This window comes from Synchiropus splendidus, chromosome 19 (assembly GCF_027744825.2).
Source record: "Synchiropus splendidus isolate RoL2022-P1 chromosome 19, RoL_Sspl_1.0, whole genome shotgun sequence".
NCBI lineage: Eukaryota > Metazoa > Chordata > Actinopteri > Syngnathiformes > Callionymidae > Synchiropus > Synchiropus splendidus.
In genome coordinates this window covers 9,075,865-9,197,760 of record NC_071352.1, presented here as the reverse complement: position 1 = coordinate 9,197,760, position 121,896 = coordinate 9,075,865, and the positions used below count along the sequence as shown (strand labels likewise).

The 121,896-nt window shown below is 43.7% G+C and overlaps 3 protein-coding genes across 5 annotated transcripts in view; 2 read left to right on the top strand and 1 right to left on the bottom strand.

Moving 5' to 3' along the window:
- Positions 1 to 1,293: 1,293 nt before the first annotated feature.
- col5a3a (collagen, type V, alpha 3a) lies at positions 1,294 to 47,681 on the bottom strand. Of its 2 annotated transcripts, none has more exons than XM_053851297.1 (67): positions 47,447 to 47,681; positions 38,845 to 39,012; positions 38,390 to 38,603; positions 38,121 to 38,283; positions 33,805 to 33,921; positions 32,358 to 32,744; positions 31,386 to 31,505; positions 31,212 to 31,325; positions 31,063 to 31,116; positions 30,946 to 30,987; positions 30,750 to 30,812; positions 29,934 to 30,008; positions 29,736 to 29,819; positions 29,606 to 29,662; positions 29,452 to 29,505; positions 29,324 to 29,377; positions 29,176 to 29,229; positions 28,077 to 28,130; positions 27,879 to 27,932; positions 27,379 to 27,423; positions 25,634 to 25,687; positions 25,437 to 25,481; positions 25,229 to 25,282; positions 24,540 to 24,584; positions 24,119 to 24,172; positions 23,349 to 23,393; positions 23,043 to 23,096; positions 21,623 to 21,667; positions 21,493 to 21,546; positions 21,310 to 21,417; positions 21,073 to 21,126; positions 20,747 to 20,800; positions 20,629 to 20,673; positions 20,504 to 20,557; positions 20,166 to 20,210; positions 18,874 to 18,927; positions 18,744 to 18,797; positions 18,414 to 18,467; positions 18,231 to 18,338; positions 17,843 to 17,932; positions 16,020 to 16,073; positions 15,730 to 15,837; positions 15,543 to 15,650; positions 15,421 to 15,474; positions 15,140 to 15,193; positions 14,258 to 14,365; positions 14,103 to 14,156; positions 11,248 to 11,301; positions 9,735 to 9,788; positions 9,586 to 9,639; positions 9,195 to 9,302; positions 9,072 to 9,125; positions 8,940 to 8,993; positions 8,723 to 8,776; positions 8,597 to 8,650; positions 8,408 to 8,515; positions 8,294 to 8,347; positions 8,160 to 8,213; positions 7,986 to 8,093; positions 7,867 to 7,920; positions 7,707 to 7,742; positions 7,262 to 7,315; positions 6,885 to 7,185; positions 5,669 to 5,781; positions 5,527 to 5,595; positions 3,833 to 4,066; positions 1,294 to 3,708 (listed from the first exon to the last, which is right to left on the bottom strand). In XM_053851297.1, the coding sequence occupies exons 1-67, from the start codon at positions 47,529 to 47,531 to the stop codon at positions 3,562 to 3,564; spliced, it is 5,586 nt and encodes a 1,861-aa protein (XP_053707272.1). In that variant the 5' UTR covers positions 47,532 to 47,681; the 3' UTR covers positions 1,294 to 3,561. The 2 variants fall into 2 exon arrangements, with proteins under 2 accessions (XP_053707272.1, XP_053707273.1); XM_053851298.1 differs by having other exon boundaries at positions 38,845 to 39,009.
- On the top strand, positions 47,198 to 65,797 carry rdh8a (retinol dehydrogenase 8a). 2 transcript variants are annotated; one of them, XM_053851300.1, is made up of 8 exons: positions 47,198 to 47,364; positions 49,862 to 49,960; positions 59,326 to 59,488; positions 62,910 to 63,071; positions 63,929 to 64,108; positions 64,480 to 64,573; positions 64,883 to 65,066; positions 65,128 to 65,797. In XM_053851300.1, exons 3-8 carry the CDS (start codon positions 59,383 to 59,385, stop codon positions 65,353 to 65,355), a joined length of 954 nt encoding a protein of 317 aa, XP_053707275.1. In that variant the 5' UTR covers positions 47,198 to 47,364; positions 49,862 to 49,960; positions 59,326 to 59,382; the 3' UTR covers positions 65,356 to 65,797. The 2 variants fall into 2 exon arrangements, with proteins under 2 accessions (XP_053707275.1, XP_053707274.1); XM_053851299.1 differs by lacking the exons at positions 47,198 to 47,364; positions 49,862 to 49,960 and having other exon boundaries at positions 59,123 to 59,488.
- A 38,032-nt stretch (positions 65,798 to 103,829) lies between these two features.
- The window catches only part of notch3 (notch receptor 3), a 21,085-nt gene continuing 3,018 nt past the window's right edge, over positions 103,830 to 121,896 (top strand). Inside the window, exons 1-31 of the mRNA XM_053851527.1 lie at positions 103,830 to 104,067; positions 104,634 to 104,706; positions 110,645 to 110,787; positions 110,865 to 111,200; positions 111,716 to 111,838; positions 111,909 to 112,142; positions 112,205 to 112,360; positions 112,429 to 112,614; positions 113,343 to 113,456; positions 114,247 to 114,360; positions 115,565 to 115,798; positions 115,895 to 116,005; positions 116,073 to 116,265; positions 116,341 to 116,486; positions 116,579 to 116,812; positions 116,888 to 117,040; positions 117,116 to 117,344; positions 117,409 to 117,610; positions 117,683 to 117,839; positions 117,901 to 118,085; positions 118,643 to 118,775; positions 118,847 to 119,104; positions 119,172 to 119,281; positions 119,361 to 119,887; positions 119,952 to 120,278; positions 120,352 to 120,491; positions 120,568 to 120,796; positions 120,872 to 121,131; positions 121,204 to 121,508; positions 121,568 to 121,715; positions 121,792 to 121,889. Coding sequence (XP_053707502.1) covers positions 104,007 to 104,067; positions 104,634 to 104,706; positions 110,645 to 110,787; positions 110,865 to 111,200; positions 111,716 to 111,838; positions 111,909 to 112,142; positions 112,205 to 112,360; positions 112,429 to 112,614; positions 113,343 to 113,456; positions 114,247 to 114,360; positions 115,565 to 115,798; positions 115,895 to 116,005; positions 116,073 to 116,265; positions 116,341 to 116,486; positions 116,579 to 116,812; positions 116,888 to 117,040; positions 117,116 to 117,344; positions 117,409 to 117,610; positions 117,683 to 117,839; positions 117,901 to 118,085; positions 118,643 to 118,775; positions 118,847 to 119,104; positions 119,172 to 119,281; positions 119,361 to 119,887; positions 119,952 to 120,278; positions 120,352 to 120,491; positions 120,568 to 120,796; positions 120,872 to 121,131; positions 121,204 to 121,508; positions 121,568 to 121,715; positions 121,792 to 121,889 — 5,919 coding nt within the window. The 5' untranslated portion in view covers positions 103,830 to 104,006. The remainder of the gene's footprint in view (positions 104,068 to 104,633; positions 104,707 to 110,644; positions 110,788 to 110,864; positions 111,201 to 111,715; positions 111,839 to 111,908; positions 112,143 to 112,204; positions 112,361 to 112,428; positions 112,615 to 113,342; positions 113,457 to 114,246; positions 114,361 to 115,564; positions 115,799 to 115,894; positions 116,006 to 116,072; positions 116,266 to 116,340; positions 116,487 to 116,578; positions 116,813 to 116,887; positions 117,041 to 117,115; positions 117,345 to 117,408; positions 117,611 to 117,682; positions 117,840 to 117,900; positions 118,086 to 118,642; positions 118,776 to 118,846; positions 119,105 to 119,171; positions 119,282 to 119,360; positions 119,888 to 119,951; positions 120,279 to 120,351; positions 120,492 to 120,567; positions 120,797 to 120,871; positions 121,132 to 121,203; positions 121,509 to 121,567; positions 121,716 to 121,791; positions 121,890 to 121,896) is intronic.

Genomic DNA, 121,896 nt, shown 5'->3' with positions numbered 1-121,896 from the left:
GGAACAAACAAATGAACTTCAGAGAACTAGCAAAGCATTCAACAGAATGCAGGTTGGAGTTGAGACCGAAGACTTTGAGGGTCCAAGACCAAGATGAATGATGAGGACAAGACCAAAACCTTGAGGGTCCGACACTAAGTTGAGAACAAGACCAATGATGGAGACGAGACCGAGACCAAAACCAACGAGGGGCCAGACTGAGGCTGTGTCCCATTCCTCACCCTCACTCTAGCACTTAACACTAGCACTTGGTTCTGAGTCACAAAGTGAAGTGACTGACGTCCCAAAGAATTGGGGCAACACTTTCATGACGTCACGTGAAAAGACAATATGTCATTGGTTGCCGTGCTGTGTTTTGTTTCCTGCATGTCGAGTGTTGGAGACGTTTTGGAAATGCCAGCGCCATTTTTGCAACCTCCTGCATCTCACTTGGTTTGGTGAACCACCAGAGAAGAAATGGGCGGAGACTTGGCAGAGATAAAAATACATTTGTCATCTTATGTAGCGATTAGTGATGGGCTGGTGAGGCTTCATGAAACAGTGTCCTCGTTGTCAGAGGCCAGGAGACGCTCTTGGTTTAAAAATGAAGCGAGGTTTCTCAGTAATGGTTGTCAGATCCAAAGAGTTCAGAGAAAAGAGCGCCATCTCCTGGTGTCTGAAAATGAGCACACTGTTTCATGAAGCCTCACCAGCCCATCACTAGTAGCAATGCAAATTTAACTGAAACCATTGCAGTACATAATGGATATTGGGGAATGATTCACATTTAAAGCGAGCAGAAAATGTTTTTTTCTGTTCGCGATACATTATGGAACTGAGGGTGTGAGTCGACTTTAAGTTGCCAAGCTCAGACCTTGTGAGTTTTCTGTTGCATTATGGTGTACATGAAGTTATTTTAAAAGTTTGTTGCCACCTCAGAAATAAAAACAACACGTGAGAAAGAGCAATAGGCATGTTGTGCTGCATAACAAGGAAAAGAAAGTAGCGCCACTGCTTGAGAGACTGTCTCCTTCCGGCTGGAATTCTAGAGATTTATTTGTTCTCTGTGAGCTAACAGACATAAATGAACTCCGGAATTTAAGGAGTGAAACTAGTTCGGCTTGCTCAGGTTGGAAAGACAGTGAAAGGCGCTACCTCTGCTCTTCCAATGTCACACCGCTAACCTCATTACGCCGCTCGCCGTTCGTCCTTCCTCGAAAGGAAGCAGGTCTAATTGAAATAAATGAACCAGCCAGTGAATCTGACTTGATTCCATCTGCTCTGACTCTTGATGGTGTCAGGACTCTGCCATCTTTTACTTTTTATTCACACACAAATTTGTCGTGGAAAGAATACCTGTACACAGACATCAAACAATGTACACAAGAGGGGCAGCGTGGGATGCGACAGGAAGTCCATTTCTGCCACGTTTTAAACGCTGGAAGACAAATGGAAGCAGCAGGAGGACAGAGTAAAAGCACACAGCCGTTCGGAGTGTTCACAGTTTCATCGCTGAAGGGAGCGTAAAATGGAATTTACATACACGGTTCTGTATTTCATGCTTTCTGTTTGCTAATTGGAAAAGAACAGCTCAATCCGACATGCAGGGACAGATTGTATTCCTGAAAATAATCCGAAAAACAATATTAGCATCGCGGGACGATGAAATAATTTGCCGGTTATTGAACATTTAGACGTGATGTGTGATGAATGGGGAAGCAGCAGCATGTAAATTCATTTTTAGTTTTCCCTTTTCAATGATTCAGACTGACCTGAGGAGCCCACACATCATGTGTTCCCCCTAAAAGTTGATGCAATGCAAGTCCGTATCCATGAGCGGTCTTGAGTGAAAGACGGCTCAGCTCAGAGTTCAGCGACAAAGCGTCTGGACCATCGTGGTGACAGTTAGTGTTTTTAGAATCAAGATGAGACATCATTTCTGATATAAAAAAACAACTTGTATGAGTCCCATGATGCCACACTCAAAGTAAACAGTCCAAATAAAAAAAATGTGCTTCTGTTTAAACACAACATTCAATGGTTCTCATGCACTCTTCTGCTCTACAATGAACCCACAACGCCAGCAACGCCTTTGTAAACAAGTCTGTAACTAGCGATGGGCAGATGAAGCTTCATGAAACAGTGTCCACATTTTCTGAGCCCAAGAGGTGGCGCTCTCGGTTTAAAAATAATATAAGGTTTCTATGAAATGGTGGTTCAAATCCAAATATTTTAGAGCAGAGAGTGCCATCTAGTGGGCTCTGAAAATGAGGACACTGCTTCAAGAAGCCTCACCAGCCCATCACTACCAGTAACAATGAGGAGTGTAATTACATTGTAGTGTCTGTATAATGTGCAGCAAAACACATTGGAAAGCACCATAAGACTGACCTTACAAATGCACCGTATTAGAGTGATTCCAAAAAAAAAAAAACTGCAGCACCAACCATTTTAAAATGTGTAAATACATTGTAATAATAATATAGTGTTAAATAATTTATTTCTGCATGAGCGTAAATGTATCTCTTCCATATTGCCACTGATATTATGAACTATGTTTAGTAAACTAGAAGTGGTGCCATAAATAAAAATAAAAACAGGCAAAGAGACTTTATGTGACAGGACCATCGCACCTGAGACCCAAAGACATGAAGAGTTGCTTGGTCAAACCCTTCCAGTTTCAGGACGGAATTCTAATTTTGCAGTTTTAGAGAGAAGGATTCCTCACATTTTATTCCCGCGTCAACACACTGGCGCCTCATTATTTGGCAGGCTGCATCCTCCAGAGCATGATGTCATATTTCAGCCGCCTAAATCCATTTGACACACTGCGCTGTTAATTATGAGCTTCCCACTCGGTCGCGGCCATTAAAGTCGACGCACACAAATCAAGCGCCTTCCCGTCGCGTCCCACAAAAATGAACGTCATCTGCAGCACCTTGGTCAGTGATATTCAGGTGGAGAGATGGTGGCAGGTGGTGAGAGCCGCTGCTGAAGGAAGCGTCCAGCAACACCCACAAGCGAGGTGTGTGAAGGAAGAAGTCCAATAACGGATACAACCTCATCCTTTCAAGTAGCCGCCCGGTTCAATAGCCAGATATGGCATGAATACTAATCGAGCTAAATCTCTGAACAAGCCGCGTTTGAAGGAGAAAAAGGACAATTTATCACATGAAATGAACGATGATGTTGGCAGTGGAATTAATATGCAGAGCCGGACGTCGATAGTAGAGTGAAATGGGAGCATGCAAATGAGCGGAGATGTCTGAGTTATTCAGTCCCATTCTTTTTTAGGTAGATAACTTGTTCCCCTGTGGTGTGAAAAGTCTCACTTGATAGACTTCCCTGTCCTCGATCCGTCTCACTTAGTCCTTGTGGGGGATCGATGACCGCAGGAGACGGAGGAAACAAAGAATTTAAATATATCTACTGGTGAAATTTCCCTTTGGCCCGTGTCGTCTCGTGGAAGTCGCCGCGCTGGCGAAAGTCCTCGATCGTTCGATTCCACCACAGAGAGACGCGCTGTTGCATAATAAATATCGCTGGTGGCAGTGCAGTCCAGTTGGGGCCGGTCTTTTGGCGCTAACCGCTGAAGCAAACGTGTCCCACTTCAAATCCAAACTTCTGGTTGCTGCTGCCGAAGTCCACTGGAGCGAAGTCAATGACGGGGAGAGGTTCAGCAGAAGGGGAGTCCATCAGCAGAACTGTCCTCTCCTGACCTTTGCGGTGCTGAGGACAGAGGAATGAAAGCGGTGATTAACAGGAAAGCGCCCGGCGTGGCTTCACCCGGGTCATTTGGCTCCCCTCCCGCACGAGTTGTCACGTCAGACTCATTGGCGAGGACGCCACTGACCTGGCAGCCGTCGTGCTCTGAGTGGATGAAGGGGCTTTTGGCTTGTGTCAGCTCCTCGTCGTTGCTGCCCCGGAAGCGGAGGGCGCGCTGGTAGGACTGGGTCGAGCTGTCGAACCAGCCCGCCGAGTTCTGGCAGGTGTAAGTGAAGCGCTGCTTGGCTGTGGCGCTCAGGAGTTTTAGGAAGGTCATCTGCACCACATGGACGGGGTTCCCTTCCCTGTCTATGTAGGAGAGCTGGCACGGACACACACAGCAGCGTCAGACCTTCCACACAAGATCCACGTATGAAAAACACTGACATTTTACAGTCGTCCCTCAACCAACGGTGGTGCATTTTTCAAGGACTCAGTACACGCATTTGTCTTCATCAGTACACAAGTTCATAAGTAGCGTAATTTCTGGACTATAATCCGCTACTTTTTTCTCGCCTGCATGTCCGCAGCTCCGCCCACAGAGCTGATCTCCCGGAGGACCGGAGTCGGGAAGCAGCAGCTGTGACCAGCTGTGGTGTCGGAATTTCAGACACGTGAGCGAAAACATAGCATTTTGAGCACATTAATGTAAATAAAACATGAGAGGAGGTACTGATTCAAGTTCAGAATATTGCCTAGTTTGTGTCATGAGTCAGTCTGGATGCTGCACGCGTTTTTCAAAACTAGATAAGAAGTGATCCTCATGCATTTTTTAGCACCACTCACCTTTCTACTATGGCTTATAGACAGGTGCGGCTTATGTATGAACAATGTATGAACAATCTACTTTCCTTCTTAAATTTAGTGGGTGTAGCTAATATTTTGGTGCGCTCTATAGTCTGGAATTTACGATATTTTTTTCCAGTACATCGTTCTTTTAGGTCACTATTGGATGAGACAAGATGAATAAAGACTGCCATCATCTTCACTTTTTTTTTCTTACAGTGTCTTCTAATAACCTAAAACTGTACAAGGAGAGAGTCCCCTGTGGGGCCACACCTTTGCTAAAAGTGGTGGGCCGCAGAAATGGATCTTGGGGGCCCTAAATGGCCCGCAGGTGACAATTGTCCACCCCTAAACCAATCATATGCTTCATTTTGTGTGGGCAGTGCAGTGGAAGATGTGGCTGTCTCCATGGAGGGAACAAGAAGCTACCAAACGCACAGACTGCAGACTTAAAAGAAACTCTGCACTTGTGTTAGTGTTCGTTTTGATGTCTGTTGTGTTTCTTCCAGTCAATACAGGAGCTGCCAGCTCAGTGCGCTTCATTGTCTCTCCAATATCAACAAAACTTTGCTTACGCCTCCATTACTGCCACTGTAACAAGTTGCACAGTAATAAACATCTATCGGGGAAGCAGACGCCTGAAGCCAAGCAATTAAGTGCAAAACCAACAGAAGAAGAGCGTGTTTCCGACGACAGCTCCATGAATATGTGGCAGTGTTGTAAGACCTGGGCTCAGGTACATGTGGTGGAGTGCCAGTCAACGACAAACAGAGCAGCCAGCGGCTCAGCGAGCGCCGGCCTGGCTGCCAAAATCCACCGCTGCCAAATGCTCCCTCTCACGGTCCACTAGGTCAATACCCAAATTATACACGGAGCAGATTGGGAAACAAGAACGCACATGAGCTGGAGCAGAAGAAGTGTCATGTTAATGCTCCTCATACATGACCACCGTCCACCTCATGAACAAGGGAGCCACTAAATGAGACCAGTCTCTACCTGCTTGCCTTTCTTGAACTGACTGAACCAGCTTCCTGGCTTCTCTTTGCTCCACGCTGCTAGTTTCATCTGGTCAAACAAGCAGAGGGAAAAATGAGTTGACTTTGTTTTTTAGCTTTGTGAAACCTCCAGCTTGACCTACCGCCTCAGTCCTCTTATCGGGGTACAGGCAGGTGTCCCCGCTGGCGGTGAAGTTACAGTAGACCTTCAGGGAGTCTTTGTTCGAGCCTTGGTTTGGATCGATCCAGTAGTCGCCTATAAAGTGCAGGAGATGTGATTCCGACACAGTTTTTACAAGCATGACATCTAAAATGTTCAGTTAACACAACATCAAAGGCAGCAGAAGGCTCATAACCTGACCAAACTGAGAGCTTTGGTTATGGTGAAGTTATGGTCTTCTAGTCTGGGGTGGATGATATGAATACTGCCTGCAGCACAACAACTCAAATTGGGATCCATGTATGGGGAAGCGTCGCGATATTGTCTTGTCCTTTCATCACGGCTTATGGCTGAAAGCCGCTCATAGTTTCCCTTATCAAGTGCGTGACTTGTTTTCAGATTAGATTATGCTACAATAACTTAGTAATGAATAGTCTTCTTAGCTCCCTGAAAGAACAACCAGGAAATAACTTTAAGATTCTGTCACTTGTTTTCCAGGAGCTTTAAACTGCTGATACAAGTGCAGTTAAAACTACAAGCAACGCATGCATTCTCTGATGCCAAAAAGCCATTTTAGCTTTAAGTTAGAGCCAATAAAAGCATTTAAAGAGGAAAGTGAAAAAGGTCCGCTGACAGGAGAAATAAAAATATAAGAAAATCAGTAAAAAGTATTCAAACACAGTATTCAAATAAGTAACAAGAATGTGGCTTAAACAGCTAAAATGATCTCATAAATCATTATATTCTTTTTTCAATCTTTGGAAATTTAATGACTTTATGCCTTGTTTCATTCTTATTTGCTCCATTTTTCACCATAAAATCGACTATTCCGTAAACATTTTGGTAACGATGACAAGTAGACAGTATTTATTCACCACTTGTTCCTCTTTTGAAGACACAAAAGTGTTTACTCAGCAACATCGGGAAGCACACTTTATTATCATTAAAAATTCATCACTTGATCATTTGCTGTTAATATCAGTATTTATGGTGTTGTGTCACGTGAACATGTGGTGACAATTCCAAGGCTTCACAAGACGCTGATAGGTACTTTGTAATGAATAATGGTAATACACTAAAAGTGTTGTTTCAGTACAACAGTACTGAGTTTTAGTTTAGTACTTTAAGTTTATTATGGTGTCGTGAAATGATCCCTTCAAAACATCATTTCTACGCTCGCTCTTTTTACCCCCACTCACCATCTTTGTAGTCGGGTTGGACCATCATGAGCTCCTTGCAGGTCCGGGCCGGGCTCTCGAAGGTCCCGAGGGGTCTCCTCATCCGTTCCACCTCATTTTTCATTGAAGACAGCGTAGCAAAAACCTCCTCCATTCCTTCAGCGTCTTCCAGCGGCTGATCTGCCTGAAGGAACTCATCCAAGTCGAGCTCCTCCTCGACTGATGGTGCGACTCCACCGGTCCGGTCTGAATTCCTTCTTTTCTTCCGCTTGCCCTCCCTCTCCCTGATGGGCAGTGGCTGGACCATTGCGGCCGGAGGTCCCTGAAGGCAGCACAGAGCACTGAGTGGTACATAAAAGGGTAAAAGAGAGGAAGACAGCTCTTTATTGTGCACTCACCGGTGGTCCTGGGGGGCCGGCCCGGCCCGTATCACCTCTTGGACCAACAACTCCCTGGACAACAGAGGAAGAGAAAAGCTCCTGTCAATCATCCTTCACCTGAAGCCACTTTTTTCCAGCCAAATCCGGGATTTTTTTTTTTTTTCGGCGCAGAACTGGCCACAGCTTTACAGGATTATCCAGCTGTGTGGATCAGAGCTCTGTGGTCAGAGCTTTGCCTCTCCGCACATGCTTCATAAAAACAATCAGCAGAAACAAATCCTGTTATAAAAGCCAGATGGATAAATACTACTAACATCCAGGAGCAGATTTTCGATGCAAAGACATATTACAGCAGTGAAACATGGGGCAGTAAACCAACACTACTTAGCGGCATATGTCCCGAACATCTGCCAGACAAGCGCCGCTCCGTGATTTAGACATACAGCTTTTCTGCAGGACTCACCATTTCTCCCTTTGATCCTTTCTCTCCCTGTGAACCCTGAAAAGGCAAGACAAAAAAAAAATCACATTACCTAACTTGATATCGCCCAGGAAGATGGAGTTCGACTTGAAGCTTCTCTGATGTGAGATCATTCCATTAACCATGAGACATTATCACTTACAGCCAGTCCAGGAGGTCCAGGGGGACCAGTGGGACCAGGTGGTCCAGACACTCCCTGAAATTTCATGAGAAACCTGTCAGTCAAATCTTCATCGGCACTTCAGTCCCAGGCAACTTCACCTCATCTCCTTTGGGTCCATGTGCACCATCATCACCAGGCAGCCCTCGATCACCCTTCTCTCCGGGTTCACCAGGAGGACCAACCAGACCAAGGATCCCACCGTGACCCTGCGGAGACGCCCCTTGTCAGTCATTTCTTTCACAACCAAGCGGACCTGTGTTCAGCGCACTCACCTTCTCCCCTGTGATCCCGGGGTCTCCTTTCAATCCTGGGAGTCCCGGTGGGCCCTGGTGGGGATAAACACAAAAATCGATCCACTCTCATTCATCAAATACCTTGCCGCGGCTCTTGTAAGACTAAATCTTACCAACGGTCCAGGGGGTCCGCTTTGTCCCGGTGGACCATTCAAACCGTGCTCTCCCTGCCAAAATAAAGTTGCATGAATCCACTGCTACACACGAAATAAAACCCTGGTACTTACCGAAGACCCTGGGATGCCTCGAAGTCCTTCCGGACCAGATCGTCCTGGCTGACCCTGGGGTCCCACCGGGCCAGTCTTTCCAACAGGACCTTGGGTTCCCATTGCACCCTATAAAGGAAAACTCCTCATTTAAAAACACACATTATTGGAAGCTCACATGTGCAGACTTCAGATCGGGTTAGTTCCCACCTTGCCTCCCTTCATCCCTTGCTTTCCTTCGTTGCCAGCAACTCCCACGTGACCCTGAGAATTTGAGGGAATGTTTCAGGCAAGGGGATTCATATCATAAACGTGATATTAATATGATAAACATACTCTCCGTCCCGGGGGTCCTGGAGGACCTGGCTCTCCTGAGGCTCCCGGGGGTCCCTGCCCATAAAAGATAGATGAAACATAAGAGCCTGTTGTCAGCTCCGCTCTATGTATGTAGCAACTACGCATGACACAAGCCATATCGTAGCCTTCAACATGACAAAATTAATCTAAACAATTTAGGATTTCTGATGAAAAGACTCCTGAAAACATTGCTTACAGCTTTGCCTGGCTCTCCAATATCCCCCTTAGGTCCAGGTCCACCATCCACTCCCTTGTTTTAAAGAGATGATATACATGGAGGTGAGTCAAAATCATGTAGCACATAGCAACTTAAATTCAGGACTCTTACATTTGGACCAGCTTCACCGGGAGATCCTGTTTCTCCTGGGAATCCAATCGGACCCTTAAAGACAGAAATATTGCATGAGAATTGCTGTAACTATAAGATTATCACCGATTGAAAATCACGCACCATGTTGCCTTTCGGTCCATCTTCTCCCGGCACTCCTCTGGGGCCTGGCGGTCCAGCAGCCCCGGGAGGACCAGAGTCACCTTTCTCCCCGATTTCACCTTTAATCCCCTGTTGAAGCCCACAAAGGTCATTTTAACTGGGAAAGTAGAGTGAGAGCACCTAGCTGTTTATTTTATTTTGACCTTTCTACCCAATATTATTGCCCAACATTCATTGATCGCAGGTGGCAGTAGTGTGCCGGAGTTCCCTTGCACAACCAACATACTCAACAAATAAGAAGTGGAGCTTATGCTGCTGCTACAGGGAGTGAAAGTCTCACAACCCACATTTCCTGAAAATGTCATGAAAATATTATTTAGTTATTTTGCTTGCTGGAATAATGAGTCCTTACGGGGCCGCCGGTCTCTCCAGGTGATCCCGGGTTTCCAGCTTCACCGTCTTCACCCTTAAAAGAAGAGAGGCGACATTCATCATCCGACACAAGGACGCACACCAAATGTCCGGCTGCTGACAGTGTGTCTGCTCACGGGTCACACTGACCTTCTCTCCGACAACACCAGGCTGACCGACTCCACCCGCCATTCCGGGTGGACCCTGCGGCAGGACAGAGGACAGGTTGATCCGAAACGAAGGCAGGTACACTCATTCACTTGAAATATTTATTTCCTGCTGCAGTATTTGTTCTATTTTGGGGGGTGTCAGCAGTTCTGATCACAGAGCGCTGCAGTCAGAAATATCGAAAGTGGGATTTTCTGGATAGAAGACGACAGGATGAATTGCATTTCCCATCTATCAGGGGTTGTTTTTTTTTTTTAATATGCGTGCTTGTAGATCAGTGTGTGTCAGCACTTGGGAGGAAACCCAGTGTATTTCTGGTCGACTGCACACGCGCACAGCCGAGCGCCGCTAATGAACTCCCGCTGTGTGATGTTCAACTCACATGGCATCCCATCCCATTTTCCTCTTTTCCACCATTCCTGAATCTGTTCATTTATGGAGAACACCATCTCCGCACCACTGTATTTCCCAGCTTTCCGCGACGGAGCACTAGCGCGGATCACAAAGCTCTCTGCTGCTGAATAATTGACCCGTGCGAGGGGCTGCAGAGAAGCGGCCACAACTCGAGGTAAATATAACCGGCTCTCAGGGATGATCGTCTAATACCTCTTAATGATTCATAGAGCTGTAAATATAACTCTCACCGAGGGATGTATCTTAATACGCTTTAATAATTCACGCTTTTAAAGCAGCTGAGGGTCTTTGACTGAACGTGTTCAAAGGGTGTTGGCTAGGAGGGAGGGTCCTGCTTGTTGCTTGGTTTGAACTTTGCGGTGTCATAAAGACATCCATGCAAAACACAAGTGCAGCTTTGTGCTGTTTAGAAGAACGAATGTGCCTGCCAAGAATAAGGGCTCTCTCAGACCTAGGAGAAGCTTGGTCATCTGTGAGAGACCTGGAACTCCAAAGAGAACATACCGCAACCAAACTAGTCATTTCTACCCACAATGTGATGTTTTTTTTTTTTACTCGGAAATATTCCATACATTTAATGTATCCACATAAATTGAAGCTTAATGTAGCATATGAGCTCAAACGGACACTAGGTGGCAGTAGAGTCGCAAACCTCCTCTGAGACACTCAGTGGACACACGAAGAAGTCCCTCAAACAACCTATGAACGAATCACGAAACCTTCAAAATGAACACAAAAGAACACAACCATAGTTGTGTTGGCCATTTTCCGAACATTCCTGAAACGGAATTATAAACAAACCAACATGACCGATGACCAAACATTGCTTACAGGACTGGCACCGGTACAACAGTAGTTGTGTTTCCTTGAGTCATCACCATGACAAGCTGATTTTCTGTGAGAAAGTCAGCTCAGCATCAAAATATAGAATGTAATCGGTCCAAAAACAGAATCTTGTGAGACACCACTGGGAACGTTTGCGATGGAGGAACTAAGGTAAGTGAGAAGGATGTTTAACAATCTTCAAAGAGACAGCGGTTTGATGCTGAAAGCAAAGTGTGTGAGGTTAATGTGGACGTACCTCTGCTCCGGCGGGCCCCTGAGGTCCTCGTGGTCCGTGTTGCCCTGGAGGCCCCTGCAGAAAGTTTCAGATATGAGCAGAATCTCAGTTAAGATTACGAAGTTTCCTCACGGTGCATTACTGAAGCAACAGCCTCTCTGATCATTATGGTCTGGACATGATAAAGATGTCCACACAGACCATTATCTTCAGTGTGACACTCCCCCCATCCCATCTCCTTCCTATCCTCTTAATAAGAAAGCTGCAGTCGCCCGTGACACACGACTGTGTTCGCACAGGCAGCAAGAGAGTACCGTGCAATTAATCTGAGCTGTGCTTCAGCAGAGTAGATGTTGAGCTCTGAAGTTGTGCAAAGAGTCGGTGCTATGAGGCACTCAGACATAAAGTCAGTCCACAGACGGCGGGACGGGAGGAGACGCGCATCGTTTCAGTGGAGAGACACTTGAAAGCTGAGGGAGCCAACAGTGTGTTGCTCATCCCTCAGTCACAAGTCAAGTTGTGCATCTTTTATTTTGGTTCCGTTTTAATGCATTCCTTCACTAATCTGCCAGTGGAGACGGCGGCTGTACGGAATCTTGTTGAGAGCGTATTCATGGTTGATGGCGCTGTGAGATGACTGTCACAATAGAGGATGCTCATTAGACAGCCAAGGCGGAGGCTAATCTGATTAGCAGCTGTCACAGCGTCTTCCTGCACACAATCCGAGTCCCGCCTCCTCCTTCCACTCCATCGCTCCACTGCCTTCTCCTCGCCACTCTCTCTTCGCCTTCACATACATTTCTCACTTTCAAATAAAGCCTTGTCTGGGAATTATGAGCGCTGAGGAAACTGTTGGCTTCTAGGATGGAACTGATTCCTCCACTGTAATTACACATACCGGGCACACTGTGACCTTTTCTTTTTTAACAAGAAAAAAAGAAAGTAGAATTGTTATACTTGTGAAAAAAAAAGTACAATTAATGTAATCTAAAAATAATTAAATAAAAAGACAGATAAAAGTCTAAAAGCAGCATGAGAATACGTGCATAAACATTTTGAAAGCATTTTCAGTTTGAATTCAGGAATACACTTAAAAACAAATTTGAGTTAAGCAAACAAATTATTGAAATAATATAATTATTAATAATGTAATAAAAATAAAAAAGAATATAATAAAATATCATTATTAAATCATGTAATTCATAAATGTGATATAAATCACAACACTTATTCAAACATATAGTATATAATCATTTTTAATATATATATATATTATTTTATTATTTATATTTTATTTTTTATGATTGTTGTTGCTGTTATTACTATTATTATTATTATTATTATTATTATTGCCAAAAGTAGTAATATTACATAGATACTATATGAATATCTATATATTTTTTTATCACCAAACCTTTTTTTGTATTTGAGAGCTTTAAAACAGTACTGTCTGTGACTTGGGATTAATGAACAAAATAAATATAAATAATGTGATGTAGTGTAAATAACACACTCAATATTCGAAATACGTCCTGGATATTAAATGCATTTAAAGAACAATTGCTCACATTTAAATAAACGTAGAGTATATAAAATTAATTAAAAGTAGAGTGGCCATTGTTGTTCGTGGAGAGCAGTGAAAATGAATGTTGAACAGTCGGAGCACAAAGAACCGCGCTCAACAGGTAATTCAAGTTCAATGGCCTGTGGTGGTTTTCTGTTCAACATCTACAGTTACATCCCTCAAAAACAAATCTGCCGTACTTTGAGAGAAATAATCTTCCAGCTAAACCTCACATCCTCGCCATGTTCATTGAAGTATGGGCTGATATTTGTTTGCCAGCAGTTGTTCACAGGACAGAAGGATCAACTGTTGATCAAGTGGAAAAAGCTGCTTCATGTACTGATGCATTCACCAAACAGGCTTGAGTCACCGCGGGCCAACATGTCACGAGCAGCCAATAGCATGTGTGTTTGAACGCACCACAGATTAAGACTGACGCAACTAATAAAGAATACAGTGTAAATGAAACCAATTGAACCACAAGGTCATTTTACATATCAGTAGTCGGTAGTTATACTTATCTCAGCAACTACAGGCAGATTTGCTGAAAACAAAATGAAGCCACAGCTCAAATAAATGTCTTGGCAGCAGTGTCTGGTATTTGCTTTTGTTTGAGAGGATTTTTTTCTCACCTTTGTGCTTCAATATCTCCTCCTGAATGGGTTTCTCTGGTCAAGTAAAAATGCAATGTGATGCCAAAATAGAAAACACTGACCTTTCAACTTTGTCTGAGGTTTCAGTGAGAGCACTGAAATGCATTTTCGTCTGTATACATCCCATCTATCATCTTTTTTAGGATCCACTTGTCTCAGCCAATGGCGAACTCTCCGCGCACACATTTTCACTACACAACTATATACTACTTCCATCATTGAACCTCATTATATAATCAAAATTTTAAAACTTTTTTAAAAATTACAATTAGTTAAAAGTTACAATTAATTCACTTCAAGCAACATTCACTTCTTTCTCCACCCACCACACGGAAATAATGGCTGTATCTTCAACGTCTGACAAATGTATCTTCCTCTTGGTGGCATCGCCAAATTCTATATTAAATTGCAAATCTCTCTGATGAAATATTCATTGTCTTCCACTTGTGTTTGAGTCTCTCCAAAAGATCAATTACGACTCTTTTCAAACTTGAATATTGCATGTCCGGAAAAGTGCTGGCCAGAATTCCGATATCTGTCAGTCAATATCTGGCAAGGCCAAGCAAAGTCAAAGTCACGGCTGTCAGAGAGGAGTCTTGATGGCAACAGTGGGCTGGAGATGAGTTTTCTATGTGCCGGGATTACTGAGCAGGACTCACCGACGAGCCCACATGACCGCTGTCTCCCTTCTCACCCGGTGGTCCAGGCATACCCTGTGAAGGCAGACATGCTCAGCTTGGGGCTTCGGCGCTAATTGGAGTCGACTGTACACTCTAAGGACTAAAGCAAGAGGATAGTTTAACTTGTCCATTACCTGCAGACCTGATGGGCCGGCCGCTCCCTTGAAGCCTCTTTGTCCTTCATCTCCTTTTGCCCCGTTCATGCCCTGCTGCCCACGTGGACCTGGTTCACCATCTGCACCCTGAAACGGACAACGGTGGATCAGTACTGTTGAGACACTGATGAAAAAATATGAATTTGTTTTGAACAATGTCATTGATTTTGATCAAAAGCTTACCATTTCTTACAGTGAAAATGCAGCGTAAAACAAAAAACGCATTTTAAAAGATCCAAAATATTCACTGAAGTGTTGTGCATGACTTTGAATGCCATTGTGAATATTGATTAAACACATTTTAGTCTTGTTTTAGCAAGAACATAGCGAAGACAAACAATACATTTACTTGATTTTATTAACCAAATTTTCATTAAATTAATTTGAAATTCACCAGCCTGCATGTATCCTTAAAAAGTTGGAACAGAAAACAAAAAAATTTAAATTCCTCCCCACCTTGTAGTTTTACATAACTCTTTCATGTTTGGGCTATAATAAAGATATTTTTTAGTAACCTTTGGAGGCCCTCATTTATTTGTCCTTTTAAGTCGGCAGATAGGGACATTAAAGCTTCAACTTTCGTCCCTGTAATGTGAAATCTGAAGGGGGAATGGGAGGTTAAAAAACAACTCCTGAGTTATGATAAAAAACAAAATCAATGAGGACCGAGGAGGTAAAATAATGATATGAATGTCTGCAGTTAAAAGTAATATTTCTGAACTGCGCCTTGCTAATACATATCCATAAAGACAAGCAGTTGATGATGGAGAACATGCGTGACAGGCTTTATATAATGGTGTTCGTGGTGTCCTGTACCGGCCAGTCATGATAAGAAAAACAATGATTGTGATGACAACGTACATGTGGTCCGGGTTGGCCTACAGGTCCTTGAACTCCAACGAGACCTGGAGGGCCCTACAAACACAGGAGTGACAGTTCAATACATCAGCACCACAGGGAAGGCATGATTAAAACCATCTGCTCATTAAAGCAGAGGCTGGATCATGAACACACACACAGTTATTATTCCCCCAAACCAATTACACTTTACTGTTATAAGTCAAACCAATTACAAGTCAGGTTGAGTTGGACCTCCTGGAGATAGAAAGCAATCATGGGATGTGTGCTCTGTTGAAACCTACTGCTTCTCCTTTGTCTCCTTTGCTGCCTTTTTGACCCGGACCGCCTATTTCGCCCTGGGGAAAAATCAAGTTTAGGAATTCACATGTAAATAATGGAGACAGATTTTGCTTTCATGTGCAACCTTGTCTCCATCCTCTCCAGGAGGGCCCGGAGGTCCTGCAGGTCCAGGTAGACCAACAGGTCCTTGTTCTCCGTCTTGCCCAACAGACCCCACAGCACCTTTCTCTCCCTATGAAACCATGTAAAGTGGAAATGTATTAGTGTCAGCATGTGAAGAAAGACCCAAAACTAAAGGCATCAAATCTTACAGGCTCTCCTTTCTCGCCCATGGGTCCAGCAGAGCCGACACCGCCTGGCCGACCTGGCTGACCAATACCACCAGCTGGCCCAGCAGGTCCCCTCTCTCCAGTGGGGCCCTGGAAATCAGGGAAGATAGAGGAGCGTTGTGAGCCACTCGAATGATTCACTCTGTGGTTTAGCATTGTGGTCACGGCCACTGATCACCATGGAAACAGCCTCCTGCTTCACATGTCCAAGCAACCTATGCACAATGCTGAACAGAAACACAGGGATGTGAGGGGAAGGAAAGCAGACTCACCGAGATCCCTGCGAGTCCAGGAAGACCCTCTGCTCCTTTTAAGCCAGCAGGACCCTGGAAGGACATGATCATGAATGTTGAATCAAAAGATCCATTCATTTGGAATCAGTCTGTGAAGCAAGGGAACCCTGTCATCTAAACGCAAAAGGTTACCAGATTCATAACAGGGCACACGGATGATTCATATTTCACGAGTTGTAATAACGGCGACAGCGCTATATACCTGTCGATCATAGATCATACCGTGGAGTAATCATAATTTTCAAATGATGTCTTGAGCCTTGTTCAATAGACTATTTTAATTTTAAACCATTAATCTAATAAATTAATAATAGGTTTGATGATTAATGTTTGACAATAAGAGCATAATAGTCACATTTTAATATTTGATACCAGAATGATTCTATTGAAGTTGGATCAGTACACAGTATGTCAGCTTAAAATAAGGGTGGAAATGCTCTTCGCCGCATAAGAACATGTTCTGTCCTGAGTTCTATGAACCTTGTTTTCCATCCATTATCTCAGTCACACGATGACATCATGTTATATAATATGGTGCACCAGGAATTGATGCTCAGACAAACATAACTTGAGAGGGAAATTTATACGCAATTAATCTGTGTTACTTATATCTTATATTGTCTGTGATTAATTCATTGAATCATTTTATTACATTGCCATTTCAAAAATCAACAAAATCTGGGTAAAAAAAAAAAGATTAAAATAGCCACTTAAACAACCTTTGAAAAATATATCAAGATACATATATATGTCTGTGTAATTGCTTACTTGTCACTGAATTTTCCTTTTCAAAAACGGTCGACCCACTAAGTTATGTTTGCCTGCAATCCCAGTGACTATGGTTATATGACAGATCAGAAAACTGAATTATTAGTCCAGCTGAGATTGGATTTTTAATCCAACTATGGGGGAGAAATTTGAATTTCTCTCAGTCAAACTATATGACCTGGATAACGCGGCTAACAGCTAAGCCTGCATGGAGCTGTTTAGCTCCACTAAGATCGGACTGGGTGATGTGCAGTAGTGCGAGCTTCTGCTGTGCAACGGACGTAAACAAACGTATGTCTAATAATATAAGATACAGTTGGATGAGGAACTAGATGCAGCACTGTTCCTCTGTCTTTCTTCATGTCTGAAGGCCCATTGGATGAAGATTGTTTTTCAAGGCAGCATCAGCACCCAACTTCGACTGAACCCTCCCGACAGTATGCAGCAGATATCTCATACTGAAACCAGCGATTCACCCTGGATCTGAATGTTTGTATCGCAGTCAGAAAGCAGAGCAGAAATAAACATCTCCTGGAGAGCCATTACGGTCGTATAGCAGCATCTCAGTGAAGCTAGCACATGGCTAGTATAAAAACATCCTCCAGAGATAGCTTTAGTTCAGAGCTTGTCTTTATGCTTTGAGGATTCATAGTTTTGATTTGATGAAAAAGGACCAGTATTGGCGCCCCCTATGCTGGGATTTCACCCCATATGCCAGGATTTTCCCCAGTGTTTGTCAACATGAAGCGCCCCCACATCGTCTGTCCAGCAGGACTCCGCCTTTTAGGGCAGCTTGTGCAAATGCAAATACGTGGAGGCGCCCTTATGCAGGGAAAAAAATCCAGGTGGGTCGGTTTCTTGGCATCTTTCAACTTGGCAGCCATGTTTGTAAAAATGAGTCATCTAGAGAGTCGTTTTGATGCAAAGCTGCAGAACTTATATGTGAGATTTGAACCAAAAGAGAAATCCAAATATGCATCAACAAGACAAAACGAATGAAAAGAGGTTTATGCAAGTATCAAATAATAGGTTACCGTTGTACCAGGGTTGCCTCGGCTCCCTCTGAAGCCTTGGATACCGACAGGGCCGCTCTTTCCCGGTGCTCCTTGAGGTCCTGGATCTCCCTGGAAACCATACAAACATGTGACCAAACATAAAACATCCCGCAGACAGCAGCCTCTTAAGCCGACATAAATTATCCCAACCAGCAAGTCGCACCAAGACGGGACATTTATCTTTTATGAGCCATAATACACCCGACGCTGTGAGGCTTCCTCTGTTATTTATTAGCAAATCAGAGGATGGGGTGCGGCGTGGGTGATAAGATATTCAAGCGGCGCTAAGAGTCCTTGAGCTTTATCTAAGGAAACAGTAATAAGGCAAAGCTACGAAGCTACCATCGCTACGGCATAAACTTCTCACCTTGGAGCCCTCTTTTCCGGCGGGACCTGGTAAGCCGTTCTCTCCGGGTGGTCCCGGTGAACCCGGATGACCTCTATCTCCATTCGGGCCAGTCTCGCCTGTTTTACCCTGATGAGAAAACACCCTATTTTGTAAGCTTTCAGGAATACTCAGCGGGAGCCAGATTAGGAGCGCTGCCTTCACCTGCGGCCCGACAACTCCATGTGGGCCAGGGGATCCGTTCTTGCCTTGGAAGCCCTAGCAAAGAAGACAAATGAGGTGATGCAACCACATTAGGAGGCACAGATACAGAAATCTGCGGTGAGAAGACGGACATTTAACTAAATTAAGTGGACGCTCTTCGGCCCGCTCCGTGTCTGGAGCTCCACTAATTCAATGAAGTCATAAGTTCCGACTGGTTTGCCATGCTCACAGTCGATCATATCTACTCTATTATTGCCGGGCTCTGCGCACAGATAAACGGCTGCAAGGCAATTACAAAATGCAGTTTTATTGCAAATGAAGGTGACTCACTGGTTCACCTCTCTGGCCCGGATGGCCAGGTAATCCATCTTTTCCTGGCGGCCCCTGAAAAGGAAGTTTGGATTTACTGAGGAGAATAGGTAACAAAACAAGGCATAATGAATCACAGGCGTCAACTCACCGTCGGCCCTTTTGGTCCCGTTTCACCGAGTCTACCCTGTGGTCCTAGGGGTCCCTGGAAAACATTACGAGCATGTTAAATTACTCCGCTTATCTCGAGTGTTTAGTCGGTCAGTGGAGGCTGGCCTGGCCGTTTCCATGCTCATTTTACAAGTGCCATCAATTCTTGTTCATGAAACAGTACTGTTGGGTTAGTGGTTAGTTTGTCTCCAACTTGAGTATATTCCACTGTTGTCATTGTCTCTATCTTGAACAGGAATCTATAAACTTCAAAGATTCAAAATAAGACATCACACAAGGACAAAAAAATCCAAGTCATTGGCCAAACAACATGCTTATTTACCAAACTATATATAACTGGCTTTCATTTAACAGGAAATATAGTATAACAGCAATATTGTTTTGTAATTCTTGGGAGATAAATCTGGCGATATGATCTCTGTGTTTGTTCTAAAAACCCAGGACACTCTCCGTTCTGTCAAATTAACTTCCTTCTACATTAAATTCAGTGTTTTTTTTTAACATTCATTTTTATATCTGTCACAGATGCTGACTCATCTGACAGTTGTCTCAATACACATATTAAGATTCTTTCCCCCTGCCATTTTAGGAGCTCTTTCTCCAAGCAAGAAACACTGCAACAACTAGAAAGCACAACATGCAACATAAAAATGGACAGGATGACAGTGGGATGTTTTGTTTTAAAATAAAAATCACAAAAAATCCTACGTAATGAAAATGGCAGTGGCATCATGGGACTCAAATTTACTTCACATGTTTATAGATTTTAAAGGCTTATTAAATATCAAAACAACCTTCCTGACTGGCTACATCCACATCACAGTTCAAAACTGGGATGCAAACACACTCCAATGACACAGGACTATCTTATATGATCATCTCATAAGACACAAGGTGGTAGGGAGTTCACCATCCTTGTCCAGGAAGGGGCAACGTGGCAAAAATCACTTATTGACAGGCTACTACAACAACATGAGGACTGGCTTTAATTTTGAGTCACCCATGCTGCGGGACACATGAAAAGACTTGGTGGCCTGGATTTGTCCCCCAGGCCTTGAGTTTGACACATGGGGGCTTAATATATCCCATAACTTTTGGGTTAGAGACACTGATTTCACAGGGAAATACAGTATCTCCAGGTAAAGGCTCAGTTGTTATTATGGCAGTCTGCAAACATCTGCCACAGAACTTCAATATGTCCATCCAAGTCATTTATGTTGGTGACAATAACGTTAAAGGAAAAGCAATTGTATGATAAATATTTTTTTTTACCAGTTCTCCAGTGGCTCCTGGGGGTCCTTCTTGTCCGGCAATACCCTGCGATAATGTAGAAGGCATGTTAAAGAAGAAAAAAAAAATCACTGTAGAGACATAAACATGAGCCACGTTGACATTTTCAGTTTTGTGCCTGCCAGCAGAATCTTTCCCAAGATGCTCTTTGAGAGTGAGACTGTAAACTGCAGCATCAGACAGACGCGCTTCACTGCAGCAGATGGCCTGTCGTCTTGAAGGGAACACTGAAAACAAGCTCTAACTTTGTTTACTGCTTACATCCCCACTTTGCGTGGTGTAACTGACTCAAGTTCTTATTGGTGCGATGACAAGCTCACCTTCTCACCGGGCTTCCCGGTCGGCCCCCTGGCTCCTCTTCCCCCTCGGACTCCCTGTGAGACATAACCGGCCTGTGAGTATTTAATAAGTATATTCAGTAACAATTAGTTTGACTTATACTGACGTTAGGACCTCGCTGGCCTCCAGGGCCGACCGGACCTGCTGGACCCTGCGTTGCAAAGGACCACGAGTTTTAGATTGTAAATTCACCAGATTATTTTTTTACGTCCTCCATATCTCACCCTCCGTCCTTTGTCTCCCGGTGCACCTGCCAGACCCACGAAGCCGAGCGATCCCTGGTCAGAGGCAGAGGCTCACCGTCATTCATCAAACATCAACCTCATTACCTTCTTTATCAAATGAACGCAAATCTAATCCAGGAACCCAACACAGGCTTAAACAGATCATTCATCAACACGTAATAAGTTAATGTCACTAATGAACGCTTAATAAAAAAGGGCCTATTTTTAATAAGCCATCGATCATCTTTTATTTTCAACCACGTCTTTGATAAGAGTAAACAAAGGGCAGATTAATGACTGGTTAGCTCCCATTGAGGGTAAAATACCTTAGAGCCTTGTCGTCCTGGGTAGCCCGGCAGCCCCGGCACGCCAAGCGCACCCTGCAGGGGGAGCAGCACAATCAGACGCAGGGCCGATGTAATGCGGAAAACGGCATGAAATTGAACATTTCTACACCAAAGCTTGGAGCCAGTACAGAGCAGCATCCCTAAATGGTTGTTCCGAGTCAGGGAAGATTCATACAGCAAGGACAGAATGAGTCGAAGGGATAATAATAAATGTACCTTTTCTCCAGCGATGCCTGGAGGTCCTCCTTCACCCATGTTTCCAGGTTGACCCTTCAGCCCCTCAGTCCCATCTTCACCACGAGGACCCGGGGCGCCATTATCCCCCTGAGATGCGTTGATTTTCCTCCATTAACGTCACGGAAACAACCACTTGTGAAGAAGAACAAGACTGAACCGCACCCTGTCTCCGTTGATCCCCATGTCACCCTTGAACCCTGGAAAACCGTCTTCTCCCTAGTGATTGAAGATGAAGAGCACTTCAAAGTCTGATGAGCAATTGTACAACTTAAATGGTTATCACGTTACTCACCTTTTCTCCTTTGCTGCCCTTCAGTCCCCTCAATCCATCTGCTCCCTTTGGAGAGACAGATAATTTCTTATGGTCTGGTTACCGGAATAAAATCTAATAAAACTGCCAGGGGTAAAGCCAAAACAGAACAGAATGTCGTGCATGAGGGTGTATGGATTTTCCCTTGACCTAACATTCCTTTTATTGAGTCGATATTGACCTAACATTCATTTCATGCGAACGATTGTCAGTGACAGCTGGTCTTCCCTCAAGGACGTCTGGACTGAACCACAGGGTTGTGTATCATACATGAGAGGGTGACATAGAAGCGGGAGATTGACTGCCCATCATCTGAGTGACGGTCTGCTGTCCATCAAACCCTCATCATGTTGATGTTAGAGGCATCACAATATAACCCCTCCACCTGTCGTTGGTCTGTCTCTCACGTCTGAGGCTTGTATTTTACCTGTGTTTATCACCTGGAGTCACCCGATCTAGACTGAACTACATGCTTGTTATTCTCTGAAACAGACCAGGGTAAAGTGCTGCCCAGGGGCCACATTATTTTATTTTATTTTATTTTATTTTATACTCGTGCTAAGCATTGAAAAACGCAACACAGTTTGCTAAAATTGTTTGTTTTTGGACCCATTTTAATAATTGTTAATAATATCTATCATTTCACTTTATTTTATTTTGTTCTATTATTAAAATAGAAAGATTTGTGGAGATAAAATATTAATAATACACTTATTATACTTATATATACATATAAAGTATATTATATAAGTATATTAAGTGTATTACTTATACTTTAATAATACTTATTTTATTTTACATAGCAGCCCAATCAAAGCAACTGTGTCCCATGCACTTTTCAAAATATGTTTTCCCCATTCCATCAAAGGTCTTTTTCAAATCCCTTCTTTCTATCGGCATGGCAGCCCCTCACAGTAGTCACAGCATAAACAATAACATGGCCGCAATGAATTTTATGTTCCACTCTTGCTCTGGAGTCTTAAAACGTACAACACTTGCTTGTCTGTGGCCTCATCCTTTCATCAATAGATTCATGTCATGTCAAAAACCCATCACTCATTCACAAGCTGCGACAAAGCCTGGCCATAATTGAAGATATAAACAGAATAGTGCTTAATACTAGTGAAATACTCCCTCGATGGGTTATGATAATGGAAGTATTCTAGATGTAAGTTTGCTCGATACCAGAAATGCTGGCTGTATAAGGCAGCATCAGTCAACATTTTCAATATTTTGTTTCAACTACAATGAAATGTAATCTCTTTGTTTTCCTTCAAAACAGCTTACCGTCTTAGAGGAAATCTTTTCTTCAAATAAAACATGTATAGTCTTGCTAAAAATGCATTCCCTCTTCTGCTGTAGTGTGTTTTGCTTCACACTGTAACGTGTTACAGTGGCTTACCTTAACTCCACGGGGGCCTGGATATCCAATTGGTCCCTGAGCACCAGGTAAGCCCTGCATGAAAACAACAAGATGTTTAAAAACCAAAAGCATGAACAGACTTGTTCGTTGTAATCAGCATGTGGTTTCTTTAGTTCCCAGCATTGAAGGAAGCAGCTGAAATCTAATGAGCAGAAGCTGCACAGATGATGACATCGCACGGACATAGCTTTGCCTTGTTGGGCACAGTTACGTGAGAAGAATAGAAGAGAAAGCAAGATCATTTGAATATGACGCCACTGGTTCACAAGATATGCAGTAACCTACTTGGATGCCTTTTTCTCCTGTCGGGCCTTCTCTTCCTGGGTGTCCCTGCAGCACAAAAACAAAGCATGAACTGCAGCAAAGGTCATTACATCACTCCTGGAAAAATAATCAGAGCAAAATGAACCGTCCAAATAGGAAATCTCAGCGGTATTGAAGGATCGTAAAAATAACATTGTGTCTCGTCGCCCCTGCAGACTCCTTAGTCAAACTCAATTTAACATGTCTGATTTCAATTTACAATTAATTCTAAAGGACTGGGGACGCTGTGCTGCAGAGCTGTCGGTCTGTCCTCCTGGGATTATGATCTTTTTTGACTGCCTCTCCGTTGCCATGGCCTGGGGATTCAGGGGTCCAATCTGGGATCATCAGACTTCAGCTGCAAAGGCTAAAAATGCCCTGACTTCTCTTGCTCTGGAAACTCCCTCCAGGTCAACTAGGGGAATACCAAGGTGAACCGGGACACACAACCTCTCCATGGCTTTGCCCTAGGGCCTCCTCCTAGTTAGCTCCTCTCACTGTGTTCTCCCAGATAGCCAGATGGCTTCTGGCTCAGCTCTTTCCTCATGTATTTCCCTTCAACCAAGAAACGAAATAAGTCAATATCTTTTTCAGACTGCATTAGTGTCGTCCACTTTGAATTGATTTGTAGTTGCGATTCGGCATGATCCTCGTATAATCCCCGCCCTCTATTTGACAGGGAAGTCAAAGGTAAAGCAGCTCAATAACGCCACTGCTGGGATGTAAGCATAAATACATGCATGCAGACTTACAGGAGGACCATCAATGCCGGGTAGTCCCTGCATACCCTGCTTCCCTTGGGGACCCTTAAAAGGAGAGATAGAAGCATGACAGATGGATGGTGAAGACAGTGAAGCTGGAAAACAAGAAAAATATTTTTCTACTTGACTGCCGCTCCATCAAACATTCAGTATTTATGACTAAATCCACATATTTGTTCTTTTATCGGGAAGGCTCTATGATGTTCACAGCCAAAGCTGCTCCCCCTGTGTGCTCTGTCTGTGTGTGTTTCTTTACTATTGATTTCCTGTCTAGATGTGTTGTGTCTGAATAGAAGCTTGAAGTGGCCGGTTAGTTCCGTCCTGCGTAGCCAGCTTCCCCTGGGCATGTGATGACAGGGGTCAAAAGATCACAGCTTTAATTCTGAAATGAAGGAGAAGACATTCTACTTACCTTCTCACCGGGCGGTCCAATAGGACCCTGAGGACCTGGCAAGCCCTGGACAGGAACAAAGTGTCGATCATAAGAAAAGGAGAAGGCTGGATTTACTGGGGTGAGCATGTGTAGTGGTCTTATGAGCAGTGAGTACCATGCAAGTTGGAGGTCGGCTTTGATCAACATGTTGCTCTGAAGTTCAATAGATTTTTTTTTCAGACCAAAATTTAAAATGGCATATACAAAATCTAAAAAGTATAGTACAGTATAGTTTTGCAGATTTAGTAGTAATAGTATAGTAGTTCAGTCTATTGAGTATACACATAGCGTAGTTTCGTATAGTATTGTATAGTAGAGTATAGTTATAGTCTATTGAGTATAGTCACAGTGTAGTAATATAGTATAATTACATATAGTATATTTGAAATAGTCATAGCAGAGCAGAGTAAAGCAGAACAGAGTATAGTATAGTGCAGTTTAGCATAATATAGTATATTTAGAATAGTCATAGTGGTAGTATAGAATAGTTTAGTATAGCATATCTTCATATAGTGCAGTATAGTAAAGGATAGTATAGTCCTAGTATAGTCATAGTGTGGTATAGTATTGCAGTCAGAGGAATACAGTAAACCGGACCTGCGCTATAAGTCAATATGTACATGTATGTATGTGTATGTGAGAGTCTGTGTGGGCTGTCGAACACCTACCTGTACGCCTGGATTTCCCTGCTGACCAGGAGGCCCAACTTCACCAGGTAGACCCTGAGAACAAACGGTAGTTTGACATGCAGCAACTCCTCAGACATAGAGAGCTGTTAGAACAAATGTGAGTATAACTCAATTTCCTAAATAAATCAATACAGCCATCAGTGTCCCTGTTGTGATGGATGGTGTTTATGAAACAAGCTGGACCCACCATATTGCCTTTTGACCCCTGCACTCCATCAGTTCCAGTGATGCCCTGACAGAAAATCAGAAATAAGAGGGAGTTATAACGTTGAATGGAAGGACACAGCTCAGTAGTTTTCCATTTGTCTTTGTTGACATATTGGAAATTTTATACACTGGAGGATTCAGAGCACTAAGTTTGTCATCAAGAATGTGTTGGCATACCTGTGGACCTGGCGGACCGGGCGGACCCCTCGGGCCAACAAGCCCTCTTGGACCCTATAGATGAAGCAGATAGTGTTATACACAGAGGAATAAGATGCAGATGAAGGCGGCGAGAGAAAAGTGAGATTTGTGAGCTTGTGTGTGTGTGTTAGCTAACCTGTTTGTGTACATGTGTGTTTGTGTGCTTATTTTGTCAGCCTCCCGCTTTGTAGGCTGGCCAAGCCACCTGTTCCAAAGCCACATCTGTGATCTCCTGGGAAGTGATTGATATGGAAATATAATCATTCAGGCCAGGATTTTATCTCTTTCCTCTCTCGAATCTTCCACTTCTCTGCAATGTTCCGCGCCAAGCGTGTTTCGGTCTCGCATTTGTCCCTGGCTGCCTCAATTTTCTCTTTGCTCTGTCTTTGTAGTTTAACACACCCCGCCTAACATGTCTTATGACACGCTATTTCGTCCTGCGATGGGTGATCCATTTGGAGGGACAGAACCATGCTGAGTCCAAACCTCACCCACTGGGAGAAAGATGGCGAGTGAGTCATAAGCAATCAACCAGTTTCCAGCACAGATAGACTAAAAAAAAACAAGTTGCTTTACTCCGGTTGGTAAAATCTTTGCTGCCGCGCAACTACGACATTGAGCTATTTTACAGCTAACATTTCATGTCTGTGACCTTTCCATTATAAATCCTGGCATGAGCTGTTGCTACTGTATTATATCACAATACATATAAATGAAGTCCCACACACTTGTACTGACTGGCCTTTTTGTGATAATGTCGACTCACTCAATCCGTTCAGGGGAATTTTATGATTATTTATATATTAGAAATGTTATAGCAATGAAGTACTTGATTGACCTCATAGCATGTATTCCGTTTTTATTTGTACCTTATCTGCACTGCTGTTTTCATACTTGTTGTAATGTTGTGCGTCATGTTTTACTCGTTTTCCATTTCATTTTTTTTTTTTCCAATTTCACAAATTTTCTTTAGAATATTATCAATAGTAGTAGAAGTAGTTTTGTTATTTAGAATAACCATAAGTGAACAAAAAATATTACATTACAATGTGACAGCCATCTTTTTTTTTTTTCGTTTACATAACATAACTGTCAAATATAGCTTCAATGTTGGATAATTTGGATATACTGGTTGTGTCGCAAGTTTATTTACTGTATTTTACTGGCCTGTAATATTCAATAAATATCCTATTATACAGGGTTAGGGTTGCTCAGATATAATACTTGCATCAACTATTTGAATTTAAAAAATCTCTTTATGCATTTCTTTTTATTTGATATGCGATATTGAATATACGTGTTGTCATTTTAATTTTAAAGACCTTAATTAGCATATACTTTTTAAAAAATTTTTTTGATATTTTTGAAAAACTATAAGGTTTTGTGAAACTACAATTTTGAACAACTGATTTGTGTCTTCCCCGACATGTGGAATGCAATGAAAAGTATGGAAGCAGGAAGTCTCGAGTCCTTCTTCCACAATGAATGTTCTTATTTTGTCGGCTTAATGGGATCACAGAGGGCTGGAGACAGGGGACACCCTGGACAGGATGGCAGCTCATCACAGGGCACATATAGACAGGCAAGCCCTCACACACATACAAGCCGCAGTACTAACCACTGCGTCACAGTGCTATCCACACCATGAACTATTATCTATTAGCGTATAATTAGCCTGTGCTGCAGGCAGTTTTTTTCAGGACATACTGGACAGAAATACTCACAGCTTCGCCAGGCTGCCCTCTTGGCCCAACAGGTCCATCAGAGCCCTGCAACACGGAGGAGAAAGCCATGTCAACCTCAGGTGTGGGAACATCAATATCGCCTCAGACATAATCTGTGAAAATAGCTCATTAAATAAATTCGCCGGCTGACAGATAAGACTCGACAATCTCCCGGAGAAGATGAACAGCGTGCTCAGTTCAACTTTCCCCTGCCACCTTCGTGAATCGAAAACATCCTGACTGAGTAATACTTTCATTTGTATGTCGGGGATAGATGGAATGGCTTTCATGTCCTTTGCAAAAGCTGGATGATCAAAGCGTTCAGTCCTGCAAAGTGGAGTGAGAAGTATGGGAATTTCAGCGCAGGATGGTTTGATCTCTGGTGTGTTTCCATCGAATCGGTTTGTAGAATTGAGTTCACTGATCTGGAAACGACTTTCCTTTTAACCTTGTGTGATGGAAAAACAAAGCGCCATTGTGGAGGGTGTTTTTGCACTCACCTTCTCTCCTGGATCTCCGACAGGACCTTGAGGACCAGGCTTCCCCCTGTCGCCCTACATGATAAAAGCATTAGAATACAGACTCCAGCAGTGACAAACTGTGATGGCAGAAATGGTGGCGATTAAATGCAAATAAACATCTGCTGCGCTGCTAATTATTCAGCGTATCATGATGTCAGGTTACCAAATCTTACTCACTTTGTGTCCCTTGTCTCCTTGGAGACCTGGCAGTCCGTCAAAGCCCCTGTCGCCCTGAGAATTAATGGAGAAACAAGACCATTAAGCGTGGAAACACAGACACATATGGTAATGTGTAAACATTAGCGGCATTGTTCCAGAGGTGTCCCAGCGCAGGGCCGTGCATCTGCTCTGATCTGGGAGCAGTAGCTGTGGGTCGACTAGAACGCTGCTTTGACTGATAAAGACCGGGCCGTTCTGTCAGCGTTGAAATCGCGGGAGCTTGATTTATTGGCTAAGCTGGTCCCACAGCTACCATGGACTTGCCGTCTTGTCAATAAATATAATAAGAGATTGGGTACCTGACGGCTTCCGCTTGATGTGGAGAGTTATCTTCCCTCTACTCTTTGTGTTTAGTGCAATATTGAATGAAAGAAAAGTGACGTTGACGTTGGCGTTGAAGTTCCATGACTCGCAAAGTAGTCTTGTGAAATGTGACACAAAAAGACCCCTGTATTGTTGACTAAGTTGGATTTAAACCCAGCCTTATTTCGGTTTCAGTCTGGCTGGGTAACAGATTTCTTCCTTTTTTTTTCTTGAGTTAAAATGCAACCAATTCATTGTCATAACTGACATCCCACTGCCCCCCAACACGGCGGAGATCCTTATTTAATGACTCTTGTTTACATAGTAGAGTAAGACCAGTAAGTAAGAGAAATTATTTTTCAAACATGTCTGTATTCAGTTGGGTCTCGGCCTTTGACCCCTCATGGTAATGTGGACTCAACTGTAACACAAATCGTTTATATACCATATAGTGATGCTAAAAGATGCTATTTATATTAAATAAAATTGTTTTGAAATCAAATAAAACATCAACGTCAATTTAAAGAGATTTACTATCGAGTATGATTTGACATATGACTTCAACGGCTTCATATTAATGACAATAAACAAATATCTCCTCATACACTGTTCATAAATACCATTGATTTCTGGCATTCATAATTCATATTTGGAGACAACAGATATAAAATTTTAAGAGCATAATTCATGTTGCGAAAATATTCATAAAGTTTGAGTGCATTTTCAGCGCTGCAGGTTCACACTGCTATCTCACCTTTGTGCCAGTGTCACCTGGAAGTCCACGACCCCCATCAGCTCCCGACCGACCCTACCACACAGAAAACTCAAGTTAACACCATCCACCTCAAAAAGTCTTTCACATCCAATATATATATTTTTGTCTTTCAAAAGAATTTTCTCACCCTCTTTCCCGGCTTCCCATTAGCGCCTGGTGGTCCCGGCAAGCCACGAGGTCCCTTCACAGGTGAGAAACAGGTGAAATCATTGCAGTCGTGTCCATTAAAAAAAGAGTATGACACATAGCTCTTACAGTCGGACCAGTGATTCCGATATCCCCCTTTAGCCCAGAGGAGCCAGGAATGCCCTGAAAAACCGAGACAGGGTTTGTTGTTTAAAAGTGGCGAAATAATACGGGCAAAACAGAGAGAATTTTCTTTTTTTATAGGATGCCTAATGGTGCATACCACTGGGCCGGGTCGTCCAGTCAGACCCGCTGGGCCAGGTGGTCCCTTCCTTGAGAGCTGGAGCAACGAACACAAAAGTTGTGTTAAGATTTCAGTTTGTGCATCAAAAAAAAAAAAATGCGGTCTTTACCTGAGCCTGCTGGATTATAGCCTGGGCCTGGGCCTCCTGTGGGGACACAACCGGTCCTTTCTGGGAATCACCTCCATACTGGAACTGGGAGCGAGATGAAAGAGTAAGATCAAGAGGGAAGCTCAAGCAAACAGCCCCCCCTTGTGGTCGTGACCCTCTACTGATACTATGGAAGGCTGCAGATGAGCCAAGTCTTACTGGGAGCATCAGCAAAGTTCCTGGAGGACCAGGGATCCCATCAGCACCCGGGAGACCAGGACGTCCTTGGGGACCCTGTTTGACGAAAGGAAGCGATGACTTAGTGAATTCCCGAGAGTGTCAGTCAAAGGACCTTTTCAGCGGACAAAGTCAAACATCCTCTCATTCCCAGGCTAAACACAAATCTTGTAAACAGCTCAAAGTACTGTAGAAAGCCATCTAAACAAACAAATTTGCTCTCCAAAATACACAGATACTACAAAAATCTGATGGTTCTGATCATTTTAAGTGGACAATCCTGACATAAATATTGAAAAGCCTTACATAAAATAAAATATATCTACCGTCATTTCAGGTATTTTGAAGTCTACTTCCGTTTTTGGTGTTAAAGAAAAAATATAATTATTGGATCGGATTCAGTGTGGACCTTTGTTCGGTTTAGCTGAGCTTAGCACAATATATGTGAGGACTGGTGAGGTAATTCTGTATCTTAATAACAACATAATAACAGCAACAAATACAGTTTAAAATAACTAATATTTTGCATTGTTTGACACAAAATATTTAGGAATGTGTTTTGTTGTGGAGATATTTGAGCATCACGAACAGACCAAAATTAGGTCAAACATGTGCGTCCGCAGGAATCTCTGTGGTCCTTTGGGCAAATCCCAGTGCGCCAGGTCATTGTGAGCTCTGTGACAAATTTTAAAGTGAGGTCATGGATACATTTACACCCACATCCTCGGAACGAAGAGGGTGAGACAGATGCACTAAGCAACCAGATCGTTTCTTGCCAAAAACAAATGCCTAACTCACCCGTTCCCCAGGATCTCCTCTTGGTCCTGGAGGTCCTATTGGTCCAGCTTGGCCGAGAAGTCCCTGAAATGAACACATGGATCACGTGTTTCAGAGTGTAACTTGACTTTGGATTAACTTTTAAGAAGATATGAAAGTTTTTTGTGATTCAGGATTAAAAGTCTCTATCATTTTATTACTTCCTTGCGGAGCTCACCTGTGGCCCAGAAGGCCCTGGAGGTCCTTCCACAACCGTTCCCTGGAAACAGAAGGAAAAAATAAGCACTAGATACAATCATGATAGTATCCACACGCCTCATTATATTCAGCTCACCGGTTCATAAATGCCCGGCTCTCCTTTCTGGCCTTTCTCTGCAGTGGCACCAGCCTGCGGAGAGATTATACATCCATACGGTGTTGAGAACCACTCAACAGAAGACATTGAGTTCACCCTGTCCACTTGACTGTTCGAGCACTCTTTACCTGTCCTTCCCACGTTTCTGCTCCCTCGCGCCTCGCAAAGTCAAAACTGTCCTCGTATGGTTCATACTCTTCATACGAGTCAGTGTCGTTCTTCAAATCCCCGTATTCAAGAATCTGTCACACATTTTTCAAATCAGCATCTGAGGTCACTTCTGGCATGTGTACTGATCTCACCTCATAATCGGTTACATTAGGCGCCACCGTCACCGTGGAGACAGCAAGTGCATCATCCAGCTCCATCTTAGGGTGGTCCTCATGCTCCTCCCCCACCGGCGTCTTCACCAATAATTCCTCCTGCAGGTCGACCAAGAGTGAATTAAAGTCACGTCCATTGAAGCTGTTTAGGTGGAGGTTTGAATTATGATAATCTGCAGAGGTTAGATTCAGCGTGACAAGCTATGTGATAGTTAAAGTCAGCAATTTCGCATGATTGTTTGTGAGTTTTTAAGTGTTAATACAGTACATCTCTGGTAATAAGATTCCATTTTCATTGAGCCACAAACTTCCTGCTTTATCTCCTGCCAAACACTTATTCAGTCTTCATGTTTTCAATAACATGCATTTGAATTTCCAACATATTAAATAGATCATAACATGAGACTTAATATTTTGTTAACCACATTATTTAATTCATTTTTAACTGCCATCTTTGTTCCATTGATATTTTGCGATGGCTTCATGAAATAGAATATTTTACGAACATTCCCTCCAATTTCCAAGGAACAAGGAACTAATAAAATGAGACCCCAAATCAGAGGAAAATTTAAAAAAAAACACAGATAAATGAGTAGCATTCTATCTTTTTAAAGTGATATGGGTTGATTTCTCTATATACACAAAATTAAATACACATCATCTAAATGGTGAATACTAAATATTCTATTTTTTCTTTTTTTTTTTACAATATTTTTATAATTAAATACATTTTTTGCGTTCTTGTGTTTACATTATTCTTTTAAAGATACTCAGAGAAACATTTGTGGTAGGAGAAGAACAATCTTCATGAGAATTTTTAGCACCATGGTGGACGGTATTATTATTGCAACCAGTTTCATAAAGCTTTGACCAAGGTGGATTAATGGTTTGGGGGAAGACAAGGATGTGGGTGCTACACAGCAGAGGTGTGGGGAGAAGGGAGTTGTCTACCTCCGGAGCATCCTCTGGTTCGGGGAATTCACTCGGCAGCACGGTGGACACTTCAGGCGTCTCTGGCTCGAGAGTGAGCATCTCAATGAAAGTCTTTGCCTCAGTGGGAGAGACAGTCACCGCCTCGTTGACATCTGTAGCCGGGCTTGCTTGAAACGGTTCTTGAGAAAGATACTCGGGGAGTTTGGTCGAAACTTGAAGGAAGCCTTCCTCTAAACTCTCATCGTGCTTCTTCTTCCGGGAGCCCTTCCTGCCTTTGCCCTTGCCCTTGCCTTTGCCCTTCGAGCCTTTGTCCCGCTTCTTTTTGTTCTTTCGTCCCTTCTTTTTGTTCTTTCGTCCCTTCTTTTGTCCTTTGGGCTTCTCTGGTGCCTTGGCAGGCTGGCCACCCTACATCAAGGCATCAAACCCAAACTTGGCAAAGTTTCACAACACATTTAGCTTCAAGCAAAACAGATTTGTGGTCAGTCAAACTACCTTAACAGCCTTAGTGACATGCAAATTTACTATAGAGTTCCGGAAGTGAAAAATATGTCTAGTATCACTCTCCTATGGGTCATGTCACAAAAATGAATGGCCCACTCTGTGAAAGCCATCGGTGATGTGAGTTAGCAGAACATGTAAACAAGGTCAGTGTGTAACGGAGAATGATGGGAAGTAGGTCAGTGGGGTGACAGATGTTGACATCAACTGGACTGCTCCTTTCTCAGCTGTGCTAGTCTCCACGCCAAAAACAGCTTTCCGTTGCTGCAGCTAGTTTCCTCATTACAACTCTGACCAAGCACAACAGCGACTGCACAGCTATAAATCAAGAGGATTTTCACTACTTCAATGGCAGATTGTAAAGTGTGTGGTACTGAGTTGTACAATTCTCCTATTGAACAGCTGATTATCAACAGGTCAGCAATATAATTGGTCTATTTGAGGTGAAACTGTGACCATATCACATACATTTGGGCTAAAAATACACACTTTCTTCAGCATATTTTAGCATCACATTTCTTCAAAAGCAGACACACACCTCAGGCTACTTCACAAAATTACCTCAGCCACACTACAAAAGGATTAATGCTGTAATTTATATTCATGATTGATTGTACGCCTTTATTCCACACGTTGTTGTGCTACAGACCTTTGGCACAGTGTTAGAGAGCGCCTTCTGCCAATGGTAACACCCAAACCCATTATAGCTGGCGAGATTAAAACGAAATCATGTCACGACTTATGTCACCCTCTCTAAAAACCGCCTCCTTTTGAAATAAAATTGGACTACAAAGAAAGAAAAGGGATGTTTCCTCGCTTTGGTTTGTGGTTTAAAAACAAGACGGCGCAGCCAGAAAGGTACGAAAATGGTTCCTCATTGCGCTCACTATCTTGCACTATTTCACCTGTCACAATAATTGACTGACTCTCCACAGTAAAGGAAGATTATTATGATGGTTTTGCTGACCTCCGGTACGTCCTGGATGCTGTAGGGCAGAGGCAGGTCACAGTCAGGGATGTAGTTTTCACAGTAACTGGCAGCAGCCTTCGGGTCCGCATCAATTAGTAATTGCTGGATATCACCCTGTTACAAAGAAGAAATCATGAAGTTAAATGGAAATAATAGGCATAAATGCTGACAGTTTCACACTGTTTAAAGTAGTGTAGTGTTTTAAGATTATGATGAGTGACAAATGAGAGTAAGAAAGAAGTCATCGATGATGACGACTATTATTATTGTTATTGTTGTTGTTGTTGGCAAGATGGAGTCATATCCCTCATAAAAAATATCACTCTCACTATGATCTTAAGAAGCAGTATAATGTGACACATTCCATCAGTAAGGGGCACACACCAAAGTCACAAAGGGAAATTGTCGGGTTCAATCACGCCAGAAGTGTGACAGAGGTAACAAAGAGCTAATCCAATCTCAATTCAAGATCAAAGGCAATATGCATGAGTGAGGAGTTTTCCTGTTTTTCTAACCAAGTGCAACCTCTTTCCTGTTGAAACACAGCTTTTTTTGTTTTGTTTTGTTTTGTTTTAGCTTCCTCCACCACTCCAAACCTCATCTACAGCAGGAGCGCCTAAGGACAAGTGAAGACACAGGCAAAGGAATACATCTCAACACTTCAAGGACACTTCACTCAAATAAGATGTACAGTATAGCATCCGTCTCCCTTTCATCAAAGGCAGACTTCATTAAAGAGCATGAAGTAATTCACACTTGCTGCAAAAGGTATCATTAATACAGCCATTTGACAGTTTGATGCTTCTTAATCACTCCACCTTTTCAATCACTTAGAAAAGTGTGAGCACACACCAACGTGTCATGAATTATGAACACAGGGGGCGCCCAAGAGTCAGAAACGTATTTAAACGTCAGCAATGGATATGGATATATTTCTATAGTACTTAAGTTAAGTTTGTATTTGGTTTTTAAATTAATTCTTGAATTATTTAAAAACACCATTCCTCATTTTTCATCATATCTTTTAACCTTTTTTCTCATGTATTCCTGCATTTAATAAATTTAAAAGTTAATTTTTATAATGACATTCACATCTGTTTTTATTTTTTTGAAATTTTTTTTTGGTTCATTTTTTCCATTATTTACAAACAAATTGCAAAACAGGGGAATTTTACTGAAACGAAATGAGAATTCACACACCTAATATAACTTACATTATTATATATTTTATCAAAACATGTATTGCTCATATTTTTCTTTTTCTTTTGATTTCTAAGGCTGCCGACACAAATGCTGATGTATCAACGATAAATCATTTATCTATACATAAACTGGGTAGATGAATAACACTTTGTTAGTATATTAATTTCAAACAATGTCAAATTAATATTCCTGCCACTGAGACTTAAGTCGCGCCTAAACACGGTGAACACAGCTGTGAAATTAACAGCATATTCATTCCCGTTTTTCCATCTCTTCAATTGTTTAGAAAAAATTGGATCAAGACTCATGACCAGTTTAGTTAGTCACAGCATGTGGTTCTACTTCTATCCGAGACAGAAGCCACGTTTTGACCGAGTCATGCTAACTTAGTCAGTCGAAAAAGTGGGAGCACCCGGGGTGACACAACCACTTGAGCTCAATGTTTACTTTACAAAAGTAAAGCAAACCAACTTGTTCGACTGCGTCTGGAAACAATACAGACATTAGTGGCTGACCACAACCTCAATGCTCCCACGCTGGGGGAACTGGGCCGGAACACTGGCCTCCTCCCACAGAACCAGGGCCTGGGAACAGCAGACCTGGAGGTCATCCTTCTTAATCTGCCTTCCCCTGGTACCAGCCACAGTGATACAAACACCGACGCATATCTTTGGTGTAAGTGTGAGGTGAAATGATCCGGACCAGATGTGATCAGCAGACTTCTGATTCAATCACAACCCTTCTCAGCATAAATGTGGCATCCAATTCCAAATAAATTACAGGAATGTTTTTTGGAGTTTTGCCACCTGATAATGAATGTTTTTTATTGCCTCTGAACGGGTAATATAATGTGCCCACAAGGAGACACACTCGTCTTCTTAAGTGGGATATAAAGCAATTTAAAAGCTGAAATGACTGTCAGTCTCGGAGGAGAGGCCACTCACGAGTTACTTATAGCGTAGGAGGAGCAGATGAAGTTACGGCACGGGGACACTGGAGTTACTGTGTGGCATTTTAGGAGAGGGAGTTCCTGACAGTGTTTGTAAAGCCCATAGGCAAGAAGAGGATGTGGACTGGCTTGGCCTTGCACATCTGGTTTCTGGTCCTGACAGTGAAGAGGCTGCAGTTTCTGTCTATTAGGTAGGGAGTCAAAAACTCCTCTTGTACTTTCTGCAGAGTTTAACTACGCAACAATGTTCTGATCCTGACTGAACCTTTCAACTCTCTACATCAAGCAGGTCAAATTCGATGGATATATATTAAGATTATAAAAACGTTTTCAACTCACAGGTCCCATAATGCACTGCAACAGTTATGATTTTTAGAGCCAATGAAAGTGCAGCACTTCATTCAAGTTGATACACTGACTTTATATATCCTTAAATCAATCTGCATAAACACTCGTGAGAACAAGCAAGGATAGTTTTTGGTCAAGAAGAGAAGACCTTTTCCTGCTGCGTGACTTATTTCAAACCAAAAAATGAATTTAGATTTCACATGGGACTTCAGTAAGTTCAGAGGAATCCAATGGTGTTCCCTCGCCAGCTGTGGTGATCCAATCTCTCCAGCTGGTCTGTAGTTCACTCCCACAAGAGAAACCTGCGTGGCTGTTGCTCAAGACCTCACCTCAACCCCTTGTACATAGGATAGCTTCACGCTGAGTGTCTGATAGATGACATACCTTCACTATCTTTTAGATAATGTGTGTGAAAACTTTTTTTTTCACTTACTAAGCACTTGAATCACACTGTTATTGTTGATTGCACAATATCAAAATCTACTTGGTAACTTTTATTCCTTGTCAAAACAGCCTGTTGTCCCCCCTGAAGCATATGGCTACTACATTTTTCACTGATGATCACTTAACTACTACACTTCCCCACTGAACAGAATTATAGAATATAATGATCTCTTGTCTTCACTGCGCTACATCTGAAGCTCAGAATAAAGGAGGTAAAATACACCATCCAAAGGTGATGATGCCGGGCAAGTCCAAACGACTCTTCTTCACACACCTCTTTCCTTGTTTGTTGTAGCAGCACTGGGTGGACTGAACTGAAAATTGTTGCTTTACATGGTGATATTGGTGCAATATTAACTCATGTAGGATATGTTTCATATCATTCATTCAGATAAGAAAGACATGCTGGCTGTATTGCACAACATTTTGTGTAATTATGAAACACATTAAAAGGGAATTTGTAATATCTAGCTGTAATATAACTACAGTAGGAAATGTATATACTTAACATAAACAAAATGAGAAAAAAGTTGTACGCGCACAAAAAATAACCTCAATTGTTATTGGCTTTTATGGCATTTCTATATACCTTATTTTTTACCAATCAGTCATATAGCATTAAGACATCAGAGTACCTTGTTTCAACTTTAAATTTTGAATTCAATTTATTCTTACCTCTTGTCTCAGAGGCTGCACAGGTTATGTGTAAGGGGTCTCTGTTCAAAAACTTTAAGGATTGATGATGAATTAATTCAACTTAATTGTTTACTGTACGTTGAATTGGTTCCCATTGGGAAACTGCTCTGTCGGTCAAGTGACCGGCTCCAACAAAAATAGGAATAATCCGTGAAACTTGATTTGAGAAAACAGCATGCAGTCGAAACTGTGAGGCGCTGGTGTTGTTTATTTTGCCAGGGGCCACCACAATCTCTAGTCATGAAAGCTGTTTGCTCTGTTTTTATAAAGGCAAATAATGTGGCAGATGCATCTTTCAAGTGGAACTGGTAACGCATAATAACATGTGGACAAAACAAAATTGCAAGAAAGTGTAAAAAAAATTCACTTATTGCTTCACTTGATATAAAGAGGGGCACGAAACATACAAGCAAATGCGGCCCCAAAGCCGCACGTTGCCCAGGTCTCTTCCCCTTGGTCAAAAGGGTCATTTTATTTGCTATCTGTATCCACTCCAATGTTACTTTAAGTGTGGCAAACTGCAACATCGTGGAAGCCGCATGTCAGCAACTTGTAGTTACACAATAAATTTCAAAAGTAATGATAAACATCCATGACAGAGGCAACCAGAGATGGAGATGTGGGAATGAAATGTTGAAATTAAAAGCACATTGACTGTTTTAGAAAGCCTTACCTCAAAAACAGATTCATCCAGAAGACGAGCACCAAACATTGTCACACCATCTGTGCTGACTACAGCATCACCCCCTCGCAGCAGATCAAGGGTCTCAACCTTCCGACAGTCCAGGTAGAGAGTCACACTTCTGCCCTGAACACTGTACGCCACCCTATGCCACCTGTATTGGGGGAAGGACACTTGGTTAAGGACAGTCTAAGGCACACTTTGTCTGTGCCGTATTGAAGTTTCAGAAGCGATCTGGATAAAGCCTATGATATACTCACTTTCCATCCGCCAGGTTGATGTTCTTGAAGACTGGATACATGTCCGGTTTGGGCATTCCATTCTGGTCCCGATAGAGGAAGACTGGTGATTGGCCCACTTCAAGCCCCAGCTGCTGCACCCCTTGGGTGTCATACATTGACAGCAGGAAAAACCTGGAGCCAGTTTTGGCACGAAAGGTTGTCATCATGGAGAAATTCTGTGGAAACGTTGAATCTGTTCCGCCGAGGGAGAAGAAAGCAACCGCCAGTCAGAAAGATCCCACCAAGAAGCAGACATTTAAGATGCAGCTATCACCCCCTGCCAGACCTGGGTAGAGGTAATTTAAACAGTAAGCACCCAGAGTAGAGTAAATGGACTTTGAAGTCAAATCGTTCAAATACATGCTGCAAAAACGATCAGAATTTCTTTTGAAAACTTCAGGTATTTCCCAGCTGGATATGAAAGCGGAAAATACCGGGGAAAAGCTGTTTGGTGGGAGCGCTGAGCTGGATCCTTTTGTCTATTTTGAAGGCTAGGTCGGCGTCCTCCATCCCTCTCCTGCTGTGGCAGAGACCGGCCTGCAGGGAAACCCCCTCCCTGTCGCCTGACAGCTCCAACACTCGGAGAACATCGATAGGGTCTGCTGTGGAGGACAAAAAAAAGGAATTACAGAAACCTCGCCAGGTTAGTATCTGAGCCTTTCAGATTGAGCTATACATTTTCAGGATATGCTTTAGAGTCCCCGCTTTTAATCATATGGCCCCCTGTAGATGCTGCTGCACTTTGTTGTCTGGTTGCTTAAGTGCCGGTTGTTAGCAGGCCGAAGATTGGGGTTTAGTGCAGCTCTTAAAAGTGTGGAGGCTTCCTGCTTCCTAGGAGACGGAAGAGCCTGGCTCCTATGAGATGTGGTGGCAGGTGGCTTCTGTGGCTGTTATTATGGGATAGGGGTGGTACAGTGTCTCAGGCGTAATCCCACTGAAGCACACCTGACAGCTGCAGAAAGCTCCCTTCGCATCAGCAACTGGATGTGCCCCACACATCCATCGAAGTCACTTAGCTGGCCAAAAAGACCTTCATCTACTCTCATCATGAGGATGGTTTTCAAGCACATCCTCATTGAAACATTTGAGACCAGCCAGTGAAAACAGACTCAGTTGGATAGCGTGAGGCTTTAAAGGATTTAAATCAGATCGCAATGAGCTTATTGATGCCACTATTTATTTACCCCAAATTGAGAGCGCGTGTTTCTTCCCTAAAAAAATGTAGTCAGAAATCAAATATCTCAAAGACTAATTAAGTTGAGGATCAGTCTGGAGAATTGAACATTTAGCTCAGCAGTGTGTGTTTAGAACGGTGCAGGTGGTAGCACACACACACACACACACACACGGTTATCATTTTACTGGCAGCAAGAAGTGATTCCCACTCAAAGGAACACAAAGTACTTCACTCTCTTGCCCTAATTTCCACATGTTGAAGCTCTATTCGTCAATGATAGGAGTCATGGCACCTCACCACTCATGAATCATTTTGGGAAAAAAATGGCAAAAGATTCTCAGGCTGATGCTGAATATATTAGACAAACAGACTAATGTGTCAGTGTTCAGCACTTTGGTCTTGTCTTTTTCTTAGGTTGTCTCGACTACACTCATGGCTGTTTCAGGTATCCAGACAAACCACTTCAAAGGACTGGTGTAGCACACATGCCAGGCCTGCAGGTGGCATTGTAATGCTCTAACAACCAGTGAAGAAAAAAAGCAAGGCATGTAAGGAAGTTTGAGCACTTTAAACAGAACAACACAGCATAAAATCCGGACTCATTTAAATTCGATTTAAGCGTCTCTGTTGAGATTGTACTTCACCATGGCTGTTCAAACTCAAAATACCACCTGTTGCTGCAATCGATCGGTGGAGGGTCAATATGATGAACGATTCATCAAAAATATTGTGTTAATAATTCCAATAAGATCATCAGCATAACAACTCTGTTGCCCACCATTGTTGTAGTTAGGAAGTGCCAACTTTCAGAGAGGGAAAGACGAGATAGACGGGGCTCTGATGTCATTGTTTACAAACAGTAGTTTGCGTCTTCAAGCCTATCCACTCAAGAACCCGGTTTTAAATAAGTGGCAGTGACAGCGGGCATGAAAGGCCTATCCAACATGTGGAGATACCGCGTCTCCATCTCAGAGGACAAGAGGGCATTTATCAGCAAAACCAGCAAAATACCAGATGGAGCCAATTTGTCAAACTACAGGCTCTTAAGCTTGTGTATAGATGGACAGCTTTATGGATGCGTTGCCTTCATGACCACATCATAAGCTATCTATGTCAGCAGCCCCAGAATTTTCTTTGATTCCCTTCGTAATTTGCGAGATCCTAAAGCTGTTTCAAGGTACATTACATTTGATGAACTGCCCATTTATAATAGGTTCTGAAATAACATTTCCGAGCTTATGAATGCTGAACTCCCAAGAAACTCTGCCTCTCCTTGTTAATGACTCTTGTGAACACACAGCAACACTATGCAATTTATAGCGTGACTTATTTATTAGTATAAGAGGCAGGTTTTCAAGCAGTCCGTCTCAGTCCCACATCGCATTGCAGCGCCGCTCTAAGTAGGTTAAGCTGTAAATTACAGTTCAGCTCCAACAATGGACAACGTTAAGAGCAAATGTAAAAGTTCCTTATATAATAATCCCTAATATTACAAGGTATTTTGTACTCCAGACCCCACGCTGGGATATTTCAGAAACGGTCAGGGGACACCGGTTCGTAGCACCAAGAGTGCTTCATCAAAGGGGGCCCTCAGGGCTCGGTGTGGAGTTCCCTCTCTCTTCGCATTACAAAACACATAGCTACGCCTCATCATGTGCTCACATGACTTCTGATCTCACTATAAGATACCCATCTGAACCTGTCAGTCACACCAGATAACCTCACAGTGCTTACACAATTGTCCTGTCTCCACAGGCTTGATGGAACACTTTCAATTAAACCACTTAGACAGAACTCCTGGTCAAATATGTAGACTTCCTGAAAGACTTCCTAAACCCCGGTTTTCAAGATCTAAACCTATATCCTGTATCCTACTTAAATCCTGTAAGTCAATGGTTCTCAACTGGTCTGGCTTTGGAGCCACCATCCTTAAATCCTTAAAATACATCTGAAAAGTTTTGTTTTTTTTCACACAAATACTCACATATACACACAAAAACACTTGACGGTACTAAGAATTTGATTTATTTTTAAGCTCTTACTATCGGTAGATTGTATGATAATGGTTCACAAATAAATTTGTACTCTATAATAACACACAAAAACAAAAGCCACCATTTAAAAGAAGAAAGCCACACACCAATGTTCAGGTTGGATTGCAGAACATGTTGACTGGCTTTGATGAGCCACTGCAAAGCTAATGTCCCTCCAGCATTTGAATCTCTCCATGATGTACAGCATGAATGATCATAGAAATGATGGCACTGCCCAACTACTGGGTCTTCTCCAAAGATTTTCACTGGAGTCTGAACACACTGGTGGCTATCCTTGTTTGAAAATGATGTCTGATGCTTCTGCTTTCTCACATTTTGTGCCCAAATAATCCTGGCAGTGTTGTCGGGGAATATCCATTGGTGGATTCTAATCCTAGCTTGACCTCATGCATGTGTACATGCATGCTAGTATTGATTTGAGGGGTCAAAAAATCGATCTTTAACCCAAAAAATGGGAAAAAAACTCAGGAAAAAAATGTTAATTTTGTGATTCCCTAAACAGGGTCTGGAGCCGATCCCTGCTTCTTAGGATGAGATGCCTGGACCAGGTTTGCTATTCATCAAGTCTCAAGATAATAGTCCAGCATATGCTTTGACAACAGTGAAACACACAGGAAATAATGGGCATTCCACACCCAACTGTTAAAATAAACTCATGACAAGCTGGAAATGGACATGAGTAAAGGCAGTATTGGACTCAGCTGTGTGCTCCCTGAAGCACTGTTGGAGCGATACCAGGAGAATGTTGGATCACAACTTGACCCATATTAAATACAAATGTTTTCTTGTGAAATATCCCCAATTTTACCATATAAATAACACTCAGCGTGACTCAGGACCAAATCCTCTGGCTAGAAAGAGCTGCCAGATCAATTTAAAAAGTAATCTCCATGATTCTTAGGAAAAAGCTTGTGTGCACACCCGCCGTTTGTGTTACTCATTTCTATTGCTGAACTGTTACCAGGTTTATAGAACCCACTTTAATCTCTGAAGATTGACGATAATCCAATTACTGGGACTGTGACTGACCTCCAAACTTTGAGGGTGATTTTGTCCCAATGACAGAAATGGTTTTTGGCTTCTTGGAAAGTAGATCTTTTTTTGGGGGGGAATCACAGTCAGAAGTGATTCTTCGATTACCCGCAGATTTTTTTTTTTTTTAGGATAAAAGATACATATAAATGTGCCTGGAAACAGATGAGCGATGACTCACTGTTGTTGATTGTTTTAGTAATCTCATGAAAAAGTCAGGGATCGTGGGAAGAATCAGACAATTCCAGCAATTTCACAGCCACCCAGTTTGCAGAATCCTTGAAACAGAGGGTGCTTTCATCGATGGGGAACTGCTTTTTCTTGTTCTAGTGATTGTTTTATGGGGTGATCATTTTTTGCCCCACAGCAATATGGAGTCATCCACACTCCACAAATGTCCCTCTATAAAGGCACCAAAGTGCCGGCATGATGTCGTCACTCTCTGTGTGGCACTGATTTTCCAAATAGATCTTAGCAATGCTTCAAACATGCATGCTAATAATATGTTCACTGTCTCTAGAGAAAATGATGACTCACACCACCTACACTCTCTGTTCAAACTCAAAATAAGACCTACTTTGTCAAGAATCATTGTATCAGGGGATTTTTTTTATGTGAAACTGAGCCAAAACAAGAGCGTATTGGGCCACACCCTGGGACAAAAACCGGCATCCATGTACGATAAAACGGTCGACAGATCCATGTTTCACATCTGTTTGTAATCGCAGATAAGGTATTGAAGAAAAGGAGGCCAATTTTAAACGTGAAGTAGTTACGGATGAGAGGATACACATGCAACAATGTTCAGTGCAGCACAAAGCAGTAGAGCTTTAATAGAATTAGGAGATGTGTGACTCTGGTGTTGACATCAGCATGTAAGTCGAACCAGGTCACAATCTTTAATATATACAATCTGAAGTCTGAAATGACTGTATGTATGGATCTTTTATCTCCTGCTGCTGCCCTCTTTTCTCAAGCAGCAGCTTATCAGTGATATCTATGTACTAATTTTAACATTGAGATAATTGATGCCTTGAAGAATGCTAACTGAGAGGCAGCGATAATTATCAGACTGAATGAGCTTTGTGTCTGTGTCTGCTTTCAGATATCACTTAGCAGTTCAGGAACATGTCTAGTCGGTGCTCGTGCAACTGCTGGAAATTACCGTTAATATATTCTGAACACGGTTCGACAGCGTGAATATCATTAGGACGCCATGAAAGCAAAGATGAAAGCATCTCAAAGTGCCCAACATTCAGCCTTTGATCAGCATTAATAAATAATTTATTCAATGTAGAGGACTTGGAAAAGACTATGTTTAAATAGCTAAATAAATAAATAAATATAATTGCATTCGTAAACGTGCATTCACTTCGATTCCGTTGCCTAAATATTCAAGAGCACCTGTGTCAAACTTAAGGTCCAGGGGCTAAACGTGGCCGGAAAATTTATTTTATGCGGCCTGCAAGAGCCTGTTCGGAGCTTGTAATGACGACAAATTGATGGGTGGCCATGAAATTCAGCAATGGCAAAAGGCAGTTGTTTGTCAAGCTACGTGAGACGGAAACCTACAAAAGACCACGCATTTCTTCAGCAAAAACAAAACAAGCGTACTTTTTGACGACGTCTACAGTAAATTGATATACGTATATGTACATACAATTTTAATCAAAATCAAATAAGATTTATTGTGCAGACAAATCATTTTTACCTAAGATAGGCACCAAACGTTTTGCTTAATTGAAGGTAACAAGCACAAAAAAATCGGTTCCACTCCATTGTAACCCACATCTTGTCTTTATCGTAAAATTCAATAAATAATAGTTCCAGTGAAAAATAGTTGAGACACAGTGCGGTCATTTCCAACTGACCACAAAGCCAATAAAAAAAGTTCTCACTGTACACTGTTTCAATCCACATTGTCCATTGTCCTCTGTGGCTTGTACTGGTGATTTCAAATTCAACTCAGTGTCAAGTGTGGCACTGAACTTTTGTACAGATTCCTGGAAAACACAGACACAGTGGCACACTCCGAGGGAAGGGTTCCTCTCCATTGTTCCCATTGAAGAGGCTTGTAGTATTTATTTTGCAAGTAAGTGTCCAAGTCTAAGCTGAAATGAATGCAAACAGTCCCACAGTAGACTCCATTGACTGCCAACACATTGTTTTACTGAGTTATTTTTCTTTGTTTTTCCGCCCAGCTGTGGAAATACCACCATTTGAAAATGATAAAAATGAATCGCTTACTCCGACTGTTTGCATTTACAAAGATTGCACAACATTAGATGAAGCGCTTAAAGTGACACTGCTATTTGTCAAAATGCACTTGATTATTAATAGCACAACACAATTCATGTTGTGTCAATGAAAATCCCATGAGGATGCCATATTACTTTTATTGAGAGTTTTATTGAGAATGCAGGAAACATGCAGTGGATTTTGTTAAATTCAAACAAGGTTTTGTTGAGCAGAGTAAAGATTGTATGGCGGATTATAAAAAAAAAAAACACACTTTTTTTCCCAAAGGCAGAAAATAAAAGCCATAAGTATACGGTAATTACACTATTTACATGAATTTCAAAAACACCAGTGACTCTGATGGAATTTAGGGAAGCATTTCAGCAACTCATTTATCATTCACACTGTTTGTCACAGTATGAAGGTCCAGCCAAAAGCAAGAGCCTCAAGAGGAAACACCTGACTCAAAAGTTATGAGTACAACGCATAGAAATCATATGTGTGCTACTTGACTTATGAAAGATTTAATTTATGTTGACACTATTTATCGCATCAAGCTTCTTTGTTGCCCAGTGGTTTCTTTCAGGGAAATCTGATCTGTTTACCATACTTTTCATCTTTATCTTTTGTGTAAAATATCTGAGCTACATTAGTTATGTAGTTTGCTTCCACGTGTTGATGCAGGGGTGAGGTAAATTACTATCTTATATAAATGAACGTGCAACTTTGTTGAAACTTTTCAGAGTGTGATTCAGAGGCAGTTGACACTCTCCTCTCTGATGTTTGCTCATTGCAATTCCACTGCAAGCGTTTCCAACTGGTCCCCAGGAAGACTGCTTGAAGCTTCCAGTGATCACACACACTGAAGCCAGAGGGGATGGAGACTGCAAAATCTCTGCGAGCCAGATGTGCGGTGAATAATATAGATTGCAACCGAATGCTATGCCAAGTGTTAAAGGATAATTTGGATGTAAGGGGAGTCCCCAGATGTCTGCCTGATCCAGACTGAGAGCTAAACAAGACAAACATTGAAGGTGTCTATGGAGGGAATGGAGGTCTATTTGGGTAAATAAAGTTAACTACACAACATTTTCTCCTCCATCTTACCAGTCACATGTATCAGCCTTTTGCATTAGTCTTCATTTGCCACTAATTTTCTTGTGGATCAAAGAGGAAACCCTGTCGTCCTTTGGGGATCTGTAACCAGTGAGTAGCCTGGATCAAACGAGCATAGTTAGGGGGCTCTACGCACAATTTCCATTGAGTCACACAGCCAGACAAGTTTGAAGTAAATACTGTGATAAGTCATTTAAAACTCAAAACAAACACAGCAACTGCTGTGTGACACAAGAACAGAGGGGCTTGAAATAAACCTCCACTTCCTGTGTGCAAATATAAAGTCTTTGTTGTTTCCTCTAAAAAAAAAAAAAAACATTCCTGCACTCTAACACACATGAACACATTTAACAGAAAAATATTATGCACATATCAAAGCCTGTGATGTCAGCACCAGCACATGTCCATGCAGGCTGAATTCACCTCAGCCTTCGCAGCAGCAGACACCACACAGCTCAGTTTGATTATATCGACTGGCTTTCAGTTTGTTTGTTGCAGCCAATCGATTCCCTCCATCCAGTCATGACCAAAAAAACTTCACCACAATGTTTAAACTTCCAAGTACAGCCTTGCTTCTTCTTTTTTCCTTGCAAATTGTAATGAGGAAGACAGTCAGTCTCCCAGTTCATGTTTTAGGTACCCACTTGCAAGGGCAAGATAACCCTAACCTTAAGTAAAATATATTCAAAAACATATTAAGAATTGTACAAAGCAGTTTCTCTTGAGTCCAAGACTAGTGGCAAAACCGACAGCACCTCTACACAGAAATATGAGGCTGTGACCCCAAAAGGCCACAGGGCAGACTCACAGTGACCAAGCATGGATGAGCTGCAATGAAATTGGACTTCAAAAATTGAAGTTATTCAATGTCATTCGGAAGTATGACAGGGCATGAGCCTTGGGAAAAATGCAGGTGTGCCCATATATTCACAATTAAAAACGCAGGAAATGTTTCAGGCTAAGCTCGTCCGCTGAAAACCTATGTGCGGAGAAGGTGCATTAAACAGATCCATGACAGGAATGTTAATCTACTCGGTTAAGTCAGTGTTCAGCCATTCACCTCCTTCTCAAGCTAACGTTAAACCCTTTCACAGTAAACCGACGCTGGTCACAAGCAAACATGACATCACTCCTCACCTGACGCTCGGAGGACGCGTTCAAACTCAACCTGCAACCATTAAACTCTCAGTTGAAGCGTGCCGAGTTTAACGCGAATGCGACCGAAAAGCATCTGGCAAGTGTTTGTTTTAATTTCATATTGCTAACGTGACCGTAACAACACACGCCCAAGATGTGGTTTCTGATTTAATAAATGAGAGACATCACTTTTCTCAGGGGTAAGTGAATGCATCTTTAGCTTCGTGCTACTTACTAGCATTAATAGCTTTCGCTAAAGATAGTTACTTGACTATACTTTACCGGCTTTAGTTGTCGCTAAGTGGAGAAGGATGAGCGCTAATAGTGGTAGTCTCCTCCGTCCCCTGGTCCTTATTAAATGGTCCATGGTTTCTCAGCGGAGACCCCCTTCTGCCTCCGCCGACGATACTCTACTGAAGTTGCGGGAGTTACGCAGCCATGCGGGTGGAGAAGCAGCAAACTCACTTCCACTTGCTTTATAGTTGGAGAAGTTTTGCTTGTGGTGGCTCCTTTCAATTCCTCCTCTCATTCAATTCTCCCTCTCCCCATCACTCCCACCCTCTGCTCTCCTCCTCCGCCTCCGCCTCTCCCCTCCCACGGGACGGTGTGTTGGTGTCCGCGGCCATAAGGCTCCGTCCTAAATCACCTTTACAGCTACTGATAATTTGTTAGCTCTCACTTCTGAGCGATGCTCGTCACCCCGAGGAGCTTTGTGTGGTCACAAGATGAAACATTTACGGAGTGAAAACGCTGCAGGTTGATGTTCTTTCAGAAACTATTTAATACCAAGAGGTCAAAAGATGTAACCTTAAAAGGGGTGAAACAGTTTGATGCTGGAGGCTAAACACAAGGAGCTTTGAACTTATCACACAAACACATGTAGGAGGGTAAAGGTTGTCTACATAAATGTTGTGTTTTACAAGTCGATGCCAAGACGAGTAATAACTTACGGCTATGATCCCTCTGTAAAAACACATTACCTATTACCTAGAAAAAAGTTTTGTTTATTAACACTCCATCAGCAATTGCAATAATTCACTCTTGACATAATTTGTTGCGGCGTATAAAATATATTTGACCTCTTATATTAAATGATAGGGATAACAATGAAATAAACAGCTGGTCTTACTGATATTTTTCCTCAGATACACAAGGTTCATAATAAAGCAGATGATTATACCAAACAAAAATGGGAAGCATATGAATGTGTATGTTTTAAATCGGTGCAGCAGATAGCAGGGGCAGCATCCAGAACACAGTAATCCAGGCTTCTCTTTAATGCGCCCTGGGATGAACTGGCACGAGCACTTCCCTCTTGACTGATCTACACTATCTATAAGGGTGTTGTCTGCTTGGAAGGAAAACTGTGTTTGGCCTCTTATTATCAGTGACCTTTTGATGGTGAGAGTAGTTCCATCACTCGTGAACGAAGCCCCAATATAGGTGAACTCCTTCACCTGGGAAATGATCTCCTCTGCAACATTACCGTTTTTTCCACTGAGTACCGCAGTGTCAGATTTAGATCTGAATTTCATCCCTACCGCTTCACTTGAGGTGACAACTTTGGCCTCGGTCTGGGGCCACCAAACCCTCTCCACTGTGGCTGGGGTGAGATATTCTATTCAAAAGAATTGTCAACAGAACCAGTGACATTCAGCTCTGGCAGACTCCAACTCTCCCTGGAAGTGAATCATAATTATAACTGGCTAACTTTGCACCCAACTCAGACACTTGTCACACCAAGCCCAAGTTAACCTTTGCCTCAGTCTCCCGGAGCACCACCTACAGGACACCATAAAGAACACGCCCTATACATGCAGCTTGAAACCATTCATTTTAGATCCTCCCTGTGTTGTAAATTATTTTCCCTGCCCTGCAGAAGTGTCAACAAGAGATCCTGCTTTTAACTTTCTGAAATATTTGCTTGTGTTTCCAAATCAGCACTTACGCCTGAGGGTGCGAGAGGTGTGGCTGCATCGTGATCATTTATTAAAAAAGTGACACCAAATGACACAGTGATTTCTCATCGAGATGTGTGCAGTGATGGTGCAGAAACATAAATATTTAGGGTGAGAAATTTTGAGAAAGTGTTGCCACACAACAGTCCGTGAAATGTTTGTCCTTGTCAATCATAAGATTCCAAACAAAACCTGCCATCTTGTCCATGCTGGTTCCTGTCTTGTCTCTCTTTTCTTTCTGCTGTCGCTCATGTGCTGCTGTGCTACATATCTGCTGTAGATCTGACTAATAAGACATGCTGCTACTTTTATCTGCTTAAGGTCTGTTTAATCCTCCTGAAACCTCTTCCAAGTGAGTGCCTCTGACTGCACACTCAAACATGAGGTTATTAACATGGAGTTGAGACTGAAGATTTGTCCGGCGTCCTCTGTATATGTGTTACTTTAAGTGGCTCCAACTTACCACAGTTGCACCCAAGGAAAACCAAGGTATAGCCTGAGTTATGTTTAGTAATGTGAAATCCCGTTAAAAAAAAACAATGAATAAAATATAAGGCTTTGTCTGTTGCTTTAGGGATGTGGCTCTAAAAACCAACACTTTGTGACTGCTTCCCTGCAGGATTGAATAATGTCTCGAGATTACCATTTCAAGAGTCCTGGACAGTTCAGAGAGCTGAACTGTTCTTGACCAAATTACCTCCTCCATCTTTAAATTCTGACACCATCTTCTGTGCTGCAGGCTCAAACTGGACCATTCTGAGGTTGAAGGCAGATCCACCCACCAAAGAGCTGGAATCACCTGGGGTCAGAGGTCACAGACGCAAGCGGCCGGCTTCAAGTATGTCGTGGGCTGGAACACCTGGTTGGAAGCATTTAGCCAAAAGCCCACTCCATTATTGTTCCGCCTCTCGCTCGAGTTTAACGTTTGGGTCAACCCACCTTGTAAAACTTTCTAATGCAGGAAAAGGCAGTAGGAAATGCTTCATGATTTAAAACATGACGGCGATTGAAAAACTCGGTCACAAAGTTTTCTATGACACAAAAATGATTGAAACCCTTTGTCTAGTATAGCAGATATAAAAGCTTCCTTCAACTGTTGCTGTGCATTCAGGGACTGGAGAAATGAGGTGTGGTATGAACCATGCCAGACTATAAAGGATGTAGGAAATGGAAAACATTTTTATAAGCTACAAATTACTTTTTACTTAACAGGGAAAAGGGTGAAAATATAATTACATAGTAATTACCTCCACCAAGGAGGCCATGGGGTCATCTTCATTTATTTAGCTGTCTTTTAGTGTCTGCTGTTGAAAAAGGGATTAGAACAGATGCTTAAGATTTGGTTATGTTTTGGATCACTTGCGGTTTTCAAAGCACCTATCACCTGTTCGTATGGGCTAATAACCTTCGACAGTGCCTCCTTCCTGCACATTACAGTCAATGGTTGAAGGTGATGACTTTATTTAAGCATCACAAACATTTAGCAGCAGATTGCAACTAATATTCTACTTTGTTGAAGTAGCTTTAAATGAGTTCACTGAATTGCTTAAGTGAGTTCTGGAACACTACCGCCACCTGTTGTCTGAATCATTTTATTAGTCATAGATACATGTTTTAAAAGCTAAACTAGGTATTTAATTATTTTGATAAAATAAATGAAGGGCAATAATATTGGGTGAAATAATAATCATACGAGTGGATGAGAATGATGTGACGGAGGTCTGCGCTCTCTGAGTTTGCTTTTAGAAATACTGACACAATGTATGCCAAATAAGATGTGCTTTTTGTTATGCTTTTCTACAGTGTCAAACCTTTTATAGTCCTGCTGTCTTTCACAATGACTCAGACAGTTTTATCTAACTTTTCTTTTAGTAGTCCTAAGAGCAAACATGTCAGCATGAAGTAAAAGATTATTTTACTTTTATTCCAATGATATTCCTGTGACCTCAAATAGGAATTGATGGGCAGGTTTCTGGCTCTATTTTGGCCGACGTTTGCTGACATTGGCGAGCACAAATAATTGATGGTGACATTCACAGCATAGAAGTGTCCAAATTGTCCACTCTAAATCAAATGTTGTAGGTAACCCGAGGAGGTTGAATCCAATCCTGGCAAAAGTCTGACGAATTCCTCAGATCTGCTGCTAAGTCGAGACACGCTCAGTGATGAGATTTGTCAAATTGGAACATTATCATGCATACAATTTAGCCCCTTTAAAACTATAAGAAAGGACGACAAAGTCTGACTTAGAATGTTGGAAAAGATCCAGAAAGGTGAATTCAACTGTGGCGCGAATGCAAGGGTTTAAATGGAAAGTGCAGGATTTGGCTGGACACTGAAAATGTTTGACAGGAGCACACAGATAGATGGACAGATTTAGGCTGATCTAGTAAGTAAACAAAGGACCCCATGACCTCCCCTCACAGTGGCAGCTTAGCCAGTCAGTCCGAGTCAGGGCTGCATTCCAGGCAGCTTTTAGCAGATAGTTACCAAGAGGCCAGAGGATAGTCTGAGCTTGGGGTGAGAAATACTTCCAGACCATGTGTTGTGTACTTTTGTCCAACTACTAGACTGCTGGACAACTCATAGATAATTAATCTTCTCAGGCCAGCGAAAGGCTGTGAGACAGTTTGAAACTGACCGTGATGCCCAGGAGTGAAGCCCAGTCTGCTGGGAAAAAGCAAGTTGACTTTCATGACATACTGGAGTTGATATTAATTGAGAAATAGGAATGCACTGTACATACAGCAGTGTAGGAATGTGAAGAGTGTCATGACCTCTCACAAGCCTGCTGGCAGTTTCAGATGCAGTATTTAAAAATAGTCTTATTACAGTTCATTTTCCCACTCAAGATTCAAAGGTCTTTATTTATCACTTTATTCCCGCTGGCTTTGGCTAATGTATACAGCTTGCAGTAAATGTTTAGTAAGACAATTGAAGAATAAAAAGCTGTATTTTCATTCCCCAAAATCTTTTTTAAAATTATAAAAGCATTGGGTGAGATTAATTCAATTCAACCACTATAGAGCTGCCATTTGTGTTGGATTCCAACGGATCCATCGCCAAAACCCTTATTACTATTTTGTAGTAGTGGTAATTAACAGTAAGTACTTGGTTTATTGAAGGTTAATATGTTTTCTATTGTCTTAAGTGTTACACAGCTTTAATATTTTTCTGAAAACATTTCTTCTTTTCATATTTGCAGATGACGCCATGTTTCTTTTTGAGAAACAGATTGCGTTGATGCTCATACATGAGTATTGTTTTCAATGCAAAGACTCAAAAGCTGTTTTGTGAAAATTTAAAGTATACATTGCTACCAGAGAAGATTTACCACATCTCTTTGTTTTTATCGAGGCAAAACTCAAACCCAATTTTCAGCCCATAAAAGTGTGTCAAATTTTCATATAAGCAAACAAGAAAATGATTGCAGTGTCTTTAAATGCAGTCACGGGTTTTGCTTAGCGCTGTGTTGGGCACAAAATGTGTTTAAGTTTATTCTCAATGTGTAAAAATAGAGGTGGTCATTTGTGGGTCGCACAGCTATCTGTCTTCCCGATCATGTTTTTCTTTCACTTTCCTTCCTGGAGTGGAAAGCAGCAGTGCTGAGCTGCACTCTAAAAGCATCTCTCCCTCCCTCTACAGGTCATTCTGTGTCTCCTAAAACAATGATGAACTCGCTCTTTTTAATCACAGCTGGAGACAATGGTGATCTGTCACTGGCTTATTTTAGGGCCCCTCTGAAGTGTAGTGGAACCTTATTACTCCCGTGAGAGGAGTGCTCAGCATTAGAGAATCTGAAATGACCTGTCAAGGGAGTTCTCACTCTGTGATGAAGAACATGTCAGGACAGGACAACAAGCACTTGTCAGAGGAAGCATGCGGGCATGTTTTTTCTTTTCTTTTTTTCAGTCAGAAAGACTGCTGGAAATGATTTATGAAAGGCTAAGGGGTGAATTGTTTTCATTACATGGTTATAAAATATTATTATGTAAGTTATTCTGGATTCACAGATGAGTTGTTAAAGGGTATATGATCTGGTGATGCATCTTCAATCTACAAAGTTTAACTTACAGTTTAGTTACCCTTTTCACCCTCATTTATTGCCAATAGCACTTAGTAGTTTGTCTTCAAAATGTTGTTTTTATACAGATGATTTTGGTTTCACCGAGTCTCATAATGTAAAATATATATATATTTTTTTTTTTTAATTAATTTGAATCACAGTGACAACATTTTCACATTGCAGCAACACATTTGAGGCCAATACTGCAAGTCATTTTTCACTATGAGATCAGAAATCGTGTAATACCATGTTGCTCTGTGTTGTTGGAGATAAATTATGAAAACATCAGACGACAAATTCCAAAAATAAGTCTGCACTTACACAAATCAGTGTTACAGTTTAATCACTATGAGCATAGGTTATGCTTTGCCGAATCTAAAGTGTCTAAATATGTGTCCATATTTGCAGATGACAGGCACATTTTTGTTTTAGGGCAGGTTCTTAAGCATGTGAGGCCGCAGGTTTTTGGCCCACAAGTGCTTCAGTCAAGGACCACATTGACTGCTAACCAGTCTGTGTCGGTGGGAGAAAGATATTGTTAACAGAAAAATGGTTTACAATCTTCAATTGAGGATTTAAGAGAGATGGATTAGTCCACACGTGAGTTACTAAAGACTGTTGCCAAGCCAGCAGTGTGGAAATCTCACACTGGGTCAATAATGAGAAGTGGCACTATGGTGATAATTGTAATCATTAGAGATGAATGGCGACTCATCTGACTAGCATGCAAGAACCAAATTGAGCATCTCAAACAAGTAGTCCAAATAAACTGGATTGAACTCTCCTGTTTTATTGTTGATCTCAAATGCTGTTTAGCCGTCAGTATAGCTCAGTAAACAGCTTTTTTTTACTTGTTCCAATAATATATATGGCACTGACGCCATTTTCGTCAATATTTCAGCAGTCATAGAGCAATATGGAAAAGCATTTATTTGTATTTGTTTGCAACATCATTGCCCTGTGGCTTACCTTTATTATCTGAGGCTTTAATTTAAATACAGTCTATGACAATGAGCTCATTGAGACACTATGTGAACCCAATTGCAGTGCAAACACTGTAGCTCTTGAAAAGGAAACACTGCAGCTCAAGCCAAAGAGTGATTCAAAAGATTTGCTTGTTCAGATGGTAATACAGATCACCTGTGAAACTGGATATTCTCTTCCATTTCTCAAGATCATTTTTTGCTGAAAATTTGACAGAAACGGTTCTTTGTTTTTTGAGTTATTTTGCCACTGACTGCTATCACACAACTGCCTCGGTGGAGGTCATGATATCAGCTGTTCTTATGGGCTAGGTGGCACCTTACCTGGAGGCAGAGAGGGAGCCTCCTGGCCCATATGATTGGCTGGTATTTACCACTGAAATTGGACCAATAACATAATAATATAATAATGTATTTTTCTTTCAAGGTTTGTTTAGAGTGTATAATACAGAGCGTGACTGTGACATCCCCTTCCTTGAATTCTTCTTCTTCCATGCTTACATATTTTGTTCCACTACATTCCTATAGTTTCAATCAATAATACAGTATATAATGTATATTACAGTTGAATTTTACACTCCACAAAAAGGCTTGAATATGACTGATGGGTAGTGAGTTGCAGCCGAAGTGAACAAACAACTCACTTCTCTTTGCTTAGGAATACCTCCTCAGGATCTTCACCACTCACAAGAGTCCCACTGTGGGGTTTCTCTAAACGCAGCCTGCAGCTGGAACAACAGATAAAACTCTCTTCTTCTTTCATCACTTCCTTGCAATTAGCTGCTTCTGAATGTATCAACGCTTCCCCAGATTGGGTCCTTTTTTTTCCCTCCTGCTCTCTGAGTCACTTCTTCTTCTTGTATATCCCTCCCACCGACCCCCAGCTACTCTTTTCCTTCATTTGTTCTCTTCTCATGAAGTTTGCATTCCACACCTCCTCTGCTGTTTGCACACAAAAGGGCAGAAAGCGTCAATGATGACCTGCTGCAAACATTCCAGCCCTCCAAACTCTTTCTCAGCAATTTATCCCGCTAGTAGAAAATGTAGAATTGCCCTCACAGGAAAGAGACGCTCCTCAAACAAATATTGAAATGCGTTTAATGTCATGGAAAACTACACTTGGGCTCATTCTATAATGAGGCTTTGTAGTTCTAGATTTTTATAATTTATATCATTCATATATATATATATATATATATATATATATTATTCAATCAATAAATACCTTGAGCATACAAATGTCAATATATGGAAAAAGAAAATAATAAATAAATGATATAGTACAATAGTTTTGTATAATGGTGGGAAGAGGACCCTTCGTATTTAAAACGTATATTTTTACCTCAAGATATTATTAACAAAGTGGTGATATTGTAAAATAATGTATATTTAAATATACATAAAGTGATTATTACACTTTACACAACAACAGTAATAAAATACAAGTAAAATAACTACACAAATTTGGAGGGTAACTAAAAGGGAAAATGGGTGAAAAACGTTTAATATTTTATATTTATAATTTAATAAAGCTAAATATGGATTGTAATATCAACATTAACATTTTCTAAATGTGTTAAAATTTACTGTTTTTTATTATATGTTACTGTTACGGTTTATTATTGTTTATATTATATTTATAATATAAAAAAGTATAACAACAAAGGAAGGTCAGAAAAATATAATGTGAAGAACAAATCTCAATTTCTCAAAGGTTTGTTTCACTCAGAAGGTCTGACAAGAAAGTGCACTAATGTGATGAAGCGAGTGACTGTGAAGTCCCGAAAACACTGTCTTATATAACCTTAAAGCCAGAGCACAGGAAATTGACAATAAAGCCATAAAGAGAGAGGAAGGGGTGTGAATTTCTTCTCAGTGCACTGTCTTTGACCTAAACATTGCAGAAGGAATCCTCAAATTATTTGGGCTTCAGGCGCAGCTGTATTGTGAGCACTGCTGTCAGAAACTCTGGATGATATTCTGACCTGAACTGTTAAAAACAAAGTAGATTAAATGGGTGAGTGAAGACTTGCCAGAGAAACACTCCGCAGGGACAAAGGTCAGGGGGAAGACAGGGAGAAAGTCCACACAGACAAGCATGTACCGACTTGCTGCTCGACAGATCTTCTCGAACTCCTTTGGTCTCTTTCACGCTTAAATGTTTTGGAATTCTACAGAAACTGTTTCGACTGCCAGTCACCTTATCTCCATCAACACCTGCGCAGGATCAATTCAGAGGCAGAGTTTTGTCGCGCCACACATGCTAAAAGTCAAAGGTTTCATCTTTTATGTTCAGTTTTATGAAATTGTTTTTCTTTCAAATAGTCCCCTGTTATCTTGTTTAAATGTTAATATTTCACTTTCTGTCCAAATATATTTTAAACTTTGAAGAACATGACACCAGATTGCAGATTGCACTGCCCTCGGGGCTAATGCGGACCTTTGACAATTTGTATTAAGCCCCCATAAACATAAAAATAATGTGATTTTCACAGCAGTAGTTGGAGAGGAAGGACGTGTGGTAGCAGTGTGTATTGTGTGTGTTACCACTGAAAGGACTAGTGACTGAATTTGGTGCCGAAAGTGGCCGTAGAACATCGTATGAGTTGTTACTGCTACAATACAAAAGGATGTAGATTTTAAATCGTGTCCCACCACTTGTTTATATATCATCATGGCACAGACATTTAGTCTGTGACTGACTTTGTCGTTATTCAAGTACTTGGTTGTACTTTTTTACTGTCATCAGGATTGCCTTTAAGCACACTGTGGAGTTTTATTTCAACCTGTTTTGACAGTTTGTGCAGGTCTCCAATGCAGTGTATTAACTTCAGGTTGTTTGTTCCTCATGTTTAGCTGGATGTTTGGACAGAAAACGTTCCAGCAAATCTGCTGCGAGCTACTGACATCACGATCCCAACTAGTCCCTTCCAAAGTGCCTCTAAACTTTGGCTCGTGTCTCGGTTGAGGAATATTACAAATACAGCCATCAGCTTTGCGAGACAGCAAGAGGAAATGAGACTTGAACCCAATAAAAGCTGACTGTCTGCTCTCAGTCGACAGGTCGGAGGACAGTTAATCAAAAGTTGAGATGTGAAAGTTTGGATTTCACCATCTTTTCTTATAAAAAAGGAAAAAAAAAATTGAAATCAGCCTGGTGGTTTCCAGGCGCAGCGGGGCGGTTCAGTTCCCCTTCATTGATCAGGTCTCTTCGGAGTGCCTTGGTGATGATATCCAACAAATCAACCGGAGAGTGCAGACAGCCATTATGATCTGTGTGTGCCCTCTGCTTTCATCCATTAGTGACCATGGCGCTTCACACTGTGTTAACATGTTGAAATGCGCAGGGGTTAAAGGGGCAAGCCAGGGGTGGGGAATACAACAAGAGGCAGAGGATACATCATTATCTGATTCTCTGAGCAACCACCGAGGCAGAATGTGTCATTACAAATGTATTACCGCACTCTTCCAGTGGCGTGGGGGGTGAGGGGGGCATGAATAATACAGCACTGGGAACAAGCCGAGAGGCGTATTATTAACAATAAACCAATTTATGACAATTCAAACCGAAAAAATGACTGCATTTTGATACGATTTTGTTCACCTGTCAGTCCATTGTAGAGTTCAACAAATATTTCTTTGGCTCGGCCACTTTAATTGACGCCTCTGCAATGCATGGACAAGCTTGATTTCATGTATCTAATAATAGTTTTGTACATTCGCAGCTGTAAACTCAGCACATGCATTTCATTTGCTCTGTCAAAACCAGCAGCAGGAAAGGCAACTTTATAGTCAGAAACATCACATCAACATCATATAATATTTGACCCTTAATAAAATGTAGAATAAATAAATCTTAAGAAATCTGTTTTAAAAATGCTGAAGCCTAAAATAAACAATGCCAACATGTTGGGACCGGAACAACATATTTTAGAAAATGATAAAAGGAGTAGCATCTTTTATATTGTTACGGAAATAATAATAATATGGTGGCGGCCAGTTACTGTGCAGAGGGGCCGAAAGGGGACCTTATGTTAGAAGCCACTTTTGAATTGTTTTCCGTTTAGTTGAGTAATTACATGTATTCATTTTGAGTGCAAAAATGTATTATTGATGTAAAAATAACAATAAAATATGGGTAGATGATCAAAAAACTGCATAAATATAATGATATATAACACTACAAGCAGTGACCTCCTGTTACATATTCCACTCTGAAGCGTGTGACCTTTCACCTGAAAGATGAAGCAAGTCTGTTTTGAGATTTTATCAGACGCCCTTTGCTCCCGTTTTTTTTAGCTCTGAATCAGAGTCCACAGTTCAGCGGTGCATGGGGACTTCAAACCTGTTGTCATGAAGCGACATTTGTCTTTGTCTTGTTCTTCCGCTAACCCTGCTACATCAGCGTTCTGATCTCTGCTACTTTTCGTTACTATTATATATTACATTTGAATTATTACTATTTGTAGTATTTTTCATGCATCAGTTTTACACTTCTTTTTTATATGACTTTCAGTTAAGTAGCAGTAGCAGAGCAACTCGTACAACTTCAGCTTCTTACCGCCAGATGTCGGTAGACTACAGTTTATTTAGTTACACAAACCATGACCTTTAAAAAGAACTGGGGCAAACAGTTGACAAAATAAAACTCGGAACCAAAGGAGCTGGATTCGGAATCTAATTTGCATATACACATTTTTTTTATTTGTGAATGGCGTGACAAATATAAATGCACAACAAGATAGAAGGACGTGTTTTGATAGTGGCCGTAGTGGAGTATTTTGGGTCGATTGATCTGCGTTCGTCTTTAAATAGACCGGATACGGAGTGATGTTTACAATGTGTCGGTGCAGCGTGAGTATTGCGTCATGGTCATTTTGTCGTCAGGGTCACCAGCCAAGAAATCAAATAAGCTCTGCCCCCTCTCAATCGCGCACGATTGCGCATGCACGGCCGCACACATTTTTTAAAAGGAATTAAGTTTAAAGGCAGGCAGCACGGGGCAAGTTCAAAACCTCTACTGCGGGCTGTGCGGTCCGCTTTTTAAAAAGTACATTTCAGGAGCATGTGACTGAGTCAGAGGCTCACATGGCTGCAGTGGCTGTATGATCCGCTTTAGTTTTTTAAAGTCCTATAATCGTCTGCTCCCCTCAGCAGTGACCATCCGGAGCAGAGGACCGCTGACAAACACAGCGTCTACCCGGGCAGATCATGGCGAACAGCGGGCAGAAAGTTGTGCTGATCACCGGCTGCTCCTCCGGCATCGGGCTGCGAATCGCCGTCACACTGGCCAAAGATGAAAAGAAGCGTTACCATGGTAAATGCGCTTTCTTTCTGCATTGTTTCTTTGATCGGACCTGTTTGGAGTGAGCGTGATCGAGCCGTTCGCTGGAAAACCGTTCCGCGATTCCCATTTCCTGCACTCCTTTACGCACAAAGTTAGGTTGAGTTTCGTGCGTAACGGTTGGTTTTGCGACCAAGCTAAGCTCAGCGGTATGTTTCCATGTTTTTTTTTTTGGTCAGGACTGCGCTCCAGCCGATCCAAACGACCACAAGAAAGCGTACTTTTTCTGAAGCCAGGCTCTAGAAATATGCCTCTTACGGAGAGAATCATAAAAAAAGACTTGTCAATTCTCTTTCAAGTGACATCTCCGGCACAAAGCCTCTTTTATAGCTGTGAATTGTATGTAGACCGCCTGTCCCGGGTTAGTACCGTGTCTAATGTGCCTAAAGCTTCGTCTCAGGGACGAGAGAAGAAGGGGGGACAAAGTTTAAGACCCCTACAAGGAGAGTTCACTAGAAAGCAAGGAGCTTATTTGAAGTCTTCATTGATGCACACTTGTTCAGTGGGATCTCATCATTCGAAATAATAAATGTTCAAATCCAGTGGCAGGAAAGCGCCCAAATAATCTGATCCTAATAAGCCTATTTTTGGGGTCCAGTTACACTTGTTTTCCATTGTGTGACCCTCACACCTCTGAGCTTTGATGCTAATCTGTTTTGTTCCAAAAAAAAAAAAAATGCATTTCAGATTAAAGCTTGCACACTGCAAGACAAAATCAGATTAGCTGCAACCTAGAAAGACTCCAGTGTCTGGGAGGCTGTGAGGTTCATACCAGGATGTTTAAGCTGCCCAAGTGTAATTCCTGCAGGAGCCGGAGGAACAGTGGCTCTATTGTTCACTTTCTCCACCAATTTATAAATCTCTTTGTTGCGTCACTTGCTTGCTCCTCTCGAGTCCTACAATACGATTTAATTAGATTTCATTTAAAACCATTTGTGTGTTCTTCATGCCCTGCTAGGAAAACGAAGCAGAATACACTCCTTTATTCATCTTTACAAGAGCAAAGTGAATGCTATTGATTCTTGTTCATAAGGACCAGTGGGCCACGTGTCAAATGCGAGGCTAGTGGGCCTCAAATAGTCCATTTTTAGTGGGCCTAATATCAATTTAAATTTACAATACAGCATAAACTAGATCCAATCGCGTCAAAATAAAGATCGCAAATGTTGTTTTTCATCCACCCCACCCGACATTTTGTATTGAAGAAATAAGGATAGTTTTTGAGGGGAGAGCTGATGTTTATGGCTCAACCTGTTAAAGAATGGCAGTATTTTCAGGTCACAACTTGCATTGTATTTAAGATGGATGCACAAACCATCTCCACATCCTTTTCCAAACTTTGTTCCTAAGTATCCTCTATAACTCCAAAGACCAAGGGCTGATACTATCCGACCATATTGAAACATATTATTGAACAAAATCAATAGTGATAAGAGCCTCTCAGAGAGCATTAAAATCCCATCCTCATCGCCAGGATTAGATCAGCCACTGTTATAGCCACTGTCCATAAACAACACATAAAATGTATTTCTACTGAGACAATTTGGACTCAAAACACACACTATAATCAATTATGTTACAATATTGAACAAGTATTGCAGCAAAGTTTGATTAAATGACAGCAGTGTGGTAGCATGAGTGGTTGGTATAACTACCTCACAATATTGCACCACAGCTGACTATAATACAGTCAAATATGAGTATGACAGTGTAGGAACATGATAATTGCATGGTCATAAGATGTTCATAAGGTATATCTGAAGGTAATCCATCAAATGTGGGGTGACATGACTGACTTTAAGATGGTTCAGCATTATCAGCGGAGCAGAATAACAGGCAGCTCTGGAAGAATGTGAGTGCGAGGGCCGTTTTCCTGGGCTGACTGACGCACTCTCTTCTCTAAACTTGATAACGTCAGTCAGCCCTTCAGGCAGAACACACAGTGAGGATAACAGCCACGGCAGCCGACTGATAACTGCAGCCGGTGATGGATCTCTGGCCCGTATGTGGGTTAATGCGGCCCAGCGCGAGAGGTCAACTCATCAATTCAGTGCCGTCGAAGTGGCAGACAGGGCGCGTTTAAGAACTTTGATCAGCTGTGGCAAGCACAGCTACAGAACGACTTTCACAGCTGAACTCATTTCCCTCTGTTTGTCTTTGCATGAACTGGTTTTGAACTAATGCATGCTTTTTTTTTACATAAGTGCAGGAAGGTTTTTACTGCACCCGACTGAGTTTGACCCTCTTAATCCAGCAGCCACTGCAGCAAATCATTCTGACAATATTTAACTTCTGTCACACAAGAACTTGACCCAGAAAGGATGAGAGTCTAGAGTCAATAACTAATGGCGCATGCTTGCTGCACTTTTCTTGATGGTAGTATTTTATCAAATATTTTTCACAATGTGATGGGTCTCTGTGGTGTATCAGTGTTTTATTTTGGATTTTGTACGTCACCTAAATGGATGGGACACGAGGCACGATGGTGAAACTCATCAGAAAGTTAAAGGAGTATGGGGGTGGTTTTTATCTAAATATATTTTATTTACTTTTCAAAATGCCCCTTGACACATGTCAACTTGGGACAAAGGAACCAGGATAACCATAGGTCATAAGACTGTGTGATCTGGAAATAAAAACGTTGAACCTTAACAAATACAGTGGTACCTCGGTTCTCGACCACAGTCCGTTCCAGACGGCCGGCCGAGAAGCGAAGTGTTGGAAATCTGAATCGATTTTTCCCATTACAATGAATGGAAAAAGAAATAGTGTGTTCCAAGCCTTGAAATAGTCTTTTGTAGGAGTGAATGTAGAGTGTCTGCTGCAGGTGCGCTGTTCCTCTATGTGTGTAGCCGCTGCATGTGGGAGGGGTTGCCGAGTGAGTGACGTCTCTCCAGAAGTGAAGAGGTGCCCGGTGCGTGTCCAGCTCTGAATGTGCGCTTCTGTGCAGTTTGGCTGTGACAAAGTCATAAACCAAGTCACGCTCTGTCCCAGACTCGCCTCATCCCTGTCCCAGCTCCAGCCCACAACAGGACATCAAACCCTGGAGTGTCGAGAGCGAGCACCTCCCCTGTGACACTCTACCACGGTCCAGTGCGGAGACAGGAAAGGTTTTACACCTCAATATGAAGAAAAAACAGTCAGTAAATGTAGCTAACGGGACATGTCTGCATACAGAGGCTGCGTTATACACAATAACAAAGTGCGTCGTGTGTCAGCTGATCGGTCCGTGCACGTTATGGTTTTTCCGGCTTTTTTCAGGGGCGTTCGAATTTTTTGTTTGAACTCCGATTTGTTCGAAGTCCGGGACGTTCGAAAACCTTGGTACCACTGTAGAATTAGATGTTATGATATGATGTGGCTGAGGCCAACTCTAACACGTCTTTCCTGATAGTGATCGCGACGATGCGAGACCTGAAGAAGAAGGACAAGCTGGTGGAAGCTGCCGGAGACTCCTTCGGGAAGAACTTGACTTTGCTGCAGCTGGACGTGTGCAGCGATGAATCGGTCAAGCAGTGCATCAGTAACGTAAAGGATCGCCACATTGACATCCTGAGTGAGTGGCGTTTTGGATGTCAATCATCAGTGGCCAAAACAGCATCCGATCAGTTTCAGGAGGAGCGGAACAGATGGGGCTCAGTATCTCAGCACAGTGTTGTGACTGCAATCATAATGCAACATGATGAGTCAGTGTTGCGCAGAGGCTTTTCACAGCTCCAGCACACACAAAAAACACGTCTTGTTTTTCTGTGTATGTGTGAGGTGAGGGTTATGTAAACAACCCACAAGTGTTGGCTTGTATCATGGAGCTGTTTTCAGGAGTTAGCTGCTTGATAAAACAAAGAAAGGCAAATAAACGCCGGTCTGGTATCGCTGAAAAGAAGATCCGTCCTTTTACTTCAGGTTCAAATCCCCAGCAATTATCTAAAAGCCAGCGGTTGTTTGTCTGACTGGTTACGTCACACTGCGCTGGTGTGGTGCCACACTGACACCTTGTGGGAGGTTGAGGAACCTTTCAGTCAGTACGCGCCTCCTCTATAATGTAACAGATGATGATAATATCAAGCTTAGGTGCTTGTGAACAAAATGCGAGCTGCAACTTTTAAAATCTGAATTACTATTATTATATTATTTATCATACAACAGTCAATAACAATTCAGCAACCGGAAAAAAAAGACTTTCATGACTTATTTGTTACGTCATGGTGTAAAAATCTTAAACTTAAAAGTCAAACTTAAACTTGCTATGCAGAAGTATAGACTTCTCTTAAGCTAGACTTCAGTCAGTCAACTCAACTATGTACTTCACATATTTATATAGCAATAAATATGATCCATTGAAATATTGATATATTCATTCAGTGTCTGTTTTGTCATGATACAGTTCCATTTAGTTTGCATGTTGTGTGTCAGTCAACAACGCAGGTGTGGGTCTGCTGGGGCCGGTGGAGAGCATCAGCATCGAGGAGATGAAGCGGGTGTTTGAGACCAACTTTTTCGGGGTGGTGCGCATGATCAAGGAAGTGATGCCCGACATGAAGAAGAGGAGAGAGGGACACATCGTGGTCATGAGCAGCGTGATGGGACTTCAGGGTACCAGCTGATGATTTGTTAGCTTTGCTAGTCTTCAGAAGAAGAGGGTGCATGAACTTTTGTTTTTGCAGAATGACATTAAATGTATATCTGAATCAAATTTAAGGAGGGGGACAGTATTTGGGGGTTCAGATATGGCTCAGGGGGGAGTAAAATAGTCTGGATTAAGATTATTCTAATCTATTATAATGTCTATATATATATATATATATATATATATATATATATATATATATATATATATATATATGTAATTGTCGGTGACAAATAACCAGTTTTTAAAACATACTTCAGGGAATAATATGAAGTGGCATTTGAATTGTTTAGCTTTGGTGGAAAGTGTCTTTTAAATCTGTGCTGTTTGGTTGCAGGAGTTGTGTTCAATGACGTTTACACGGCATCAAAGTTCGCCATGGAAGGCTTCTGTGAGAGCATGGCTGTGCAGCTGTTGAAGTTCAACATCAGGTAGGTCCACTTTATTCATTTGAAAAATGATGACGGAAGAATTCAAGTCATTAGAAAGAAAATTTCAGATATTTCAAAAACATTTAAATGCTTAAAATTGTTGCTGTGAGCTTAAAATATGATTTCACATTTATATTTCCTTCAAATAATCTTTATTTATGAATGAAATATCACAGTTTAAAAATCACATTTTGAGCTAGAACAGAAAAACTATATTTGTAATATCATAAATACCCTGAAATAGTCATGAAAGACTGTAAAATGATCCATAAGAAATAAATAAACTGGACTGTATCGGACTCTCCTCAGGTTGTCCATGATCGAGCCAGGTCCGGTTCACACCGAGTTTGAGACGAAAATGATGGAGGATGTGGCCAAGATGGAGTATCCTGGTGTGGACGCAGACACGGTCCATTACTTTAAAGACGTCTACTTGCCGTCGTCTATAGACATCTTCGAGGCCATGGGGCAGACCCCGGACGACATAGCCAAAGTAAGACTGAAGGTTTTCTCAAGCGCAGTGAGCATCAAAATCACTGTTTTCTATCCTCCAGTGCACTAAGAAGGTGATCGAGTCGAGCAGCCCCCGCTTCAGGAACCTGACCAACAGCCTCTACACACCCATCGTGGCCTTGAAGTACGCGGATGAGACCGGCGGCCTGTCTGTCAACACCTTCTACAACCTGCTTTTTAATTTTGGCCCACTCATGCACATCACCATGAGCATTCTCAAGTGTCTGACTTGCAGCTGCCTGCGGAGACGAACCGTGTCCCCTAACTGAGGGAGATCCGGTTCCTCTCCTCGCGTCTAGATTAGAGCCAATAAGTCCAGGAGCGCTGATTCAGAGAAATGACAAAGGTACATCGCATGAGTATAAATCAACACACCAACTGGATCCGTGTACAGAGGTATGACTGAATGAGGGGATATCTTACTTGTGGCTGTTTTACAGTTTGAAAAGTGTTCTAAAAGGTTTTATAAGTCCCGTGGACAAGACTGCAAGGCACAAGCTCCGTTTCAGAGAAAGGTAACTAGATGGTATTAATTTGTGTCTTTAACAAAACTTCTATTGTGACCGTAATCTTATTTCACTGAGTGTTCTCAAGGTCAAAACTGCTGTTTAATTCTATTTGAAATCTTTTTTGTAAATGTTGTTTTGAAGGCTTTTATCGTGCATATTTAATCAGTCTATTTGATTTTGAAATAAAAAAAAAGGATCCTGATTGACCCTCGGCTTTGTGTTTCTTCAGTGTGACGTTTGGGAGCATGTTTCTGTAATACATGCTAGTCACCAAGAGGGGGTAGTATTTCACAGTTTTCGTTCATAATGGCTGGTCTGGACTGACCAAGATCGTTGGCAGGATTCCGTGTGTTAGGTCCAGATTTATCGACAGCTGCCGGATGAAAAAAGAGGCCTCTAAGATGAGGCTTTTGCACTTGTTATTACACTTGTAATAATCAGTAGTTTCATGATTCTCAGCTGTATTCTTGTTGTATAATGAGTCAGTCTCATATTTAAGTTTAATATACAATAGAGAATATGAAGCAACATAACATATGTGTAAGGTAATATAATTTCACGTGTCGCATCTTCATTTTTTAGAATGTTTTTAATGGAGACATAATCATGAATTCAAAAGATTAAAAAACATTAAAACCATTTAAAAAGTCATTAAATTCGAAATACTCACGAGTCATGTGAATTGAATGGCTTTATATGGGTGAGAATAACTGGCATGTTAAGGAAAAAGAAAGAGAAAAATAATAAAATATATTAATATGAATCGACAACATTTATAATTTAATGAAATACTGTCCTGTCTTATTTGTCAAAAACATTTTTAGTGGGAAACAGCTGAGAATGGATGGATGTATGAACAGACTGCTGAAATTTGTGAATATAAAAGTGAAAACAAATCGATGGCGGATTTCAATAGGTCACTGCATCATTTCTTTGAGATCTCACCAGTATCTTTACATTCCAAAAAGTATTTTCATTCCAAACAGAACCATCACCATAACAGCTCCCACAGACAAAGACTGGTTCGGTCGTCGTCATGGACTTGATGTCAGAGCTTGATGCTGCAGCTTCACCGGTCCCTTATGCTGAGCTTGCACTTGTTTGTGCAGCGGCATGTGCATCTGCACACACATTAGCATGCGTGTGTGTGTGTGTGAAAGCATTTTATGTGCATGTCTATGGGCCAAGTTAGTGATCTGTTGATGGATATAAAGAGGTCATGGCCTGCTCCCCATCAAAACCCCTCCCTTGAACCCCCACCTCTCACACACATACACCCCGCTTTGTGCCGTGTGAGAGAATGTGACCTGGTTCCCATCCCTGAGGAGGGGTGAACCCTAATGACGGCCTCCTCAGACGCATTGCCCAGCTCCTCTCCAGCTGGCCTCCTTAGCCCATCAAGGCCAAGACCTCCGAGTCTGGGATGGTGGTGACCACGCCGTCGCTGGAGCCAAGTCTGAGCCGCGCTGCTGCGTCCCGCTCGGGAGAGTGTCCAGACCGTGGGCATGGTCGAGCGGTTCACCATCGGGCGACAGCGCAACTGGTTGCGGACCTGTTGTTTCTGTGGCGTGTACAATGAGCGCTGCTGCCCAGCTCCGTGTGTATGTATCTTCATCAGAGGCGACAGCTCCACACAATGGAACAAAGATGCTGTCAATCACAATCAAATGGGTGTGTGTGCGGAGTGGGGCGGGGGGGGACGGGGGGCGCAGAATCTGAGTAGGTTGGGGGAGGAGTCTGTATGTTTTGAATGTTCGGGAGGATGCCAAGATCCAATGTGGGACACTGAAGGCGAAGGGCATCCTGCGGGGGGTGGGTGTGTCCAATTTGGGAAAATGAGAATTTGGGTAACTGAATAGAGAAGCTGTTTACCAACTGAATGAGTTACAGAAAAGTCCCATTAAACAAGAGGGCTCATCAAACCATTGTTGTGCACCTTTGTTTCACCGGGCCCGGAGCATAATTGCTCCGTAATGAGGGCAGCATGTTGGGGTCTCCTCTTAATTGTAACCCTGTCACAGTCGCCCTGCAACATACAAACCCCGCTGGCATGTAAAACCTTGCTGGAAAAACGCAGCGTAAAGGCTTTAGAGCCGCCCTCGGCCTCGGTTATCACACTGAGCGTGTTGTTGGGACGCCACAATGGCCGGTCAGTGGAGCGCACAAGACAGTAAAAGCTGGCAGGCGGAGAGAGGAGGACGGTGTCGGAGGAAGCAAGAGAGATGCTGCCATGAATGGAGCGGGTGTCTAGACAGAGTGCTCAAGCCTGATCCAGGGTCAGAGTTGATCAACAGCAGACTCCTCTTATATGCTTCTGTTGTTGCATCTCTCAATATCATCCATTCATGGGGAGCCCTTCTGAAGCACTGCTCCTCAGTCTGAGTACTTTTTATGAGTCTGTGGAGGATCGAGATGGCCGGGCCCGAAGGTCAGTACACATGTGAGAGAGTTAGCTTTTTAAAGAACCACACGGGGGCACTTGGTTCTCTCAACCGCCACATCCGAGACGGCACATCCCTCCTCCCCCAACATTTCTTTCTCACTTTTACATCCTGTAACAGTCTTTTAAACTGGTCGATTAATTTTAACTAGATGTTTTAGCCTACCCGAGGCTTCACATCTGACTGGGAGTCAGTGTTGGCTGTTTGGACTGATATTACATCATCGAGTCGGATGAGTCATTCTGCAAAACCAAGAGGCGCAGCTGTCGCTCTGTCCCAAAAAAATGTTGCTTTTGCAATGTTGCTGAGAGAAAATATCTGACGCCTTTAAGCCAATGTTTACCATAAATACAGTGATGGGCTCGTGAGGCTTCATGAAACAGTGACCTCATTTTCAGGGCCCTGGCGATGGCGCTCTCCGTTTAAAAATGATGTGAGGTTTTTCTGAATTGGTTGTTCAAATTTCAATTTTAGAGCAGAGCGTGCCATCTAGTGGGCTCTGAAAATGAGGACACTGTTTCGTGAAGCCTCACCAGCCCATCACTATCATCATTTTTTGCTTTACATATTCTGTGGTACCTCGGTTTTTGAACGTCCCACAAATCGGAGTTTGAACAAAAATTCAGAGATTTTTTTGCTTCAGATTTCAAATGAAAATCCAGAACTCGAACGCCCCCCAAAAAAACATAACGCGCGCGGACCGATCAGCTGACCCATGACGCGCTTTGTTATTGTGTATAACGCAGCCTCTGTATGCGGACGTGTCCCATTAGCTACATTTACTGACTGTTTTTTCTTCATATTGAGGTGTAAAACCTTTCCTGTCTCCGCACTGGACCGTGGTAGAGTGTCACAGGGGAGGTGCATGTTCCTGCTTTATTCTATTATATTTAATCCACTTTGGGTGTGTGTATTTTCATCTAAGATTGAGAACTTTATTTCAACAATCTTCATTGAAAAAAAAGCACTTGGTTTCAAATGGAACGTTCAGGCTGTTTAACTCCATTACTCAGTCTGGAGATGAGACCACATGGGACAAATAACTGTAGAGAAAACATAGCAGTGGGTCTAAAGAGGCTATCAATCTTTTCCAAACCGTAGAGGTCCAAATCGCTGAGTTGGCTCGATCCATTAAGGCGACAGCGGCCAGTGAGAAAAACAAACATAGAACATGTAGCGCTTTCTCTCTGTCTTCATTACCTTCACTCGGCTTGGCTGAGCGGAGGCCCAGCTACATGGCTGCTCTGACCTCACCCACAGTGGGTCACATGGTGAGCGGCAGGGTCATCATACCAGGCACCATCACTCAACATCCTCGGAGGTTGGATCATAAATCCAAAAAGCCCATGTTTTACCCAGTAAGTCGCTTTGTTTCACACACACGGAACCATTGTCGGTAACATCACAACATTAGCATTGTTCTCCGTCCCTCGCGGCTCCACCAGTACATAAACAATCTGGTAGGAATTTCCAGAGTCTGAATCAGGACGGTTTTGTTGCGCTCTGTTTAGCCTTTCAAAACTACCAGTTCCAGTGACTGCGACGGACCGTGATTAGAGGGTTTAGTCGATGAACAAGCATTTCAATTCCCAAACAAGGGGAGGACGGGAGATTTTGCCAGGCTTAGAAAGAAGGTAACCTGATCTGAGGAAACAGGATCCTCCGGTTTTATTGTGGACAATGAGGTTTTACGGTGTAATATTCCACAATGGAGCCAATGATGTCGGGAAAACAACAAGGAAAGGATAAAAAAACAAACAGGACAGACAGGTTTTTATTTGCTTGCATTAGACTACTCAGTGAAGTGAAGCTGAATATTGATTTTGGTTGTGTAAAAATAGTTTTGAGAGCTACTGGGAAGCAAGGTGGAGCAGTGTTTATTTTGGTTTGTAGTAAACCTCTATTCCTCCTATTCCTCCCAATTGGATTCTTCCAAGCCCTCTGTTTTCCTCCCACAGTTCAAAAATTAATAGAAATATAAGACTCCAAATAGTTTGGTGCGTGTGTATATCAGGGGTGTTGAACTTGACCAGACAAGGGGTCAAATATTGAAACACAGTCTACATTTATTGAGCTATCAGTCAGTAGACCCCCCGTATTAGCCGGAAATAATAATAATAATAAACTCCATGGAGCCTAAATTTAGCCTTCGTAGTTTGTATCAAAATGCATAACTAGTTCCCATTCACCAACATTTCTCACGAGTAACACAAAGTGCTGGAGAGAATTAAACTACATGTAGTTGAACTACATGTCTGAACAACATTGATGGTGCTTTAACTGTGTTTGTACATTGTGCTGCATCAGCAAAGATGACTTACATTGTGTTCAGTTCAAACCAGTGAGTTACCTGAATGTAACTTCAGTTCTATGAATATGTGCAAAGCCCTCTCACAGTTCACCCAGTGGGCCCTCTCTTCTGCTAGTTCTACGTCTACTGCTCCATTTCTCCAGAGGCTGAACTACGTACAGTTTTGCAAGCCCGGCATTATAAGTAGCAGCCCCATCACTGACAACACAAAATACATTCTGACTTCTCTCTTTAATCTTCCATCAAAAACCCTCTTCAATTCATCGGATTCGGGCAACAGAAAAAAAATGTTGCCAGGACCAAGATTTCAACTGTGGCCTCATGGAAAAAACAGTAACCACAGTCAAGTGAGACAAAAACACATCTCACCAGTGTGAAGACAGAGATTGACTTGATTCTAGTCATTGACTGGCAACGTACTGCAACAGATATGGAGAGTAGCTTTTGCCAGTATCATCCTGAATACTAGTCCAATTTCTAAGTATTTGCCACATGGTTTCAATTCAAGTAAAGTCGCCAAAGGCATAAGGTGTTCTGTCTCCTTCATTTTGAAAATGTTCAGCTTCATATTAAGACTTGCTTTCAAGGTTTACCCAAAGTGAAGCGCTCGCATTATTCACTGGAAACATGTTGTGTTTGGAATTAGTCCGTGACCATGTTCTCTACGGAAACACAGACAGCATGATGACCTCATCAGAGTTGCCATTGAAGTTCGCCTGGCTGATTCCCAATTTCCTCCTCCTGCCAGAGCGAAAAAACCTCAGCGCGCCCCATTCAGATCTATTCACTGTGGCCAAATGTAAAGATGAGAAAGCAGGCAGGGCGCGGGCACACCCTCCCCAGGAAACCCGTCTTGGCCCCGGAGAGCCCACATCAAGGCTCGCGCTGCTCGGAGCTTACGTCCTGGCAGCCACGGTGAGAGCGAAGAGACCGGGAAAAGGCTGCTTCATCCGATCGTAATCGTGCCTTAATGCTAGAGCTTGGTCCGACGTTATTAAAAAATATTTTTATATGAGCGGCGTGCATTCGAACTGGCGTTGCGTTGCTTTCACTCAGATTTTCTCTCCTCTTCAGCGAAACAAAAGCTCGCCTGCATCCATTGACTGTGAAAAGATGCTCACAGATTTGTCCCCAGTAAAGAGATGCCTTTGTTGGTTATCTCCATTGGTGAGCCGCCTCTATTTGGCAGGGCCTAATCAGAAGACAAACACTCCTCTGTCATTTGGCTGCTCTCCCTCTCGCCCTGTATCTCTTTTCCTCTCTGTCTGCTTCTTATTAACCAGTGCCACTAATTAAGCTTTATTTTCTTTCCTGCTCAAGTTTTTCTACATTCACGTCACATTCTACGCTGCATCCAGCTCCTTCTCACACAGATTTATTTGCTGCCTTTTATCTTGCATCTAAGCCACTCTTCTGGATGGTGTGTGTGCGTCTCTCTCCTTCTCCCTGAAACCACAGACACGGATGCCAGCGTGCATTAATAACTCCGGCCTCTGCAGTGTCTGGTTTCAGTTTTCAGAGATGAAGTTGTATAAAGCGAGTGCCGAGGCGGGATGTGGTTTTAATTTCCAAACTATTAGACAGTGGGAAACATCAAAGGACGTCATTATTTGCTTTTCATTCTTCGTAATTTTGATGTTTGCTAATGATATAGGGACATGTCGCGATGGAGGAATGAAAGTCGTGTCATACATGTGTGTGCGGGAGGAAGTGTGAGGGTGTAGGGAGAGGAGATTAAACAGACAAGTTCAAGGATTTGGGATCAATCATTCGGACTGTCGCTCTGACAGAAGACAGGAAGCAGAGTTAGGAGTGGCAGAGATGCAGATACTGAGTGACTAGAAAGGGCTGGATCAAAAGCGGGTCTATCAGGAGAGGGGAGAGAAACTGGACATGTTGGATCAAGAATGTTGGAGAGCCATTGGACCACCATTCTATAGTAGAAGTCACAGATAACAGCTGCTCTTATACATATCTCTGCCTCACAATAGTCACTCTCCAGAAAGGAATCCATTTTTTTAACTGCTATATTTGAGCTAGTCCTCCTCCCCGTTGGGGCCGCGGTACCTCACTAAGGCATTGAGGAAGCGTAGCGACTACATGCCTGACTTCTCTTGAACACATTCCCAGACCTGAGGAATTGAATATTGACTACTGCCAAGTGGCCTCGCTATGGACTACAAGAGATGCGAGGAACGCATCATGAGGAAGAAAGAATGCTGGGCTCTGTCAAGTGAGGAAGCAGAAAAAGCACAAAGCATGACACTGATAGAAAAGGACGGAAAATAAACAAGGAGAAACCAAGGAAGCGGCAGAAAAGGCACGCACAACTGAACTGAAAAGAACGCGATAGAACTAGTTTGAGGGGATCTTTACCGGTGGACGCGGAGCTACCACCTGGCAGCGCAGACTGGAACCCAGGAGTAGGAATTAGTGGAGCTTGATCAGCGGATGGTGTCCAGCTGCGCTGCTGTGAAGCTGAACAGAACGAAGAAAAAGGAAACAATACACAGGAAAACAGGGACTAACAAAATAAAAGCACACAAAAAACGAAACATGGCAGTGGCACTCCTTCAGGGGTCACTCTTCTCATCCAGTTTCACATGGTGAATAGAGCTCTTGCTCTATTGCGCATGGAGAGCGGAAACATTTGATGCTGTGGAAACATCCATTGGTCAACATGCAAAAGTTCACTTAATGCTTATTGATGCTTTAGGATTGAGCAGGTCTTGTTATTCTAGTTTAATCTTGTGGTCTATCTCAACTGTGAATTTCACTGGTGTGTATGAAGATTAATGTTTTGCACGATGACCCATTTGGCTTTTAAAGTTTTCAAGCGTCTTGCGACATCCAGCAGGCAAGCTGGAGCATGCACATGTCAACACAAATACTACTCATGTAGGAGACAAACTGAGTAAAGAGTTATTCAAGTTTGCAGTGACAGTTAGACTTGGAACTTGGAATTTTCAAGTTAAAAACCCAAAGTTTCTTTAGGACTATCCCCCTTCGGAACCCAACTTCAGTTGGAGCAGGAGAGAGGGCACCAAGGTCCCATGAAGCCCCATAGAACAGGTCAATTTCAGGTGGCAGAAGAAGCTAGAGAGGTCAAGCCAGACAGGAAGGTATTACAAAGTCAGCCAGGAAAGATGAATAATGTCGGGATGTGGGACCTCTGGCGACCAGGAGCAGCAAGGTGATCAGCCACAGCACGGTTCAATCAGGCAGATTGCTGACACATGAGTGCAGGAAATCCCGGCGCAGACCAGCGGCTTCATCACATTTCATTGGTGGGTGGACGACTTGGACTGCATCGCTTCAAACATAAGATTCAGATCACATACACTCATCAGCAGGTCAAGCTCTGACCCACTTAACCGACCAGAAGATCAGCCGTAAATATATAAACTGTATTTGATGCAGTAAAACCCCAGAGCAACCAAGATCCGAGTACCAATTGAACGCACCCTTCCGCCCCATCCTTACCCAGTGACTGTCACACAAGCACGTCACTGTTCCACTGACAAGAAAACTGAGTGAAGTGTGTTGTTTCTACTCCATATTAGCAAAACCAGACCTTTCTCCGAGTTCCAGGCCCTCTTCATTTCCCCCCCCCCAGACACCGTGAGAATAGCCTCACTGTAAGTCGATCCAGAGGTCAGCGCTGCCATGAGTTCTGGGCATGACCCCACTCATGTGGACACCCACTTCTATGGAATAATGCCAGCAGAGAACAGAGTTATGTGTTTGGAACTTTGTGGGAAAAGCATCCCTCGGAATGTGACTTTGGGGAGACTGTGTGGGACCAGTAAAAAAGACTCTCCATAAAACAAAGTCTCCTGATGTCGTGGGAGGGTCAGAGGTCGCAGTGCCCACTAGGAATGGCACAAAAAAGAGCCATGACTCTGAAGCAGTGGCGCAACACGGTGGCGTGTTCCAAAAATGTCACTGGAGAGTAATTCATAGCAACGGCCACCTTCGCCTGGAGTGAGATATCGAGTAAGGTGACACGATGTATTCATGAAAGTGCTTGTTTTCGGGGATATGAGGTAAGCAGGGATATCCTTGCCGCCCGATAATACACTTTGTGTTTGTGATTCTTTGCACCGTTTTTCTTTAATGTCTTTGTCTTGCCTTGTTGCCCCGGGACGGTGTCCTCTTTGCTTTGTTGTGAGCAAGTAGTGAAACTGGGCTTTTCAAACATCCCGCCGTTTTGAAGGAGCTCTGGGATATCACCTTACATTTCGCTTTTCACGTGTGAAGGTGAATTTGTGAGATGTCGCTGATCTGGCAACCCCAAACACAATGTTCAATGAGCCACAGTAACACATAATATCAAAGTCTGGTTATTTTAGTCGACTGAAACTTTCATTAACTCAAGTTTTCTGTGAACACATTCCTTCACAGTCTCCGTAAATCCAAGCGGAACTTGAGAACAACATTAAAATTGAGTAATCTCTTCCTAATCCCATGATAAACATGTCCAAAAAAAAGTATTTTCAGAGGAGGAATTTGACAGAAAAGTGCCAACAAAAACAAGATATCCTTCACTACTTCACATGAACTTAAAGACTAATTTAAAATGGCATTATTTTCAGCTGACCTTTCCAAAACCATTTGATGGAAAATATTCTCCTTTTAATTCCAACCACCACATTCTGTATATATATGATATGATATACATATATTTGTTTTGTTTTTTTTGTTTTTTTTTCATCAAAGCCCATGACAACGAAGTCAAAATAACCTGATGCTGGAAAGGATTCTTTTTTTGTGTGTCCAAAGCCAAGTTCATCACCCGAGGTTTGACTGGACTTGAAACTTTTGAGACTTCTACCCAATATTATAAGCAAAACCCATCATTTTCATTCATGCACATCAGGCTTCACACCAAAAAAGAGAATTATGCTATGTATTAAAGATGTTTTTGCATTGGAGACAGCCAAGTCTACTAGAGGAGGCAACCTCCAATGTGCCCGATCAAATCACGTCAACTCTCCGCAGGTCGTGTCACTAGACATCAGCCTTCCCTCTGAGTGACCTGTCTCCCAGTTCCTCTCGCCACGCAAGCCCTCACAGGAAAATAATAAACAGATGAGTTGGATGTCAACGGCTTCCAGAGCCCTCAGTCAGGATAGCAGGCCTCCTCTGCACTGGTTCCCAGGCAGGAGAGAAGACGGCAGGCCTCAGCTTGACTGTCCCAGAGAAGAACCAGAAAAACCAGACAGGAATCACCGTTAGCTGTCACATCCATGCCCTTCTCGCTCGCGCTCCACACCCGCCTGCACAAGTCTGGACAGACGACTGAGAGTAAAACAATATTTCCACACGAAAACAGCGGTGGGGTCATCAGTTTCGGGTGCTTCTGTTCTCCAGTATCCATCGCATGAAATGAGCGATGTTCATCTCAGTTGGTTAATCCTGCAAAGCAGGCTTGTATGGAGCAGCTCAGTAAGTGCGACATGGAGCAGGTCCACCGCCCACAGATTGCTTCTCCTAAGAAACACTTCTTTTTGTCATTTTTACTCCAGAACGCTTGCAGACTAACACTCCACAAAAGTGGCTCCGTCCCCCTCTTTATACGCTGGCAGCCTCTGCTGTGTAATGAAACACAGCTCTGCTTCAGATGCAGAGTGAACACATCCAGCTACATGTCAAAATGCCTCAACATCCCCCAAATGAGGAGCCGATCCACAGCTCTGTCAGTTTTACATGACTAAGTTGAAGAGATTCATTGCGTACAAACTCGGAGAAATTTTTTTTTTAGGTAATAATTGCTGGTTCTTGCAGTGATAAGACGGCGAGTGACAAAGACAAAAGTGTCTGGACTTGATTCGACTGCTTGTCACTCTGTGAGTCATTAAAGATGTTTAGTTCAGTCAGGACTTAGCTTCAAGTGCTGCTGCACTTTTTTTCACCGCAGACTCTTGATGGTGACGTCATGAAACTCTTGTGAAATCTGCTGCTTTTTGTCTTATTGAGGTGCAGTCAGGATACACTGGCAAATACTGTGGTGTCAGAACCTGTTAAAGCTACTACCAAAAGTTTTTTTCATGTTTGCAACTACGTCTCCTGCAATAAATGTTACATCCATAGTGTCATAGTAAACATAAATAAATAAATCACTGGCGAACAGTAAATGCCAGGGTTTCTAGCCTCCTCCTCAGGTGCTACCCTGCGGCTAACTACTCAAAGAACTTGTCTTAAAAACCGGTCTTTGACTCCCCGAGGTATATGTTTGGAAAACAAGCACCGTTACCGCAAATTTCCAGCGTACACGGAAGGTGAGTGCAACGGAACTGCCACTGACTGCGGCAGATCAGTCGATCACGCAAGGAGTGTCACATCGCACGATGCTTGCTTGTGTTTAATGAGAAGAGCAAACCGCAAAAGGATTTTTTTTGGCCAGGTTCTCTGTTGTATCCAACTAATGATATAATGTTTATGTTGCTGTACCACACGTAGCTGTAAATGTACTCTACAGTTACGTAATATGATCACCGTTGCTTTTCGCAGGTCAGAATTTGGAGCTAGAGGTGTGTTAAATGGAACAGAATGGATGGATAGATAGACAGATAGATAGATAGATAGATAGATAGATGATAGATAGATAGATGGATGGATGGATGGATGGATGGATGGATGGATGGATGGATAGATAGATAGATAGATAGATAGATAGATAGATAGATAGATAGATAGATAGATAGATAGATAGATAGATAGATAGATAGATAGATGGATGGATGGATGGATGGATGGATGATGGATGGATGGATGATAGACAGACAGACAGACAGACAGACAGACAGACAGACAGACAGACAGACAGATAGATAGATAGATAGATAGATAGATAGATAGATAGATAGATAGATAGATAGATCGATCGATCGATCGATCGATCGATCGATCGATCGATAGATAGATAGATGGCTAGTTCCATTTGTCAGTGGTAGTATTTATAGCTTCAGCAGCTTGGAATAACATTTATAATAACGCCGAATTAAACTGCGTTCCAGTTCCATGACATTGAGCAGTGATAACCGCAACATTACAATATTTGTGTGTCGCACTGCGAGTCAGAGGGAAATGGAAATTCGGCCTCTCTAAACTGACTTATGGACCTCTGCTGCGGGGTTATGAGAAAGAGGCTTCTCCTCTGGGCCTCTCCCACGCTATCGCCCAATTCCCCTCTCCTCTTGTTACTATATGCGAACTCACATAAATCACCTCAACCAGCTCCGAGCGGTTTCATCAACGTGACTGCGAGACAGCGAGGTAGAGTGCAGAGTGCAGACGTTTGGGGGCGATAGATGGTAGGTGTGATAGAAATTAGCAGAGGGATTTGGGGAGAGAAAAAAAAGGAGTCAGACCTTCACGTAACACTCCTCCCACGCCACTCGTAAATGCCAAAAACAACCCGCCAATTCTCTCGGGCTTCAATGCCTGAAACAAATATATGTAAGAAAACAAACAAATGACGTGCAAATGATTGCACTTGCATGGGAGAGTTGAAAATTCCCCCAAAATAGTCATTAGTAAGAACAGAGGAATGAAGGTCTGCGTAATTTCGCCATACAAGGGCTTGTTTTCTGAAGCCGAAACACTCAACCACACTGACCAGCTTCACACCACCGTCTGGGCTGCTAGGACATAGAGCTTCATCTCTGTGTCTGCAAGGCCTCAACGCAGCACATTCATTGTGGGCTCTTGTGAAGGTGGATCTAGTAACTGTGTAGTAGTTACCTATGCACATGTAATTACTCTGTAAATATAGAGCAGGATTGTCAGAATATCATAACATAAACTTTACAAACAGAAGACAGACAAACATTTTTACAATATTAGTCTCACAGAACCAACAGAGAAATGCAGGCACAAAGGCCACATGTGGTCCAGTTTTGTGTCTCCCACCTACCTTTTCTTTCTCAGACCCTTCTGGAGAACCAAGGGAGAATGAAGGGCGTGTGAGAGCTTTGCTTCATCACTAGTGACGGTTCTGCTGCGGCGGCAAGAGCTGATATTGATTAAAACAAATATTTTCCCAGATCAAAGGTGGCGACGACTTGCCATGTCGCTGTTTGGATTGTGTTTGTTCAACGTCACACTTCTGCAAAGTCATCCGTCACGTGGCGTTGATTTGAATTATATTGGGTGTGTTTGAGAACCGGTTGGAAAAAATGTGAAAAAATATGAGTGCATAGACCTACGGAACTTTTTTCTCCCTGAACGGCCATTTGTTTGTTTCACCCTGTGAACCAAGGGCTCGGGGCTATAGGAAATGTTTCAACTTCCAAAACGCTGTAATGATTTTCAATGTATTTTGCAATTTTAGAAAACATCACGTGCAACTGGGAATCTGACATTCACACTCAAGTGACATTCAAAGTGACCTCGAACTGTAAAAAATGAAGTGCTCCTGGAGCTTCACTCAGCAGCTGAGATCAGCTGTGCAGCGCTTTAATATCCATAAAACCAACCCATCCTCACTCCCATGGCGTAACATATTGACGTTGGGATGTGGACTTTTCCGTCCTATACTCGCACCGAAGGCAGCCTTCTGTGTTGCATGTTGACCCATAGATGTTTCAGTGGAGTAAAAACCTTTCTTTACCATGCAGAGTTCCTGGAGGAGAGTTATGAAAGAGACGTTTGGAAGCCATCTTGACTGAATTACATGAGATGTCACCTACGATATATAGCCCCTTATATAGCTCTCTGTACTGATGGTGCCAGTTTGAGGATCTTTAAATAGCAATTGGTATGTAGTTAGATTTTGAATGAAAGGAGCGCCATCCCATGTGTAACCTGAACCCAACCTTTGTCCTTTTGCGAGAGGAGCTGCCCACAGTCTCAGGATATCCTGCAGGATGAGGACCATATGCTTCAATTGAAAAGCTAATGCGTCAACAGGCAACGCTGAAGGCTGGACTTCTGCGTCAGTATAGGACGCAGAAGTCCAGTTTCCCAACGTCACTATTCTACACAATGGAAGTGAAGACTGTCATTCTGTTGGACTGATGTGACAAGGCTCAATATCTTGGCATCATCTTGTGAACTGCCTATTAACCCATGTGGTTCAGAACGTGAAAAATGAGCAGCTTATACTCCAGACATTAAGGTATTATTTCTTAAAGACGTCACACAAAGCGTTGCACTTAGGTCACATCCTTTTTGAAAGTTCCAGTCTGAAATTGTGTAGACAAATGGTGTGCCCTTTTGTTTTTGCCATTCTGTTTTTGTAAATGTGCTTTTTGGTTTGTAGTCGTACTTCTCTTTTGTGTTTGTCGTTTGCCCTTCGGGGCCACCGTACTACACAGTACTTTCAGTGGTTATTCACGTAATAGTGGTCCAAAAGAGCACAGTGTTACAGGTGATACATGTGTACATTTTATCCACGCCCCGCACATGACCATAATCTCTCAGTGTTTTTGTCAGCAACTATCTGAGAGGCTTTGTGTATCTACCAGCATAGGTTCACTCAAAGAGCAACAATAACACACCTATCACTCTTCATCCCTGTTTCTCTCTGCTCGGATGAGTGCGAAGGAAAAGCTGTCAAAGTATCTCACAAGGCTCAAATTCCATATCAGGCCTAAAGACACATGGGTGGAAAACACGGTTAGCAGAAGTGGAAGGGCCGGGGCAACATGTATTACATGGCTGCCTAATTTCCAACAGTCCTACACACTCTGGAGTGCTTTTAGTGAAGGAGTCAAAGTCATATGTCCTGAGGGAAGCGACCTTTGTCCCTGTTGCAGCGTCAGCCAAGAGGCTCCATCTTCTTTCTTTCTTTCTTTTCTCCAGGCTTTGCTTGTTGTCCAACTCAGTATGCGTCCCGCGCAGTGCGACATTAGCGGCTTCTCTCACACAGTTCTGTTTTACTGATGAAGAGATTGACAAGTGAGATGTGAAATACGGTCCCCGTTTTCCCTTGAACGTTCCCAGCTTTTCGGACCCCCAATGGGATCGTACGAGCGTCTGCGTGGGAGGGGAAATCGAGAGAGACAACTTATGGTTGCAATTTGGGGAAGCTTTTTTTAGACGCCCTTAAATGTGGGAAGCCTTCGACCAATGTGGGAAGGCAAGCATGGGATCCAAGAGAAGGAGGAAGTTTAGATCTCCTGGAGGAATTCACTGACTTTTAACAGAGAGAGGGGGTTTCTGGTTTTAGGGGCCTGAAGTTTGTTGAAAGTTGGAAACGCTTATTTACGTTAGATTGATTCAGTCTCTGGCAGAAAGGGTGAAGTATACATAGTTAATCTGCAGGAAACGGAACATGCAGCCCACACCACATGTTCTTCTCTGTTATGTGGGAGTCCTGGACCACATGACGTTGTGGAGGGAAGCCTGGAGCTGGAGCACAGAAAAAGTCTCTCGCGATGCAGCTTGCTGTTGTGTTGTCCTGGTCTTTGAAGAAAGGTAAAACATACCAAAGGAGGAAATAAAGAAAAGGGGCAAACGGTCATAATGGAGCAAAGTTCGTCGTAGCGGTTCTTGCTGGTTCCCATAGTCGGAGCCAGCTGGATGCAGAATGAGTCTTTGCTCCACAGCTGCCCTCCAGACTGATTAGAGTGGGTTGGCTCTTCACCAGCAGCTATTGTGCCCCGTCCCTCCAGTCCAACCTTAAGTAAATGTAACCAGAGCAGGGTTTACTTTGGGCTGTTGTTCTGAGCAGCAGAAATGTGTGTCCCTCAACCAAACATCTCAGAAATACATTTGGTTTATGGTTCTGATTAAAGAATTGAAGCATTCCTCTCACAACTATGAAACTTGAAAAGCCATGCTGTTTTGCAATGCATTGAGGGACGCCAGTTTTACAGGCATTTTTCACATTGTTTCAGGCTGCGCTCAGAGAAATGTAGTGAAGAAAGAGAAGTTGATGGAACCGTCAACTTCGCTCTTCCAAAGGCTCATGATAAAAATAAAAAAGAACCAGAATTGATCCGTATGAACACTCTCAGATGGACCTCGATGTGGACCCCCCAATGTGCAGCCAATCCTCGATCTGTTCAAAGGAGTGAGTTTTTCACTGGCGAGGAATTTCAGAATAACCAAGTCCTGAAAAGCTCATGAGCCTACTGACTTTAGGAGGGAACAAGACCTCCCAATATTACATCATTTTTTATGTTATAACAACATGACCATTCTGTTTCTGGACAAATGTCAAAATCCAAATCTTTCCCAACACTTGTGCCGCTCCTCCATCGCTGTCGTCCCATCCTTCCTGGATTAAATTTTCATCCCAGAAACTGCAGGTGAGGGGTACGTCCAATGTTGCCTCATTGGCGGAGGGATTATGGCTATTCAGGTCATTATTTGAACTGGTATTTTCGAGAAATTCATGCTTTTTATGAGGATATTTTGGGATTATTGGTTGGTAGTCAAAAACACCGTAAATAGCTTTATAATTTAGTTTGGTATTTCAAACAGGATGACGGTGAAATTGATTCATTTTTTTCAATAAATGCAAAAGAGGCTTACGCTGTATGGGAACCGGAAACTTTGCGAATTACGGAGCTGTGCTTTAACAGCTATTCTGCCGTAAAGTCACATGACTTGAGGCTCAACTGAGTAATACAGCTTTCTAGAGAAAACTTCATGTAGCGCAGAATGACACTTCTCTTGTCTCATGTCATCCAAAGAAGGCTATTTTAAGCTATCCGATTGGGTGGAGAGGCGTCGGGAGGTAGGTTCGTCTGAAGAGTAATTCAGGACCGCAATTGTTGCAGTCAATAATGCAGCAACTTAAACTTAAAAAAAAAAAACAACAATCGATTGGCGACAGTGGAAACAAACTTGATCTTGCTATGTCTTAATATAAACAACTTCTGAACAGGTACGTGGCCCTTTTGCATGAAGAAGAGACACAGAGGCACACAAAGTTAGGTTTCATTCTTTAGGTGTATTTCCTTATGACAAAAGTACTACTTCCTGTTTACACTCCTCGAGTGTAAGGCACCTTGATTCTCCACTTTACAACTCAGATTCTCAACTTGGATACCACCAGTTACCAAGTGTAAATAGAACGCACCAATTGAGCAGGCATTGAAAAAAAAAAAAAAACTTCATTATGTAAGCACATCAAACGTTGTTCACCTGGATATCAGTTGTAGTTCCAGATTCCATCAACCATCTTTGGGCCTCGTAGTGAAAAATTATGGCAGATGACCAATGACCTTGCAGATCATAATGGGAACAAGGATGAAATGTAACATGACCTCCTGTGCGTGGTCAACACATCGCAACAACAAATCGCCGTGCTAAATCGAAGTAAACCCTCTTGAAAGACGGAGTTCCAGCGACTCAAGGCTTCACAGAGGTCATGACCTTTAGTCAATGGTCATTGAAGTTTAAAGGACCAGAACGTACCAGCAAAGAGTCGCAAACGTTCAAGAGAAATGCGACACGCACGCAGCAGTTTTGGCGGGAAACACATGAATACCGGCAGCAGATGAGAAGTGTGAGGGGACTGATGTCAGCTGGACTGATGTGGAGGTCACTCAGGTTTGCTGCCGGGGAGCAGTGAGGAGGGTATGACTGGGTGGCAGCAGGTGGCGTGCAGATTCAGTTACTCAGCTGTAGAAAGCTTCTGACTTCAAAGCACAGTTGGTTGGAATTGTCATTGTTAAAAACAAAGACAAAGCAGGATGGATTTCGCAGATGTTCCTCATAAACATGAGAGTAAGAACTGTGTATGTTAAATAAATAAACAACACAAAGATTTTTTTAAAATCTAGTCACGATCTGGAGTTCTTCAACCTCATCTCACTGCTATGGGTGAAGACACAAAACCTTGGTAGGTAGTGATAAATTCAAGTCCAGTTAATCTAATTTTTTGAATGTATTTTAATCCAGAAAAATATGAATATTCTAATTCTAATCTAATCTAATTCTAATGCTAATCTAAAGTGAGCTAATCAGATTCAGAGTCGGTCAAGTGTTGTTATCTGGCCGGCCACGGTCCACCACTCTGCCCATTCTCTGAGTTTTCGGTGAGAGAGCAGTTTCCATGCAGTCATAAAGGAAAAGTGCTGTTTGTCTCCCCTAATTCTGTGGGAAAGTGCAGCTCCTGCCTCCGCTGCTTGTTTGGACCGAACTGGTTATAAATGGACATTCACAGGCAGGCTGCGCTGGAAGAACGGCCCGGAGCACTTCAGCCACGTCCACGCTGGCGCCCCCCACCCCACCATGTCAGAGGGGCAGTCATCCCGAGCCAGAGGTGCCGCGGGGCATTTCCATTCTCAGAAAGGAAAATTCCAGGATGTTTAGACCTGAGGCTGCCGAAGATTGTCTCGTCCAATGATCATAAACAGAGAGTGCAAATTCACTTTCGGACCACTCAAGTGCAGCTACATTGTTTTGGCCCATATGAGTGGATCACAGGGCCAACAGAGATGGGTCACACTGGCCAACGTTCGGGTCGGACCCACAGCTGCGCGGGCAGGTCGTCCAGTATCCCGGGCCGGAGCTGATCCCCGACAGGTGCGGCATTAAAAACTGCGCTGAAACCGCTGCCTTTGGCTTAACACTGATCCCCTCTTACAGACACCCACTGAATCACCATCTCCTCGGCATGTTGTTAAAATCGAGGCGGATCTGTGACCAAAGCGCTGGCCCACATAGCTCCATACATCCAGCCGACCGAGGGAGAGGCTTCCGCGGAGAAAAGAAACAAAAGAAGACATGAAATATTGAAATAGGATACGAGGAAGTGAACTTTGATCTACGGCTCATCGGGATCTTTTGTCATTCTATCCGCCGTGTGATATATTATCCACAAATGCATCACACATTCCCCTTTGTGTCGACAAAATCCTCATCTTAAGCCACTGTTAAATAAGAATATATCTGTGGGGTATTTTTTCTTTTTAATTTCAAACCTTATTTTTTCATTTCTGAAATTAAAAACTGAGAATTCAACTTGATCCAAAGAGAAGAATGCACCTTAAACTTGCAATTAAAGTGAACAAAAAAAGCAAGGAGCTTTGTCAGATTTCCTAGAATCCTCCAGGAATCCTTTAGTTGGATGAAGAAGCAGCAGCTGGCACCGACGCTTCAATAGCTGCAGCAGAGGAGAATTACACTTTTAATGGGTGATTAGTGTCAGATATCTGCGCGCCGCTGCCAGAGTCCCAACTGTGGGAAATGTCCGAGCTGGCTGCACTTGATCCAGCGCTCCGTTTAGAGTTTCTTCCCGTTTCAAGAGGAACACAGAGACCCGGCAAACACAAAACCGTCTTGAGAAGGTCGACTCAACACGGCGGTGTTTTCAGGAAGATAAGCGCCAGGGCTTTTATCCCACACTGTGACAGAGGGCATGGATCACCTGAACATTTTCAGCCTAAATCACATGGACACACCGATTTATTGTACGTGAAACTTGAGAGGAATGTCCAGCGGAGGCGAAGTGAAAGGGTCATCCCAGGTGAACTGCAAAGAAATATACAAAAAACAAACACTTTCTCTTTAAATAATGACATAAAATTTGCTTTTTCAATTATTTCACACTATTCGCACATAACATGAGTATCACCCTAGATTGTGTCAGTACTAGTCCCTCTCTTTGTGCATGTTCTGGTTTAAACAAGGTGACTTGGTGACAGGATTTGCTGAGTTAGCAAACTGCAAATCAATCTCCTCTTTGGCCTTCCTCTCCACCTTCTGCCTGGCAGCTCCAACCTCAACATCTTCTCCTTCTCCTCCTCCTTCTTATCGTCCTCCTTCTCCTTCTTTCTCTTTTGGCTTCTCCCTTCAGGGGTGACCACAGCGGATCATCTTCCTCCATCTCACCCTGTCCTCTGCTTCTCTCAAACCTACAAACCTCATGTCCTCCTTCACCACCTCCATAAATCTCCTCTTTGGCCTTCCTCTCCACCTTCTGCCTGGCAGTTCCAACCTCAACATCTTCTCCTTCTCCTCCTCCTCCTTCTTCTCCTCCTCCTTCTTCTCGGCCACAGCGGATCATCCTCCTCCATTTTACCCTGTCCTCTGCTTCCTCTTCTCTCAAACCTACAAACCTCATGTCCTCCTTCACCACCTCCATAAATCTTTGACCTTCTCGTCCACCTTCTGCCTGGAGGTTCCAACCTCAACATCTTCTCCTTCTCCTCCTCCTCCTTCTTCTTCTCCTTCTCCTCCTCATCCTTCTCCTCCTTCTTCTCCTCCTCCTTCTTCTTGGCCACAGCAGATCATCCTCCTCCATCTCACCCTGTCCTCTGCTTCTTCTTCTCTCAAACCTACAAACCTCATGTCCTCCTTCACCACCTCCAAAAATCTTTGACCTTCTCGTCCACCTTCTGCCTCGCGGTTCCAACCTCAACATCTTCGTCATTTCTCATTTCTGCTCACTGCTTCACTCTCCCACAATCCTCTGCACCTTGCAGTGGCGTGGAGCTGCTCACGTCCCAATGTGGTTTATCATGGTTTTCTGCTATCCAACTTGATGTTCAAACTGCAAAAAGTCTCTCCAGTACACAGAAGTGATTTGGGATTTCATCAAGGATGGGTGACCCCACAGAACCGGTTCCTCTGGTGCAGCAGTGGGCTGATTGATGGGAGCATGTGGCGCAGTACTGAGGCAACATCACCCAGCAGCTACCTGTTGCACAACATCCTCCAGCAGTTGTTCCCAGAAACAACCTGTCATAGGCTCAGTGGAACATTCTGAGCCCTTCCTTCAACTCTGGGAGACGTTGTTTGCCTGTGTGCTGGCACAGCAGCTGATGAAGGATGTCCCCGGGCAGCACCAGCAGCAGCGGGTAGACGGCAGTCTGTGGCGCCGTCCCGGAGACAAAGGGAACTTGGCAGGCTCACAGGCTGCGGCTGGATCAATCGCTGGTTGTTTATTGGACCTCTGTCTCTTTGCTCTGGGCTCATCATGTGAAGTGTCTCTTAAGACTCAGGACCACACATGTGGCGACTCCCAAGCCACCGTCCCTTATCCTCTTTAACTCTCTTTTTGAGGAATTCATGCTTGTTCAAAGTGAAATATGTGACATAAATATTCACTATTGCTGAGCATGGGATCAGTGGACATACATTTCAAGCAGAGCTGAGACTCCTATAGATAAGTCAGAAGAGTCTGCAGTGAGCTGGAGTGAAAGTCATGAGATAACAATCACCCTCATGAACTTGTCTGTGAATGTACAGATCGGGTTACCATCTTTCAATCACTCAGATTCGCCGATACTTGTTGGCATTTGAGCGTGACAGCTACGGCTGAGAAGATCTGTGGTTTCAGGTGAGATAAGAAGACATTTCCCCCCCAGATCAGAGCCAGTCGACTCTCCATACTATCTGTTGAATTGATGGGTCGTTCTTCGGCTCCCACATCCTGGTATCTCTGCCCTTGGTTCCCACGCTCACCAGGAATAATACGCAAACACAAGGACGGTTTTCAGTGGGATTCCTGACCCCTCTGCAGTTCTCATCCCGTATTTATAGTCCAGGGGAAACAGAGACCCTCAAAGTGCAACTGTCAGGTTCAGACTAAAATGGAATATTTGGGGTATGAACCAGACATAGGCAAGTCATTTTCCCATCTGGCCAGAAGTGGATCCCTCTCTGGGAACTGGTGATACGCAGTGAAGTTTAAAGAGGTCATGAAGAGGTGATGAAATTTTGAAATGAAAATGATCAGAAAAATGTTTTGAAGATTGACATGATGCGTACAGATGCTTCCTAAATGTCATGGAAACGCAGTAATAAGAGGGAAAATAATTGTGTTTTCTTTTGAATTCATTTGTTGGATGGAATTTTACTTGGCTCAAAACCGCTGGAATTGAAATGAAGTTTTCACAGATCAAAGAAATTCATCAAGGCCAAGTTACAGACAGAATTTGTCACGATTAACAAAGGTTTCGGCTCATATATTGAAAATGCTTTGCAAACTGTAAAATTAAACACCGAATATTTGCTCAGCCTTTATTTATTTATTTATTTTCCTGATAGTTTTGTTGCTTTCAAGAAAAATTGGTTTAGGAAAAAATAATAAATATTATTTATATATTTAATTGTTTCCAATTGATGTTGGAAGCATATTAGTCATGAAAAAGTATATTCTAAAATCTGAGCTGTTGAAGCAAGGGTTTGTTTGATGCATATTTTATTTGCATTATTGGAACCGTGTAAACCACATGTGTTGTTTAACAGAATGCAACAAGAGCTCTTTAGCAGAGCCTTTTATTCTGGGGGGTCTCACCACATAACTGGGAATACATTGCACCCTTGACCTCTCATTCGGGAACACGTTCCTACTCAGCAAACCTGTGTGTTGCCATCATGGAGCAGGTTCTCACCTGTGTGAACCGTCACAGAAATGAACATTCTTTCCCCTTATCTCTCAGTATTGATCCACAATGTGTCAGCATTTCCCACAGTGGCCTCTCCTCCATGAGAACCAAACTTGTAAAGTCAGGACGACACACTGGGGATTGAAACCTTTTGTGCTACTGAAAGCTGAACATAAAATCGTGCACGTGTTACTGAACACCGTGTGAGGGACATCGACTTCATTTGGGCTTGAGGTGGAAATGAAGGGAGGCTGCCAGGATGAGTCACAGTGAGACATCGAGCCAAAGCTCTGCCACATGGAACATGTGTTTCATTCATCAGAGGCATGGTATGTCCTGGAAGTCTGACACTTTACAGAGTTGTTGTTGCTTTTAACAGGCCAACACACTCACCCTCTCCACTGAGACTCCACAGAGTCTTGGTCTCGTTGAAGTTGAAGACCTATTAGGACTTGATTTTGTCACACAACCATCCGTCAGATTGGGATTTGAGAAGGATGAGGGAAAGAAAATGGGAAAAGTATTGAAATAAAAAAGAAAAGACGCATTTATAACATTTTTGTTGATAATACAAGCGGAAATATTTTCAATTTCATTGCGTATTTCACCGTGCTGGTATAACAGAAGTAAATAGAGATGATGAATGCAAGCAGGCAAGCATGTGACTTGAGGCTTCTTTCACTGATTTCTTCTCAATCTTTGCTTGGATAGAGTTTTACAAACATTATTCTCTCTCCAGATTGAGTCATCTTACTGTAGTTGCAGTAAATGAAAGTGTAAGTAAGAGAATCAATGAATGACTCAACAACAACAAACATGGTATTTGGGATGGAAAAATTATATATATATATATTATTTATATCTAATTTGCTTTTGCTATTGCTATTTGCTAATATACTTCATAACTTGCTTTTATTTACTTTTTTATTTACTTTATTTACTGTTTATGTACTTGCTTATCATTTTAGTTCATGACTTTTCAGGTTGCAAAATATTGTACTTCTACTTCTGTCTACTTTTGTCAACTTCACATACCTTTTTTAAGGCGAGAAAGTAGTTCTTTATAAAATATTCTTTGTGAAATGATTCCTTAATGGACACGCAAACCAATATTTTTCCAATTACCTCTATAATAACTTTTTATTATTGCGATGCAGTGTTTCTTTCATTGAGGATTTGCGCTCCACATGGAAACATTCACATCCAGGATATAAATAGTCATTTTTCAGGAATGAGATAAGATTAACTTCAAACAGACTGGGAGAATGCTGAAGCTGAGTAAAACCACAAGGACCCCATGTGAAGAAAGGACATTCCCTTCTTATGGGAGGGCGTGGGCTGCCCGCTTATTTGCAGCTTCCTCAAGTCCCGAAGCCCGCGCTCTGACGCTCTTCCGCCACATGCCCCAGGGGTTGCTCCTGTTGTAGCGAAGTGGGAATACATGCTTCCTTTTCCCAGTCAGTCCTTCCACAGACTGGGGAATTAGAACAAGCTGTTGAAACAGCACTTTCATGGGAGCGCAGGTCAGGGAGACCCTCGAGCTGCCCTTTCTCATATGTGGGAAATCCGCAAAGCCCTCCGGCCCACAAAGAAAAAAAAAACATTTACAACCGCTGTCTTTATTGTGCTAAACATCTTTCCATATCAAGATTGGATCATTATGAACAGTGTCAAACAGACCAAACAAACCAAGTGACATCCAGTAGTTTGATTCCAGGTAATTATATCCCATAATGGAGTCAACAACTTAATGAGAGGTTTGTACAGAGCAAAGTGTGGACCACATCTGGCCTCCTCCGGGCCTGTTCTTGTCTAAACACGTCCTCTAAGTGTGAGAAACGCATCCAATAAGCAAACCTACAGCCTCGCTGCGAACATGCATGCTGCCATTCTGTGACAACAATCATTGAAGTTTCAGTTTCTTGCAGCTGAAAATTGCTAGTCGCAGCTTCTTTATCTAGTAACTTAGGATTCTACACTGTCCCCTCTAATTGTGAAACATAACAGTGTTCAAAAGTCAACACTGAAATCCAGATACATAAGCAGACTTTAACGTTTAATTGGATGAAAAGAGGCAGTGACTATATATATATATATATATATATATATATATATATATATATATATATATATTAGAAAAAAATGTCTTAAAATATTTAAACATTTTAAACATTTAAATGAATTGTTTTCATTTAATTTATTGCTCTCCAGACAACACGGAACGTTTGTAAGGGGGCTTTCACACTGCGGGTTCTGTCACGAGACAAAGCTCTTTCGGCTCAGAAGTCCGAGATGTGAACACAAGCAAATTGGGTTTTGGCTACTTCATCCCGGATGGAGACCTGCACTTTGTCTCGGGAAAGTCTCAGCGGGAGGTGAGCTTCTCGCCTCACGCAACTCAGTGCTAGATGCCGGAAACTACGTGTGCATCGCGACTCCACACAAACATGATAAATGCCGGCCAGTGAAGGGTCTGATTGCTGTCTGGCCAGACAACATTGTTCAAAAACAAGTTCTCAAACTCCCAGTACACTGAGGTGTGCTGCTGGGAGCTGCAGGAAAATTGTGCCCTGGAAAGGGAGCGCAGCGGTGCCGTCTGGGACTCGCAATGTGTGTGGATGAGTGCATGAGTTCCTGGTCCGCTGATCACACTGATGCACAAAACACGTGGCAGCTAGGATGAGAACAACAACAACAAACATGGAGGAATCCCTGAACCAAAGCAAACAAAAGCATCTATTTATGCTATAGATATAGATAGATAAATAGATAGATAGATAGATAGATAGATAGATAGATGGATGGACGGACAGACAGACAGACAGACAGACAGACAGACAGATAGATAGACAAACAGACAGACAGATAGATGGATAGATAGATAGATAGATAGATAGATAGATAGATAGATAGATAGATAGATAGATAGATAGATAGATAGATAGATAGATAGATAGATAGATAGATAGATAGATAGATAGATAGATAGATAGATAGATAGATAGACTCAATATTATATTGTTGTATTGTCGATAAAGGTCCTCTTCAGGGAGCAGCCTCATGGTCTCACAGCTTCAGAGGAAGCCATGTAGTTTCTGTAGGAGATCAGGTCCATTCATGCCACAGATGACAACCTCAATTATAATGACAAGACCATAATTAAAATGAGGATATATATTTTTATTAGCCTGAAATTGGCCAATTTGTGTTTGCGTTATCACTAAGGTGATCGGTGAAATGACCTGTAATCTCAGCCACTGTCTACAGGTGTTGTGCTGACGGTCAGAGGCACGGCCCAGGAAAGTGTAGCGGGGTGGGGGTCGGGGGTGGGGGGTCATTGCTTGAGCCAGCTTTGATGCTGGAGGCTCTTCAGGGCCTGACAGCTGCTCTTACATTAGGGATGATGAGAGAGAGCACGGCAGGACAAAGGAATGTCTGGATTGCCTTTCTCTCGTCCTGGGAAAATGGCTGCCGCTTAATCAGAAATGCTGCCACATAAGCCGACGCATCATCAGAGTGTCTGCTCATGTCTTGACCCCAAACACACACTGCTCAGCTGGTTGATGCCGCTTTGCTCAGTATACGTGGTGTTTGTTATAATAAGAGCATCTTTTAAGATCATACATTTCAGCAGCAGCAGCAATAAGGTTCGTGAATCACAGCTACGGAGGTCATAGGTTCATGACCAGCTTCAGGCGAAACTGGGTCTGAACAAACCTGGAGTTATTTGTCTTCATCACTTTTTGTCTGGTTGCTCTGAACACGTTCCTTTGGAGAGTAAGTAATGAAGCCTCTGGGTGCTGTATGTAGTACAGGGGAGCACAAACACTAACATAAGTACAATCCCCCAAAAAGAACAAATGACAGGAAGAATACAACAAACATCACTTTCAGGTTAAAAAATTCAGGTTAAATAAATAAGACGATTATAAATACGATTCTCACTGGCTCCGACTTGTCACTGCAGGTTTTTCAAGAATCATTTTCTCCTGACTGCAATGTGGTGAGTGCATACCAGCCACTAGAGTGCGCTCTGACAATGAATTATAAGGTTGTTCATGAAGGCATATTGGTAATAGTATAATAACTAAGTAATAGCAGAATCAGAGAGAAAGCATTGCATTCGAGACACGAATGATATCATGACTCAGCAAAGTGAAGAGGAATTCTGTTTATTATTTTGATGAAAAAATCGAAAAATTGCGGGTATGTGTCAGCAAAATAACTGAAAATGGATAAGTGGATTCCAACAAAAAAATGAGGGAATATTGATAAAGGGACAAAGAGCAGAAGATTTAATGGAGAGAGTCACAGTACTTTATCTTTGCTTCGCCTGTGTGTGTCATGCAAGCGAGTTACGAGACACAACTACCCCACTGAGATCATCTTCCAATCGCTTCCAATGATGAAAATGTTTTTTCAAAAAATAGTTCAAATTCTAACCCTTGAATATTGCGTAGTACTTGTTACTATTCAACCAACTTACATAACAGTAGTGGGACTACCCTTTGTATACATTGTTTTGGAGCTCAGTAACCCGATTTTCTTGCAAGACATTGAATATGTTTATCTTTTTCCTATTTGTTTTTAGGGTGAGACCTCCTCGTGCATTACATCTCAGGACTCAGGAGTTGCTGTGGAGACGGGTGACCCGGTCACTGAGGTCAGAATGGCCGTAGGGTTGTTTGCTAAATTAGCCTGACAATAAAGATCCCCCAATAATCATGTAAAAGAGATTAGCACTACACAGCCTTAAAGGATCCACCCAGGAACATATGACGCCATCTAAAGCCACAGGACACCCCGCAGTTGTCAGGGGGAGGACGCCGTCCACGATAGCAGGAGGCCAATACAGTAGAGAGGTCATGAGACAGGAAATGGAAAGGGCCGGATTGATGAAATGCAGGAGGCAGGATTGGGGAAGAAAACGGAGAAGAGTTGAGTCCGAACATCAGACAGAAGAGGAGCAGGGCGATAGGAAATGAGTGGGACAAGAGACGTCCATTCAAAGAGCAAAGCTTATAGATGAGAGACAGCGGATCTAGTTGTCATGCCACGTTTTCTCAGACAATCTTGTTGTGCTTCTTCATCATGGTTTAATAAAAGTGGAATTACCGCCACTTTTCCTCCAGCTCCTGGTGGGGGGTGCAGGGGGGTGGAATGTCTGCCACTATCAGCTACCACCCCCCCACCACCATCCTGGAAATATACCTGCTTCAAGGACACACTCGACCCTTGTGACCCAGATCTGGGAAACGAAAACATCAGAAGGATCACTTGAAAGCGCGCGCTAATCCAAACATCTGTTAAATGAAGCAAACAAAATAAAATAATGTTGCTCCTAGTCCTGTCGAGGGTGTCGCTTCAACTGACATTGCAGCAATGTTTTCCGTTAAAAAACATGATCTAACTATCAATGCGATATTTCACCTCTGAAATACTTCCCTCAAAATGTCTCTTAACTGAGAGTGGTTTAAAGAAATGACAACCATCTACCAGATATTTCCTGCTTGGACCAGGTCCCTCAGGCAGGGACTAGTAAAGCAATATCCACCCCGAACACCTCCCTGTGATCCCACCCCGTCTTATTCCATTACTACTTTCCTTATCACTCAAGTGTCCCTCAGGGCCTGCTGTAGCCAGGGGGGGTGTTTGCGCTCCTATTTCTAACCTCTTCTTTCTCTCCATCATCCGCTGCTTTTAAAGGCACTCTAACATCTGCTTAAGCCAATTGAAATGTGAAAACAATGTGGCCACTTCTCTTGCCGCCATCTCCAAGAGAATTGTTTGCCAACAGCCCAGCACCACGTGGAATCTCACATTTCTCCACTGTACTCGGACAAAAGAGCCGTAGGCGTCCATGATGGATCTTGTGCTGGGAGACAGATTGGCTGCCGGAGGAAGCAGGCCTGTTGGTTTTGGCCGACAGGCAGCGTCGCAGTGGGCAGTGACGGTCACATTCGTGCCAGACATCACATCACAAATAGCTGCTGCCCTGTTAGAAAATCGGAATCCGGCGTTAAAAACAGATGGGCGATAACACGTGCGGCGAATTCATCAGCAGCGCTTAAACTTGAGATGACAACTCCTGTTTTTACATTTATAAATCCACATGACTCCCACATGTTTGCACCATGAGATATAGTTTGGTATTACAGATGCGGAAGAGTTGGACACTACTTTATCATTTATCATGAAAATACACTTTTCACTAAAGCAAACTGCTTATATGTAGATTTAAAATGGAATAACTATTTTACATTGTTGTCAGTGTTACGAATGACATTTCCTCTTTAATGAAAGTACAATCCCCCAAAAAACAAACGACGGGAGGATTACAATCAACATCACTTTCAGGTTAAAACATTCAGGTTAAATAAATAAATCTATTTTAAATACTATTCTCACTGGCTCTGACTTGTCAGCGCATAAGTCATTTACTCCTGGATGCGTTGTGAGTGCATACCAGCCACTAGAGTGCGCTCTGTCAATGAATTATAAGGTTGTTCATGAAGGCATATTGGTACGAGTATAATAACTAGGTAATAGCAGAATCATAGACAAAGCATCGCATTTGAGAGCGTAGAGTTGTTGTCGTTCTCAGACTAAAGCAACAGGTTGAGGATTTTATTTTAAACTCTTCCTGAGTTTGACCTGCAGTGCTCAATATAACTACACAAGTTCAAGGCAGATCTGCTTTTCACGCATTCTATAGTGCTACTTTTCAACTATCCATTCAGTTGTGTACAAGTTATTTAGTGTGATCAAGTAAGGTTGCGTTTCAGTGAAGATCGAGCAGACAGCCTTTTGAGCATTGTCATTCTGCTTTTTTATCTTCTACCACTCCACTGCATCTTTTTATTTTAGAATATGCGAAGCATTTTAGACAAAAATATCCATTTTAATTTGACTCCATGGGTCACCAGACGGTCATACAGACCAGTAGTGCAAAACTCCTGGAGGTAGATTCAGAGTGAGGCTGGGCCGCCGCCCTAAACTGTGGGTCATTCGGGAGGTTGGGGAGCAATTTGCTCAAGAGTTGTTCCTCACCTCCATGAGGGCTTTCTCATCTGCTCTCACTCAAAAATCCTCATCAGGACGTGAACCAATCCAGTCTTACGTGGTGGCGAAAAACACAGCATCAAAGCCATTTCAGGCTCACTGAATGTCTCAGGTACGTCCAGTGGAGGGGCTGCAAAATACTGCGCCGTGGACCTCCATTGGTCTTCGGGCCTCGAGTTTGAGACCCTAGATAATAAGAGTCACCAACTGACCTCTGCATGTTTTCGGACCGTGGGAGGAAAGCAGAGTACTGGAGGAGCACACAGTTAAGCTATTGAGCTTCAGTCGGACACGAACGATATCATAACTCAGCATTAAACAGATACAACATTAAACAGTTTGTTTGTTGTTGTTTTTTTTAAACTATCCGTCTTCACCAGGCCGATGCAGAAATGAAGTGGAGGAGAAAGAGGGGGCTCGGAAGGTTCCGGGTAATTATCCCGCTCTTGTTGCAGAGGGAGTAATTACACCCTATGGTGCACTTTTATTGTCACCCGTCAGCTTTTGTTGTGATTGCACACCGCTGTGGTTTAGTGCTTCTTTTCTCCCTTCCCTCCTGAAGACAGCCCCTGGCTCAGGACGGCTCTGCCGGGACACGCAGAGCCACAGGTGGGGCTGTGGGTGCAGCTCGTCTCACCTCCGAACGCCAGTGTGGGAACCTCTCAAGCACAAGGAGTGCATGAGTAACAAGGACCCCGAGGGACTGTGGTGTAATCTCCGATACTCCACTCGCTCAGTGGGACACACACGAACACCCAGAAGACACTCGCACATTTTCGTCAGTCCTCACTCACTGGCAAACAGCAATTTGACACTGAAAGAGCCTTTTCTGAAGCGGCGTACACACATGGAATAGCCAGCAAATACTCAGCAGAGCTGCCTAAATTATAGCCTGTGTTGCTTTATCATTTAACGCCATTGTGTGTGGATTACACGGTTCAGAACAACCTGGTGGAGAATGTAGCTGGTGTTTGTGGATGAAGCTTTCACACCAACAGTGTTAGTGTTAGCTTTAATTCCTCTGGTTTCTGCTGCTGAGGTCATAGATTCCTGGCTCATGGCATTGAAATGGATTAGAAAATGTGACTTGGAATAATGAAGAACTGAAGAATTGTAGATTCAAAACTATCTTCTGTTTCAGTAAAGTTATATCTTTGAGTTAAAGCAAGATATTTCATTGTTATTACCATGTAATGTAATTTTTTTCTACCGATACTTTACACAAATTTCCCACATAAAGTCCTTGAACCAATGAGCAAATCACTTTGTATACTGGGACAAAGTTACCCACTAATGTTTGAACACAATTGAGAATTTTGCACTGTGATTGTGTGATGATTGTGTGTGTTTCACAGAGATTGTGTGTTGAAATTAAAACAGCGGTAAAATATTGGAGAAGTGTCCGTTTGTGTGCTACATGGTTTGTGGGTTTGGAGAGATGAATGCAAAATTAAATTGACTGAAAAAATCATGTACTTTCAGTTTAGATGTCACCATTTATAATGGATACAACTTCAAAACAACTTAAGGCCTGGGGGCCAAATCCAGCCCACTGGGTAATTTTAGTCGGTCCGCTTGAGACTGAATAAATATTGAGGGCTCCAAATCAAATTCAACCATAGTTTAAATGACTGCTGATATTGTAACCTACGAAGATTAAAGTGTTCAAGATTTGCCACTGGCCAGGTGGTTTTATCCAGCTTGACTTGATCTGAAAAGAAAAATAAGTGATGGAGACGGATGGGAATTGGATGGAAAATGGGAAAGTGGGATGCTTGCTTGTCAAGGCGGCAAAAATGACCCTTTAAATTGACAAAAATTTGCATTCTGTTTCCACTTTTATTTCCTGTAAAATGTGGGCCATTAAATATATATTTAGTTTAGTTTGCCACCAATTTAAAGACGTAGTATTCTTATTCATTCTTTTTGGACCAGGCATTTAGAAGTGATATTGCAACATCCAGGTCAGCGTGAAAGCTTGGTTCAGAAATATATTTTTTTTTAAAAAGACAGATGAAAAATATGTATGTAAAAAAAATTCCCATTGAAATCCAGTGTATGTACAGTATGTCCCCTTAACCTCTGTAGCTTCATGTGGTATTAAAAAGGAGACTTCTTTAGCAATGTTGAAAATAATTCAGTAATTTTATTTGTGAATATACCGATTATGGATGCGAAGGAATGAGAGAAAATTGCGGCTCCGAGTGGCAGGGGTTGCTGGGGGCAGTGGGCTGGCAGCTGTTGCTGCTGTGCAGGGGCCCTCAGGTCTCGGGCCGAGCGCTAATGGCCAGACCAGCTGTCGGAGTTCTGTCTGCAGGGGCGTGGGGCTTCAGGAGGCGGGGAGGGCATGAGAACTTCAACCCCCCTGTCCTGGGGGGCGGGCCCCTGCCTTGTCTGCCCTCCTCTGAAACGGGGTGATTGATGGCACAAGGTTGACACTGTGCTTCCCCAACAATTGACTCAGGAGGGACAGAGGATGAACAGAGAGCTTGGGACCCCTGCCTGTCTTTCTCTTCTGTTTTTCACAGGCAAATGTGCGATGGGTTGCACTTATAATTCAGTCATTTTTCTCAATATGTCTTTTATTTGACATTTTTAGTGCAGCATATGCCACTCCAAACACTTTTCATGCTGTCACCGCGACACACAAGTAACATCCAGATATATGATGCTTTATTTGTTAGATTACATGCATTTATACATGGTTTATTCAAACGCTTTAAATGACCCCGTCGCCTTGGTTGAGCTAAGCTCTTGTTGCAGCATGGCTTCACTGCCCTCTCTCCTACTGCAGAGCCATTAATCCAGACGAAATCCAGACAAACTGGGTGTACGCTGGGTCAGCGACAGGTATCACTCCGCAGCCCTGGCACCAGGCCCGGCTTACTCAGGCCTGACCTTTTGCACCAAGCCCTAGGATCCACCCTGAAACCCTTTCAGCAAGTCGCAAGCACCTCCGCTCTCTGTCAAGATTTACAAGCCCACAGAGGAAAAGAGGTGGTGTAGGTGGGGTCCGGAGGGGGGCGAGGGGCACTGTCCGGCAGCTGTTCACAGTGGTCTTAAGTAGCGATTTCACACGGAAACGGAGTTGTGGCTTTCTGAATTCCTCCAGCTGGCGGAGATCCAGCGCTGTCTGAATCACATTCCTTTCCTGAGATGACCGATGCACTCTGTGCCCTCCATTCTCTCCGCTCTTTTGACCATCCCCACGTTTGACGGCTCACCTCCGAGTCGCTGATGTGAGAGAGACGTCACCTTGTTCTGTATGTCATTCTTACAGGCTGCAGCTTCATCGGGGCTTTGTTGTTTTTTCCAAAGTGATCGTGATATCTATCGTCGCGTGGAGAGGAAGTGTAAGCCGACAAGACAGTTTCCTGTGGAATAATTGGAGTGCCATAATTCAGAAATAAATGAGAAAATGAATTTGGAAACTATTTATTTCCCACTGAAACATATTGTTTAAATTCCCCCTTTATTTCAGTTTATTTTTCATTTTGTTCATCTCTGAATTATGGTACTTTTCAAATGTTTTCGACTGAGAGTAAATGATAAAATTATATATATATAAATTTGGTATATTACTGAATCAAGTGCTAAATTAAATTCAGTTAAATTAAAACGATTAAATGCTTAAATATTTGAACATGTTTTTTTGTTGTTTTTGTTTGTTAACTGGTCTCACGACTAATATATATAATATATTATATTAATAATCTGTTTGTATGGAAGACCATTCCGACCAGGAAATTTAAAAAAGCTGTAGTGAAATAAAAGTCACCGTGAAAAGAAAAAGTTCCGTTGAGCAGCTAGTTAAGCGTGGAAAAAAACAAACTCCTCATTCAGCAAACACTCATCGCTGTATTTCATTTGTGAGTGTCGCAGTACTTCAGACATCTACAACATTAGCGGAATACGGAAATAGACTTTATTCAACTGAAACCATGTGATTTGGGGTTGGTAAACAATTTCCAAAGTACGAAAGCAAAAAAAAATGTTCAGTTCACAGAATGCAGCGGCTGGTTTCTGTGTTGTTTTGGGGCCTTTTTGATAACTTTTATACATATATTTCTAAACCTGTCTGTCATGGCCTTCCCTACTTTTGAGCCCAGATGGTTAGCAAAGGCCTAAAACCGCACCATAGTCAGTATTTTGCTCCAATAATTCCGTGTTTTGTAAAAAAGGCACTCATTTTAGCACCAACATGGATAGGTGGATGCATAGCTTTTTGCTTTCACTTAAGTAAAAGTGAAACTCTCTGTTTACATATAGGGGTCCACAGGAAGTACATTGTATATGTTACATTCAGCTGCTTCATTGCAAACACCACTTCCGCCCCCCCAAAAAATAAAGGCTGATGTCGGCAAAAGTCTCTTTCTCGCTCCAACTCCACTCCACGGAGCAAGAAGTGTGTACACACAGTGGATTTAATAGTCGTTTAGAGGGCTTGTGTGAAAGTCAAACACTTTTTCCACCATCCAAAGAAAGATCCATCACTCACATTTGTTTATTTTAGGCAAAAAGACCCCGGTCACCGTCTCCATGTGTCTGTGGTGGGGGAGAGTTGGAGGGAGGGACGGTGGAAAGAACTGTGGCGGACGTGTTTACAAAGGTTTGAAAAAACATTTTGGGGTGATCCAAGGTTTATTGATGACTGTGTGTGTACCACTGGAGAAATGTCGCCTGAATTGACCGGATCGGCGCCTGCTTTATACGCTGGTGTTAGTGGAATAAAAGAGATTCAGTTGTCAGCTGAGAGCAGAACCAGAGCAGATAAGAGGCTGATAAGACGCGTCAGTGAGCTGCCTTTGTGGCCCACAGACCCAGGAGTGTGGCTCCCATCTTTTTCTATCTCATTATTTATCTCCCCTCCGAGCTAAAGCGGAGCAGGGTGAGGCTCCACAAACACGGAGACAGACCTATAAACCACACAAAGCAGCCCATGGCCCTCAGCTTTGTGCTCTGATTGGCTCCCGTTGGAGCCCCAACTTGTGATTGGCCGTGACCGTTTCAGAAGAGGCACGTTTAATCCTCTCCACACTCTCTGTGGGTGCGCTCAGGTCTTTGAGCTCATAAATCAGTCTGGCCTGGGTGGTAAAGTCATCACGTCCTTGTGCGTGCACTCTGCTTGTTAGCACCCCCTGTTCATGCAGCGTGATGGCGCGGAGGGGCCGTGGCTCATAAAGACCACACATTTGATGTGCGCTGATCTTATTTCAGACTTAAGTGCCAGTTGATTTGTGAACGTGGACTCACTTACCAACACTGGAGGCATGGACAAGTTCTCTATGTCAGGAGCTACATACGTCAGATACAGTAAATAGCAACATGCCTCCAAACGTAAAGCGTGTACGAGGGGTGGAGGAAAATGCCACTCACTACGCAGCTGTCATCTTCCAGGAACCTTTGTGAGAACTAGCTAAAATATAGAGATGACTGAGCTACAGCCACAAACCGGAGGGAAGCCAGAATGTCTGTCTATTACTCAGAGTTGGAGGAAGGGTCAAAATCTGTGTCAAATATAAGGGATGTGGTCCTCCTCGATGAGCAATTTAAAGTTACACTCCCACCAAGTTTTTAGATATTTTCCTTTCCCTTTCCCTTTTGCCAAGTGTTTCTCTAGGTTTGATCTATCTATCTATCTATCTATCTAGCTATCTATCTATCTATCTATCTATCTATCTATCTGTCTGTCTGTCTGTCTGTCTGTCTGTCTGTCTGTCTATCTATCTAGCTATCTAACTATCCATCCATCCATCTATCTGTCTGTCTGTCTGTCTGTCTGTCTGTCTGTCTGTCTGTCTGTCTGTCTGTCTGTCTGTCTGTCTATCTATCTATCTATCTGTCTGTCTGTCTGTCTGTCTGTCTGTCTGTCTGTCTATCTATCTATCTATCTGTCTGTCTGTCTGTCTGTCTGTCTGTCTATCTATCTATCTATCCATCCGTCCAACCATCCATCCATCCATCCGTCTGTCTATCTATCTATCTATCTATTGGTCTCCATCCATCTATCATCTATCTATCCATCTACCTATCGCTATCATTTATCTGTCTATCCATCTATCTATCTGTCTGTCTGTCTGTCTATCTATCTATCTATCTATCTATCATCTATCTCTCTGTCTATGTCCAAATTTCTACCCATCTCTACTTCCCTCCCTCCATCCATCCACCCATGTACCTCAATCTCTGTATTTTCTGCATTTCTTTATTTCATACCTTATTTCTCCGTTTTGATAAATATAGACTGTGCAGCTGTTAGTTTGCTAATTCAAAAAGTAAGAATTAATGAACAGCATTGCTTATGAGCATCACATGATGATCTTGTATTCCAAAAACTGGACATGCAGCTTGTCATTCAAGCGAGCTGGAGTCTCAAAACACCTTTAAATCTGTCTTTAACCAAGCTGTTGAGGAACGAGCGTGACCTCAGAGCGGACTGGGGTCACATGAAGCATCCAGCTTTAGCTATATTTGGAAAACAACATCCAACAAGTCCCTGCTGAGCGAGCCTACTGTAAAGTCGATGGCATAGTGATGAAGTTTTCCTGCCGTCACCCATGGTGGTCTTCACCGCTTTTCTCTTGCCGTTGCAAACATACTGGACCATGTTGTGTTCAGGGATCTTCTGTTTGCACTGCCTGCCACAATGCAGCATTTTATCCCAGGGTATCACATTTTTAAGGGAGGGATTAAAAGAACTTAGCGCAGCTGGGTACGCAGGAGTCGTAGCACCGGAGAGGATGTTAGGATTACACACCGGCCTGCTACTTCTTAAAACATCTCGGCCAATGTGGCAACTGCTCTGAGTGGAGTGTTGTTCTGTCTCCAGCTGAGAAGAGAGTTATAAATCCTCAGCTGTGACATCATTGTTTGTGTGTTTAGAGAATACCCTGGAGGAAAGCGCGAGAATTCTGTCACCAGAGCTTCCACACTCGAGTCTTTTTCTGGACACAAACAAAGAGGCGACTTCTGTTTGTGAGTAAAAAGATGAATGGAATGGATTCAATGACGTCAACAAAGAAAGTTGAAGGAAGTCCAGCACCTTTTTTTTACACGTGATTAAACCTCTTTTTTTTCTTTTCTTCAGTGAAACAAACCAGAGCAAGTCCTATTACCAAGTGGGTTGTCGAGATCAGAGAGAGGACGAACTGGAATGATCAAACAGACAGATGAAGGTTTCCTGAAAATAAAAAATAACCTGACTTGATATTGTGTTGAAGAGAGCCAGGACTGAGTGAGTGTTAAGGTGGGTAAAACAACATAAGTTAGCACATTACCAGTGCTTATAAAATGAAGCTAAATAAACAATAAAAATATAGCTGTTTAACAATTTTGTGAACATGTAGAGTCGATTTCAAGCAGCACAGAGAGTCACAGATGACTCAAGATATTCTAAAAGTTACCCAGGAATCTGCAGAATTCAGGTGACAGAACTGAAACCACATTAGAAATACAACTTTTAAGCTCATGAGAACTCATTCCTTGAGAGCAGGCCAGCTGGAGGTGAGTCAAAACACTGTCAAGCGCTTGCCAAGTCAGCACCGGTGCGCCTCCCGCTGAGGTGCGATGAGATTTCACAACTGAAGGAAAGCACACAACTGTAGCTCCTGACACCTATTTGTAATATGTCTGCCTCTGCGCACTGGACTCGGGTCCAAACTTGCAGCAGGAGACACTTGGGCTGCAGCCCATGTTTTGCACACATGATAGCATGATTTGAATCCAATTAGAGGCAAAAGAACAAAGTAATCTTGCCATTCTCTGGAAGACGAAACAAGCTATTGAAAGGCTTTCATCACACGGTGGGTGCCAAGTGAAGCAGGTGTCTGAGAAGCCTAACAAGCTTTTTTCCACGCACCCCTATAGAGGACGAGCCTCACTCCTGACCGGCCTGCTACATTCATCCCATCCTTGGAATTAATTCACGGCCCGGACCAGGAAAAAGTTTAATAGCGGTCGGGGGGAGCGACGGCGGAGGGACAATGTGCTTGGATATGAGTGCGCAACCCTCCCCTGCCGAGGGAAACTGTGTCATAATGCCGGGCTGCTTTTATGATTCAAATGGAGCCTATTGTCTCTGTAAGCGAGCGGCTCCGCTCCGTGCCACAGAACAACCAACGCTCTATGTGCCCGCTGCACAAAATAGGCCCACGGCAATTGGTGGAGGACTTGTAGAGTTTGGGGCGTGCGCACGGTCGGGATGCCCTGCAAACCCAATTTACTGCCCCACCTTTGTTCATGAAGCGCAGAGCAAGCCAGCTCAGGACTGGATGCCTTCCAGCCTGCAGACATGATGCAAAGAGGACGCAGCACAACAACACCGTGTTGTGCTGATGCAGCAGTAAATCTGAGGGGGAAATGAGTACAATAAGTAGCCTTGATACAGTCGGTTAGTAAGTGTTATTGCAGCTGCATCAGTGCATTGTCAGTGTTATTACCTGACAACCCATTTCTCTGAGTTTATGTTGATAGAATCCCACCTGCATTAAAGATTAGTTATTACACAGTCATAAATGAGACTAAACTGGTGGCCCATTCAGTCTTGGAGATCTCCAAACATTCCCATGCCAGAGTGACCATCCTATCACCTCATTTGATCGATCAGTTTGTTTGTTTTATTGCTTATAAATTGGTGCTGAACAAAGTTTTGTATTATCCTTTGTGGATTCAAAAAAAATTTAAGTTAATAATTCATCTTCACTTTTCTGTTGTTGCATTGTTTTCTAATATATTGGCTTGTGGTTTTGTTTATGTACATCCTATCTATATTTTACTACGAGGAAATATTAGGAATACTAGGAAATATTCAAATGTTTTTGTCTGTTAATGTTTAATCAGACTTTTTAGTCGGAGATGATCCTATTTTTTTTCCTGTGTTACAGTGTCATTATTTTTGCTCCGTCGGTTTAAATACATGCAGAGACAATAGACTTCAATTTTCATAACTATATGAACACAGCTGAAATCATGAATTGGCTTCATTGTCGAGGGACAGTGTGGAGGGGTGCGGGTGTCTGGGGAGGGAGCGAGCGAGCGAGGGAGAGAGAGAGAGCGAGAGGGGCGGAGTGAGTTCGGACTGGGACCAGCTCGGGAAGGAAAAGTTTTTTCACAAGTTTTTGGAGGCGAAGCGAGACTGAGAGCAGCCGTGGACGAGCTGCGGAGGACAACAAGACGCGACCCGGGAGGCGACTGCGCTCTCCGGCTGACTTGATGCGCGAGTCCCCTTCTTTTCTATGACCACTTTTCAAAGGATGTATTGCGACTGAAAGCCCGCATTCAAGTGCTGGAAACTATTCCACCGAAATGGAAGGGAATATCCCATGGATTATTTTGGCTTTTCTGTCGTCGTTGCATCTCTGCGAAGGTGAGTTTTGAACGGAATTGGAGAATGACGGAAGGGCATGTCCGGGCCAATCCGATGTCCGTTACTTCTCTCGTGGTTATAGTGTTTTTCAAGTGCGCTTTGTGTGAAAAATATATATTTAAAAAAAACCTAATTATAGTTAAAAAAAAAGCTAACTTCAATTAAAGAGCCAACCTATATATATATATATATATATATATATATATATATATATATATATATATATATATATATATATATATATAAACATTTACGCGAATATATATATATATATATATATATATTCGCGTAAATGTTTCTATTCCTACGTGGTCATGCAACAGTTGTTAGACCCTACTTTGTCTGTGAGTGAAATAAATAAAGCATGATAAAGATGCAGCTCACTTTTTTTTTCATTCATTTTCAAATCTGCATCTCTGAGTCTTGTCTTTGTCAAGCTTATCATTGCTGAGAAAACACCAAGCATGTCAGAGTTTTAGGGCCCTAATTGGCTTTTTCTTCCCAGCTAGATTTGAAGGGCCGTATCTGCTTCAGTATGTAAACACTGATTTTTCATGTTTTCACAGGATACCATTGCCTGGATAAAAACAGACCTTGTGAGAATGGGGCGACTTGCGTAGAATCACCATTTCGCTGCATGTAAGTGGGGTTTCTATGATCATGAATGTGTTAATACGCAAGTGGTCTTTGTATGTAAATGTGATGGCAAGAGCAGAGTGACACTCAACAATAGGATGGAAGCCAAGTCTCATCCTCCCAGTTTTGTCTACATCCTATTCCTTTAACAAAGTGATGAAAGATGTTACAAATGGATTTGGCTGGCACAGGTGAGCGGCTGCAAGACTCGGCTTGTTTGGTGCTCCTCTGTGCACCTGTTGGAGTTCTTCCTCGGGGCGGAAATCACTGCATCTGACAGTCTGAGCCGGGTTTTTCTTCTGTCATCGTGCCGTCACGTACGAGACGGTTCAGTGGGGATGAAGAGACCTGCTTGCTCGTGGGCATTCTGGAGCTCTCACATCTTTTGACTGTGATAAGGCTTTTGTTTTTCAGATAGTTTGGGGCGGGGGTTGGGGAGCCTTCACAATAGTTTCGGATGCCCTACAGTGAAGAGCCTGGAGGTATTTGGTTCTGTTTTTCAAATGCGTCATGCCACATGCCTAATGGCAGTACAGTTGACAAAACAATACTAGGGAGCCAGCTGTTACCTCCAGGATTAACATCAATCCAAGGCTCTTACCACCAAGACTTTTTCACTTTTTATGCATTTAGGATGCAGTCTGGATGAAAACAAAATAGCCAATGTGTAACTTGAGGTGCGTGCGGCTAGACTTTCAAACGCCCACGTTTCATCAATCATTTGCTGCGGCTGTGGGACGGGTGTCATTAAGTTAGTCAATGTATAATGATACTTGGGCAGTATCTCCAACTGTTTTCAGCAAAGCAAACAATCCGTTTTGATCTCTTGATCCGAGGGTGGATCTGTGTGTCGCTGTCCTGACTCATGATAACACACAGGCAATGAAATAAATGTCATTTTCTGGTGAAATAAAAGAGCTGGTAGTGGCTTACATGGGAAGAGTGGAACCTCAGAAGAGTGGTCAGACCAGTCCTGAACAGAGGTGAGCAGTGAAGCCGCCTCTCCCCTCCCCTTGGGAATCCATGAAAACTCTAGATCCAGAGGAGTAGAATACATCCTTTCTTTCCCCAGATACTGGACTGTAACATGGCACCTGCACAGCAGTATAGAGGGAGAGTGAACGCCACATATGAAGCTAGAAAAACACGTTTTGGTGGAGCAGGAGTGGATAGCGATAGCTCCCAAACAACAGTTTTAAGATTTTCATATTGGCGTTTCAAGATGTATTTGTCTGGAGGCTAGTAAGCAACTGGTATTGTTATCGTCACTGATACCGACGGATTGTTTGTCGTATTCGCTCAAAAAGTCCAATCTGTTGGAAGGTGTTGTCCTCTTTTGAATACGTGTTTTGTTGCAATTTTACCTGTGAGCATCTGTTCATTTTAAAGCAGGTTGTGGGTGAGAAAGTTTTCCAAAACTGTTTTATGAACTTTGCGGTGTTTAACTGTCGCGTTTCAGATGTTAGCATCTCAGGGTGGCCACGTTCCAGGTGAGCAGTCAGGAAGTCCATAGGCCCTTCGGCATCACCCGTAGTTTAAAACGGGCCACAGCCTCAAAGGCCGGAGGAGAGATAATTAGGCAGATTGAGAGGGTGTCATTCAGAGGGGATCCAGCTGGAGGAGTCGGACTGGGGGCAGGGTGGGGGTAAAGGGAGGCTGAGTAGGATGGAGGGAGGGGAAGAGTGTGGGGACGGGAGGGGAGGGGGCAGCGTAGAGGACAGCTGGTGGATGTTGTGATGGTAATCCAGTGAAGTCACATCTTGACAAAGGGGAAAGCATAGGGCCAGGTGCTGCCATTGAGCCGCCAGCCGCCCCCACACTGGGAGAGACGGGGTTGTAGCGGAATGAAGACGGTGGCGACTGCGTACGGACACATCCTGTGTCTCTTCCCGAGACACAGCAGTGCGAAAAAAAATATGGACGGCGGCCAGCGGGCGACAACAGAAGTTCTGTTTGTTATGAATGTGTTGACCTTGTCCCAAGTAGCTGAGTTAAGATAATATTTTGAAGGACGCAATGGTGACCCTTAAAAGTGGAATTCTTGGGAGGTTTAAATCCAGGGCCTAAGCAGAACAATCCACGGTGGATAAATCGCACCAGGTTTTACATCTCATAAGGAAGGGTTTTATATCCCAAAGGTCTGTTTCGGACTTTCCAAGCACAGAGCAACAGCGGGGTTCTGATGAGAGACAGGTGAAGGTTTGACTTTGAAGGGTTTGAAATGAATTCAAGATCTGGAAATAGGCTCACATGCCAAAGCAGATATTTACTGACAGGCTGTAACAAAAGGACAGATCACAATGTTGAGTTTGCGCCGAGCACCTCAGGCTGGTGTTTTCTTTGGCATTTTACGGTGGATTAAGAAGGAATGCTTAGTGAGATTCCTCGTGTCCCACTGGTGCTTTCAGGTTATTGTCCATACCGTTTACCCAGGTCGTCCCCTGCAGGAATGTCTTAAACAAAGGCGTTGAAATTGGTATGTCAGAGTGACTTGTTTGATTGACAAATAGCTGTGCGAGACACGACATGTTATGGACAGTTGTGGACCAAGAGGCGACACCAATGCACTGTGGATAACTTGGGTTTATTTTCCTTTCTTTTAACTGAGGGTCATGATAGCAGACAGGGAGTTATGGTTCCCAGGCCCCGTCACAGGAAGTAGAGCCTTCTGACCTTTCGGCTACTTGCTGTCCTCTCAGCTGAAACATCCCATTAAGTGGCAGCACAAGCATTAGTCACTTTTTTTGTGTGAAAACTAATGGCTGCAAAGCCTGAGCATATGGGCTTTCTGGATCATGCTATAGCCATGACGGGTACATTTTGTTAAATATAACAGCAAGATTGGATTCTCTTGCAACACAGCTTGGATCCGCTCCTCTGCCTTTCATCGCAGTGTGTTTTCACTTTGTAGGGGAACTAAAACAAGCTATTGCAGTCAGTGTTTCATGCAAGAACGGGGATGGGATCATTTAGATTTTGATTTCAAAGTCTACCACTGAAATCTGCTTTAGTTTAGTCGCCTGGGTGGGGTTTTTGTGGTTGATTCCAATGTTGACTGTTTCCAAAGACCTCGGCCCTCGGATTCATGTTATGTGGTTACGTGTGCGTGTGGTGCTATTTGAAAAATGTCTGTGTGAAAAGCTGTTGGAGGAGACTCGGTCTAGCGCTGTTGGAAGGTTGTGTTAACCTACTGTAGATGTGCTCTCACAGTCTTTATGATCAATGCTATGAATACCATCCTCCAAAAACGCAAACTTTGCAATTATGGTTTTGGACCCTCCAGATGAGTGTATTATGTGGATCTGTTGGTCTTGCTTATGCACTTTGTTTTCTCCATATTCTCAAACTGTCCCTGAAAAAAAAAACTCTCTCCCATTCTGACTTTCGCTCACTGTGGGTTACTGTTGCCAGGCTACAGCCTCGGCCTGTTGGGCCATGGAAGCCCGGGCCTGAAAGACTAGCTGTTTGGGTCACTGCTCCCCCCTCCCCTCCCCTCCAAACACATTCATACAAAGGAGTTCTGACTACTTTAGCTCTTTTATTTGGGCCACAAAACCCTCCCCAACCCCCAATCTGGCTCTTCGCTGAGAAAGTGAGAGCCAAGCTGGGTAGACCGGAGCCGAAGAGGCTGCTGGAAGGAGGGGGGTGTGGATAGTCTCCTGTTGGCAGTGTGGTGTCAGTATGGATTCCCAGAGGAGGGAAGCTGGTTCATGGTTGCTTCTGGAAGGGAAGGAGCGATTGAAAAAAAGAGCACGATCTCTGTCTCTGGATTTTGCCTTGAGTCAAAATTTCATTCATGGCGCCCTTCCTCTGCACTAGGAAATGGTTCTAGGCCAGAAAGACTTCTTTATGTTTGTTGCTTTGATGCACATGAACCGTGTCAGAGATTACTGACTCTTTGTTCACAGGTGAGCCACCCTTTGACCCCTGGCAGAGTGGCTACCATTGTGTCGGAGGGGATGAGCTCAGGTTACCCAGCTTCGTTGACCCGTAGAGCAGGAAAACGGGCATTAGGTTTCAGGGACAAGACTTGCTCTTGAAACGAGTTTGACTCCATTTGACTGTGTCCTGAAGTGATGAACTAATCTATCTGTTTTTCTTTCTCTCTAACTTTCTCAGGTGAACTGTGTAAGTTTTCCTCCTGTGTTTAGGACTGCAGTGTTCAGTGCATGCGTTTGCTTTGTTCCAGTGGTGTCATTGTTCAAGTTGTCTTTTAAAGATCAGCCAATGCATGCGTTTTTTTTTTTTTGGTGTGAGAAGTTTGTGTGTGTGTGTGTTGGTTTTCAAGGCCAGTGCCACGGCCACAACATCAAAGTTGTTTTGTCTTGCTAATGCCAGACAAGCAGAGGTGCACTGACAGATGTGAAGGGACGCGCAGGGTCAGAGCTGCAGTTGGCAAAATCCCTCAAACCTGTTGACACAGAGCGATTACGCTCTCTGACAATCCAGCCGCTGCACTCAAAAGACCTCCTCCTCATCTGCTGCATTCTCTTCCTCAAAGGTCAGAAGTCGGCACTAGATATGACCCGGGGGCCCGTTGCACAACGGCACCCTGCACCTGCCCTCCGTATCCGTCTCACAAAAATGACAGGCCTTTGGGCAATGGCAAAGTTTTCAGCCTTGGGTTCTCATAGACAAGGTTGTAAAGAGTCTGATAAGGCTCCTCCCGGGTTTACCTGGACAAACTTGTGCTCTGTCTGCGCTCTGATAACGCCTCTGTGTTATGGGAGAAGCATGTGAGCAATGAATGAGGTCTAGACAGAGATATGTGTGTTTTGGCTGGTTGTTCAATGCTCTCTTCTTTACCAATTACAGGACTAAAACAATGGTTTTATTTGTGTTTCGGCCCATATTTTTATCATCAGTGGTTCCACAGTAGTGGGGAAACAGACCCGGGATATTCTGAAAGATGATGTTCTGTTTCCTTTCTTTGGCTTTCCTCTCTACTGGTACTATTTTCACAAGACATCCCCTCCGACAGAGTCGCTCCTCCCATCTCCCAGTAGCCTGAGTGACATTATCATCACAATCAGACTGGGAACCTCTGACATCTGACCTTTAAGCGCCTGAGCGAGGGGGGGGCTTTAGAGGGAAAGCCAAGCCGGCATTTAAGGGGGTGAGGGGGCTCAGATGTAGATGCTGTAATAACAGCAGAAATAGTTGGACTTGCTTCCCAAATGTAGTATTTAAAAAGATGTTTTGGAAAAAATCTGAACTTAAAATTCAGTCAAATCGGAGGGGGTCCCATTGTTGACTGTGCCTCGGGGTTCGTCTCCTGTGAAACACAAGAGATAGCCTGAGGCCAAACCAAAACCCAGATGCCTTGTCATCAGCATCAAACAGTTTGAAGAGGGGGCTTCACCCCAGCCAGAGGCTTGTGTGGAGTCAGGTTCCAATCTCTAATGAGTGAGCTCTAAACATGTCCCCAATGAAGTGGTAAGAAACAGATACTCTGACATGGGAAGTTCAGCTGAGGACAATTAAACACTTGGGCTGACATCCGTCCCAGTTTTCTGGATCCATATTCTTTAGCAGTTTCCAGGCAGCTGTTTCTGGGTGTGTTCATATGGGAAAGCTGAGGTGTGGAAAGTATCTGGCAGGGGAAATGAAAAGGTTTGCGGCTGCCCACGTGTCACAAATCACTAAAAGCAGTGATATTCCACCCAGCAGAGTGCCAGTAACCACACGGCACAATCCGACCCGTAAATGATTGTCATGGCACGACAGTATTTGGTTCTGAGCCTGAAGTGTGCTGAGAAATTACCGAATGCTTGTGCTGCAGCAGTTTTTCCTGCGCCGACTTCCAAGCTAGACTATATCAATTTGGCCCAGTTGGATATGGAATGTTGCAGCTCTCTTCTACATACCAGAGCGTCTAACCTCTCCTGCCTTGCAGGACAAAAGACATACTAATGCTTGTCTGTGAATTGTGTCTGTCCAGATGTCGGCCTGGTTTTATCGGCCCTGTGTGTCAGTACCAAGATCCGTGCCATCGATCGCCGTGTCTCAATGGAGCTGCCTGCAAGAGTCAAGTGATAAATCGGATCCCTCAGTACAGCTGCGTGTGTCAGAGAGGGTTTCGAGGTACAACCTTTTCGTACTATTTTACATTTAAAAAATATATTTCTATTTTTGAATGTGAGTGATTTTTCCATCTGCAGGTCAAGACTGCTCCCTCATCGACGCCTGTGCCACAAGCCCCTGTGCCAATGGCGCCCGCTGTGCGAACTGGAATAACCACTACAACTGCTCCTGCCCGCCTGGATTCCAGGGGAAAAACTGCCGCAATGACATTGACGAGTGCCGCAAACCCGGCACATGCCTCAACGCCGGCCTCTGTATCAACACGCATGGCTCCTTCCGCTGCCAATGTCCACCTGGATACAGTGGACGCACCTGCGAGGTGTCCACGCTACCCTGCGCCCCGTCTCAGTGCCTCAATGGAGGAACCTGCCGCCAGACCAGCGACCATTCCTACGAGTGCGCTTGCCTGCCAGGTACCAGCTGACACAGTCCAGAGCCAGCGAGTATACTTTCCCCCGGAGTAATGTGTGATTACCTTCTCTGTCCTATGTCAAATTCCTGCCGTCTATTTATAGAACATAACAGTCGATGAGCTGGTGGGAAAAGTGAAGGGGGCAACCCAGTCTGGGTTCTGTTACACGCTACTCTCTTCACAACACAAGTCATTTGCTTTATGGTCTTTCGGGTTTTCCCACTGGGGAACAGACAGGAAATGTCTCTTGCCAAAAAGGAAGTCATTGAAACTGTGAGATTATAAAACAAGCAAACACTGCCGGGAGTGCAAACATCTCAAGTGGACAGGAGTCAGTGCTTTTGCTGGCATCGTATGGGAACTATTTGGAAAGATGTAAACAATCAGCCACCTAGTGGAGCTTTTTGACTTCTCCCCTCTGCAGTGTGGGGAATTAATCTTCAAGTATTCAGACCAGTGTTTTCAGCGTGTTCTTCCTGCCGACTAGTTTCTTCATCTCTACATCTCTTTTCTTAGGATTTGAGGGTCACAACTGCGAGAATAATGTGGACGACTGTCCCGGCCACAAGTGTATGAACGGAGGAATTTGTGTCGACGGAGTGAACACCTACAATTGCCAGTGCCCTCCGGAGTGGACAGGTAAAGCCGTTTTCTGTCGTAGACCTTACCCTTGGAAAACACAACTGACATGTTCGACACGTAACGCCAGGTCAGTACTGCGCTGAGGACGTCAACGAGTGCCTCATGCAACCCAACGCCTGCCACAATGGGGGGACTTGCTTCAACGCGATCGGGAGTCACACTTGTGTTTGCGTGAACGGCTGGACCGGAGACGACTGCAGCGAGAACATCGATGACTGCGCTAACGCCGTTTGCTTCAACGGCGCCACGTGTCACGACCGTGTGGCGTCCTTCTTCTGCCAGTGTCCAGTCGGAAAAACAGGTATGTTTGACTTGAGGTTTCCCGGCGTATTGGTGGTTGACGTTTTTTGTTTGGCTCCCCAGGTTTGCTGTGTCACCTAGAGGATGCATGCGTGAGCAACCCATGCAATGAAGGCGCGGTGTGCGACACCAATCCGCTGAACGGCCGCGCTATATGCACGTGCCCCGCTGGTTTTGTCGGAGGAGCGTGCAATCAGGATATGGACGAGTGTTCCATCGGTACATCTGGCCCTCACCTGCCTCCACTAAATCATGAGAATTCGGTGACACCATTTGTCGTCCCGCAGGTGCCAACCCGTGTGAGCACTTTGGCAAGTGCATGAACACGGAGGGCTCCTTCCAGTGTCAGTGCGGCAGAGGCTACGCAGGTCCACGGTGCGAGATTGACATCAACGAGTGTCTGTCTATGCCGTGCCAGAACGACGCCACCTGCCTGGATCGCATCGGAGAGTTTACCTGCATCTGCATGCCAGGTATACACAGCCGAGTCGCACGCTCAACAATGAAACCCTTCCATTCAAGCCGTTTTGTTAAACTTGACCTTGTGACGAATCGTCGTGGAGACCGCCGCTGCGCCAGACTAGACTATTATGCAATACACAATATTGTCTTAGACACGGCCGCTATAGAGCTCCGCCCTCAGTCTACTGTAAAAGCCGACAGTGTGTTAGTGCAGACTGATGGTGTAGCCACAAAACAGGGAGAAACTCTCACGCACAGTCCTACATGTATCCTGGGGTTTGGGAACTATACAAATTAGAGCTGGGAGTCGGGTCTATAGGACTGGATGTGAGAGAGTGTGAGCTGTTAGGGGGAGTAGTGTGCTGTGAATAGTAATGAGTTGTAGAGTGGTGGGAATAGAGCAGAACAATAGGGCCCCTCTGTGCTCCACTTTGCACCCCTCATACACTCAGAGTAGGGAAAGAGGCCTTTTCCCAGAGCCTCTGCCCCTCCCCCTTGGGTTCCAGAGACAGGCCCTTCCTCTTCATTCTCCTCATCATCAGCCTGGCGAAGCTCACGCAGAGCGACTGATTATTACCGATTCCACGCTCTCCTCTCCACTCTGCTCCGAAACTCTCGCGCCGCAATGGAGCGCCTCTTTTTATTTGGGTAGCACATGCGCCTGTTCAACAGGAGAGTTATGTGGCCTTCACTTCTGTAACGCCAGTGTCACAAACCAAAACTTCTGCCTGTGTTCTAGGGTACATGGGGACCTACTGTGAAGTCGACATAGACGATTGTGAGAGCAATCCGTGTGTGAATGACGGCATCTGCCGGGACATGGTCAATGGCTTCACCTGCACCTGCCAGCCAGGTAAGGATCCTGTTGTCGAGCTCAACTGTGTGGCAGCAAGGGAAGAATACAAAAAGTTTAAATGCCCTTCAGAACCGGACACAGACAGGCCAGCCTCGCCACGTAAAAAAAAAGACCCCAAAAAGGCTGCCTATCCTTTCCCCCGGACAAAGACACTATTGTGACCCTACTCCCCTCCTCGGTGGAATGTGGAAGGGACAGCAGTCTCCCTCATCCTGCCCTGGTTGTGGGGGGGAACAGCAGTCCTGCTAATGAGATTCTTTTCCAGGTCCGCAATTTACATCTGGGACAGACGTCCCCCCCCCCCACCCTCCTCTCCACCTCCCATCTAGCTATTGAGTCAGTGGAGCTGATGTAGGAAGGGGAGAGGGGGGTTCCCGCAAGAGAAAACAATCCCACTGTCTCCTCTGCACCCTCCTTCCAGTAGCCCAAACCCTAACCCACAGCCCATCCTCGCATTGTTAGTCAACTGAGCAGTGTGCTACCAATTCACCCTGTCTGGGCACTTTGCCCGCAGATTACAAGCCTGCGGAGTTTCTCAAGCTTCTCAGGCACACTATCATCTTTACTGCTTTTCTAGTCACTATTGAGGCGTACACAAAGATGGCCGCCGCATATGCCGCGCTGACTTGCTACTGTTGAACCTCTTTGTCACGCCACTTGCTCGGTTAAACAAGTTAAATCCAGATGTCACTTTAGCAAGCTCATGACCCTTGCTGTCAGGGGTCAAAATGTCCGCTACCACTGGACCCTCTCTCTGACCTCCCACCTCTGTGTTTGTATGTCCCAGGGTTTACTGGCACCATGTGTCAGATCGACATCGACGAGTGTGCCAGTACGCCTTGCCAGAATGGAGCCAAATGCTACGACCGGCCCAATGGGTTTGAGTGCCGGTGTGCTGAAGGTATGACTGCTATATAGTTGATATTACTTGGGTGGGGAGTAGTGGATGTTCAGGGGAACACCGCGAGACAAAGGAAACCACTTGTTGAAGGTTGTTTGGTCTATGAGAATCTGGGGGTCAGCTATGCCTCTGGACGTCTGCTGGCCAAGCAGACTGACTTGAGGCCCCTAATCCCCCCTCTTTCGCAAAGATCATGGGGTCACTAAGGACCAGCAGTTGCCAAGAAAAGATCCTCGGGTATCAGCCGGACATCTGCTCCTCTTCACACCACCTTATGCCATCTTGATGCTTTCATTCCTTCGCATGAAATCCAACTATGGCCGACAAAGAAAGCTTATCAAGCTACAGTAGAGTGCTGTGTGTTTAAGGACTCTGATATTTAACAGGTTTTGTTGGACTTTAGCCTGTGAAGGAGCCTGCTTTTATTGTTTCATTCGCCAGCTGCTTGATATTCCCTGTGTTTGTGGGCCCCTTCTGTTGAGTGAAGTGGCACTGTTTGACGTGGTGCAGCCTATTGTTCCCGCTGCTGCGGAGAACAAAAGCAGGACTGGGAGGGCTGTGTAGAGCTGTTCTTTACTGCTTTGCCCAACTCAGCACTGATCCATGGACAGACCACACAAACCAACCTTCACTCGCCCATCACACAGACACTTGTTGGCCTGGAAACCACAGTGATCACAAGCCCCGGCTGTAAAAGCCTTTATACGGCACAGACAGAAGAAAGCTCGCTGTAATGGCTCGTGTATTGTTGAAGGGAAAGCAAGGAAACAGAAATAAAAAGGTTGTGCACCTAAGAGTGGATCACTTCCTTAGATCAGGGTCAGGCTCAGTTGCTTGTGCTAAGATTAGCAATAGCTTAGGTTTATACTGGACAAGTATAAGATGAGCTGAAGAGTTTTTGTGGTCTCACTTTTCAAATAAAGAGAGTGTTTTATAGCTTAACGCTGTGTTTATGATCAGATTTAGAGTGGAGTAAATGCCACTTGATATGCACCACTGCATGTCTTTTCTTGAAATGAAAACATGTAATCGAAATGCAAATTCTAGGTTGTAACAACCAGTTTTCAGTAAGTTTGGATCCCAACGAAGACCTGTTTTTTTATGTATTTATATATATATATATATATATATATATATATAGATGTTGGTGGTGATAACTAAACACAGATTTTTGACCCAGATCTGTGACAAATTTTCATGTCAGGATATGAAGGCACGCTGTGTGAGAGCAACATCAACAACTGTCAGCCCGACCCATGTCACCATGGCACCTGCATCGACGGCATCGCCAGCTACACCTGCAACTGTGACGCGGGCTACACCGGCTACCGCTGTGAAAACCAGCTCAACGAGTGCCACAGCAATCCCTGCCAGAACGGAGGCAAGTGTGTGGACCTGGTCAACAAGTACATCTGCCAGTGCCAACACGGGACCTCAGGTAGGACAAAAAGCGGATGAGAACGTTGCAGGGTGCATGATAACTGATAAAGTGAGTTTGGCTTTGTTTATTTATATATATTTCCTGTCGACACAGGTCCAAATTGTGAAGTGAACTATGATGACTGCGCCAGCAACCCATGTGACTATGGCATCTGCAAGGATGGCATCAACCGCTATGACTGCGTCTGCAAGCCTGGTTTCACGGGTAAGCTCCGATCTTTTATGTTAAAATGAAACGTATAAATAATAAAATGTTTGTGAATGTTTGTTAGGTCCCAAGTGCAACGTGGAGATCGATGAGTGCTCTTCAAGCCCCTGTCGCAACGGAGGGACCTGTGTGGATGAGGAGAACGGGTTCCACTGTCAGTGTCCGGAGGGGTTCAAACCTCCATACTGTTACTCCCAGGTGGACGAGTGTGGCAGCAGCCCCTGTGTTCACGGTGCATGCAGAGATGACATCAACGGGTGAGAGACACTGACCTCCAACAAGACTGTCATTAAAACATGCTGTTGTTAACGTTCATTCCAACGGACTCCCAGGTATCGCTGTGACTGTGAGCCCGGGTGGGTGGGAAAGAACTGCGACCTGGACAGAAACGACTGCCTACCAAGTCCCTGCCAGAACGCTGGCACGTGTATCGATCAACTGAACGGCTTTACTTGCAAGTGTCGCCAAGGCTTCAGAGGTGAGCTGCAAAACTAGCTTTGCTGCTCTGTCTCCCTCTAGTGGCGGCAGTGTTGTTGCTGTTTTGATGGTAAACGTTGGACTCGTTCACAGGTAACCTGTGTCAGGTGAACATCAACGAGTGTGCGTCCAGTCCGTGCCTGAATAAGGGAACATGTGTGGACGGTGTGGCTAGTTTCACCTGTCTGTGCGAGCTTCCTTATAGTGGGCCCACTTGCGCGGATGTGCTCGCCCCCTGCTCGCCGAACCCTTGTGCGAATCAGGCCACCTGCAAGCACACGCCCGACTACCTGGGTTATCAGTGTAACTGCCAGCAAGGATGGCAAGGTTAGCAATCGCTGGGATTTAGTAGCACAGCATGGAGAAGTGTTGCGTTGAGCTTCATCAGTTCTGTTCCTGCAGGTCAGCTGTGCAACGTGGACATCAACGAATGCATCGCGAACCCCTGCAAGAACCGCGGGACGTGCACCAACACGCTCGGAGGATTCGTGTGCTCGTGCAGAGCCGGATTCACCGGCGTCACATGTGAGACTGATATCAACGACTGCGCCCCCAGTAAGTCACTCAAGATGGCAGCGTGAGAACGCTTTCAGTGCAAGCGTTTTAACGGAGCCCCTTCTTCTCCTCCAGATCCCTGCCTTAATGGTGGCTCTTGCACGGACGGGGTGAACTCCTACCACTGCAGCTGCCTGCTGGGCTTCACCGGCTCGCGATGTGCTTTAGAAATCAACGAGTGCCAAAGCTCGCCGTGTAAAAACGGCGCTACGTGTACGGACTACGTCAACTCCTACACCTGCACCTGTCGCCCTGGTTTCACCGGTATCCACTGTGAAACCAACATCCCAGACTGCACAGAAAGGTTGGTGTTATCACACGCTTCTGACTGGTGCCGCGATCCGAGTTATAATTTGAGTTCTCCGCAGCTCTTGCTTCAACGGCGGGACGTGCACAGATAAGATCAACGGGTACTCCTGCACCTGCCGCTCTGGCTTCACCGGCTCTCACTGCCAGTACGAGGTCAACGAATGCGACTCACAACCCTGCCTCAATGGAGGTGTGTGTCAGGATGCCTTGGAGTCCTTCCGCTGCTCCTGCCCGAAGGGTTACACCGGCACACGCTGTCAGGTATTTTACCTTCACCGCTGAAGTCCCTACATCTTAAAGTACGTTTACTGATCAGCCCCGTGCTTTCTCCAGACCCCCGTCGACTGGTGCCGACGCTCCTCCGCCTGCCAAAATGGAGGACGCTGTCGCCAGAAGGACTCTTCCTTCATCTGCGACTGCACAAACGGCTGGTCTGGCAGATACTGTGACATACCAAGGGTTTCCTGCGAGACCGCCGCCCGCCAAAGAGGTGAGCGCCTCCTGCTGCAGTTGAAAAGAAGTCCCTCCGTATACTGACACTGTCTCTGCAGGATTGCAGACGGATGAGCTCTGCCACCACGGCGGCCACTGCGTCAACACCGGGAGCTCACACTACTGTAAATGCCCCAGCGACTACACTGGCAGCTACTGTGAAAGCCAAGTGGACTACTGCGAGGACAAGCCATGCCGAAATGGCGCCACCTGCAGAGGATATGTGGGCGGATACCAGTGTGACGTAAGTCTACGTCATCTACCAAGGCTGGGGGACTATACCATAACTCATCTTGGAAAAATTCTGAAAATTTATGGTCGAACTCCAGTTGGAAACACCATTCCTCCCTGACCACCAGAGGTCACTGTCCTCTGACTCTGCTGAAAACGAATTAAGTGTTGAAAATAGAACGTACACCTTCTGTTATCGCAGAGGTGAACTGTCATATAATGTCTGAAAATGTTACACTGTTCGTTTGTTGGGGAACTTTTTTTCTTTTTATAATTTTGGGTAGTCTGTTTGTAGCATTAGCCACAAAACTGGTTCTGGTTGAGTAGAGATTGTTCTTAGCTATATTTATGTTTAATTTGCTTTGTTGATAAAGAGTGCACTGTTATAGTTTTCCACACATTGTACTTTTTAAAGTCCCCTTTTGTTTAATATCAAGCTGCTTGTAGTTTCCATTACAGATGAATTTTGGCAACAATCTTTAAAAATGGAGAATATTCAAAGTAGATTTTTTTTTTGGCCATGATGTATTTGCTTTTGGCCCTGGATAAACATGTCTTGTGTCTCCACAGTGTATGCCGGGGTACACTGGTCAGAACTGCGAGATCGAGATCAACGAGTGCCAGTCTCACCCTTGCCAGAACGGAGGAACTTGCATCGACCTTGTTGGGCATTACATCTGCTCGTGCCCCCCTGGCACCCTCGGTATGAACAACAAAGAAAATAGGCCTCCAAATTCTTCCAGGGCTGTTTCTAATAGACATTTTCTCCTGAAGGTGTTCTGTGTGAGATAAATGAGGACGATTGTGCGCCCCCTCTGAGAGCCCGCAGTGCCCCTCCGAAGTGCTTGAACAATGGCACCTGTGTGGACCGAGTCGGCGGATACCGCTGCAACTGTCCTCCGGGATTCACCGGAGAGAGATGTGAGGGAGACATCAATGAGTGCCTCTCAAACCCCTGCATCCCGTCCAACAGTCTCGACTGCATCCAGCAGCCCAATGACTACCAGTGTGTCTGCAAGCCCGGTTTCACAGGTAACCCTTCACGTTCGCGTACCACAAACCCTCCTGGAGTTGTTTAGTAACATCAGCCGTGTTTCAGGTCGGAGGTGCCAAAGCAGGTTCAGCGCTTGCGAGTCTCAACCTTGTCTGAACGGAGGAGCCTGTTCGGTGTCGTCCTCAGCGCCGGGTTACACCTGCACGTGTCAGCTTGTGAGTGCACATTCTCCGGCACGACTTCTGGAAATGGGATGGAAGCATGATCATCATGAGGCTTTGTTTGTGTCCTCAGGGCTACGCTGGTGTCAGCTGTGAAAGAAGCATGTCGTGCCGGGAGCTGTCGTGTTACAACGGTGGCACCTGTGCGCTGACCACTCGGGGCGCGCGATGCACTTGCAAGCAAGGCTACGGCGGCCCTCAGTGTCAGCACCACAGCAACGAAGGCTGTTCTTCTAAACCCTGCTACAATGGAGGCCTGTGCACGGAGGAAACCACGTTCCCTTACTTCCACTGCCAGTGCGCGAGCGGCTGGACGGGCAAGCGGTGCGAGCAGAGCGGCCGGCTCATGAACGTCCCCGCACCGTGCCCCCTCGCCGACTGTCACAGCAAAGCCAGGAACGGCGTTTGCAACAAGGAATGCAACACGCTGGCGTGCCGGTGGGACGGCGGCGACTGCTCTCTGGCCGTCAACCCCTGGGCTCGCTGCGCTGACCCCAACTGCTGGAGGGTTTTCAACAACAGCCAATGCGACGAGTCCTGCAACAACGCAGAGTGTTTGTTCGACAACTACGACTGCACAACAAAGGAGAAAGTCTGCAAGTAAGTTTGGCCTTGCGAATCGCAGCCAAGCAAAAAGATTCATTGTATTTTCTGTCCTCTTTAGTCCCATTTATGAGTCGTACTGCATTGACCACTACGCCAATGGGCGCTGCGACCAAGGCTGCAACAACGAGGAGTGCGGCTGGGATGGGCTGGACTGTGCCATCAAGGTCCCGGAGAACCTGGCCGAAGGTGTTCTGGTGATCATCGTCCGGCTGCCACCGGACGAGCTCTTGCGCACCAGCACGGCGTTCCTCCAGAAGCTGAGCGCCATCCTCCGAACCACCGTCAGGTTTCGGTTGGATCCCAACGGAGAGAAAATGATTCTCCCTTACACGAGAAAAGACGCCCGACTCAAGCGGGAACTGCTGCCGCACAATGAAGTCATTGGGTGAGAATTAGTCAGTCATTGAAAGCATTTCAAGGTTGGTTGTTTTATCAACATGCTTTTTGCTTGCCTTCAGGTCCATTGTGTACCTTGAAATAGACAACCGACTGTGCATAGAGGACTGCTTTGATTCAGCGGAAGGTGTCGCCGAGTACCTGGGAGCCCTCAATGTTCGCGACATGCTACGCTTCCCGTACCCCATCGAAAGAATCGATGGTGAATAGTAACAGATAGATATCAAGAACCTTAACGTTGCTTGTTATAGCTAAAGATTTGTATGTGTTTTTTCCAGTTGAGAGGATGCCAACGGAGACTTGGATGATACCTCAGTGGGCGAGGTTCATCCTGGTGCTTCTAAGCTCGCTTTTCCTCCTGGTCTTCCTGGTGATCGGGATGCTGATCGCACGCAGAAAGAGAGAACACAGCACTCTCTGGTTCCCCGAGGGCTTCTTCCTGAAGAAGGAACCCAGCAGCAACAAGAATCGCAGAGAACCCGTCGGCCAGGATGCTCTGGGACTGAAGTAAGACAGGTTTTAATGCGTCGCTTTAATGCTGAGAAATGTGTTTTCATGAAAGGAAAATCATTTGTTTGATAGGCATATGCCAAAGACTGTGGAGGAGTCTCTCCTCGGTGACCACAGTGACCAGTGGATGGACGCGGACTGTCCTGAACCAAAACGGATGAAGGTGGAGGAGCCAAGTTTGCTGTCAGACAGTGAGGATCCAGTGGACTGTCGGCAGTGGACGCAGCACCACTTGGCCGCTGCCGACATCCGAGTACCCCCCACCATGGCCCTCACTCCCCCTCAAGGAGAGTTTGAGAGCGACTGTATGGACGTGAATGTGCGAGGCCCAGGTTGGTTTCAAGTCCTGCTTTTTCCTTCCACTGTACAAGCATGAAGCTGAATGGTTTCCGTTTCCCAACCAGATGGTTTCACCCCGCTCATGCTGGCTTCGTTCTGCGGCGGCGGCTTGGAGCCCGAGGTTCCGGAGGAGGAAGAGAATGAGGAATGCTCGGCCAACATAATCTCTGACCTGATCTATCAGGGCGCCTCGCTCGCAGCTCAGACCGATCGCACCGGCGAGACCGCGCTCCACCTGGCCGCCCGCTACGCCCGCGCTGACGCCGCCAAGAGGCTGCTGGATGCTGGCGCAGACGCCAATGCTCAGGACAACACTGGGCGAACGCCCTTACACGCCGCTGTGGCGGCAGATGCACAAGGTGTCTTCCAGGTGAGACTCCATTGCTCTCAACGTTCCACCTCCAGGTGTTTAACGGTTGCTTCCTTTAGATTCTCATTCGAAACCGTGCCACCGACCTTGACTCCAGAATGTACGACGGTTCAACCGCCTTAATTCTAGCCGCACGGCTAGCGGTGGAGGGCATGGTGGAGGAGCTCATCACCTGCCATGCGGATGTGAACGCGGTTGATGAATTAGGTGAGTGTCTCTGTTTGATCAAACCTCTATTACTCTGAACACTTTTGTGAAGTCTCACTGTTTGTGTGTTGTTCAGGAAAATCTGCGCTTCACTGGGCTGCTGCGGTAAACAACGTGGACGCCACCCTCGCCCTCCTGAAGAACGGTGCAAACAAGGACATGCAAGACCTGAAGGTTCGCG

Coding starts and splice junctions, on each gene's coding strand:
- col5a3a (XM_053851297.1), bottom strand. CDS start 47,531: ATGGACCATTTAATAAGGACCAGGGGACGGAGGAGACTACCACTATTA. Junction 33,922..38,120: donor TGGATGAATCTGTTTTTGAG/GTAAGGCTTTCT, acceptor TCTTTGTAACAG/GGTGATATCCAGCAATTACT. Junction 29,506..29,605: donor CTGGACGACCCGGCCCAGTG/GTATGCACCATT, acceptor TCGGTTTTTCAG/GGCATTCCTGGCTCCTCTGG.
- rdh8a (XM_053851300.1), top strand. CDS start 59,383: ATGGCGAACAGCGGGCAGAAAGTTGTGCTGATCACCGGCTGCTCCTCC. Junction 63,072..63,928: donor TCGCCACATTGACATCCTGA/GTGAGTGGCGTT, acceptor GTTGTGTGTCAG/TCAACAACGCAGGTGTGGGT. Junction 64,574..64,882: donor CTGTTGAAGTTCAACATCAG/GTAGGTCCACTT, acceptor GACTCTCCTCAG/GTTGTCCATGATCGAGCCAG.